Below are 144179 nucleotides of genomic sequence, written 5' to 3'. Positions count from 1 at the left end.
TTCAGGTTGTTATAGAGAGAGATAAGGTCTCCCTTCAGCTTCCTTTTCTCCAGGCTAAACAAACCCAGCTCCTTCAGCTGCTCCTCATAAGACCTGTTCTCTCTCTATAATGTATTGCTTTACATAATTTAATGCCTGAACAGTAAAAAAATAAAACAAATGAATATATTGCTACTCCTAGAAACCTACACAACTTCTGCCCCTTTTCCTGACTGTACCTCCCCTATTAAAATACACCACAGTTGTAGGTGTGAAGAAATAATTCAGATTTTCAAAACAAATCTCCTGACTTTTTAATATGGGGATGGGGTTGGTTGTAGGTTTTTTTCTTAGTCTTTTTTTATCCTCTTCTATTCCTTGCTCCCTTTTTCTCATCTCACTTGTGGGTCTACTGAAAGTAGAGCTTGGCAATTATATTGCTTAAGGTTGTAGTAATGCAGTATTCAGCCCTGTTCTACTGACAATTTTAAGGTTCAATCTCTTGAGAATTGTCAGGGTTAGAAATACACATTCTGAGCTGGGAATTTCAGCTTTTCAGCCACATCAAGTGCCATGCAGCATTTATGTAGAAAACTGGCAGATGATGAAATATTGAACCTTAAAACAGTAGTGACATTTTGATTTATATTAGAAAGGACTGATCCTTTTCTGTTTCAAATTCCTCACCAGCATCTTTCTGTTGACTTCTGTATTTACACCAGAAAGACAGACTAAAATCTAGTGTAAATATTTTTAAGTCTTTCCTGTGGGATTTAATAAAAAACAATTCATTATTTTTTCTCATGGAGAGTTAAGTTAGATGCAGGACATCAAGGTAGACTGGATTTTATAGGCATAAAAGCACAAATTATTTTTCCAATACCTTTTTTAAAGACTTAATAAAAATATTATAAACCAGATTTTATATAAAATGTGACGCTTAAGCAAATTGCAGGATGGCATTATAAAACTTTTACTGGAAGAATTTTGGTCTGGCCTGCATAATTCACTGGGCCGTTTCAAATTTGCTGTAATGAAACTTTTATGTCATCACATAACATTGTCTTTTGTAAAAAGAGACAGATCTGTTAAAACAGTTTAAGCTACTCTAGCTTACAAGCTACCCTTGTAAAGGATTATAGGCCCTATATATTTGTAGTGACTGTTATATAATTTTATTATTTTGTATCTTATAATTTTGTGAGGGTTTCAGTATTAGATCAAGGCAAAAATTCAGTTTAGAAGATTTTTTCCTAAATTCATATAGCCCAAGATATTTTTGAGCTACTTTAAAGACTGTATACACATATCCCCTTATTTCTCTATTTGCAAGTGGGATGGAAAAAAAAAATCTAATCTGACAACAAAAGGGAGGAAAAAATAGTTAAAGAAAGACAGCCCTCTAGCTCACTTTCCCTCTTTTGATGTAGAGTTAACTGTGTTTTCATCTCTTGGACATATGACTCCACCTTCCTAGATTTTCTTCCCATCTAGGTCTCTTCCATCTGTCCAAGTGTTCATAGAGCTCATTTTCTGTTGGGGTCTTTACCACAAAAATTAATAAAAAATTATTCACATTGTTTCTATGAATGTGAAATAACGAGCAAAATTGCAGCCTGTGTAGCAAGATAAAATTTAAGGTAGTAGGATCAAACTCATTTAGGGTCAATGTCTCATATCTTGGCTTGATTAAATGCTTTTGAAAAAGAACAACAATTTCCTATTGATTCACTGTTTGCAAACATAATTATAGTAGTAAATAGGAAGGATCTGATGGCAAAGACATGGTTCTGATAACTCTGAGGGAATGATACATAAGATGAACTATCTGCCTTGTTAAAAGTAGCTCTGTGAATCAGACTTCCCATTTCAGTAATGTGAACATTAATAGACTGCAGCAAATGCACTCTTATTTGCCCAAATGGACAAGTGAATACAATTCCAGCCTCCCATACTGAGTTTCAGTCTGTCATAGATCTCTTTTATGAGTCCAGATCATCTTTGATAGTGTCTCATCTGACATCTAAATCTTTGCTGTTGCTGTTATCCTCAAGGCTAAAGAATACCTTCCACCTGCCCTGTCTCTTTTGATACTTGTTCATCTTCAATTTTGTTTGCTTTTTGAATCTCCTTGTTGTGCAGAAAATTGTGTAGCTGATGAGGTCTAGTATGTGTCATCATCTGTGAGCACGTGGCAGAACCAGTCAATGATGGCAGACTCCAGAGCAGGTAGCTTAATATAGTTTTAGCACATAACTCTGAAATACTTTGTCAAAAATCTATTTGAGAAACTCAGCCACAGTATGACTTCCAGAAAGTTTTGAAATATTAAATAATTCTGACACTCTGTTATATAAAGCTACAGATAGGGTGCTCTCTCAGTGGCATTTAACAAACATTAAGAGGCAGTTCATTCTCTGGAATGATGGCAAGAAAGGCTCATTTGGACCAAAATATCAAAATAGGTTTCATTCATTCAGCATTCTAATTGCATGCTTGTATTTCTTTCTTATAATCTCTTGAGCACAGAGGGGTCTCAGAAAAAATAATTGAAATCTGTAGAAGCACAGTGCTGAACTGAATAACACTGGTATAAAAAAAACCCATCTAATAAAGGGGAGGGTCAGACCCATTCAAGGAGGCTTTGAACATTTTTAGCGGTGAAAACTCAGTACTCTCTACAGACAGAGATAATCATCAGAAATGGCAGAGGTCTTGAGAAATGTTTACTTGTTGTACGCATTTCATGTGAGTTTGTGCAATTATGTGTTATGTTGTGAGGCAAGGTCTCTGCCCTGAGGTCTTTGCCATCTGCTTTTCCTGTGTTTGTTCATGGAAACATCTGAACTGGCTCCTCCAGCAGCCAATGCCAGGGAAGAGTGTATACGGGCTGACCTTCAGCTGTGCTCTACTCATTATTTCCTCTCCCATTTTTATCCCTGCCATTTGCTGAAGTACCAGATATCATTTGGATGCTCCAGGCAGATTGCAGCCAAAGAGGGTAGGTGAAAATACTGGCAATGTCATTGTTCAGAATTGCCATTTTTTCATATTTTGGATGAAATGTTGAAAGATGAATGACTTTGATTTGAAAATATTCCAGTGTTGTTTACAAAACAAGGTACAGGAGCTGTAGTACACGGCATCTCTTGAGGGCTCCACAGTACTGGATCCCTTTCCCTTCTGAGAGTCTAAGAAGGGCTGTCTTTAGATACGTGATGAAATTCAGAGACAATTGGGGTGTGCAGTCACCATATATTTTTTATTTGATTTGAACTATTTGGATTTATTGCAGTATTCTTGCAGTGAAGGGCTGGCACTTTAGATTTGCCAGTCCAATAGATTTTGTCCTGGGTCTTTTAGAAATTGTACCCATAGGTGGTATAACGTTTAATAACAAATTTAATAATTTTAAGGTAGTTGTTACAAAAGATGTCTGATTTGGCAAGAATGATAAATTTTTTTTTTGATAACATAATGTACAGTCCTATTAAAATTTCCGTCTGCTCGCTAAAACTTTGACAGCTGATACATTTTTTTTAAAGTTTTTATCTTTTTAGTGGGAAGTATCATCAAGATAAAACCTTGATATATTAATTTTTAAATTATTTAAAAAATAAATTTATATTCAGTTGCAGCTTCCTGATAGGACCAAACTAAACACTAGATCCTTCACAATGATTTTGCTGTAGAGCTGTAATAATTAATAAGAATGATTTATAAAAGATTGAAATCCATTGTTGCAACCCTGCTAAATGAAATAGAAAATATCTTTAGATATTATCTTTCTTTTTCAATTAGTAAAAACCATAAAAATATTTAAAGATTTGAAGCTTATCTGTTTACTTTCAGAGATGGGGATTGCATGTAAAATTCCACCATTAACAACTTGGCCTGTGATCTTATAGTGTCTTTAAATACAAGATTTCTAATACTGTGGGGAAATAAGTTAAAAAGAAAACCTCAGTGAAAGGAGATGAAAACCTATGCTGCATGTCTTTATCCTTAATAAATGTACTACTTCAGAGAGTATCTTCTGGGGACCTGCTGACAGTTTTCGTGTGAGATAATTGCAGATCAGGATGTATTATGCTGTTAACTTCAGCAGAGGGATTTTCTGTTTATTGATGCAGCTGGTAACACAGTCATAATAAAAGGTTATATGAAATTTCTCACTTTACCTTTATATTTTATAGAATCATAGACTCAAAAAAGGCTTGGGTTGGAAGAAGCCTTAAAAATCATTTGGTTCCAATCTTCCTGCCAAGGGTGGTGATGGCACCCACTGTTTCAGTTATTATTTATTTTTTTTAAATGCTGTTTGCTTGAATTTCACGTTCATTAAAAATCTGATACAGTTAATGATATATGTGATATATGTCCAAATTATATCTTAATTTCATACTGTCCTGTCCATTTGTAGAGAACATGCAAGGCAAGACCTATTTTTGGCTGAAGGATTGGATTTGCCAATCCTTTGTTTATATCCTATGTCCAGGCTTTAGTATGGCAACAGGGAAAAACAATCAAGTCTGGTATGAGTATAGAATCTAGAATTGAAGCCAAACATGTGTCCCACATGTGTGGTCAGGGTTGGGATAGGATGGTTGACAGAAAGTTATAACTGCAATTTATGGAAGCAGTGATCATTCAGAACTGCTGCTGGAGTTAATGGCATTGCTGCCATGAATGCATAATGCTCTAAACAGAATGAATATCCTAAACCCAACCAAAACAGAGATAAGGAACATGGATTGCTAAATTGTCTATTTTGATTTTCTGCCTTGTTGTTGTTTGGTTGGCTTTTTTGTTGTTGTTGTTAGGGGTTTTTTATATGCCACCACTCAAGATGAGCTGGGGAAATATCTTCATTACAGCTCGCATCGCTTTCTGCAGCTGCAGCAGTGAATGGCTGGGAAAGAAATTGCTGTCCTCTAAGCCACTTTGAATAATGTGAAATAAACAAGCTGAATGAAATTTTGAGCTTTTGTTTTGCTGTTTCTAACGTACATCTATTTTTCTGACACGTCTGGAATGATTAGGAATGGGGTTGTGGAAAAAAAAAGTAGTTCTTTAGTTTCTGAGAAACCAATTTTACTGATTCTTTACATTACACCTTCCAGCACATTTAGTAGAACTACAGAATGTCAAAGTGACAATCCTAAAACATTATCAAAATTTCTTTGAAAAGTCCTTTGTCAGCAAAGTGTTAATGCTACATAGGAAATCAAATTCTTCTTAAAATATTACACTCCCAAATGAGAGGTTGCATCCAGCTGAATACAGTCCAGATACGTGAAGATTTCCAGGAAACTTTAGATGATATTCACAACCAGATGTTCACCTGGCTTTGCTTTTGCTTTGCTTCTCATTTGCTCCCAGAACATGACCACAAGTTTGCTGGTGTCAGGAAAATCTTAACCCAGTTATGGTAGAAACAAGTGGGAAAATATGCAAAATATTTGCAGTCACTTGTTCATAGTCAGCTATGTATTTGTAACTGCTATGAGAAAAGGCAGCCAAAAATATGCTTGCACTTGTAATCCATGGGCTTCATTCTTTGGTTTTACTTTTGAGGCTCAATGGAGGGGAATGGAGACCGCATCCTGCATCCACAAGGTGATCTAATCAACGCTAGCTGAAGAAAACTGCAAATACACAAGATAAAACTGGCCATGCAGGTTTATTTGATGGCAACCTGTGTGTGCACTGAGTACTTCCTGTCAGTGTATGCAGCATTTGTGGTCGATGCTGTACCAATGACTCCTGTTGAATTGATCGCATTTCTTTTCTGAATTAGTGTAGTCCCCTTTTAAGGTCCTGAAGGTATTATTCTGAAATTGTGATTTTGAAGAGCAGTGGAGGAGTTTCCATTTTCCTAAACCTCTAGAGATTAAAGTTCACCAAATGCTAACATCTCCATATGTCTTTTAATCAGCTGAGAAATGCAACGTTCCTGTGATGTCGTCCTAGAGTCATTCTATAGTGTGTCTGAAAAAACTGGTCAAATCACACACTGAAAGAACTTACTTTTCCCTACTGATGAAAAAGAGAACACCTGGTGACCCTATTAGGCAGAGGCATATACTTTTCAGATGTCTATGGTTAAGCAGGATTAGTCTCTCCATCAGGGATTCATCCCTGAAAGTGTTCAAAAGGCATGTGGATGTGGTGAACACAGTGTTGCTGGGTGAACAGCGGGGCTCAATGATATTAGATGGCTTTTCCATAAATGATTCTATGAAACCATCACACATATCTGATTGCTTAATAACTTTTAAGCAATTTCATACTAATAGAGTTTGTTCTGCACAGGAAGATCTTAAATTTATTTTAAATTTTTAAAAATTTTTTATTTGGTGCTCTCTGGAAACTTGCTTATAATTACTTTTGTGGAATCAGGGACCATTGGTCTGTTATTTAAATTTGTACCGTGTTTTGTGGACAAAGCTGAAGTTGCAGAAGCTTTTTTCCTCTCTCTGAGTGAAGAAGTTAAATGAGTACTCAGAAAAAGCAGAGGCGCTGAAAAATTCTATTACCACAAAGCCCAAATCCCTGTGGTATAACAAAGAGTTGACCCTGAAAATTTGACGCAAGTCCATTGCAACCACTCTGCCTAATGCCACAGAAAAATAGAGAATTATGTATTTTTTTAAAGAAGAACACTATTCCAGGGTTATATTTATTTAAACAGGAGGAGGTAATGAGGATGGGAAATGACATGTACCAGTGATTCAGCATTTTAAATCTCAACATTTTAAATAAAGCTGAGAAAGGGAGGAAAGGAAAAGAATGAAGTTTTGAGCTACAAGAAAGAAAAAAAATAGCTAAGGATTTTCCAGAATCTCACCATTAAGACTAGATGTGTTTGCTGGAAATCCCATCCAGATCTGTCCATTTATATTTTAGCTTGATATAGCCTTTTTTAGAGGATTGGGTGAAATTTTGCTTTGAGACTTCTCAGGTTAAGTTGATGACTTACAACTGATGACTGCAACTGATTGACTGGGTTGCAAAATCTGACTTGGTTAGGGAAAAACTGCTATTATTTATTTATATAAAACTGTATAACTTGGGGTGAGAGAATTTTGTTTCTCTAATGCAATTGCTGCTAAAATCATAGAAAAAAAATTTAGTCTTGCATAATAGTTTTACTGATATTCACAAGAGTCTGGCTGAAATCTCCTTTAAAAAGGAAAAGATTCCTTGTGGATTTTTCTGCCATTTTACTACCTAATGTAGATTTTGACGAAAACCCAATTATAGTGTAATTATGTTTGTTCTTTCTTAAATTATCTGTCTTTAGATGTCTGTGAAAAGAAAAACAGGAAAACAAAACCAAAATAGGAAAAGTAATGAGAAAAAAATTGTCTCTCATTGTCTGAGCATCTATTAATTTATCTGAATACTAATATCAAGATAGCAAGATATGTTCAGCACTTTGTGTATCAAACTGGAAAGAAGTTCCTAGATCTAGGGTTTTGGAAGAACTCTGATATTTGCTCTCTTATATTGTCAGTATATTTGAGGCTACCTGCCAACCAACAATTTTTGAAGGTTTATGCAAAGAAGAAAAAGATGAGTTAGGTAGGAGGCAGGCTTTTCTTTTCTGTAGAACTGTAGGACCCAAGAGGTGAGTGTTCCCCAAAAACCTGATATTCTCAAAGTTCTGCTTTGTTCAACAGGTATTTCGTCCTGCTGAAGAATTGTTGATACAATGTTTTCTCAACCTGTCTTTCTCCTTTTTCCCTAACTGACTTTTCCTAAGGGACATGTCTTTTGTGTTTGGGCACATGGACTAAATGTCAAAGCTAGGCTAGCCTTCGCAAAAGGAAATTTCTAGTCAGTGGCAGAGAGAAAGGATTTTTATTTGCTTTTACTTCCAATGAAAATTAAGAATGGAAATAAAAAAAATAGAAAGAATATATTTGAAAACTGAATCTTTCATCCACATATGTATCATAAATAATAGAATCATAGAAAAATTGATGTTGGAAGGTACCTTAAAGATCTTCTAGTTTCAAACACCCTGCCAAGAGCAGGGATGCCATCCATTAGATCAAGTTACTCAGAGCCCTATTCAACCTGGCGTTGAACGCTTCCAGGATGTGGCACCCCCAGCTTCTCAGGGTAACCTGGGAACATATAAGAAATTTTTGTTCTTCTCCCTGTTGATCTCATGGCAAGTTTCACCAAGATTCTCTACAAATGCACATTGCCTTTCTCACTTGCTTTCTCCTCATGGGCTTTATCCAGTCTCATGAGCAAGTGGCTCATGCTGCTACAATTGAGCTTCCTGGAGGGAGATGGGGGTCAGACACCAAGAATGGTCTCCGTGAGATGGAAATGAATTTGCACAAAGCCCATTGGGGCAGAATATCCTTTACATCTTCAGCTGAAGACCAGTAGTCAGCATAGTTAAATTTAAATTAACTATCCCAGGTAAAAGTCAGTATTAGAAAATCTCTTATTTCATCTTGATAACAGACTGTTCAAAAATGTTTGGTGATCTAACTCTAATTTCATAAGCATTCACATAGGTTTAAAATTCATAATTTTACAAGATTTATGTTGTTTTGTACTTGCACTTGGGACAAATTGTCTTTGAGGCTTTAACGATATCTCAGAGTAGTGATCATAAGATCACTAAGACAAAGTAAAGGAAATGCAAATACCTAAGACTTTCACTGCTGGTTTATACTTCTAAGAAATTTTTACAGTGTCTTCAGTCTTACAGTATTACATTTCATGTGTCAAACATTTGGAACAATTTCCGAATACTTCCGAAGTGATGCTAGTATGGTATTTTGGGAGAATATAAATTACAATAACTCTAAAATGTTGGAGTTCTAAGAATCTGAAATATTAGCAATGAGATCTTATATGAGTGATTTTTTTGAACAACAGTTTTGAGCAATATTTTAATTGCACAAAAAATTGGCAAAGGCATTATTTAGAACTAGCTTAGAGCAAGCAGCTCCAAAAGACTTCCTGCTATAGAGCAGTAGAAGGATCCTTACAGCTTCAGTTAAAAAAAGGATTTTACCACAGTTCCTATTATGCCTTTCAATATCTAAGGTGGTTTGTAAGAGAGTTGGGGAGAGACTTTTTACCCAAACTTGCAGGGATAGGACAAAAGGCCCCAGTTTTTAGATGAAAAAGGTAGATATGAGGAAGAAATTATTTTTTATGGTAAGGATTGTGTGACACTGGCACAGGTTGCTCATAGCAGTTGTAGATGCCCCATCTCTGGAGGTGTTCACGGTAAGGTTGGATGGGGATTTGAACAACCTTGTTTGGTAGAAGGTGTCCTGGACCACATCAGAGGGGTTGAACTAGGTCATCCTTAAGGATCCTTTGCAGAACAAACCATTCTATGACTCTGTGACTCACTGATTTAGCTTTTAAATTTTTGTGCTTTCAGCCATGTGTTGCTATGGTTGGACAATAAAGAAGGAAAAAAAAACTAAAGCCCTCAGCAGTACTCTGAGATCCATGAGCATTATCCCTCTTAAAAAATGCTCACATGTAAGGTATTAGTTACTAAGATCTTGGGAAGCTAATAGAGAGGTTCACCTAAAGAAAACCAGTTTGGTGGGATTAACAGAGATAACTTGACTCCAGATACTGAAAATACTGACCAGAATCATTATTCAGAGATAGATGATAGAAGTCCAGTTATTCTTAGTTGGGGAATATAGCTTTACCTAGGACAGTGCTACTGTATCATTTTATACCCACTGAAGTTTTGGCCAGATTTTTTGAAACTCAATGCCACTCTGTCTGGCATTAGTCAAGATACTGAACAACCTCTGGTAGTTTTTGGTTAGTTTTTAAAAATGGAATATCTGTGACAAACAGATCTGAAGGCCCAAAGAACTGAAGACCTCCAGATGAACTTCAGGTTTCTTTGTCACACACTGCATGCAGCGCATGAATAAACCAAGGTGACACATTTAGCAACACAGAAGTTTGGAAATCAACTTTAAGGGAAGGATTTACACGTAGTACAGAGTGATTTTCCTCCATTTTGACACAGATATGCATTGAACTAGAACACAGTAGTAGTTTTTATTGAATGTGAAAAGTGAGTAGCGTTTAGCATCTTTGTAGAAGGCGTGAAAAGGTCAGCTGGAAGTTTTATTGATGGTGCTTAAAGAAATAGTTTCCTTGCTGTAATGCAAAATTAGAGCTTATTAGAACAGAGGAAATTGTATTAAAAAAGCAAGTCTTGTTCCATAGGACAGTTGCATTCTAATCCCTCTGGGTAATTATGCTACTGTCCAGTTCTCTATGCTCACATTTCAGGAGAAAAATCTCTAAGACCACCTCTCAAAATTAATCTAATACCCAACCTTCATTTGCTACATAGTACTGATTTAGTTGGAAAGGACAATACATTCCTGTAGGTGTCCAGAAACCCAAAACCACCCCACATTTATATGCTTATCAATTATTAGGAATTTATTTTTACCGTCTTAAACTTTTCTTAGAAATACAAATTTTAAGTGTAGCATTTTAAGATTTAGCAATTAAGCATTTTGGGGAACTGCACTTTATGTTCCATTATAACCTCAGTATAAATGTACATAATTACGGCCATCTGACAATTAACTTCCAGCAGTTGTTCTCTAGAAGACAGATTCTTTTTAGTGAAAAGAATCATGAGCACTACAAATGTCTGGACTAATGGCCATTACTAATTATTATTAATACAGCTAATAATAATAGCCATGTTTGAAGTGATATTCTATAAATGTATTTAATGATTTATGAAATGTTTTTCTCTGTCAGCCTTTGTGAGGCAAGTATTTTAAATGATGTATTGTTAAATGATGATGCACATAAGTCAAAGCATGGTTATGGTAATAAAGTGCAACATATGGAGAAATGGAAATGAGGGAAGAAAAGTGATTAAGGCATTGGTCTTGTCATTAAGAGACCATCAGTCTGTATATGATTATTGGTGTGAATTTGGGTGCTTAACTTCATTGCTTCTGCTCTCTTGTTGCAAAATGGAAATGATAATTTACTATATAAGTAGCATATTAATATATGGAGTTGTAGTGAAGTAGATATTAATATACTTTACTTCACAATTCACAGAAACCTGTGTGAGGAAGCCAAGCCCCTTCCTTCAGGGCTCCATTGACCACAGCATGAATTTTTTTGTTCTGTTATTTGGGATTGCCACTAAATTTCTTTTTAAACACTCTCTCATTCTGCAGCTTCACCCTGCTTCCTTTTCACTGCCTCTTCGTACCCAGGCTCAGAAAAAGTCTAGCTCATAAGCATGTTAATATGTTCTTCATGAGTGGAGCACCTCCTTTTTGACATTTTGAGATTTGTTAAAACTCAGTTTTGGACCAGCCTCAGGGGCTGCTGATCTTACTGGCCTCACCAACCACCAAAATTGTTGTCTATGAGTTTTGTGGTTTCTGGTCCCACACCACTGTCCTCAGTACTCCTTGTCCTTGCTGGGTTTGCCAGTTTTGGCTCAGCAGTAGCTTTCCCCAGAAAACTCCTCAATGGCCAGCTCAGCTCCAGGCTGCTACAGGAAAACAGGAAAACTAAAGAACAGATTTAAAACCACGGATTTCCATTATATAATTTTTTGAAAATTTTTATTTATAAAGAGAGTGAAGATTTTTAACAATACTGATTTCTGATGTTTAATAAAAAAACTAGAAAAAAAAATTCCTAATTTTAGAGTATTTTTATTAGCTTCTTATGAACAATGCACATTGTTGATAAAAGGTAATACCTTGCTATCAGATTTTCCACTTAGATTGTAGAAATAAGCTTTCACGTTGCCTTATGTGTCAGACTAAAAACCACAGACACATCCAAGCCTGTTTTTCTACTGAGGCTACTGAGAAAGAATATTTGGGTTTTTGAGTATGTGAGTGGTTTTTTTCACTGAAATTTTATATTTTTCTGTCTTTTCTGCATGTCTTATTTTATTAGAAAAGTACTTGTGAAAAAATGTAAATTTCCTTTCAATTTAGAGCTGTCTGTACATAATATGCTGAAGGAACTAGACACGGGCAATACACTTGAACCAGAAAAAGGGTTGACACAGCTTAAAGTACTTAATGTACAGTTTGATAGAGAATTTGCACTTGTGACTCTGAAGACTGAAATAATTGAAGCACTGAAAACTATTGTTAGTCCAATATAATTTTTTCTCTTTTTCTAGCTGGGATGCCAGAGGCAGTTTAGCTAAGCTAAATGATCCCATATCCCAAAGCACTTTTAAAGGCTCTAATTTCACTGGGTGGGGTATCACACATATGTCCTATTGCTTCTTCTGGCTGAGCTAGCTCAGAATCCATTCAGGTATCTCTGCTTGGGACTCTGTTGTGACCAGGGGAGGATGCTGCTTTTTCTCCCTTCTCTATAGATAATTCAGAGTTAGTGCTGATTAAAACTATCCCAGATTTCTTCTAAAGCATTTGGAGGCTTTAAAGATCAGGCCACAAAATTGCAGTTAATTTTACCATTATGCACAATTTACACTGATATGGTCCTAGCAGGATGAAATTCATGATGAGTCCATATTCCTCTACACAGCTGAGATGCAATTTATGCATTTTCAGTAAATTTTGCACCTTTTCATTATTATTAAATGTGACATTTGAAAAAGCCTGGTGATGCAAAAACTTCCTCTCTCTTCCTAGCAGCTTAGTGGAAGGACATGTTGGCCTGTGTTATTACAGAGGCTTTCAGCATTAATTTACATCATTTTCAAGTGCTTTTGGGGCACTTTTCTCACCATATAATTCCTGCTTTCCCTACTTGACTCCAGACTCTCTCTCCTGGTCATGCTGATTGATTTGAAACCACTTAGCTTGTGCTTGAGGCAAGGGACATCATGTACCCAAGCCAGCTTTCCTGCCATTTAAAGCATTTGTCACCCTTTTTCTATCTAACTTTGTTCCTTTCTTTTAAAGATAAGCAATTCTCCCCCCACCCCACCTTCCAAAGCAAAATTTGACTAAAAACCATTCAAACAATGACAACAGTCTGAGCTTTCTGCATAGGTTGAAGTTATGAATTTACAAGTCACATATTATGTTTTCTTGAAATATATCGGGTCACAATGGAGAGCTTTAAAAAATATCTTTCATAGGTGAGACCCATACCCAATACGGACTCTTACCTACTGTTGGTCAAAGGAGTTGTGTGATGAGGCTAAAATATAAAAATTATTTCTTCTAATATGATCAGCAAATATATGCTCTCAGTCTCAAAGAGCTTTTAAGATACATACACTGTCTTCAGCTGATGTTGCCGTCCTCAAAAAAGCAACAAACTCTTAGAAGGAGTGATTTTCAAATTCCTAGTTGGCATGTATGAAACCAGGTTCATTGATTTCAGGAAAAATAAGGTTGCCAGTGCCACCTGGGAATCCAGCCCATCCAGATGTGCTATGACATTTAGGAAGAAGCAAATACACTCACTAGGCTCTTTAGGCTGTATTGACAGAGCAATCAAAAGTTTTGCTTGAATTTCTAGTACTGATAATCAAAATAGCAGCCACTTTCCTGTCTTGGAATGAAATAGAGATTAGGCTAAGATTTCCTGAAAAACTGTTTCCTAAATATGTAGGGTCCAGAGAAGGCCATTAAGTTGATCACAGGGACAGAACACCTCTCTTATTAATAAGACAGGCTAAGACAGTTGTGGTTTAATCTGGAGGAGAGAAGGCTCCAGGAAGACCTTAGAGAACCTTCCAGTACCTGAACAGGGCTACAAGAGAGCTGGAGAGGGACTGCTCACAAGGATATGCAGTGATAGGAGAAGAGGGAATGGCATTAAACTGAAGGGGGTTGTATTTAGATTGGATATTTGGAAGAAATTCTTTGCTGTGAGGGTGGTGAGTCACTGGCATAGGCTGCCCAGAGAAGGTGGGGGATCCAGGACCAGACTGGATGGGTCTTTGGGTAACCTGGTCTAGTGGATGGTTTGTCACCCATGGCAAGAGGAGCTGGAGCTAGATGATCCTTAAAGTCCCTTCCAACCCAAGCCATTCTATGATTCTAGGAAAATAAAATAGAATAAAATCATTTCAGTCCAACAATGCTGTTTTGGCTGATGTAATGGATATGAGGTTTATCTCACCTTTAAGCAGGACTGGTAGAACTGTGTTCATTTCCCAACCATGCCACAATTATTATTTTACATTTCTTTCACATCCTCAAACTCTGATTCTTTGTTGCTGATTGCAATGGTTTTTAAACTTAGGTTTTCTTTTGCATAAGTAGATGGGTATAAAGCTGAGTCTTGATTTGTCCTGGATACTTTAAAATATTGTTAGAGTAGATACGATAGCAACAACAACACAACGGTAGTAACACAAAAAAGGACACAATCTCATGTCTGTTTAACCCTTTTCTTACACTACAGCAGGAATAGGAACTCTTTCAGAAATGTCAGTGTTACAGTCCATATCCTGGTTCAGTCCTTTGAGCTTGCAGTATAGGGCTATAAATAACAATTTATGTTCACCTGACCATCTGCATACAAGCTAGGAATTGTTGGAACTGACACCACCCAGTACAGTAACAGCTACCTGGTAAAGAGCATTCAAAAAGCTCATGACACACAGATTTTTCCCACTGGGAGGTGGCCATGTCTGATGTGAGTTTTCTGTTTTGGTTTTGTTGTATAAAATCCTGTGGCAGAGGCCACTTTTGGAACAAGGGCAAGTTCAGTAGCAAAATTTTATTAACAGGCCTCTGAAAGCAGAGGCAGTTAACAACCTTGGAGAATTTATTTAGATGTACTACTGGAAATAAAGAAAGAAGGGAGAAGAACTGTTGCTTGTTTGAAAAATTTGCAAGAAAAAAAGATAGGAGTTATGACTCAGGGCAATATACTAACATTCAGAAACAAAAACTGAAGTAGCTCATAAAGGGAAACATCCTGAAAACAGGTCTTTTAGAATTCCAAAGTATGTTCTTGGTGTATTGACATGATTTTGGTGTTTTCATTGGTAAGTCTTGAAGCACAGTTTTAGCTAAGAACCTAATTAAAGACCTTGGGAATAATGGGAATAATTCAGTGGGAATAGTGGGAATAATTCAGGTGCCCAAACAAAGGTACATAATGACATTTTTAGGTATCCTAAGGGGTATCCCATTGTGTCTGAGGCATTCACATGGGTTGGCAGTCAAATGTAGGATTTAGGGAAGGCCTTTTACACATGGCTTAAGAGACAGTGGAAGCAGGAGCATTTTGCCTGGCACAAGTGCCTGTGCTTGTACAGACAAATCAGCCAAGTCCTTAAATTACTTCCTTCTTCAGACCATGTCCTCACGCACACATGCACATGGAGATCTTTGACTGGAACTGACTAGGTGAGATGTTTTGAGATGAGCAAACCAGTTGCTGCCACTTGAGGTGCCCCATGGCAGGAAGGAAATGATGAATCTGACTCCATGTTCTTAGAAGGCTAATTTAAGATCCTTTATTATATTAAAGAATACTATACTAAACTATACTAAAGAATAGAGAAAGGATACTTACAGAAGGCTAAAAAAAAGCTAATAAAAACTCGAGACTCCTTACAGAGCCCCAACACAACTTGACCATGATTGACCAATAAGTCAAAACAATTTACAGCAGAAACCAATGAGACAATCACCAGTTGGATAAACAATCTCCAAACACATTCCAAAGCAGAAAAACACAGGAGAAGCAAATGTGATAATACCAATAATGTTTTCCTTTTCTCTGAGGCTTCTCATCTTCCCAGGAGAACAATCCTGGGCAAGGGGATTTTTTCCAGAAAATATGACGGGGTCAGTAAAATTATTAAGGGCATGATCAGATGGTGACAAACAATTAAGCACATTCAATGGAGTGATTTCTTGTTTTCAGAAAATGTTACCAACCTTCATTTGAGCATGAGTAGCTCCTTTAGGCATGCCCTTAATGAACTGAAATATGAATTGATGTATATCGGTCTAAAGAATTATCATTGTCTTCATTGTTTCATTTGGACATTTTTACTTTGTGTTACAATAAATAAGAGTGTGTACTTGATAAGAACCCAGATTTCAAACAAGCAATGGTGGCTTAAATCTCCTACTACCAACAGCTATTTTGGATGGTGTGGCTAGAGCAATTGCCAGAAAACCAAGTAAAAAAAGTCACTGAGTACATCAGCCTTCTGCAAATTCCAGGTAATCAGGTGTCCCATTTCCTTCTGAGGAGAGCCCACGTTTTTCCTGGTCTTAGCCTTGAATACACACACATCTCTAATTCCTCCTGTTTATCCCCAATTATGCCTGAGTTAACAAAAAGGCATTTAAGCTGGGACGCTGATGAAGCCAAGCTACTGGTTGGAGTGGCTGGAATGTCTTTGTGCTGCTCTTCAGGTGCTCTCCTGCTGAAATGTGAGCCCTCCCCAGGCTCTGGGCTTATATTGTTGACCCTGGCATTAAACTTGCAAGAGTGGGATGGATTCAGGTTCCCCTCCCCCTGCAACTTATTTATTTTTTAAATCAGTGATTCTTCACATGAAAATTATTGCTCTTAAAGTGCTTGTGTAGTTACTATTATTTGTCTTGTGGTGCTTTTAATTTTCTTTTATTCTTTGGTTCAGTCTTTTTTTTTTTTAAATCATGCATTACTGGTTTGGACACAATACAGTTTTCATTCCAGCCAACACAATTCAGTAATTTCAATAAATTTCACATGAAAATGTTCCACTCAAAATCTTGCTTATAGGAAAAGAATAAGCTCACTTTCTGTGTATATAGACATACATACATATCTATATCTAATCTATCTATATCTATATCTATATCCATATCTATATCTATATCTATATCTATATCTATATCTATATCTATATCTATATCTATATCTATATCTATATCTATATCTATATCTATATCTATATCTATCTATATCATCATCTAGTATCTATCTTATCTATCTATATCTATCTATATCATCACTATATCTATCTATATCTATCTATATCTATCTATATCTATCACTATATCTATCTCTATATCTATATCTATATCTATATCTATATCTATATCTATATCTATATCTATATCTATATCTATATCTATATCATCATTATATCATCATCTATATCATCATTATCTATATCATCATCTATATATACAAACCTAAGAATTTGTTGCTTGTATAAGTGAAATCCCAACAGTCAAATCCAGAAAGTGGTACTTACTGAAATCTAAAAATGTAGAGGGAAAAAAGGGATTATGCAGTTAAAACTGTTATACATGCATTTATATGCATGTATATCCTCCATCCCTCGTCCTGGTGTTGTGCTCTCCCTTCCCCTGCCCTTCTCCAGGCTTAGCAGTTTCATTTTACTGGTTGTTGCCTGGGAAGGTGTTCCACAGAATTATCATCTGGAGTCCACCAATGTTCATGCTGGTGGTTTTCCCTTCCTAGGTCTGTTGCCCAAGTTCAGATTGAGCTAATATGCTTTTACACCCACACCTTCATCTGCAGCAGCACATTACATCCAGATTTTCTGAGCTATGGTAGCTATATCAGATATAACTTCATTGTCTCTGTTACCCCTAAACCCAGTCTGTACACCTCCAGACCCTTATTTCTTTAATTTTCCATGGGTGAGCTACCTCTAATGCCAGCCTGTGCCCCTCTGGTAATCCCCTGCCTGTGCTCTTCCGTGCTATGTTCTGTTTCTCTCCCTCTCAAGGACTCTGCTGTTGTATCTGTTTATGCTACATCATTGTCTAAGAGTTGTAAATCAGAATCATAGGATCATAGAATGGTTTCAATTAGAAGGGACCTTAAAGATCATTTAGCTCCAATCCCCTAACCATGGGCAGAGACCCCTTTCACTATACCTGGTTGCTCAGAATTCTGTCTAACCTGGTCTTTAAATATTTCATTTTACATGGAATTGCTATTTCTGTTTATATAACTATGGTCATACAATACAAGGATAAAGAAAAGTGTTACAAATTACATATAAACAGACACTTGCTGTGAAATTGAGGTCACAGATAAACCAAGTAGAGAAAACTCAAGAAGTTTGGCAAAGGTTTAGTCTGAAAAACCTAAGAAATTTCAGTCCTGAGGCTTACAAACTAAGCACAAATCTTATGGACGATGAAATTTCTGTAATACACGGCTGCATTATTCCAGGAACTCTCAATATCAGTTTTCTATAATTAATTTTTATAGAACTATTTTTGCTTCTAATTAACTAAAAATTAACTGAACCACCCAGATCATAAAATTCCCTGTTATATGAGGAAGAAAAAAACCCTCTAGTGAATAGATAATGGAATACAGTTTTGATATTGTACTATATACTTTTTTTTTAAAGGTCTATTCTGTAGCTCTGGATGAGTCAGATCCTTAATTTTAACAGTTATGGAATCTGGAGGCACAACAGATGTGAGGCAGTGACAACTCCCTGAATCCAGCTCTGAGAGTCAAGCTGAATGTACATTCCCTTTCCACATGCAAACACATGTATACAATACACATGTAAAGACATGCATGACCAGGCACACAGGCAGCTCTCAGCACTCACACAAACACAAACAACACCAACAGCCTCATTCTGGTCCTTGATGTGTCTAATCAGGATGAAGGTGTGTTAGAGAGAAATACAAATATATACATAATACACATGTACATATGCATATACATATACATATATACATGTACATATACATATACATATACATACACACACACACACACACACACACACATATATATATATATATATATATGTAGGCTTACCTGTGAAGTGGTGCCACCCAGGAGCTGGGCTCAGACCACTTGTCAGCCCCATAGCTGCCCCTAGGTTCCAGGCTCCCCTTTTCCTAGCATCTAAATGGACAAATATTTCAGGATGTAGCCCCACTCCAGCTGCTGGTAGAGATCCTTCCATTCACACCTTAAAATTCTTCATAGAGAAAAAAAATTCATTGGTATTATAGTTTTTGCCCTCACTTAAGGTCCCAGTTGTATCAATAATTCTATAATTTTGTGTAGAAGCCTTCAGATTTATTATTTGTAATTTGTCTTGCAATATAGAAATAGATACATGGGTGAGTCTTTGATCTTGTCATTAGTGTTGTCACCCAGCAGAGGTGAACAGAGATGCCAGTAAATAGGATGCAGGTAACTCAGATGTTGAGCGGTTGGATCAGGTTGGGTTAGGGTGAGTGAATGTCAGGAGATGAAGACCTGGATAATAACAAAAATGAGCTTTGTTATCAGTTGTAGGTGCTGGTGGACAATATATAATGGCAGCTATTAGGGTAAAAGTCATGCTATCCACTATGTTAGCCAGCATCACTCTTTTGAATGATGGAAATTTGCATCAAATAAATGAAATGCTATAAGGATCCATTTTTTTTAGCATTAAATACATTGTGTTTAAGTCAATAAAGACTGATAACAAGATATAAAATTGTCCTTAAAAGCTTACATTTTTACCTTTAAGGAAGTGTATATTATAATATCTCTAGAGACTCAGAAGAAAGCTAAATATAGATTATAATTTCTTCATTGGGTTTATTTACAGTTGGTGTATTACGTGTGTGTAAGCCTCTGTGTAATAAAGTAGTTGCCCTCTTAATTACTTCTGATTATAAGGTCAAGTATGCATTTTATCAAAATTTATTTCACCACCCATGGTCTGCAAATTCCTCATATTAAAGAATGCTAATTGAAGCAAAAGTGGTTGACCTGAAGCTGAAGATATAGAAAACACGTTTGTCAAAGGAATTAATCTCACACTGTTCAAACCTTCCTTCCCCCACCATTTTTCATTTTTTGTTGTTGCTTACTTCAGACCTTTGTCAGGCACCTAAATTCCAGTGTACTACAATGTCTGACCCTTGACCTACAGGGTCAGAAGTAGTATAAAAAGTTTGACCTATCCAAACCCAATTTTTGTGTTGGGTTTTTTAAGTGTTCCTATTTTGATTGTCATATTAATCACCTGTCAAAGAGCATTTCTTAGCTTTGAATGGAACCGTGTCCATTTTCTTCAGCTCAATAATTTGAAACTGCCAACAGTGAACAGTTCATCTCACTGTGAATAAACTCAATTGTATTTGTCATTTCTGAGCTTGCTGATGGTTTCTCTCCCTAGTAAAGTGCAATTTTTTGTGATAGAGGAAATATTGTCTATTTAACTGTATACTGGGCTTTGCAGTTTTGTTTTCATGAGTCGGTTGATTATTGATGTATGTCTCATGAATGAGGAGGAAAGTCTGTGTTCATTAATGATTCTAGAAAGAAAGAACAATACCTTATGCAACACCTTTCACATGAATGCTGTTTATTAGTTCTGCCAAATCTATTTCTATATCTTTAATTATTGATCAGAACTCTATTTTGCTAAGTGCCTAGAAGTGCAGGGAAAAATGTGTCTTTTCCTGAAGATTTTCAGAAGTTTTTCTTCAAATTAACTCTTCTCAGCTTCTCCTACCACAAAGTCCAATTAAATAAGATAGCAATGCAGTAGAAGAGGTTTTTTGGGTTTTTTACTTTAAACTTAGAATTTCTAGAAGTTTAGGAAGGATATATGAGTTTATCTGTTGGCATACACAATTGTTTTTCCCAGTCAGAGCTGGATGCTTCAACTCCCAACCAATGAAAAATGTCAGATGTCCATCAAGTTTTGAAGGACATGCTCTGATTCTAAAATAGAGCCTTTGCCAAGATTTTGCTGACAAGTGAATGCCTTAAGTTAGTGTCATTGGTTTAACACAGTTATTTACCATCTGCTTGGTTCTCAGTGACCAAATAACAACAGCTTCAATCGTGTTTGTGTCAGTAATAGAGCTTGAAATAATAATAATAATAATAATAATTTAACAAAAATTAAAATCCCCCAGCAACAGAGAGTTAGAAGAGAGAGAAATGATCACTGGAGGCCTAGCTTGTTTTATTGTGCAAATATGTCTGATGTAGCAGCTAAATGACAAATGTATTTCAGGCTAGATCCTAGATATATTAGAATAATGCTTATTTTTTTATGCCAAACTTACTTCAGAACCATGACATAGATTGAAACATCATGACATACACTGATTTTTTAAGTTCCACTTGCCATCTGTCATGCATATTTTCAAGAAAACAGCCGCAGGTAGAACCTTAAAAGATATTAGAACTGCCCTGAAAGAACGATATCTCTTAGGTTGAAGACTACATGACAGGTTATGATACAGGTGACAGAAGGGATGCAACATCCTTTATTGCAGCTGGAAAATCCAATCTTTCAGAGAGTCATAGACACAATGACATTGTCAGTAGTACATCTTTCATAGTCTCAAGGATGTGTTTTTAGAAATAGAAATAAATACAGCATTCTCCAAACTGAGAATTTTTAGCGTAGAACTATTGGTACACATGCAATCAAAATGCAGAGAAACAAAATGCAAAGGCTTGGTGAATTTGGGGTAAAGTGTTTTGTGTATATCAGTATCTCAAGACAAAAGGGAAGACCTTTGAAGGTCTTGTACCATCATAAATTGCCCAGAGAAGCTGTGGCTGCTCCATCCCTACAAGTGTTCAAGGCCAGGCTGGACAGGGTTCTGAGCAACCTGGTCTAGTGGAAGGTGTCTCTGCCCATGGCAGGAGGGTTGGAACCAGATGATCTTTAAGGTCCCCTCCAACTCAAACTCTTCTGTAATTCCACAATCCTTTTCATTTCACGTAAGTATATAAGCTACTATTTCTAAGACTCATTTGTGGTTTGCCCAACAAAGAATAGCTCTTGGGAAAACAATATTACTTAAAAATCCCTAAGGTCGTAGTCAGCAGCTGTAAAATATGCACAAGAAGATGTATGACTCACGAATCAGGACTTGGAGTAAAAAAGCTGTGCATATCAGTATTCTCTCCAGCACTCAGACAAAGCAAACAAAGCTAAATAATTCAGTGAACTTCTTTCACCAGCTACTGTAGTTACATACAGATTGTTATCTCAAAGGGAACAACACAGGGTGGAGGGAAAGCAGGGTGAAATGTTAAATATATACTTTAGTGTATTGATATGAATAAAAAAAATGTGACAGGCCTAGTATGCAAGGTCAGAAATGAGGTAAAAAAGAACACCCCCAAGGAGACTGCTGAGCCTGACTCTAACCAGTCACCTGTTCAGAAGGGCTGCTGGGTGCTTTGTTTTTAAAATAGCTGAGATAATAAACAGCACCATGTCCCAAAAATGAATTCTGACACACTGATGCTGAGAACAAAGAGAATTTCAAATTCTGAGGCCACAGTTGTATTTCAGATGAGATTAATGATAGCTAAGAAAAGATAATAAAAAAAACCCTAGGAATCTGACAGATAAAAGTTTTGTCTGTTTCTATTATATGTTTAGTTCAGTTAGCACTGTTGGCAATGAGATCTTTTGACCCTGCTGAGATATTTGCAGGCAGAGCTCAAAAGTAGAAACATCTGCTGATTTGATCAGAGGAGCATATGGTTAGAAAATTAAGATATGGAACTGTAAAGTAGTAATAGGAAAGAAAAAAGATTGTGGTTTTAGTCAGAAATGAAAAGTTTACAAGGTTCTCCAGGAAAAGGGAAAAAAAAAACAGAATCTTTTTTTTTTTTTTTTTTTGGCAGAATCACAAAGCAGATTCTCTACTAAAAATGTTTCACATATGCAAGAGTTTTAGCAATTTTCTCTTCTGTTTCTGCAAGTGAAGCTTGTGTTTTCATGAAAAACTCCCTCAGTGTCCCTCTTACAAGGAAGAGTGGATGTGTAGGATACAGGCTTCAGTGTATGCCATCCTTTACAAAAGCTATTGAATAACCAGATTATATTGGGGTGTTTAAATGAAGGCAAAAATATAGGGGCACAGTAAATGAAATTTCAATCTAAATTCAGTCCATCTATTAACTATTTTCAAAAAACATATTTATCTATTTTTATATTAACACACATAACTATTTTCAGAAAACATATGTCTCTCTCTGTGTTTACACACAGAGGCTTCTGAGATTAGTGAATGATAAAAGACTTACTAAAATCTGCTGTTTTAATTTGGAAAAGAAAAAGATGTTTTTTAAATAGAAGAGGTTATCATATAATAAATTCTGTTTCAGGAACTCAGAGGAAATAACTGCTTCTTCTGTCTATATATGTTAAGCATGTTTATTTGGATTTTCTCTTGATTCACTTTCATGTTACTTTATTCAGAAGCAGATTCATAGTGCAGCTTTAGTATTGTCATTTTTGGATAAAAATCTTGAATTGGTGGTTTGTGAAATTATTTTTTACCCTGCCTATGGCAGATATTTTCTTTGCAATATCTTTCTCTTCAATATGCCATGATTAAAAATGCTGCTATTCCAAGTTCCTAGAAAACTTTGGAGAACATAAAATAAAAGTGAGCTTGTATTAATAAAATATTATTTTCAGTTATTATTTGCAAAGATAAGTTTCCTATTCTTTTGAAAACCTTGAAAACTTTGCAAACAAACTAGTTTTGCCTGTGAAACCATGTTGTATTTAGAGAAATTAACTGATCAGAGGGAGAGGACAACCAAACTGTTCAAGAATATTCTTTCTATTTTGCAACAAGTAATGGTTCTTATCTCTGCTAGCACTGAATTTACTAGTGCTGGGAAGGAAATTATTTCCAAAATACTTTTCAATTAGGCAAAATTATGAAATAAATTCAATGTTATGAGGAGTCTTTAATGTAAACATAATCTCTTTTTTTTTTTTTTTGCATGGTATCTTTTCCTTGATGTTTATCAAATTATTTCTTTAATTCAGAAAGGGTTCCTGCCTGAATCTCTGATCTTCCCTCAACCACTGGACTTTTAATATTGTGTGAAGGAAGGGAAAATATGAAGCAGTAATTATGGTCCTCTTTGATGTGAACTGAGCATGACACAGAGTTTGGTGATTTTTTTATTCTTCAAACTATTTCCTAATAAATGAGATGAACTACTGCTTAGGAATCTGACCAGTTGGTTCTGAACAACATCTACCCAGGTTTGTCAGATTATGTTAACACAAGAAGTCCAAAGCAGGAGAATTACCTGACTGCAGATTTTGGCCCTTTTACACAGTATATAGGTTGGTTGGCTATTTTAAGAGCTGTTTATGTCTCAACTGATCATAATAGGACACATTTTAAAAATGTAAAGATATGCTTTCTCACCTGGCTAATGCTAAATATCATCAGAACATGAAACTCAAAGTTCATGATCAAACATTGCTCCTGTAAATGAGGAAGTATGTCTTTAATTTTCATTTTGCCCCTAATGTTAAAATTTACTTCCATATATATTACATTTTTAATGTAGATTTCACAGGATTATGACTCTCTTCTTGAGACGATAAAAGCTGGATAATCTTGGCAAAATATGCTCTGTGGGATGAAGCATTAATATTTGTTATTCTCCTCCATTTCACACTAGACTTGGTGTCAGTTTTAGATACCTCTGCCCATTCACTTGTACCATATGAAACTTCTAAGGAGTAATAAAGCAAAGCAATATGAAGTCAGGTGGTCAATGACATCCTTATCATGCTTGCATGGACAAAGGCAAGGAGTAGGACAAGGTCTATCACACTGCTTACATCAACTTGAAAATCTTAATGGGAATGAAATTGCAGATCTGTTATATTTGTTCCAGTTGTTGGGCTTTGAGCCTTTGTATAGTTTATTTAGGGACACCACACTCATGTGATATGTCAGAGTATGTATGTTATCAACATGTAGAGGCTACAGCAGGAGACTCTAAAGTCAATCAGTGCTGACATTTCGGTGTTTTCCAGACCAAACTGGTATTCAATGCCTTGTTCTTTTCTTTTCTTTTCTTTTTCTTTCTTTTCGTTCTTTTCTTTTCTTTCTTTTCTTTTCTTTCTTTTTCTTTTCTTTTCTTTTCTTTTTTTTCTTTGCTCTTTCTTGGTCTTCTGTTGCTTTGCTTGGCTTTTCTTTCTTTTCTGGTCTTTGTCTGTTGCTTTTCTTTTTCTTTCTTTTCTTTTCTTGTTCTTTGCTTTTCGCTCTTTTATTTGCGTGGGCGAGTTGCTTTTGTCTTTTCTTGTTGCTGGGCGGTTCGTTGCTTTTAGGGTCTTTGCGGGGAGTGTCTTTTTCTTTCTGTGATTTCTTTCTGTTCTTTCCCTTCTCCCTTTCCCGTTCCCTTTCCCTTTCCCCTTCCCTGTTCCCTTTCTTTCCCTTTCCCTGTTTTTTAAATTTTTTTTCTAAGCTTTCATCCTTACTTGTGCAAAAGACATACAGTCAGTAATACAATTTCAGTAGCAGACATATGGGATTCCTGGTCAGCTATTTAGACCAGTAATCCCATATATTTAATGAAAAATACAATTCAGAAATTTTTGTATTATGAAATTAACGTTGTTTGTTTCTTTTTGGGTTGTTTTATGGCTAAAGATGAGTTTTATTGGAAAAAAGAAGGCAAATTAAATATGACAGGGTTATTAATAGATTGCATTGATATGTAGTTTTATCCTCTTTTACTACAGTTCTTTTCTTTGAAGAATTTGAAATCAAAAGGGACCAGACCATTTGTTGAACTTGCTCCTATGACAGCACAGGAACAGATGTCCATCCAATAATTCTCTTTCAAGCTCATCATTTAACAAAGGGCACTTCCATGTGCTGAAGTAGATATTCAGTCTTGATCTCAAGTGCTGAAAGATGCATGATGTGCTTTCAGTAGTAATAACTTGCAAATTCTTCTCGTTATTTCTAGCCTGAAATTAGTTTACATAATTTCAATTTCTACCTTTGAGATCTTGTTATGCCTTATACTTCTCTGATTAAAAAGCTCTTTGCTATAAAAAGCATTTCTTCCATGTAGACTTTAAAAAGCCCTACTCAAGCCATCACTTTTCTCAATAGCTATCAGGTATTTATGTGATACTACACATGTAAAGGAAAGTTTGGCATGCTTGTTGTAAAACAATGTCCAAATAAAAGACTTATTAAAAGAGCAGAGAGTTCTGCTGTGTTTTGGCTCTACTGGCTGGTCTTCATAAAAGACAACAGAAGTCCTTCAAGAGACTGAAGGATTACCTGATCCTGTGTTTGGTAGTTGAAAGCTGTATAAAACCTTACTAGAAATAAAATGCAAATTTCTAAAGTTGAAAGTCACTCTGAAGTGGCTCTTGAAATGTTTGCACAGAAATTGAGAGATTCTGATGGGACCAGTTTTACTTAGAGGTATATGGCAGTGTCCCCTTTAATCACTGCGGTTCAGTAATGAAATGGAATTAGTGAGAAGGAGTTATGAGTCCAGGAAATGGTAAGAGGAAAATAGTGGAGAGATAACCATGTTGATGTCAGTAGTTTTTGAAAAATCAGAGCCAACCACTGGCATCAAAACATCTCAAAAGCAGTGAGTTTGTTAAGTCATTAACCACAGAGTTGATGTGTGGTTATTTATGTGTGGGTTTTATTTTGAAGTGGTTTGAAAAAAACCCAGAAACAAAATCTCATTACAATGTAATAATGCTTTATCAGAAACCATGAACCTCCCTACTCTTCAAGCAGTGAAATCTTTCATAGAAGTTCAGAAATGGGACAGAGTAGCTTGACACTCAATTGTTGCCGCATAAAAGGAAAAAAACAAACAAAAAAGAGAACATCAGATAAAATCCTGGCTTGTTTTGAATCTTACTAGCAAATTTTCAGTACATTTTCATTCCATAAAATGCAGCATAATGGCTTTGTTTTCATATTAGTGTCTAAGGGAAATATTTGTTTTTAAAATACTTGGGGGCAAAAATCACAGTTCCCACATGACCCCTAGATCTTTTTCTCTTGATCAGTGTATACAGATGAAAGAGGGTGAGTTAGAAATACAACTGCACACAGAGTTTGAATAATAGAACTAGGAAGTTTGAATATTGCATGTGAGCTAGTGGCATTTTTGTGTTGCACAAAATACAAAAATCAAGATCAGAATGCAAAAGTGTGCTTCAGATTCTTCCCATAATGAAAATTTACCTTACTGTTTTTATTAGGGCACTTAAGAGCAAATATGATTTGCAACTATTATACAAAGAGTAAATTTTGACTTCCCTACTCTACAAATATGAAGGCATTGCTGATTTTGAAGAAGAGTAGTGACACATTGCATAAGGGAGATGTGGATCCTAAAGGATCACTTGGATTTGAGCTGGCAATGCAGAAAAGCAGCACTGTTTAAGCCAACACTTCAGTAGGATGTAAACAGAAGTCCCAGGGAGGTAAGAGAAAGCTTTCAGTTCTTTAAAGCTTAAATGCTGTTCTAGGTTAAGCCATTAAAACAAGTCATCCAGTACAGCTTTGCATTTAAAGTTCAGCCAAACAGTTTGATCCCCTCAGTAAACAAAATGCAGGTACTCATCAAATGCAGTGTAGCATCTGAAATGCAAATATCTCCAAACTTTAAGTAGACTTACTATGGGATTCTTCTTATGGTGATTGCTGATATCATTTATAAATAGATAGATAGAAAGATAGATAGATAGATAGATAGATAGATAGATAGATAGATAGATAGATAGATAGATAGATAGATAGATAGATAGACAGATAGATAGATAGCTAGATAGATAGATATATAGATAGATAGATAGATAGATAGATGATAGATAGATAGATCGATAGATCGATAGATAGATAGATAGATGGATAGAATGATGGATGCGATAGCTAGATATAGATCGATAGATAGATAGTAGCTAGATAGCTCGCTAGATAGCTCGATAGCTCATAGATGGCTAGCTCGATGGTAGCTAGATAGTCGATAGATAGATGATCGTGATAGCTAGATAGATAGCTAGATAGAAGATCTGCTGCTGCTGCACTTGCATCCCCACCTTCAAATACCTAAGCTGAAGCTGAGTCTAAAAAAAGGATATTGTTATGCCTAAAGTTTAGGAAAAATTTTAGGAATTTTTTTTGCCTGGTCTCCTCTAAACATCTGATTCAGGCTACAAAAGAGTGTATCATCTTCTGTCTGGATGGGAGTCTAAGATTCTTAATTTCATTATAGATGTCTATATACAAGCAAGCAGATGCTGCACCTGCAGTCAGCAGGCTCTGAGTGTTTGTGCTTATCCATCTTTCTGTGGGTATCCACTGGTATCTGGGATAGTGAAATAAGTGATTACAACTAAGTTTAGCCTACATAGAAACACCAGCTGATGCCTCTCTTTTACCAAGTGCAGCAGTGAAGTAAAAAGTGAGCAGGCTTGTGGGCTGTAGATTTACTTTTAGGATGCAGTTTCACAAGATGCTGGCATGGCACACCAAGGCAGCTGAGGTTATTTCTGCAGTCCTGTCTTCCTCCCATGCAGTTTGTCTCGGTCTCTCCTGTGCTAGTACAGCTGTTTGTGGGTTTGTGGTTTTCTGCCTCACTGAGATCAGCAAATTAGAAGCAGTGAACAGTGAGGGTTGGACTGGGGTTGTGAACTTCCTATGGTAGCTTTGCTGCCAATGCTATCATCATCTAAAGCTGCAGACTGTGTCTCTTCACACAGGCTCAATAAAAATTGATTGTGAGTTTTAAGTGAGCTGCTATTGTTATAATTAGTATTTAAATCTTATTTATAATTATCAATATGGTTTTCCTTGTGATTAATTTTCCCAAAGAATGAAACATTTAATTAGTTTAGAGATATCCTTTAAGCAGTTATATTGCTTTTTAAAAGCAACAAACATCCACATGTGAGTGGGGATGTCCCAAGTTCTTCAAGACTTTGCCACTGTTCTGTTGTAATTTCATGGTCCCTCTTGACAGCAGATATATGCTCTACAAATGTTAGTTAATAGCAGCTGGAGTATATGAAAAACTAGGGTGTTTTCTATATGAAAAGAATGTTTCAAGTATTTTTCCCCCATACACCCTATTTTAAATTACTGTATTTCTTAGGTGGGAATATCTACCAGAGGATAAGCTCCAGAATAAAACTGAAGTAAAAAAGACCCTTCAAAAATCCTCTTATTTTGGATGCTCTATAGGAGCTGCTGGTAAGGATCAGTAGGAGCACAGTGTTGGTTAGAATAACTAATTCAAAGTTATTCTTGAAGTGTCAGATGCTGACATCACCAGAGAGCAAAATGCTGAACTGGTTTGTATTTGGCTCAAGGTAGAGAAATATAATTAATTTTAAAAAAGCTTATTGTTAATTCTTGAAAATTATGACTTTTATGGATTATTACTTTTTGTAGTATTTGTTTCTGAAAGCTAAGTTGCTCTCAGAAATTAATGTTTCCCCCAGTAATAAGGCTTTCTAATCAAAGATTTGCTCACAAAATCAATTTGATAACCAGAGATCACTCCTGAAACCTTTATAAGTTGCTTAATTCCTAGTAGGACAATTTAAAAGGGCCTTTCTCAAAATCATACTCTTCTGTACACCTCAGAATATTTCAGGAGCTTGTGTTTGCACAGGAACAAGTGAAGGTCAGTTTTAGTCTGATGGAGAAAGTAGCTGGATGTTCAGCTGATGTAATGTGAGCTCAAGATGTTCTGTTTGTAGTCATCAGCCTTTCTGAGTATTTCGATGATTTTTCATTGCTTCTTCTAAAAATGCCTGGGTTATTTTAATAATACAATGGGAAGATCAAGAACTCAAGGGATGTCCATGGAATTAACATGACTGTGGAACATACATGCTCACAAAATGAGCCGTTCTGAGATTGTATCAAGAACAGAATCTGCAGCAGTATCTTGTGTATCTTGTGTTATTTACAAATGATATCAGTGAGAGGAGTGAAAGATGAGAAAATGGTATGACAAAAGGTGTGAAAAATAAGTGAGAAGGAAGAGGAAGAAAGAGAGGGAGAGAGAAAGCAAGAGAGAGAAAGAAAAGAAAGGAAGGAAGCAACCCTCAGGAAGGGGTATCAGCTGAAGCCAAGAGACTTTGTCTAAAGAGATCCAGTAAGAGTGACAATTATTGTTAGTGCAACTCTGCCAGGGTGCCTCCTGCACTCACAGGCACCACCTATAGAGACAACAACATGATCAACTTACAGGTTGATTCCTAATTGTAAAATTTTTGTTGAAACTACACTTCTGTGAACAAGAACCCTGTTATGTCATGTCTTGTTGAATGGCTTCTGAGAGGTTTTAGATTGAGCATTGCAGCATTTCACAACTTTCCAGAAGGAAAGTTGCCTTTGTAACTAGACAATGAACAATTCAGGCTCTACCTAAGAGAGTTTAAAGTAGAAGAGGCCACCTAAATGCATAGAACCAAAAATGTTTTGTAGTCTGTGGTTTCTAATATTGCCATAGCTGTGATTTATGTTATCAGATGCTTTTAATCTAAAAAGAAATAATTATTTTGTCTGAAGAACAAGATTGATAAAAGGCATTACTGTTGAACTTGAAGGAAAAAGAAGCCAATAAGTTCCTTCTATCCTTTATCTTAAAACATCAACAAATAAGCTGTTGATGTTTTAAGATATGCAACAGTGTACAATTGTGCAGATGAAATGAGAGCTAATACTGCAAATGGTTTGAAATCATAACCAATTTTGTTTTCTACACTGCAAGTGAAATAGAAGCTGTACTGAGTATAAAGAAAATTATAAAAAAAAAAAAAAAAAAAACATTATGAGACCATGGGATTTTTTAAGTCTAAGACCAGGTCTTTTTATGGTGTTGTCAAATATTATCTGTATATTTTTGATGAAAGTTGATCCTAGTTTAATACTATATACTGAGCCTCATGAATTCTGTCTTTCAGATAGAACTTCAGGTGTAGGTAAAATATAGAACTCTTGTCAAAGGTGGGCACTTTGGGCATGTTTTGAATACTTGTGATGTGCTGGTAGATACATATACATTGTTTTAAATCTTATTTATGTAATGGCTAATTGCAGACAAAGAGGCAGGTATTCAGGAAGATATATGATGTTTCTTTCACATTTCAGACTGGATCTCTGCTGATTTACATAATTTTTTTGTGACTGCACTTACCAATCTGAGAGGAAAGTGGAAATAATAGATCTTGATTTTTTAGTGCATTTTCACATGTAGAGATGAAAATTGCTCTGTTGGAGATAATGTTTGGTATAATTTTTTTCTACCTGGCTTTTTTTTTGTTTCTCTTCTGGGATACTCATGTCAAGTTTGGTTTTAAGTTTATTTACAGGAGATTTATTATAAATTTATAGCTCAAATTCAAAACAGGAGTCAGTGATTTTCTAAAAAATATTTGGAAGGTCCTCATTAGATTAGTAATCACAATAAGGCACAATATTCTACAGCAGTTTCACAATATTTTACAGTTTTCATTCAGAAGCACAGCAATAAAAAAGTTCCTTTGTTTCTGTTGATGGAATACGATCCTAAAATAAAGTTTGTTTAAGGGTAAAGAATTGGAGGAATTTGAGGGATAATTACATCAAAAGTTCAAATCTTCAAGTAGGGAGATGGAAATGTAAAAGGACCAGACAACTGTCCCTGTTGGGACCTTCCTTGACTGCCCTTATTTTATAGCTGACCTGGCTCAGAGTCTGATTTAGAGTCAGACTTAAGATATGTACACATACTATGCCTTTGTATATAAATCATATGAATATAGGTATTTTCTGTTTATAAACTTTTCTCAACTGCTGGAATGCTACATAATATTAATCTGTCTCCTCTGAGAGTGCAGGAGATAGAAGTTCTTGAAGGACTTTTTGTTTCCTTTACACTTAAAAGTATATTTAAATCTGTCATCATTGCAAGCACTTTTTTCTTTCTTTAAACAAATTAAAACGACAACTAATCCCTAAATTTCAGAAATTCAGAATCCTCTTTCTGCTGCTATTTAGAAACTTTCTGCACATGGCATCTACAGATGCATCATTTATCTTTGCTCCCAGAACACTGCTTCCATTTTTGTGTGACTTCCCCTTCCAGACACTGTCATTTTCTTGTGACAGCAGGTTGCCCTTCTCCAGACTGAACAACCCCAGCTCCCTCAGCCTGTCTCCATATCAGAGATCTTCCAGCCTTTCAGCATCTTCATGGGCTCCTCTGGAATTGCTCCAGAGAAATTAACCCAGAACAGAATGCACTATTTCATGTGGGTATCCCAAGAGTGGAGCAGGAGGGCAGAATCCTTTCCTTTGCCCTGCTGGCCATGCTGCTTGGGATGCAGCCCAGGAAATATAGTTGGTTTTCTGGGTTGCAAGTGCACATTATTGGGTCATGTTGACCTTCTTGTCCACAACCATCCTCAAGTCCTTCTCCCCAGGGTGACTCTCAATCCATTCCCCACCCAGCCTGTACTTGTGCCTGGGATTGCTCTGACCCAGATGCAGGAATTGCACTTGGCCTTGTTGAACTTCAGGAGGTTTCAAAGGCCCACTTCTCAAACCACTCAAGGACCCTCTGGATTCCCTTAGGCAATGTATTAGCTATAATTTGCAACATTCTTTCCCTAATACTTTGTAATTTTCTGCTCGGACATGATTCATATGAAGGAGACATATGTGAGCATTGGCATTGTAAAGCCTTCCAGAAACACTCCTCCACCCCTGTTTATAATAAAAGGCATTTCCCCTGAAACATGAAAGGAGAGATTTTGAAGCAGTTGGCCTTTTCATATGTTGTGGCACCATGGGCTAGGCAATGCTTGAAGCACAATTTCCATGCAATTTGTTTTCCTTTCTAGCTGTTTTAGAAATGTGCTTTCTTTTTTTATCTTTTTTTTTTTCCCCTAGAAGGTCATTTTAATCTTTGATGTCAAGAAGCCTCAACAGATTATAGTCTACCCTTTACTTACTGCACTATAGCCTGTTGCCTCCTAGATGACTTTAAATATTTCCTTATAACAACTCACTGCTCCTGAGTGAAATATATACTTTCAATTGCTGTCCTGATTCATATGAAAAACTGGTCTTGGCTCTGGTCTGACAAGCTCAGCACCACTTTTTATTTTTTTCATTGAGATATGAATAAAAATTGCTGATATATATCATAAAATGTATGAGGTGAACCAGCTGATAAGATAGGAGTAAAGCTTTCATAAATTCCAGTGCTCATCTAGTTGTGTATGGATTTCAGAATTGCTTTAAATGTATCAGTCAATGGCCTTGGGGGAAAAAGAAAAAGTGAAATTGCATTAGAAATGTGAAATTTCTTTATTGTTTTAATTATAATAAATTATCTATTACACACAGTGCATGTCAACTTAGGCACACAACAGCCTGAGTATTAGGAGTCTATTAATTCTATGTGACACTGAGACACAATAGTAGCAGCAATTTAGAGGTGAATATTTCTGGGTCTAATTCAATCAAGAAATACATTTCATTTCTGTGATATACAAGAGGAAGCACTTTCTACAATGTCTGCTGTGCTGCAACTCCTTGGTGAATCCAGAGATCTCGAGTAAATACATGTGAAGAATCATTTGTACCCTAAGAATCCAACAGACAGGGAAAGAACTTTAACTGAAAAAAAACCAAAAAAGTGAGTAATGGGAAATCTCTTCTCCAACTTTCAAGTATCACTGAGATACAGAGGAAACAATACTCACTCAATCCTTTAAAATGACTTTTGCAGCACTCACAAAAGTGCTATCTAGGCAAGGCTGTTTCTAGTGTAATCACTCTGGTTCAGATTTGTGCCTATCAACTACTGGTCCTGGAAAAAAGTATTGATGACCATCTAGAGGTCTTACACAGAGCTGCTCTGGTTGCTAAAGTGAAACTGTATAGAACTAGATTTGTGCAAGCCATGCAACCACGAGTACAATACATTTCCATCTGCTTCAATGGATTTTTGGATCAGGAACATAAAATAACTGCCAACACAGCTTATTGCTTTGCATTTCAGAGCTATTACTTGTTGACTGGGGTTGCTCAAAGAGTGAAATTGGACTGCATTGTGCACTGCAGTACAAATTTTCAATTTTTTTTTTTTTTTTTTAAGGAAAATGGGTACAGAAATTGTATCATTAGCATCTGAAAGCCAAGCAGTGCACTATAAAAATGCTTGCAAAGGATGCATTGGCATTTAACCTCCCAGTTTCATCAAGTCTTAACTCTGTACACAGGAAAAGTTAATTACATGGTGCTTTAAGTCTTCATAAAAGGTCAATTTGCTAGTACTATACTGTGTAGCAGCTGAGGTTGGAAAGTTAGCATTTTGAATAGGAACATGCTTTTAATAGTGCATTGGGGCAAATCATAAGAGGTTCATAGTGCATGCTTGGTAATGAGATTCAATTATTTCCAATGAGAATTTTAAGCCCCCTTAGAGACACAACTTTTGCTTACTGTAAGCAAAACTAATCTTTGAACATATAAAAATGACACTCACCTTTTTATTGTGTTGATTTAGAAAAAGGTCAGATCTAATAAAGATCTCTCTTCTTGACAGATAATACTTAGTGTTTCTTTACCTTCAGCTTATATTATGTTGTAAAATTAGATTACTGATGTGATAGCCTAATGGTACTTGACCAATAACAGATGGGTCCAGTGCAACTACAGAACAGAGCAGTATACAGAAGAGTCTTAATTAAAATATTATTTTAAGTAACATTTGTGGGCGCTGGATTTTTGTTTTTGGATACACCAAGCCCAGCAAATTTACTAGTACATGAAAAATGGGGGAGGAGAGGTTTCCTAAGGACTGTGAAATCATGCAACAAAGCCAACAGGAAAAATGTATTTCCATTGGAGTATTTTCCCTGTAATAGCAGACTGTTATAAGAAATATGCCTACCTGAATTCAGCTCACAGCATTAGGAGAGAAAAAAACCCAAACAAATAAATACAACAAAACCCACATAAAAACTCCTTTGTTAATGTGAGAGGGGGAAGGATGAGATAGTTTGATTTGGCATACTTGTGTTCAATTCTCCATTCTGCCACCACCCTCTTTTGCAAAGATAAGTCATTTTCACTCAGATCCCTAGAAGAGCATTGATGTGGGCTTTGTTCAGGCTGTAAAGGATGCTGATACAAATGTAAATGTATATATGGGCCCAAAAAAAATGGTTAAAGTCCAAAATACTCAGTATTTTGTTTATGTTAACAACTAGTACCTAGAATAAATTGATTGAGGAAAAAATGCACGTAAAGTCAACATAAAAGGTGTTTCCAGGAGCGAGTAAATAAAGATTATGGCTAGATTGTTTCTTTCTGTGATCTTAAAACAAGGTAGTAGCTAAAGCACTTGTGCTCACATGTGCTCCTGGGAAAATCTTCCCTGTGATTTTTTTCATCTTAAAATAATTCAGTCTCTGCTCTCTGGTGATAAAAACAAACGATAAACCACAATACATAGAAATGCCTGAAAATCCACTTCAAAGTTTCTAATCCAAACTAAAATATTAATATAGATCAATCTAATATCTTATCATTGGAAAATGGTGAATTTTAGTTATGGGTTTATAAATAGGAATGTCAAGAATTCAAAGTTAATTATTCTGCATTCATTTAATGGGCTATCTTTATAAACAAACTGAAATATAATTAAGAATAAAATTAGGAACTGATAAAAGTCTGAAATAATTATTCTGCTTAAGTTGATGCTTGGATGTTGTGTCAAAGTTGGGAGATACACACCTTATCACACATGTAGATGAGTAATAGAGAAGGCAGAGGAAACCACCAATGATCAGCAAATCAGAAAACATGAGCTAAAGGTATACACTAGTGTGAATTTAATTTATTTTTTTCCTGGAAAGTGCAGTAAGATTTCTGTTATAGAGAGCAAGTTATTGTTTCCCACGTTCCAAAGGGAAAAAAGAGGAAAAAAAAGCTATTGACTTTTTTACAAGAATTTGAATGACGAACATATTAAACTAGTAAACAGCCAGTGTCATAATACTGAGGAAATTTTTTCACTGGAGATTTTTAAGAGTAAGGATGACATAAAATTTTCAAGGAGGTTTTTATATTCTTGTTCCTAGTCAGGACTGGATCAGCTGTCCTGCGCATTATCTTGTTCTATGATGCTAGGTAACTAAATGCAATTTAGCTGGGAAATAATGGGCTCTTAAGCAATCCTTCAGAGGTGTAAGAAGTTGTGAGGAATACTGAGATCTGGATCGATAATACAGCTGAGTCATGAAATCAATGGCAACAGCAGAGTCCACAAGCCTGAAAATCAAACTTTACATGCCTAAAGCTTCAAAAGCAGAAGTACTTACTCAGGAGTAACTGAATTTCCCAAGTAGAAGCACAGAGAAATTAGAAATTGAAAAGAGAAACTGAATCTGCATTCCACCTTCTCTTTTTCACCTTTAGCTTTGATTTTTCCTTCATTCCTATGACATAGTCAATCCACAACTAAACAATATGCCCGGCAAACTGGGGCAGCTCAAACTGGGGCAGCCCAGCAAACTAAGTACCAGCTCTTTTCAAAATGGCTCTCAACCCCAGAGCTGCTGTTTAAGTCACTGCCACATCCAACCCCAGTCACGTAACAGCCTTTTTCTGATCCCAGATCTCCCTCTGGATTATATTTGTATCATTATTACTGGTACAATGTATTATTTTTGGTCAAGTCAAGCAGTGAAATATATTTAGATTTTTCCATCTGCATAGAAACTTTAGTAAAACTCTGTTTTAAGTCAGTGTAGGAGTTTTAGTTCCTTCTGATTGTGTCCCAATAGTGCTTTTTTCCCCTTTGTCTTTCACTAAGGTAGTTGCCTCCATAAATGCAGTTTTATTAAAGTGCTTTTAACATATCCAGTTCAATTATGAGTTGTCCATGCTGTTCCTGTTGACTAACCAGAGACTAAATATTTGATGGTTTTCTAAAGTGAGAAAAATTAACTTTCTCAAGGCTTCTTCATTTTCAGTTTAAGCCTAAATTTGCTGAAATTACAGGTTAGAATTCATGCTTCCAGGCCACTAAACAAAAGTGTCTTCAAGTGTAAACCAATGTTTTCCAAAGCCTATTGAGAGCAGAAGTGTGAAAAGCTGCTCAGAGTGCTAAGAGATGCATGCCCTGTGGGCACCCTTAAAAATTAGTTGTTTTAAACACCTGAAGCATGAAACATCATCTGCACGGGTTGTGATCAAACCCAAATGGAAAAATTAAAAGACATTTGCTGTTACTCTGTCCTCTCCTTTTATCTGCTCCCTTCTTCTTCTGCATATTTGTTGAATTTTTTTTTTGCCTACTGAGATGATAATTCAGCCCATTAGTATTGTTTCCTCCATGTCAAGAGTGTTGTGATGTCTGACTGATGCCTTAAATGTGAAAAGGGTCAGTTTTAAGTACATATTATGTCTGGGGGGCTCCATACAGATTTCTGTGGATAAAGCAATCTCTGTCAGCAGGAGAGACAGGGATATATCTCCATCCAATCCCCTCTGCCAAGAGAAGAGCAGCAAGTCTAAACCCAGTTTAGTGTCTGATCCCTTGTCTGGTCAGTAAAGCAATGTTTTAGGAAATGGAAAAGTCTGATCATGGATTTAGTCACTGCTGTAACGTGCAAGGTATGCACAAACACACTTCCAGCAAGAAATGTGATATTTACCACTGTGACTGCATCTCTAGTAAACCTTATGGAATCTATAGAGTTCATTGAGTGCTCGTGTTAGAGCAGAATTCCTTTTCAAATAAATGACAACCCATGTTTGTGGTAGCATCTCATAGCATGATCTTTCCAGGTGCTGTGTTCTTCAATAACGATTGGATTTCAGAACAAGTAGATGAAGTTTATCTTTTTATGATTTGAAGCTTGCTATTTAACATATATCAGTACTGTGGGCATGTCAAAATATTTCTAGAGCAGCTTGAATAAAAAGTTTGAATCTGGGAATACAGAATGAACACAGCTTCTTTTTCATCTGTTAAAACTTATAAATACAGCATTTTTATAACAATCATGCTTTTCACCTTTGGTTACGTACACCATCCCTATTATTGACAGAATGAACCTTTATATTTTGAGATCATATAGTTCCCTTATTGCACATCAGTTTATGGAAAGATAAAGAACAAGTATCTGTTCATAGGTTTAAGGGACTGAGACCTCTTTTTATGAATGTAACAGGAATAGATTAAAATTTTTATATTAGAATGTAGAACAGATTTACTGTATCAGACCGTAGTTCATTTATTGATAGAGTACTGTTCATAGCAGAGGCCTAAAAGAAGTGACTAAACATAATAATATCAGGGCAATCACACAATTACACTTTCTCCACAAAACCCTGCCAGTTACTTAGATTCTGCATCACACAGAATTCTGGAGCAAGAAAAAGAATGAAATTTTTTGTTTTTCACAGCCCTCCTCATGTCTTTTTTTTTTTTTTCCCACTAATGTTTCAAATTGCTCTTTGAGTTGATATGATAGAAATGTTTAAAGTCCAAAATGTTCTGCAGCAACAGACTCCCAACCTTAACTCCAGCTGTGTGGAAAAGCTTTTCAATATGTTTCTGCTACATTTTCCATTCCAGTAATTTAATTTTACATACCACATAGGGGTAAAAAAAAAAAAAAATGGGAATGGTCATTGCTTTTTCACTTATTTTTGTGTTACTTTTATTTCATATACTTGTATCACATTTACCTCCACTCTTCCTTTTTTTCAGACTAGATGCTTAATTTAACACACATGTTCTTTAATGATAAAATTTTAAATCAGTTCTTTTCTTCTATCCTGGATCAAGTCAAATGCTGCTTTTTCCCCTTTGTTATGACTGACTTCCTGAAACAAGAGGAAGACACTTATAATACCCAAGAATGTCACCATCAGGCTGTGATGTGACATTTATCTAGGTACTGAGGACAATTGAAGTCTCTTATTTTCATTGTCTTTCCTGTCCTCACCACAGAAGGACCACATACCTCCTGTCCATGTTATCATTTCTTAGTCTATTACTATTTTACCAGAACTCTTTACATCCTATTAATAAAGTAAGAGGATAGTTTCCTAGGATTTTGGTCCCCGTATACAGTATCTCAATCTCTTTTATGCAAGATTAGAGACCATAAGGGATAGGAAAACAAAGAATTGTTTGTGTGCTTTATTTCAGGGTGGAAAATATTTTAGAAGTTCAGGCAGTCTGTGCATATTGTGTAGGTGATTATTCCAAGGTGACCTGATGAAAGTCCTCGGAGAACCGGTGGGGAGAATTAACGGCCATTGAAAGAGGGACCAAGCAGTATGGCACTGCCAGGATGTTCACTGACAAGAGGCACAGACATTTATACTCTTTTAGTTCCTGCATAACAATTTCCAGTTGTTCTGTCTATGTGAGATTTAGTACATAGCAGGCCATAATGTATGCTTTTTCTTTTGTGTACTCACTTGTCACAGCAGGCAGCTCTGCTCTTTGGGAGGGGGACACAGATTCTGCAGTTCCTTCTTTATGGATCTTTTTCAGTTTCTGCAGTTCTTTCTCACAACTTTTTTCACAGCTCTTGCTGTACAGTCTTCAGCAATTCAAGCATACTGCTCATGTCGATTAACTCATTCTGCTCTGAAACAGAGAATGAAATGAATTTTTTTTTTTTAAATTTCATTTGTGTAGTTTAAATTATTAGTTTAAAACCAGCTAATTGTTGAAAATAAAAATGAGAAATAAAAATGCTCTAGAGATCAATTACCAGATACAGAGGTGTCTGATGTCCATTTAAGTGATAAATGGTGACTGACTGTGGAAAGTGGCCACAGTCATTTCTTGCACAGGGAGCACATTAGCCACATAACATGGCACCATGTCTCTGGTGTTCTTTTTGAAAAAAGTATTTTTTCCTTCTTCAATCATAAATTCCTCACCTCTTTTCAACACTAAAAATAGGCACCTGTGGGAAAATATAATTAATTGTGCTATCACACAGCAGGAGATGTAAATTATCATTTAAACTGTAGACAAAACACCAAATATACTATGGCTCTGGGTTACTTACCACTGTTATTTTGGGCAAATCAACAGGGTTCATATTATTATAGAACTGTCAGATACAATCGTCCTACTTCTGCTAATTGTCCCTCGGTGAATTTTCAGCACCTGAGCAGGGTTTTGCCTTAACCACCACCTGTTTTAGGAAAATGATGTATTGCAAAAGGCAAAGCATTGTAGCACCTGAATTTGTTATCCAAAGCTGAGCAGACAACAACTTATTTATAATGGCAGTCTGTCATCCTTCAAGCCTCAGTGGAACCCTTAGCAAGTGAATAGCTATTTTAGGAGGTATGTCTCATGCTTCCAGTCTGTGTTTATCTGAATCTTACTTCCAGCTGCATGCAAAGCATTTTCATAATGCCCTACTTTGATCAAACAAAACCTGTGTATGAGACTAAGCTCTTTACTCTACATTGACATTGAGGGTAAAAGGTGGATAAGCAAATCTAGTTCAGGTAATGAAAAAAATAATGTTTAGAAAAAATATTATTGTTTTTTCAGTTTAGAACAGGTAGGAATGCCTGCCTGCCTACAGCTACTGACTGGACCACACTGTGCACATACAGTGACTTTCTGGTGTCCTCACACTCCTGTACTTTGGCAGATGGACTGCTCTCAGGATGTCCTTTGTGGCTACTGGCCAGTGAAAAACATTGAAATGTTTTTGCTGTTTGTCTATCAGCTGTGTTACTCGTAAAAGTTGAGCTGAATTAATGCAGCTTCCCTTCCAAGTAGAGACATGATGGCAGCAAAGCAAAAAAGTGCCATCAGCATAATCCTTGTACTTCTCCCTGTGCTGAAATTAACACTCAAGATTGTTTCTTTAGAGTAGACCCTTTCTCCTTTCATCAGGGACGCAGCATCAATCCTCTAAAATCAATGCATCCTCCATTGACCCCAGATGCATTTTGGATCAACTCATTGAGCCCAGACTGATTTTCCCCCTACCCTCGCATTCTAGAAAGGAAACAAAGGTTCCCCTCCATGCTCTGAAAATGATGCCAGGCAAATATCTGTTCTGTTAACTACAATTAGCAATCAATGATTCAGAGTGGAATAATGACCAAATATGATAAGGAGGCCTTCCTGGACTGCTTTGTAATGCATTTAATTTTTGGTGCTTTAAGAACTCAAATAGCAAGCATACCTTCATTTCAGTTGACTATTTTTTCACTCTCTACTCTCTACAAAGTCAGAGAAGCTTTAGGAGTACACTTTACATTAAAAGCTTTACCACCCACCTGTCACTCACACAGAATATATAATTTTGACAAATTAAGGAAAAAAAGCTAATTACATTGTAATTTGCTAATGCTTGCTCAGTTAAATGTATGAAATATGCAAATTACCTGTTGAGACTGAAATTGCTTCCTTCAAAGGATAAATAAATGTCTTTTAGTATTTTCAAATATTATTAAAAGAACATATTGATTGATGGATAATTTGCCTCTTGTGCAATATCAATTTTATAAAAGTTAAGGCATGTGCCTAGACATAAATGTCCAAAGTTTTACAGAAACTTTAGGAATTTGGATCATTTCCTGAAAAAAAAATTGATGCAACTCAAGTTGGGAGTCTTATGGATTGAAAATTTTATGACAGCTGACTGCCCTATAAGATTTGCTTACATTTTTTCTTGTGTTCCACCAAGCAATGCTATAAAAACATTATTATAAATCTGCACCCAGGCCTGCCCTTTAAAGGAACTGCTCTGAAGTGAATAAGAATCATGGGTATGACCTTTCAAAGATAGAATATGACCAATTAGGGAGAGATTTTCTAGTGTTCCTATGAGTAGGAACAACTGTGCAGAGCTGGAGTCTAGAGATGAAAAAATTGTGGTTATAATCTTCCATAGAGCCTGGATGCTGTTAGAGGAATGGCTATAAAGTGAGCGATGTCAGGATTAATTAAATCTAGGGGCAGAGCAGATAAGATTATTTTTCCTTATTGTTTAAAAAACAATAACATTTAATTTAGAAGATTGAACATACTGAGGCAGGATGTAGTTAGTGTAGCTGGTACTTATGGCATCAAGAGTGGGAAAACAGAATCATTGCTGGAGGTTTCTGGACACATCAAGCCCTGGAGTGGTTTGGTGTGGATCTTGATCTAGATTTGCAAGTATGATCTGCAAGTTAAGTACAGTGGTATTGGTCCATATAAAAATAAAATAAAATTAAAATAAACAAAGCAGAACAACATGCTATTTAGATCTCACTGAGTGCTGACTGTCTCACTAGATGTGATGTGTCCCCTGTAAGTTTATTAGACTGAATCAAAATCACTGCATATTTTATGTTACACATCCTTTTCTTTCCAAAAAATTATTTCCAGACATCCTAACATGTATAAAACCAGGATTTAACCATTGAAAAGCTGGTTTTGGCTATTGTATTTAAATAAAAAGAAGAAATATAAAAAACCCAGTAAATTTATGTTGTTTTGGTTGTATGAAACTCACAATTCAAACAAGGCAAAAACCAATTAGTGGAGTGTTACCCCCAAGAAATATAGAAAAGAAATTTTAAAGTGTCCTATGAACATTGTAACAGTATATAATATTAAAATCCATAGACAAGGTTAATTTAATATATAGCTGTCTATAGGAAAGTCTTTAAAAGATTATCAAGACATATGTTTTATGGGGTGAACAGGTTAAAAAATATTAGATAATGCAATTATTCTGGTTTCAAAATCTATTTTCAAAACTGCTGAGTACTGTTTCCTCTGACTTCTGTGGAAACTCCTGGGTGCTTGGCATTTTATAAAGCAGATCACTGTAAAGATTTAAAGAGTTAAACCTGTGGGAGTTTTGTTTTATTGGCAGTGGTGAAAACATGAGTATTTATCACCTCTAATCACATTATCAGCAGCATGCTTTGCAGTAACAAACGACTCTGATTCTCTTCTAAGGAGAGCAAAGTCACTGTGGCAAGCTGTGCATGGAAATCAGGTGCCCATAAAGTAATTTTCTGTTCTCTAAGGAGCTTACAGTAGACCACATTGTGGGACTTAATCTCAAGCAAAAAGCCAGAAAGAAAGGAAGTGTAATACTTCATAAACCAAATCAAATAACAATAAAAAATTACTACTTAAAAATTATATCTGATCCAGTTTTGTTTTTTCATTCTATTGAGTTTTGGCTGCCATGGACATGAATTCTCAACACCTGCAATCAGCAGCTTGGCTGCTGCCACACATATAGACTAAGCCCATGATCAGCAGCACAGTGCAATGCACCACACTGTACTTTGGCTGTGCCTGGACAGAAAATATTCTTCCATACCATTGGATCCATTAGAAATTTACTGTTACAGACACTTTCAAGGGCATTGCCCTGATTTATACCTGTAGTCTCATACTAAAAGTATCAGATTCAAGTCAGTGTTGATGGGATTCTTCTATACAATCAGCTGCTTTGGTGCTTTTGGGGCATAGAGGCAGGGAAAAACTCAATCCACATTCACCAAGGATCTGACTTAACCTGAGATATGCTCTGGTCAAGCTTCTAGGTGTTGCAAAGAATCTGGCAGGGCAGTAGGGCAGAAAGGATCTCAAGAGAGAAGGTTGTACATTTGGAAGATCACCTCTGGATAGAAGCATGGACTTGGGTGCAATATTAGCAGAATATCATTGAGTTTAATTTGGGCACTACAAAATTAAAGATGCAAATTTCCATGCTGGCTCTGTGGGTAAAAGGCTGTAGTGTATGGAGATGCATCCATGCAGTTTTTCAAAAGTTCACACTTCTTGTTTAACTTTAAAGTAAAATGGTGTTGATTCATCTCACTAACTTATTTGAAAAAGAGATTATTCTCTTCAAGTGAGAGATAAAGAAAGAGCCAGATGTCTTCAAAGGAAATTTCAGCCTCTCTAGGATCCTACCTGGAGCTAGATTGGCATGTCTTTGCCTTTTGCTGCATTAAGGACAGCACAATTTCTTGTGCCAGCACTTCAGGCCAAGTGAGATACATCTGGGCAAATCTGTTCAAATCCTCTGCTGAGTGAAGGGAGAGGATGCTTCCTCACCAGATCTCTGTAAATAAATAGTAGTGATAAAAACTAAGTTTTTTCCTAGAGATTTCTGAGGATGGTCAGAAAAACGTCTAAAACTATCACTAATCAGTAATTGGGCATTTTTAAATTTCCCTGTTTTGGCACAGCTTGCTTACAAGGTTTTGTTTATGGAATCATGCTGACATTTTAGAAGGAAATTCTATAGTCTCTTACTTCTGTATAGACTCAAATGTTTACATGCATATCCCCTTAGTCATGTGTTAGTCATATTTGTCTACACAGGGTGTTGTTCAAAAACAAAAATAAAATCACTGATCTACCCAGAACACTCTTAATATTAGTATTTTAAAATATGAAAAGCTTATATCTTCAGTGCTTTCTAACAAGCAAAATATAACTTTTTTGACTACATAGATTCTTAGAAGGCATAAAGCTTCATGTGCCTCTGTAGATCTAGGCTGACTTGCATCAGCTAATGCGTGACCTGGCACTGATGTTTCTTTCAGTCCATTAACCATCTTACTATTTGCATTAGTAACATTGACAGTGGCAACATTATAAAAAAAAGCTTTCCCACACCTTAACATGACCTTTCATTTTGATTTCAGATGCACTCACCCAGATCCTAAAACGAGACAGTTTTTACTTTTTTTATAATTCATTCTTGAACTGAACACGTTGTTTGGTGTCTTCATATGCAGTGATAGGACAAGGGGTAGTGGTTTTAAACTGACCAAGGGCAGGTTTAGATTGGATAATAAAAATCAATTCCACTGTGTGGCTGGCGAGGCACTGGAATATGTTCAAAAAAGCTATGGATGCCCCAATCCTGGAAGTGTTCAAGGCCAGACTGGAAGGGGCTTTAAAGAACCTGGTCTAGTGGAAGAAGTCCCTATCTGTGGCAGGTGGGTGGAACTGGATGGGCTTTAAGATGATCCCTTCCAACAGAAACCATTCTGTGCTTCTGTGATCTGCAACTTTCACCAAGTACTGCTCCTGACAGTCTGCAGCTCATTTCCTGATTTCTTTTTCTTGCAAATAATCACTATGGAGCAGGACCATGAAATTAACCTAATACATTTTGCAAAATCAATCAGTGTAGCTCCATTTTTGACAATGATCATATATGCAGATCTTCTGAAGAAACATCTTTAACTCTTCATACAGAAGATGCAAGTTTTCATTGGTTTAGAGTGTTTACAACTGCAGTTTCTTACTGACCATCATATTTAACTGTCCAAATAACTTCCCAAATAAACCTTCCAGCTTACTGACATGAATAATGAATGTGCCAGCAGCGTTGATTTTAAAATGCGTGTCAACACTTTAGCATCTGAACATCTATGTAAATGCAAGCTTTTAGCAGAATTTGTATTTAACAAATTACAGCTTGTGACTCTAATTTATGAGACCTATGTAAATACCTAAGATTTTTATAGCTGCTCCTGCTTAAATTAATCACAAATTTCTAATTATGCCTTTTTCAGCTGCAAGATATGCAAATTTAGTTGCATAAAGAAAGGAAACATTCAAGAATAGATTGATTTTACAAACATTGTGCAGTATCATTTTTAAACAGGAGAGTGCAGCCTTTTAACCTGCTGCAGACCCAACTGATCCACATCTGTTCTGCTTGTATTAAAACACAAAATACGACAGAAAAAAAAGAATTAACTATCTGCTTACTCAGAGAATAATTTGTATCCTCATCACTGGCTGTACACAGTGCACATCTGTACACAACTGTAAAGCAAACACGAGGTAGATATTTAGAAATACTCTAAAGGATGGGCTAGTTTATCATACTGCAGCTCCAACACATCAGGTGAGGAGGGAGTCTGACATGCACCTTACTCACAACAGAAATATTTGTCACAATGGAGTTTCTGCAGCCAAGTGGTCTCTGCCCTGCAGGTAAGCAGATCCAGGAAAGATTTGTATTGTCAACAGTAGGAGTTAGGAACTGAAATCCTGATGTATTTACTGTGGTTCCTCTTGAGTATTCATTCTCTTTTTTCAGATGTGATGACACTGTTGGATTGAATGCCTAATTGTAATTTTTCTTTTAAATAATCTATTCATGCATTTTTATTTTTATGTTGCTGGTCAGAATTATATACTGTTTTGTATCATTATGGAAGAAATTTGATCTTCTCTAGAACTGTAAAAGACCTAAAACTTCAAGCTTCTTTCATTTTTTTGAAGGGCATTTTTTTTTTTGGCTAGTTTTGTGACTCTTCCATGGATATTTATGCTTATGGTTCCTTCCACTCAGCCCTCCTCAGACTTCCTCTCCAGTACTTCCCTTTTTTTTGGGCCCCATAGATTGAGGTAGACATTACCACCTTGGGGAGCATCCATCAAAGGCCAGCAAAAGGCCTCCAGGATTGCCAGAATGTGGGAGGAAAGGCGGAGATCTGGGTTGTTCAGACTGGAGAAGAGAAGGAGAAATGGAACCATCTTGCTGTCTACATCTTCCTACTGGGAGTATGTACACATAAAGAGACACTCTTCTCAGGGGTGAACAAGGAAAGAACTGGGGAGAACCTGCATAATTTGCAGTAATTAGCTATAAGAAAAAGAAAAAAGTTTCCATTTCAAGGCAACCAAAACCCATAGTTAAATCCAAGGGTTTATTTTTGTGGTGTATTTTTATTTTCAATTAGGTTCTGCAGGCAATATCCACAACATATTGAAGAAAAGTCCTTACCAGACCCAGATTTCAGCAGGTGGTACTGCCTGGAGTCTTTTGGCCTGATCTTGGGTAAAAAATTTTGTAGCTAATTGCAACAGAGATGGTAATTGTGACTCAGATGGATGATGGGTTCCTAATTTGCTACAGAGCTGCAGAGATTAGTGAAATACTTGGCTGAAGCACATTAGGAAAAATTTAATTTGGGATTGTATTAACAATGTCAGACACAGAGAGGTTTTATTTATTCATTTACTGAAACAAAAGGACCCATCAGATACATCAGAAGGGAAAATCATATTCAAAATCATGTTTCAGTGTGATTCTTAAGCAGGCTAAGATAAAAAACATTTATGAAGTGCAGCTTGACCAAATTTATTATATTGATGACTGCATTTAGTCCTGTCTCAGCCATTGTAATGACTGGGTTTAAAAACAGCCACAGGAAGCTTTGTGCTTACAGCACAGATTTGGTGTCCAAAGGCCCCTGTTGGGCACATTTCAGCAGCCCATAGCAACCCTCCTACACATCACCCCAGGACCCAGGGGAATTGCAATCAAATAGCCAAAACCTGTCAGAAATCAGTAAATTTCCTTTGTTTTGCACTGGTTTTGGATGTGAGATTCTTCTGCCACCTTTCAAGCTCTTAATATCACCCTCCAGGTTTGCTCCTCTATGGACTGAGTCAGAATTCACATTCTTTGCAAAATTAGGTGTCAGGTACTGGGGCTTTACTGTAGAAATACTGAGGGTGTTTCCTTTTTCCTCCCTCTCTTCCCCCTTTCAAAGATTTGCTGTGCTTTAGTTTGCAATTGCTGGAATTGTAAGCAAGTGTTAAGTGCTGCACAGTTCATTGCTCATTTTATGCTTCATACAATATTTAGATCCCTCTGATGTGATGTAGCCATGAGTCATCAGGCTGTTACTTTAACACATCTCACCACCTTGAGAGATTGCATCCTCCAGAAGTGGCAAAGAGGGTTGCTGGAATATATTCCTTAAATGCAGAAGACTTTGAGAAACAAGATACATTACTGCTCCTGTATAGAACTCTGTTTTCTCCTCTTCAGTCCTCTCAGTATACATGCACTGTCCTCTGTGGATGGAAATTTCCCAAAGTCACTGAATTAACTTCATTTGGAGTCCAAGCTTGGGAAAACTGGAATGGAAAATGTGGGATTTTGGGTCTCCAGTGAAGTATAGAGGGAAGGTTAGTGCACAGTGCCTCCTAAACTTTCTCTTTCCTTGGGCTGCATCACAAGCACATAGATACACATCATTCTTCCTGAAAAATGCTTTGAGGTGCATGTCTTGAAGGTGTTGCAACCTTTTACCATTAATATCCACATTCAAATATTGATCTTTAAATTATTTCTTCTCCACTGAATTTTTCAAAACATCTTAAAAAATGCCAAACCTTCCAGGTAATTTGTTGCTATCTTTACAAAAACATTTATGTCTGTGTTGAGATGTGTTTCAGCAGACAGCAACACCTGAGTATTATAAGTGAATTTATATAACCTTTGCCTTGTCTCAGACATGCTGGGGAGATACTGAAGGGCTACAGACTTCCAAGAATTCATCTTTTGTAAAGAGGTCCTTGATCCTGAAATCAGAAAGGTCTTGAAACATCAAGTAGACGTGAATTTGCAGATCTTTTGATCTCTGAATCTAAATTACTTCCTCACAGTCATAATTTTTAACAGAAGTCACTGAGCCTGGATTTGTTACTTCATAGTCCCCTCAGATACTATAGTAGTTCTTTTTCTCTGAGGAAGAGTTTTTTTGGAATTCCTGGTTTCAGGATATATTGCTTTGTTGAGTTTTGGGGACTTTTGGTTGTTTTTTTGTTTTACTGTTCATAGCTATTTAATTTGATTTTAAGTTTGGCAGTCACTCAATATTTCATAAATGCTAGTTAGTTAACAAATTCCATTATGCCATAGCAATGAACTGATCTTCTTGATACAGTCTGGTTTGTTCTTCTTTCACTTTTTAAAAAAAGAATTTTCTCAAGGGAACAACCTACAGATCTTATTAATAATTTATTGAAACTGCTATGAGCTTCACTTTCCCCACACAAATAGTGTTGTACAAAATATTCTTAATAAACATTGTTTAAACTATAACTCATAAAGTCAAGTCTATCTCCAAATGTATTTTTCATTTATAGCTTGAAAAGAAGAAAGTGAACTGTAGCTCTAAAGTAAGAACATAACTCATTTTCATAGAAACATGACCACTTTGTTTTTTGTGCCTGGTCTGGAAGTAGGTTATAAATACAAGTAGATACCCTAAATATATTCTACTAGGTACCAGGGAGGGTAAACTTATCTAAATAAATTTAAACAACAGATAAATAAAAAGAGTAACGGCTGAAAGAGTAGAGCTGGGAGTAGACCATATATCCAAGAGTATCCATGAAATTTGCCAAATGTTGAGATCTCTGGTGGAGCTTGACAGACCCTTAAAAAAATACAGCACATCAAAAGAAAAAAAATCCAAAATTGAACACTGTCTCAACATGTTCTTTCCTAATTTGCTCTTTTAATTGAGAGTGTTAACAACCCTGTAGGCAATAACACTGTCCAAGGCAGTCCCTCTAAAGACAGATTAAATGAATAAAGGAATTTCAGGAGCTGGACCCTTGTGCATTCTAGGACAAACTGGTGGGGAGAGAAGAGAGATGTGGGAATAGTAAGTAGCTTTTGCAGTAAGTGTTAGTGTGAAATGATTTTTTTTTTCTACCCAGTGCCATGATGAAATAATCTCTAGGTGTTATGACAGGTTTAAAAAAAGGGAAAGTATCAGCTTAATCACTTGCAGACAGGTTTTCCCCATGTCCTGAGAGCATTTTAGAAAAATACCCAGCAGCGTTTGTGGGAATGATGGAGAAGCAGCTGATCAAGGCTGAAACCAACATGTGTAGATTATTCCATACTTGTTGCAATCATATTCTTATTAATATTAATAGAAGGATGGATTGGGTTTTATAATGCATGTTTAAATAGAAAGTTGGTGGCAAGGCTGTACCAGAAAAATCTAGCAGCACCAGAAAAGAGCTAAATTAAAGCCTGTGGTTTGCAAGTGATCACATTTTATTCCATGCAAAATGGGAATATTGCCTTGACAGGTGCTGGTAAACTCTTTCCAAGAGGCCTGTGTGGTCAGACCAAGGAGAGAAAACTCTGCTCACTACACACTGAAGGTCCCCTTTTGGATGCATTGTAGCTCAGCAGTGATTATAAAACATTTTGCATCCAGCGATTTGCAATTCAAGCATCAACAGCTAACAGCAAAAATAAGCTATATAAGCTGTTCTTTCTTTCCCTGAATCCATCAGCAAACTGTATGCAACAAGTTTTTGATAATTATAAATTTTAACAAGCAACTATTTATTTTAGGGTCTTAAGGAAAGCTGATTTGAGTAGGATTTTCTTTTCCCAGGAGTTGGCTTTTGCATATATGATGGAGCTTATCTGGATGTCAAGATGTCTTCATATTTCTTTGCCCATTTTTTATCTTGTAAGCCTGCCATCAAAAGAAATCAGCTTCACTAAAAGCAAGCGCTGTTTGTGATCCTCTGAGTGTTTGCAGTCAGATAGCTGTGATGCTGACTTGTGAGCTTTATATCTTTTTGCAAAAGGCTGCATTTTTCTCACCTTTTTATATCACTTAAATTATGAAGAAATATTTGGGTAACATGCAGGCCCCTCTAGGTATTTCTAAGAATGTTTTTTTAAATTTGTTGGCTTTCTCTTTTGAAAGTTTCTCAGGAATCCCTTGCAATATTTATAGTTTTGGGTGGATTTTTTTAGTTTTTTGGGTTTTTTCCCTATGGACTTTAGACTTTGAAAGTTTAAAATAAAGCAAAATAAAAATAAAAAGGAAAGTTGTAAATATTTATTAATTCGGAGACTGAGAAAATCACTATGAGTGATTACTCACTCTTTTCTTTCTATTTCATTACCTAAAACATTAATTTATGATAAAACTTATCACTAAGTCTCTTGCAGAATAAAAGCCCAAAACTTGGTTCCTTTTCTATCAACTTAAGTTCAGGCTGCAATGTCTTGTACACTCTTACTTTATAAAGTTGGTTGCAAATGGATTATCACGAGCAGTTATGCAACATTTCCAGATCTCAAACACAAGATGGCACCATTAGGAATGCTTTTCCCATATTTCTCCCTACTTGATACAGCAAGGGACAACTTTTATCACTGCAAAACTGCATTAGCAGTGTGGCTTCTGTGTGCACATTGCACATATATTAATGCTTAGAAACCTCTTGTATGCCTAAAGGACTCTGTAGTTTCTCTTCATTTTATTAAGGGGATGCAATAGGGTATGTTCATTCACTGCAAGAACAATCCTGCTTTTCCCAGTATTTTTCAGATGGATGTGTACAACCCTGTGCAAGAATTATTACAGCCTATCTGTTGATATGCTTACACACATATTGTTCTTTGTCTCCTCTGAGGGAAATACTAGGTTTGCTAGGAATGCATAATGTTGGGCAAATTTAACTAACTTTCTTAAATGTCAAAACACAAATCTCAAACAAAACCCAATTTGCCTTTCTCTAGTGTCTTCCTTAGGCCTTCAAGATCTCATATATGTTTTCCCGACACATATTAGAGAAATGTTTGTGTTATTTTTATTGTTTTGTTTATTTGTTGGAAGTAAAGCAAATACCTGTGGATTATGAGTTTCCTAATGCAGGAGCCTGACAGAGGGGAGGCCGCTGTAGCTCTATAGAAAATGTAGAAATCATGGAGAGGATTGTTTTGGAAAGGATCTTAAAAATGCCCTAGTTCCAACTCCCTGCTGTGGTCAGGGATGACACCCATTAGGCCAGGTTGCTCAGAGCTTCATTCAGCCTGTCCTTGAACACTTCCTGTAGCCAGGACTTCTCTGGGCAACTCATTCCAGTATCCCACTGCTCTTTGAGTAATGCCCTGAGCATTCACTGTTTACAGACTAATGTGTCTCCTTACCACTATTTTCCCACCTTGCTTTCTGCTTTTACTTGCCTTGGCTTGTTCTGTAAGTCATCTTTAACCACCCACCCCTGAGGATCTTCAATAGATCCCTTGGGGTTGATTTGAGTGAAAGGACACTGAATACCTCCTCCAGGAGTCAGGGAGATTTACACCTGAGTCTTATCCAGAGGGAGGGCATTGTCACGATAAAAAGCATTATCCCACTTTGCAGGATCTGCTCTTTGTCAGCCTTTTCCTTTACCTGGCTCAAACTGCAGCTTTTTGTCTTGGTCAGTCTCCAGTGGTAGGCGCACACCCCCTCTGCACCCGGGCTGCTCTTATGCAGTTCAGAAATTCTGCCAACAAACATCCAAAATCTCTCTTCCTGCCCTTCAGTATTGGGGTCTGCAAACCTGGCCTCAGCTAAACATCCGCTTGTTTTGCAAATGGATTATTTGAGTCATTAACCTTTAACATTCCATTCTCTCACAGCATCCCATTTTACATCCCAGTAAGTCTGGTGCAATCCCAAGTGTTGCTCCACTTCATCCCACTTATGGCAGTCCATAAGGTGGTTTTCCACTGCCCTGTGGGGGCAGTGTCACTCCCTGTCTATGGGGCTAAGGTTCCCTCAAGGAGGCACCAGATCACCATCCCATGGTGATTTGGAATCACCGTGTGCCCATCACCATTCTTCTGCACCCCTTTGTGTTCATGGATAAAATCCTTTAGTCATACAACCCTGATCAGAAAATTTAGCCCAAATGCATAACATTACAAAAATATCCAAAAAATAAAATATCACTCCTGTAAGTTATTTCTCCTTGTATCTGTGTGGGAGTTAACAACAACTTGCATGGTGGATTAAACAAATGTTTGAAAAGGCATGAGTGTCAGATAGATGTTTTGACTTAAAAATTCAGTTTTTATTTTATCTATATGAAGCCTTATGTACTTAAAGTCTAACTTAGACAAGTCTTTTACACAGACCTCAAACTTCAATGCAGATTTGAATACTTTGTTAATTCAAAACCTTTGGATTTGAATGTGCTTAGCCCTGCATTGCAGAGGATAAATGCATGAAGTTGAGGACATTAAGAAAGGTGTAGGTTAACCTAAAGCAGAACACCAGGATAAGAATAAATGGATTCAAATGGTTCATGGGAAAAAATGAAAAAAGGAAAGAAAAAAAAGAAATTGGAAGGTGCTTTCATTAGGAGGAGATGAATTCTGGAACAGCAGTCTGATAGTAATAATTTGGAAAACTAATCTTACAATACTCAGCTTCACCAAAAAAAGAAAAAAACTAAACCAGAGAGATAGGATAGAACTAATAAAAAATCCATTGGGTCAGGAAAATACTTATCTTTTTCCATCTGTTTAGAACAGTCACATTGTGGAAGGTGGTGTGCTAATCACGGTCCTTTTTTATTGAAGAAGATACAAAGCTGGAAACTATAAATTTGAAAGCTATCTAAAACTCAAACTTAAATCCTGTGCTTTTCTATGAAATGTGCCTAGAACTGGAGGTTTCTGAGTTTGTCTGATGTTATTGGACACTAAACAGTGCTTCCCTTGTGTGGAGAATTAGAGAGGTAGTGACCAGAGCTAAAAAAATAATGAATATTCCATTCAGTGAATTTCTCTACTATTTGCAGGTTTTCCCAGAGCACACTGCAGTTTCCAGTAAGCCTTATTATTCTGCAAATAACTCCTTTGAAAAAGTCCTGGTCTTTAGATTGCATTTCATTTCCTTGCAAATGCTGGTTGCTTAAAATTCAAACTGTTGTATTTAGGTGCATGGCATGTGAAGTGTTTTTGTTCCTTAGAGAATCAATGGAAGTCTTAAAAAAATCACAATTTTTAGTGCTGAAAGTCATTATTAATCATTTGAAATTTAGTGGTTTAGGGTAAAAAAAAAACCTTTAGAAAATGCTAGAACAAGACCAATTATACGAGCTCTACCACCATCAGTATTTTTCAGAAAACCTTTCACTTCTAGTAACAATTTATTTTTACATGCATTGGTACATATCCCTTGAGTCACGATAATGACAAAGAATAAAAGCTAAAAGGTTTCTAGGTTCCATTGTCACACCTGCTATGTACAACTCTTTATTTTTGTCCTGTAGAATTTATATACACCAATGTTGATATGACTTTAACAAACAGACACTATTCTTTTTTTCTCTTTTCTCATGCCAAAATGGGAAATTTAGAAGGCCTGTGACAAATTTTCTCTTTTGATTTTTAAAAGATCCATTCATATAGATATTAACTCCACCGAAAAAATCAGCTGACCTAGAACAGAAAGAGCTGCTGAAATCATCTGCTGCCAGGGCTCAAAAAGGGGGTTCCTTTATATACCTTCTGTCCTCCTCTAAATTTCATAGTGATGTCTGTATGCTTCATAAAATATTGGTGTCCAGCTGAATATCTCACTTTGTCAAAATATGCCTCCTGAATTACATCTATCTTCTTCAGAGAAGTGTCTGCTGGATGGCTTTGCTACCCAGGAGCTATTTTACAAGACAACAAAGGAAAGCATACAGATCTCCTAATTCCAGAACGACCATGACATCTTGTAAAGTTAATGCTTCAACCACCTTGAATACAAAAAGAGTGACCTCTAAAAAACCCAGACAATTGTGCAAAAGCAAAGGTTAAGAGAAGAATAGGATAAACCAGGTTATTCATCAAGAGTTAATGTATTTTTAGAAGGCATCTATTATCTCAGCCTGGGAGATCTTTGAATATCTACAGGAGATAGATACAAAACTTTAATCCAATGGTTACTGATATTAGCCAACTGCCAGAAATCTCACTGTGCAGCAACTACACAAAGATAACTATTTGCATTTTAAAAACCTGGTGAGCTTCCATAAAAAGTTCTGGGTTTTGCCTGTGCAAATCCCAGAGTGAGCCTGTAAAAAATATTATATTTTCCTTTTCTCCTATCACATGTAAGTCACAAAGATTTTCTTGGATCATTTCCAGATTTTTAGGTTGTTCATCAGGCCAGTGATGTTACTTGAATGTTGATACCATTCTTTAGAGTTCAGTTTCATTCTCTACAGATGGGTAGAGTAAACCACATTTCCTCCAAATACAATCCACGGTATAAAAATGCTGAATTGGCAAAATATTTGTTACAATGTTTCCATTCAATATTTTTGCATTTTCCTCTGCGAAATGGAATTTAATATCTTGTGTCTTGCTGACTGCCAATAAAGGCAGAGCTTCTCTTCAAGTCTCCAGTAAATCCTATGGGCATGCCTGTTCTTCCACAAGACTTACCTTAGTCTTTCTGCAGAAGAGATAGCTGCTAAGCTCAATGCCATAAATTAATTAATCATTAAAGATATGATGCAATATTGGGAACAGATACTAAGCTATTTAATTGGTAATGAATTCAGCTTTACTTTTCATGAATTTTCTAATATATCCTAATCACAGTTACATCGTGGGCAAATCCATACAGTCAAGTTTTAATTACTTTTTTTTTCTCATTTCAATAAAAAGAAACAACAGTGTTGTAACTATTTTTTTACATACTTTTCCCAATAATGGCTCAATTGTAAAATCACTGTCACTGAAAAGTTATACTAAAAAATTAAGAATATCAGTCATCAGTTAAAATAATATCAGAAGAAAAGTCAATACCAATTATATTTCATTTGCTTAACTGCTTCTTTCTTATCAAGCTTTCATAAAAATTTTAATGATAGTTGGTTAATAGAAGAATATCCTAACTTCTATATGTACAGAAAGTGAGACAATATTTTAAGAGTGTCACAAAATAACTCCTACTGTATTGTATTTGGTATGAAAAATATTTAGGGAATGTGACATTATTCTGCTAGCTTTCTGCATGGACTCCACCCACTGCATATTGGTGTAGTATTAATACAGTTTGTAGTTAGTATTTCTGTTATCATTCTTCTATCAAAATGGTCATTTCTAGGCATGCATGCTTCTTGTTACCTTGAAGATTTAGTTTATATAAATATCTATTTATAGAATATATAATTTGTATGATATATAAATTATATATTTAAATATATATAATATAAAGCTCTATAAATTATAGAGCTTTATCACAAACACCTTTAGCACATAGCAAGCCAGGCAGTTATGGCACAGGATCTGCAGGACATGCACCATTCTAGAACAGAAGCTGAAAGCCAAATAGGATGTTTTAAAGCATATTAAAATGCTCTAGACATTTGCATTGGAAATGGAACCCAGAACTGAAATACAAACAACTACAGGATCTGACAACAAACAACTAGAGGGATCTGACTTTTTCATTGTAATCTTGGCATTTATCTACACTGAAAGCAGTCATGATGCCTTCATGTCTGGTCTTTGGTAGAACTTAAAGCTCAATAAATGGTTGAGGGAATCTGTGCTTCCAGAGTTTCTTTTTAGTGAAAGACAAATGAAGAAGAGAGGTTGCTGCTGAGATGCTGATTATGTACATGCTTAATTGTACTGACTACCAAATCAATGCCATTTTAAAGCAATGGTGCCTGTATTAACCGAAGTGAAAAAACTGTGCAAGTCACAACTGGATAATGAAAATTCACAGGGGAGAGGGATTACAAGTTTTGTGGGGCAGTAAGAAAATGCTGGAATTTGGAACACTTCTTTAGTAAACATGCATCCATGGGTTATAAACCAGAATAGGAAAATCCACTTAGGGAAAATTAATATCTACTTAATTGTACTTATTGATGGGGAGAGTGATGTCTTGAGATAAACTTAATCTAAAGATTATGAAGCAAAACTAATAAAATCTGGCATCCAACATGAAAATGAGAATTTCATGTTAAGATGTACCATAACCATATGTGTTAATTTATTATAAACTGTTGGGGGCTTTGTGTGCTTAAAACTGGGTACAGCTGGCATATTAATTTAGTTTAATTCAAAAAGAGCTATTAAGCTTTATTAGGCAATGCAACAAAAACCCCTACAAATAAACAAAAAAATCAACCAGAAAAGAGATGAGCCTGAAAATTTACAAACATTTTAAAAACATGCATGTTTTTAAAGTCTGAATATGAGAAAATGAAATTGGTTAGGTTGTTTAATTATTGAAAAGCAAGTTGGAACCACGTACAAAACATCTTTCTTTTAGGAATATTTTTGCTTTGACAACTCTCTGTGCTCATCTGCAGTTGTAAAGAACAATCTCACTCAAACTGCAGCATGTTAGATTAGGTGTAATTGAAAGGGTGCTGTAGTTTCCCACTATGGTAGCAGACTGGGATTTCTGTCATATGTACAGTTAAAGGGAAAACCCATGGGACTTCCACTAAGTATGCAGATGATATTAATCCTACACATTTTGACTGCCTGTGGAATACAAAGCAGTGCAGTAAAACTGATCAAAATCAGTAGCAGGGCTTTTTTTTTTTTTTTTTCCTGCTCAGATGGTTCTTCTGGCAGGAAGGTTTGTAACCTTTTCTGTTTTACAAAGAAGTGTCAGCGTGTAACCGTAAGTGACCTGTGCTGTGGACTCCAGATGAAAATCACTGGTGAAACTCAGAGCCTCGAGTTAAAACAATGCTGCTAAAGGATCTTTGGGAAGGTGATAACAGATTGTAGAAAAAGGGCATTTTATCTTTACCCTTGCTTCAGGTCAGAGGTGCTTGTATTCTTATTGTGGCTGTTCTCATTCAGGTGGTACATCTTATCCTTATGCAACTGACAAGAGTACATCAGCAGGTGGTCTGGAAAAATTCTTCATGTTCGGAATCCTTTTTAGTCAACCTTTCAGAAATACATCTCACTTGTCTTGTGAAGAGAACAATATGGCACCTGTTTTGGTTAGACTAGAAGTGACCAGACACACCCCCATTTTACTCTGATTTAAATCTGTGGGTAAATATTTAATATAATATAGTAGCAGTGTGTTATATTAGAGATTCAGTTGGGGTTGTTGGGCTTTCTTTTTCTTTCTCCATGTCAGGAGAATTAACTCCAGTGTCTTTTACCCAAAAGGTTATGTCTACCAAAATGCAACTCATGGCTTTCTAACACTGCAAGAAGTGCAACAAAAAGAAACACCAATTCCTGTCTCTGGGGAAGGAATAATCCCAGGATGACCCAGGTGCCAACCATCTGGAAAGCATCTGGGCAGAGAATGACCTGGTGGTCCAGGAGGACACCAAACTAACCTTGAGGGAGGAATGTACCCTCCCAGCAGAGGCAGCCCCCATCTGCTGGGCAGAGCTTTGCCCACATGTTGAGGGAGGGATCCTTCTCTGGTCAGGTCTCATGAGACACATCTGGAATGCTGCATTCAGTGTCCCCAGGACAAGAGGGACATGGATGGATCAGAGAATGCCCAGGAAAGGGCACTGGTGCTCCTGACACAAGAGGAGAGGCTGAGGGCTCTGACTGATCAGCCTGGACTGGAGAAAATTCAGGGGGATTTAATCAAGATGTATAAACATACAGGGAGTAAAGAAGGCAGAGTCAGGGAAAACCTCCCCATTTGTAGGACATCTAAAGATGGTGAAGGTCTAAAAGGCAGCTTGCTAAAAGGCAGTGAGTCACCATCTAATTGTAAAGGAATGATTTTAGTACCTTCTCCTTTTAGTGGGTAATGAAGAGTTGTGAGTAACACAATCCACAATTTCTATATTTATTTTTTCTTTTTTCACTGATAACTTACTGCTTTTTTTAACTATAAAAACCTATGATCTATTACAAAAGACTTTTTAAGGGTAATTCTGCAGTTTATCTGATGCAAATAAATTTTGTGGTTGGTTTATATCTACACTTTAATAAAAATGTAGATAAATAGCTGACCAGCAAAGATTTTTTTTTTTGCTCACCGAAAGTGAAAAAAAAGGGCCTAATAAGTTATGCAGATGGAAATCAGTGTGAACAATAACTCATTTAAAATTTTAATTTTGTTAACAATAACTAAAAGTGTTATTTTGTTAGAATTCAAACAAATGAAAGATTATGCATAATGGTGTTTGACCCATAAAAAAACTGAGAAAGGGGAACAGAGGAGGAGGGCAATTGCAGAAATAGTCAGCAATGGGTGTCAAAGAAGCCAAAATAATGAGGGGGAATCAAGTCACAGAAGGACTTGGAATGTTTTAAAAATCTGTTAGATGAGAAAGGCAGTTCTGTGCAGTTAAATGTAGTGTAATGGTGACTTTGATGAGTCTTTGTTTCACAGCTCTTTGTGCAACATGAAATAGGGGGAGTGGAGGAGAAAAAATGAAAACAGCCATGTCTGTGAATGTCATTAATGAGTGATGAGGACTATAAAGACAAAAGACAAATCTCTGAACATTTGAGGGGTTTTTATTCCATACATCTGTGTAAATTTCAAAACCTGAGACGTGACTAAGAGTGGTTGTCCAAAAGAGAAAGAGAAGAGTGGATGTGTCAAGGTAAAACAGAGCTCCTAGAATTCATTTGATTATTGCAATTCTAGCAGCAACCCTAATTACCACATAGGAACAATCTGGTTAGAGCACCACCAAAAATAACATTTTTAAGCTACAGTTTTCATCTATGTGCAATGAGTTTTCATCCTAACTGGGGACAGAATGCAGATCAGCCTCTTCTGCAGCTATGTGGAGGGGAAAAACTTGGAAAAGCAGACCCATTTTTTACTTCAGTGAACCTTTATTGACTTAGTTGTCATGCAAGCAGAGTCACAAGCAAATCCTAGGATAAATTTCAATGTAAACCCATAAAATGTCCTTAATCACAAATAAAACCTTGCATTTATTATTGAGTCTTATTGTATCTGTTTTGAGACAGCTGGTGGTCAGCTTGCACAGCTAATAACTTACTCTCATGATAGGGCTTTCAGCACCTGTGTAGCATAACTACTGCTTGTGTCTGTATGCTGCATATAAATCCATTATTATTTTGCTCAACATAAAACTGAGGCAGGTTTGGGCAGCCGTTTCATAGCACTCTGTAACAATTTAGGACAGAAATTAAAGAAAATGACATCTCATTAATGATTAAGGTAGAAGTCCAGGCAGGTTGAAGGTAAAGAGAATTTGGGCAAGCCTCAAAGAAAAAAATTATTAAACCAGTCATATTATACATATATATATATATATATATATATTTATATATGTTTGTGTGTGTGTGGATATCTATAATGCATATAAAACAACAGGATTTTTAACAATCCAGTTAGGTTTGTGGAAATAATCTGTGAGAGATTCTGAGGAAAGACTGACCTTAACATTTTAAAGCCCTTGCATTCTTTGTTACTTTGAACTTTGCAGCATTTTTTTCCCCCAACCTTTAACTCTTAGGATACCTGAGAAAGAATAATGTGGAAATAATAAAGGTATAAATAGAAATCTTTCTGATTGCTCTGGGTAGGAGCTGAAATCACTAATCCTGCCATCAGAATTGTCATTATGTTGTCACAGCTTCTGGGTCTGAACTCATTTGAAAATTTATCTGCAGTGCTGTTCTGTATTTACTGTGAAGCTGAGATTTCTGACCAAGTGTTTTTTCAAAGTAGGTAAGAAAATCACATCTGTGTAAACACATCACTGATTTATCAGTTGCTAGAAGCTATTAGAAAACATCTGAATGTTTCCTTTCAGGATTTGGACATAAAGTAGAATTCATCATTTTATATCATCTTTATTTGTGGGAAGTTTGTTAAAATGTCAGTAGCTGGAAGGTTTCAGAGGTGTAGGAACATTATGCGTGGTAGCGGACAATATTTTCTCTCAGGAAAAAAAATGTCTCCACAGATAAAATTTCTCAAACACTCTTGGAGGCTGGTTCTAATGATACACTTTTATGGAAAAAAGATTTTCACTGTCAAAAACAAAGCCTTTGCATGAAAGAGAACTTTTATCTCTCCCCTCTCTAGAAAATGTGTGGGTAGAAAAATGCAATTAATTCTTTTAGGAACTTTAGAAAGTATCACCTATTGGACCTACAAACCAGCCAAATTGCTTTCATTTGGATACAATTTGGAATTGGCTCAACTAATCACTGTTTTCTAATTGCATTTTGGAGGAAGAAGGGGAGCTGAATGAAGAGATGGCTTCTCATTAAAACAGCAGAGTGCTTGATGTCTGCTATTGTACCTGATAATTGTGGCAACAAGTGGCATATATTTTTGCAAGTAGCAGTAATTAAATCTGTGCAGTATTTATAAATAACGCACTCACCTTTTATTATATGTAAGTTTATTGTAGTAGAGACTGTAAACAAAAATCAACCCCAACCTCTGTTTTCTTAAAAGAAGTCCATAAACATTGTCAAGGGACAAAACATAACTTCTGTGCTTTTTCTGTAGCATATATTCTGGCAGGGTAGTGTAAAAGAAATTTGGCAACAGAGGAGCACAAGAAATGTTTTCTTATGTAACATCATACTGATATTGCCCAAGGACAGTACCCAACAGGGACCTAAAGGGGGCCTACAGGAACTGGAGAGGGACTTTTTGCAGGGGCACATACTGACAGGATAAGGGGAAAAAGCCCTAAGTTACATGAAGGTAGATTTAGATTAGATATTATGAAGAAGACTTTTACTATCACAGGTTGTCTAGAAAAGTGACAGCTGCCCCTTTCTTGGAAGTGTTCACAGCCAAGATAGATGGGGCTTGGAGAAGCTGGTCTAGTCAAAGATGTCCCTTCCCATGGCAGGGTGTTAGAAATAGATGAAATTTAAGGTCCTTTCCAACCCAAATAATTCCACAATTCTCTGATTCAGTGATACAGGTGAGGGACATACAAGTTCAGGATTCTGCCTGGAGAGAAAAGCTGCTGATCCGCAATAATCTCAGCAGTCAAATTTTCTCATCAGGGCAAAGAATGACAAGGATGAAGATGCAGCACAAGTGGGCACAAGTATTTTGACAGAAGGCTTTCTATTGGAAAATGCCGATTTCTCTATGTGAAATGTCCCTCGGGAGCGTGTTGATTCCAAGAGGAGCAGGCCTAACAACAAAACCTGCCAGTGTTCCTGCCAGCTCACCCACCTTTTGCCTTCCAAAAAACTTTCTGCCTTAGTCAAAATGCCTCCAGATACCAGTGCAGAAGACCAGACATCAGATTTCAGGTGAGCAGAAGGCGAGACCCTCCAGGATCCCAGAGTGGAAATGCATTCACCTCAGCAGAGCTGCTATGAATGTATTTCAGGATACAAAACTTGTTCTTGGGATGATCAAGACATACTACTGAATTTCCTTTCTATGTATACTTGTCAAGCAATTTTCTTCCTTTTCAAAAAATTACTTTTGCCTCAAGTGTGACATTTTCTCACAAAAAGTAACATTCTGTTTCTTAGCTAGCTTTTCTAGGAAGACTGGGGGTGCTCCTGAGAGATCCAGAAACTGTTCAGTGTGTAACTTTGAAAATTTAGCAAATCTTCTGCTAAAGCATCTTTCTCTCAGAGAGCAAAAATGTTTATCTCAGAGCAGTGGAGACCTTTGTAGGATCACTAGACCAGGAAGATAAGGACTGTGCTATGGTTAAAACAGGGTCTTGGCATCCAAGGCTCCATAATTCACCACAGCATTGTAAAATATATATTTTGCAGAGCCTCACACAAACACCTGGTCTCTTCATATCTTTTTTCAGCCATGAAACAAAGGATGCAAAAAATAATATGTTAAAGTTTTTTATTAGAGTGGTCTTTTACTGTGCATCACAAATGATGTTTGGGACTTAAAATATTGATATATACCACAAAAATATGGAAACACTTTTATAAAAACACTTCACAAGCTTTCATAGGCAAAATGAAATCTTCTGTCTCTTAGTGCACAGAAATTACAGATGCAGGTTATCACATCATGGTTTTCAAATCCTGGAAACAGCATGAACATTTTCTTTGCAAGTGACTTTTTACCCTCACTTTTCTGTAGAAAGAAAAAATTCTCTCTTTTTTTCTGTTTCTGATTTCCTCTGGTTTTTAGTTTGATGTGAATTGGTACAGCCAGAATATAACTCTCAATATCCAGCACAGTGCTGCTGATTAGTTTTCTGAAAGAGGACAGAGTGAAGAAGAACGGCAGGTTATATTGATTTACTTCTAATGATCTGTTTCTGAACTAGAGCTGGGCAAAGTGTTCTCCCAAAGGCACATACAGCTGTGCTCCTGGCTCAGCTCTGCATCACTATCAGGATTAAAAGCCACTAATGGATTCTGTCATGTTGCTCTATCTTTCTGTTTTTTTGGTTTTTTTTTTTTCCCAAGCCCCATATGGGGTTAGCTGCTGAGGACATATATATGACTTTTCCTTGCCATCTGTTGAACAGTCTGGAGAAGGGCACCCATACTCTGTTACAGAAGCAGTACATCAAAATAGCATTTCACAACCATGGGGTTTTTAGAGGGAAATTGTCACATGTAGTATATTCCTGTATTTTGTTGGAGAGTGTGTCTCTCCATGACTTTGGGGAAGCCTGGAATTTGTGAAGCCATGAATACATGGGTGTTATGGAAAAGCACACATTCGCACTTTTTGGGAACCTAGCCTGCCTCTGAAGGTCTGGAAAGATTTTTTTCTTGAAATAACTGGTGTCATAACAGGACTGTAGCTTGCTCTGAATTTGATAAATTATGCTCAACAATAGGTATGTCAGACAGAAATCACTGATTCTTATGTATTGGCTTATTTCTCTTTCTCTATAGATCTGCTTTCAGTTCTCCCCATCATGGTAGCTGGGGAAGGGAAAGGCATAGTACAGCACTGTTTGAATAAACAAATGATTATCCAACTATGTCTACATGGCCCAAAGACAGAAAGGTCCTCACTTTGCCCACTCTTCCAAAAATCTGGTGTCAACCAGCTCTTAGCCTAAATACTGTAAGCTTGATCGGGGTGTCATGGCCTTTGGAGTAATAAAACGCATGGTTATATAGTTATTTTTTCAGACCAGGCTTATGACCACACAAACATGGATGTCACCTAACTCAAAGGAATCTAAATAGTTTATATATTTTTGCATCATTTTGAGAAGGAAGAAATATTTGTGTCTGACTTGACCCTATAATAATAATGCCCCCTGGCTTCACTCAACTATGGGCATATATTTTAGGGTTTTCTCAAAATGAAATGATTTAAGGGAAAATTGTATATTACATATCTTCTGGCAGTTGTCACATTAATGGGAACTAGGTTTCCTTTGTATTATTTTTCATGTGGTGCTTGAAGAAAATATTGCATGATGGTGTATAAAAGATGGATACTTTCAGTCAACAAGGTGTTGCCCCCCAGGAACATTTATACACATTCTTATTTTCATTATTGTTTATTGATAAGTTGACTCTTCTGCAGTACAGAAGCAGTCTGAGTGCTCTTCTAGGAGTAAATGACAGACAGAGACACACACACAAAGATCTTTTGTCCTCTTTTTGCTGATGTAGAGTTAAAAATGCAGAAAAACATCACCTGCTTTTGGGTTATCAACTTGCAAAGCTTGTCTAGTCCCCCTATTCTCCACCTTTCTCTGGATTCTTTTATTGATAAAAGTACTATCAGTCTTAATCACATATTCTATGCTTCAGTCTTCTTGTTTCTATTAGAACTCAAAGTAGACACACTGTGAAAATTCATCTATTATTTTATAAGAAATCACCCCACATAATATTACATTTACAACTAGTGATATTCAGCTGACAGTATAAGGTATGAAGGCTAATCATGATACTACAGATCTTGAACTTAGGTATACCTTAACTAACCACCAGAGTGACTTCTGCCTTTGGGCTCCTGGAGTTATGAGATTTCTTCTGCAATATCGTGGTAGAATTCATTAATTCTTTTTCTTGTGGTGTCCATAAGGTTAAAATCTCATTTCCAAGGCAACTCACAAGGCATCCAGAGCAATGTTCTTTACTGGTATATAGACCCTGAAACTGGCTTCTGCCCACAGCTTCCCCAAGGCACTTTTTCTAAAGAGAAAGGGATTTTCGCTTCTGTGACTGCATGTTATAGCATGTGTGCACTGTCCCCATGTTCTCACAGTATTCAGTTTGGTTTTACAGTATCTTTACTCAGTAAGCCAACAAAAGAAAATACGGGTTATCCATGAGAAAGATCCTAGAAGAGATCCTTGGTCTGGGCTGCATGTGATTGCAAAACTCATTTTTCAAAATTACCTGCAACAGCTCATCATTAAAACTATGACAAAACTGCCCAATCATTACCCACTAATATTAACATGTACTCCTGTATTTCTATTTGCTGAATTTCTAAGGCAGCTGTAGGACTATTGAAAACATGCAGTAAGTTCTGAAGCTGAAGCTTTTCTCCTGTTCTGTTTTTTTTTGGCACTCTACCAATTCTTGTCACTTCATTCCTTGAGCAACAGTGTATTAAGGAATGCGACAGATGTTAGTCACGTGTAGACTCTTTCTTTTTAGTTGCTCACTTTATGTCACTTCCAATCCTCAGGTGGTGTAAATTAGAGCAGTACCACAGATTGATGATTGCTTACGCCAGGGGAAAAAATCTTTTTCTTAAACCTTAGTGATAAAAACTCTTCTGAACCAAAATTGAAAATCTCCTCCCTTGGCTTTTTACTTTATTTTAGAACAAAAGGCTTGAAATAACTGTTTGCAGCACTCCTTCAAATGCTAAGTAGCTCTTTTACATTTCTTCCTAAGCTTGTACGCACACTCAAATTTTAGAACTAAAATGAAAAGATGAAAAAGAAAGGGTGAGTAGTCTTGAGCAATTCAATAAACTGTGAAAGGCTATGAATAATGGAAAAGTAGAATGAAATTATTAGAGACCTAAAAGCTAGGAAGATGACACCCACCTTTTAATGTCAGAACTAAATGGACCCATTTATATTACGCAATTACCTTTGATTTTTCTCATGCTTGGTATTTTCACGAATTGCAAATTTAAAAGTACATACAGTTATGTTGAGCCATTATCTTTTCCCCTTGATTTTCACACACATTTAATGTGGGTCCAACCCCATTGTTCTTGATAGTCTGTTGTCTTCATTGGCTCCCTGCTGATTTGAGCAGATGTTAGTAAAGTAGGAATCAGGTCCTGCCATGCAGCAGCGTCTCTCTTGATGAAATTTTGGATGCAAACCCCTTGTTATTGTAGCAATGCCATTCATCTCAAATGGCATTCTGCTGAGCAGTTCTCCCTCCTTACAGCAGCTGAAAAATCAGAGCACTGTGAAATCAGAGAGGATGAAATTGGGACTGGAGACAATCTAATTTTCCTTCCTTAAAGCCAAGTTGGTTCCAACAGAAGCATCCTCTGGTGGACATTCTCATAATCTATGAGATTGGCACATAGTTGTCCCAGAAACAAACTAATTAACCTTTTGGGAGTCACTTCAGGTAATTTATACATATCTTATGCCTCTCCTCACTCTCTTCTTGGGGATTTTCTTCTATTTTTTTCTGATCTATGAAGGCTGCTATACATACAAATTCACAGTGAGAAACCTGGGCTTGGGCTATTCTCATTTCATAGTGTCGTGCTCCAAGGCCACGTTCTTAATTATTAACATGCAGTGAAAGGGTAGCCATTCCCAAAAATCCAAAAATTATATTCCTGACTTATGTGACACGAGTTTAGGCAGATGCATCAGTACCTTTGAACCACTTTACCTTACATGTGTCCGCAGTGAGGATGGCCACGATCTGTGCCATCTGTCACACATACAATCAGAGAGTCGTAGAATGGTTTGGGTTTGAAGGGTTCTCAAAGATCATCTCATTCCAACCCCTTGCCATGGGTAGGGACACCTTGCACACTTGAACATCCAACCTTGAACACTTCCAGAGGTCATCATTCATAGAATGTCATCTCATTTCATACCATGCTGAGAGGGAGCTGAAGGCTTTGATGCATTTGTGGCCCTAACAGTGGTTTGGTGCATTTTGTGGAACAGACATAGAGGAGCCCTGGCATGAATGGAGTTAAAGAACCACAGCTGGTCAAAGCACAGATGATACAAATGACAGATTCCCTTTCCCTGGTGACATATAAAGGTTTGTACGAGAAACCTGGGACTGTAGTGAGGGAATGGAAGTATCATGTAAAAAATGCATAAACTCTAGGGTCTTGCACTAGTTCTGATAAATAATTTCTTTGCAGCTTGCAGGTCTATTAACATAATTTAAACTGCAGGGTTTTATGCAGTAACTCTACTCAGATTGTCTCAGAGGGACTGCTAATGTGCTGTTCCCCCTTTCAGAGCTATTTAGTCTGGATATGCCCAGAGGGCTGTGAGGAGACTCGAATTGGGGCATACAGTAAGTAGCGTTGCTTGTCTATGGCTTCGATACTGGGAAGGCATCAATGCAGCGTTATTGCCTTGTTGAGACTTAGGCTTTGCATTCCACCATCGTAGCACAGAAAAACAATAAAAGAGTTCACATTGGGAGGTGAAAATTAATTCCAGTCTAGTTCGTCTCTTCCTGTCTAGTTTATATATTCCCTTTATCAAGACAACCACTTATTTATATGACTAAAGAGGGCAATTATATTTTTTTTATAATCTATACAGTTTATACTGTTTGTTTATTATTTTAATTGGCAGCAAATGTTAGGCATTTATGTGTAGACTAGGGGAAAAAAAGTAAAAATCTCTTTCAATAAGCTGCTCACTGTAGCTCTATTTCCATAAGGGAAAACTACTTGTAGTGTCAAAACTACCAAACTACCATGGAATACATACAGATGCATTGGAAAATCTATTGGTTTGATGGGGCTAAGCATTCCACATTCTACACCAGGCTCTTTCCAGTAGGATTTTGTTATTCACAGAACTTTGTAGACTTCAGTGCATAAAACTTGAATAATACATACTGGGGACAGAACATACAGTTCTGGCTAAGGTAAATGTCTTTTTTTCTTTTTTTTTTTTTAACTCTATAACAGATCAAAAGAAAGAAAAAATTTAGAATGCTTTTATTTTTTCCACATAAAAACTCTGACTTTTCCACTGAGATGAAATGGAAGCCTATACATCTTCCTTTCTTACTAGCTTTACTAGTCAGAATGCTAAAGAGTTCAAATTGGAAAGGTTTATTTAAGATCTAGGAGCAATTTGCACCATTAATGAATACATACACTTGCAGCATTAATGAATACATACAAAATATTGGCCAAAGTAGGCAAGTAGTGATTTTAATCATCATCTGCATATAATTGAGGGAGATAATTTTAAATTAAGGCTAGGCAAACTTCCGTAAACTTGTCCAAATAAACAAAAAGCTAACTTACTATAACATGAGAAAAATGCCAATGTTGTGCACTTCATGCTGCCCTTAGAGCCAAGGTCATATTTGGAAGTTGATTGCTAGCTCAGAGGTTAGTCGCTGACATCTGTGATTGTGGAAGACTTCAGATACAGAGCTGGACCAGTGCCATGGAGGAGCAGTCTTTCCGTAAAACTATTCTAGGCCCTGGGTAGCTTCCAGCAGTTTGAATCTGGATTGAATAAATAAAACTGTAAAACTCAGCATTGTTTCATCAATTATGCAATTTAGATGCCTTTTTCATAAAGACTCAAAAAGGAAATTGGTTGGTGCCGTGGCAGCAAGGAAGTGGAAAGGGTACCATGACTTTCCTGAAGGGCGTCCTGGGAAGGACAGCTCAGGGAACAGGCATGTCCTTCTCCCAGCCCAGTGTGCGATGCTCAGCTCCAGCTTCCTGGGAGAAAAGGACAGGAGCTCTGGATAGCATTCCACAGTGTAATGGCCATCATTAAGAGCAGGGCCTGCTGCAGAGGGGGCCAGGGAAGAAGATCCAGGGAACCAAGGAAAATCAGGAGATTATAGAAGGAAAGTGAGGGGCAGGACAAAATTCAGGAGCCAATGGGGTAAGGGTGCAGGGGCGGAGCAAAGGAGAAGGGCCAATGGATTATAACAAATCTGCATAGGGTGGCAAAGGCCTCTGGGAGCTCACCCTAACCACAAGGCAGTGGCTCAGGGGTTGGTCCTCCAGGGGAGAACCATGAGCCTTTCTTTGACTGGGCCTCTGGCTTCCACAGCTTGGAGCAATCCCATTGAGTAGAAACATAGAATCACTAAATATTGGAATCACGGAACCATGGGCTGGTTTGGGTTGGAATGGCCCTTAAAGATCATCTAGTTCTAACCTCCTTGTTATGGGCAGACATCTCCCAAGAGACCAAAATTATCAAAGCCCCATCCAGCCAGCCTTGGACACTTCCATGTATGGGACAGTCACTCCTCTGGGAAATCTGTACCAGTGCCTCACCTCTGTCATATTTGATATTAAGATATCAATAATATCTTAATATTTGATATTAAGAATTTCTTCTTGATATCAAATTTAAACCTACTCTCTTTCACTTAAAGTCATTAGTTCTTGTCCCATCACTCCATGCCCTTGTCATAGCTCCTCTCCAGATCTCCTTTAGCCACTTTAGCTACTAGAGGGTGCTATAAGGTCTCTGAAGCTTTCTCTTCTCCAGATGGAATAGCCTTGATTGTCTCAGCCTGTCTCCATAGCAGAAGTGGTCCAGAAGTGGTCCAGCCCTCTGAGCATCCTCATGGCCTCCACATATTTGTGTCCACATATTTGTTGCAGTGGGGACCCAAGACCTGAGAAAAGTACTCCAGGTGGAGCCTTGTGAGACAAGAGTACGGGGTAGATCCACATCATCTGCTGGCCATGCTGCTTTTGATGCAGCCCAGGGCTTGGGGTTGTTAATGCATGTTGATAGATTAGGTTTGGATTCTCATTAACCAAGATCTCCAAGTCCTTCTCCTCTGGGCTGCACTCAGTCTGTCTCCACCCTGCCTGTGTTTTTGCTAGGAGAAGGAATAATTCATTTGTCAAATAAAATGTTCTGAACTGTTGGGTCCTGGACCCTTCCTCTGTACGTGCACCAGTGACCCCCAGGTTTTGTACTATCTTCATTCAAACAAAAGAAGAGAAACTAAAAGTAGCATTTTTTTCAATATAGAAACCCAGATTGCATTAAATATATAAGAGAAACTTGCAGTATAAATATGTGTTAAAAATATATGTATGAATAGATGTAGAATATATCTACATCTAAATAGATGAAGACTATATCTACATGTGTGAGCATATGTACATATATAAATATGTGTATGTTTTTGTGGCTAGAGCTGGAGACATACTGTACTGCAAAATTTCATTCAAATATTTGGCTTGTTGATTCTAGAATATTTTAAATTTTCTGTTCATTTTATAATAATACAAGTTGTACTTTTATTTCCTTTAAGGAAGGTGTCTCTGTCCATGGCAAGACAGATTTGACTAGACGTTCTTTAAAAGTCACTTAAAACCCAAAATATTCAGTTATTCTTTATTTTTCTTAGTGTAAAATCAAGGGAAACGGAAAAAACTGGATAGAAGAAGGCATGTCTATTTCTGTACTTGAAATGAAAACTTTAGTTTAAAAATTTCAGTTTTTGTCAGAGGTTTATTGATAGTTTTGGGGTTTTTTTCCCTTAAATTGAAGACCTTTCTCAGGTCAAAAAGCAACTGTGCTCATACAAAAATATATTGGTTTTTGTGAAATTCTTTATTTCTAAATTTGGTGTGTGGTAAAATATATATATATATCAATTTACCATATGTTTACACCGACTGAAATAATTTTATTCTCACTTGCTTCAAATTGTCAGGAAGCCCAAAAATCATGTACTCACACAGTAATCTTTACAAGAGCAGCCTGGCTATTTGTCTTGAGCTACCAACTGGAAAAGAAGAACTAATAGCATCTATATAGCAGCTAATGTGCACTTGTGCTTAATTGGTATCAGCAGCACTGTTAGAAAATTAAGTAAGGAGCCATTTAAGTAAGCAGAAATCTTCATTGCTGTTAGGCTGATATTGTTGTTGCTGTTATGCAGGACTCATAAGCTGGGGATAACTCTAGTACCACAACCCAACATAAATCAGCTCTCAAAAGCAATATTGCTCAAGACCATCTTGCTTTTTTGGCTTTCATTTTCAGTCTATTGGAGCTTGGATATGAATAGATCATTTATATTCACACATTTATTTTTAAATAGTTTCCTAATGAAGACTCTGTTCCCTTCCATTGGGGTGTGTGTGTGTTTCATTATTGTAAACCAGAATGTGTGGAAGATTAGTTGATCCTACTTGAAATGTAAATTGCGTAGTGTACCAAAAACATTGCTTATCCTCAGTAAATATTTTATTTGAATTTAATACTCTTGTACATCTGTATTAACAGACATACCCTGATTGTAAGTTTTTGTTTTATTTTCTTTTTGTTCCCCTTTTTAAACCTGGGGGCAAAATATGTTAACTCACATTTGAAATTGTATAAATATTAAAAATGGCTCTATATTTGGTATTAGGGGGACTGTTACATCAGAAAAGCTGGACACACTAATAAATATTACACAGGCAGATCAAGATTAGGCATGTAAGACAGATGCAGACAAATTATAAAAAATATATTGTTTATCAGTGCAAGGATAAGAAAAGATGAAATAATTTTAATCTACTATTTTGAGAATCAAAATTCAAACTAGCTTTGTAGTGCAAACTGAGTTCTAAAATTGTCAAGCTTCAGGCCTTGCCAAAGCAGTTACCAGTTTTAAAAATCATGTTAAGAACCCAAAACCAAACAAACCACTCCTTTGTTGTCTGTCTGTGCTCTGGCACAGTCTTTGTATTGTAAATAATAAGCAAAATACAGCTGGAAAAGCTCTGAATGATATCATTATGACTGAACTGGAAAAAACATTCATATTTCCTCTATTATCATTGTTCATATTTTTCCTTAAAAAATATGGATTTTAGATTGATTTGACATGATGTATGACACGGTAAATATCAAGAAAGGGTTTAAATCAGAATGGCTTTTTTGCTTGTTTGCAAAAATCAGCACTGACAAGTGAGACAAGTTTCAGTAAATTGTCATTTATGAGGAAAATAAAAAAGCTAATGAAAAATAATGGGCACTTATTCAATTTCTCAAATGTTTACAAGTTTTGAATTTTGATCAAAGTTTCTGAGTAGAGAGAAATCGTTTTGCATTGCTCATACCCAAAGACAGTTTGAGAAAATAAATATACCAGAGACACAGGTATTGAGTTCATACTGAGCCCTCACAGAATATTTAACAGCTGCAAACGGCAACCTCATCTCATTAAATTAAAATATAATAGTTCTCTTTTGAACACCAGTCAAGATAGAGAAGAAGTAAACAGTGGATATTGATCAAGGAGTCAGAGCGAGCAGCAATCGGAAATGGATTTTTTTGTTTGAGAACAAGTATGTAGAAATTTAAAAGAAGTAAGGTTTTCATGTAAAGAAGAATTATCAATATTGCAAGAAACCTAGTGTTTCACAGCTTTTATTTCCACACCATTTGGAAAGAAGTGTTACTGGAAAGACTTTTACTGAGGAAGAGCCTTTTGAATCATGCTATGTGCCATACTACATGTCTACTTCATCATTTTGAAAGCAAAGTTTTCCTTTCTCCTCTACTTTTTAAACATCAATACAAATTTATTTCAGTACGCAAGGATGACAAAAGGGATCCTTTTTCCAAATGAGGTTTTGCCCATGAAGATGCTTGCAGCAGCATTGCCTTTGACTGATGCTCTCAAATTGTTGAGGTTTCTGATAAGGTTTCACTGGTCTCATGAATGGGGTGGTCAATGTTAACAGATATGTCTGGGAACGTGTAATGCTCTTCACTGCCTTACTGCTACATATGGTGCATGTGACCAGATAAGGCAGGGTGCAGGTGTAGGCTGGGGTTGAGTTAACTTTCTTCATAGTGGCTGGTAATGAGGCTGTCTTTGGATTTTTGCTTAGCACAGGGTTGTTAATATAGAGATCTTTTTGTTATTGCTGGGCAGGGCTTATACAGAGCCAAGGCCACTTCTGCTTTCCTTACTGTCACACTGGCAAGGCAGCTGTGGGAAGGCACAGCCAGGACACACAATCCAAAAAGACCAGAGGGATATTCCAGATCATCTGGCATCATGCTCAGTGTATAAAGCAGAGGAAAGGAGGAAGTGGGTTTGGAGTGATGGCATCTGTTTCCCCAAGTAATAGTTACACAGAATGGGGCTCTGCTCTCCTGGAGATGGCTGAACACCTGCCTGGCCATGGGAAGCAGTGAATTAATTCCTTGTTTTGCTTTGCTTGTGTATGCAGCTTTTATTTTCCCTATTAAACTGTCATAATTTCAACCCACTAGTTTTCTAGCATTTACCCTTCTGATTGCTTCCACTCCTCAACTGGTGGGCGAGTGAGTCAGCAGCTGCATGGGTCTTCCTTGCTGGCTGGGGTTAAACCACAACAGTCCTTTTAGAAATGATAACAAATCTTTAGGAGAGTCGAAGCTGTTCAAGCTTCAGGGCACTGCAGTATTGTAAACACAAAACTCCTCCTGCTAAGTGTTGTTTTTGGAATAGCAGCTTGCTCAGATTTTCCATTATTGAATATTATTAACTGTACCAAAGAGAATGAAGCTGCAACTCTTTCATTTATTAACTGCTTTGGTAGTTGACTTTCTGCCATCAGATGTTTCCTGGCACAAAGGTTTTGCTTTTCAGTGGTGTATGCTGGTTCACTTCAGCAGTGATTGTAGGAGAAAGCTTGTACCTGAGAATACCATTTTAACCAAGGAAGAGAAAACTTCATAAATGTTGATGGATTTGGGTCCTCAGTACAGACTGTACCTTGGCAAACTGTCAATGCACAATAATGTTTGTAGGTTAATTAGTTAGGGATCATTTGTGTCTCAGAAGCTTAAATTCAGCTCTGAATTGTTCATCAGGCAATCCAATTGATTTTGGTGGAATTACAGAAGGTCTAAGAGTCAATTTTGCCCTAAGAACAGATAAAATGTGCAAGAGAGATTCAGTGTAACAAAAACCATAGCCCACTGGCTTATTACTGAAAAACCACTCAGCTTTATTACCCTCAAGAGAAGCAGGAATGGCCCTTTTAGAAATTCCTCATACAACCAAGGAATTAGACAGCACCAGTGCACTTTAAGTTACACAATAGCACAGCTGTCTGCTAATGTTGCAAAGCTTAGTTTGGATTGCATTGGGGCATGATTTCTTTCTGTGAGTTTAAAAGCTTTGAAGGCTCCCTCCTTCTGCTTTAGTGTTATAGTGGTGAGCATAGCTACCTTCCAAGCAGTTGATCCAGGCTGGATTCCTGGCCAAAGTACCAAAAAGACCATAGTGGTTCAACCCTGGCTGGATGCCAAGCACCCACCAAAGGCTCTCTCCCCCTCCCATCTGCAGCTGGACACAGGAGAGAAAATATAGGGAAGGGTCCATGAGTTGAGATAAGGCTTGGGAGACTCACCAAACACCATAATGGGCAAAACAGGCTCAAATTAGATATATTTATTGAATTTGTTGTTAACAAATTCAGAGACGGATGATGAGAAGTAAAGTAAAACCTTGGAAATGCTTTCCTCCCATCCCTCCCTCCTTCCCAGCCCCGCCTCCTGCACAGAGGCGTAGGGAGACAGGGAATGGGAGTGAGTTCAATGCACATTGTTCCTCCCACTGCTCAGGTAGAGGAGTCCCTCCCCTGGTTCCCTGCGAGGTCAATTCCACAGGAGGCAGTTCTCCATAAATTTCTCCAACATGAGTCTCCAAGGAAGCAGTCCCCCACAAACTGCTGCAGCATGGGCCACTCTTCCATAGGGTGCAGTCCTTCAAGGACAGGCTGGCCCAGTGTGGGCTCCTGTCTTCATGGGTCTCCCACAGGATCACAGCCTTCTCTGGGCATTCCCTTGCTCTGGTGTGGGTCTCCTCCACAGCTGGTGAATATCTGCATCTCTGTGGTCCTCCATGGGTACCAGGGACACAGCTGCCTCACCATAGTTTTTACCATGGGCTGCAAAAGAATCCCAGCTCCAACACTTGGAATGCCTCCTCACCCTCCTTCTCCACTGGCATTGGTGTCTACAGGGTTGTTCCTCTCGCATGTTCTCACCCTCACATTTCTTCTCTGGCCACAATTGCAACTGTGCAATAATATTTTCTTTTCTTCTTCTTCTTACATATGTTACCACTATTTCTAATTGGCCCAGACTTGACCAGCAACACATCTGTCTTTGGACATCTGCCAAGCAATGGCACTGCTAGACATGGAGGAAGCTGGCAGCTCTTCACAGAAGCCACCTCTGTAACCACCTCACTAACAAAGCTTGGCCATGCAAACCCATTACAGCTAAAAAGCCATGTTTTGGGGCAAATATACTGTACACTCTTTATAACCTAACCTTCAAATAAACTGTGATTGGATAAAGTCATGGAAGATGTATTAGTACAATAAACTTTGGAAGGAGGAGCGTGGTCACACCTGAAATGGCTTCACAAGGGAAGGAAGTTCCTGGAAAGTTTTAATTAAAGTCCTGGTCAGAAGTGAGTCAGCTATAATAATGCAAACTTCTTGTCTCCAGAAGTCAGTGTCAGGATACTGATAAGCTGCTTGAAAGAGGAGAGGTGATATTATAAATTTACTTGACACTCTGGAGTAAATGGAGTCTTTAACACTAAAATGAGGCCTTTTATTTTAACGGGAGCATATGAGTTATTGAATCACTCTGAGGCTAAGGCATTCTGCCAAAATAAAAAACCATTAACAGCTTTGTAATTAATTCTTGCCATGTTAAATGGTAGATCCCCCATCTCTACAACAGGCAACTCATCTCTGAAAAGTATTGTGCTTGTTTTGCATGTATTCCTAGCTGTTTGTGGAAGCATCCGCACTTCTTGGACCTGCAACTACTGTCATTTTTAGGAACTAAAGTAATGACTATTTTGGGGATGGGGAACTTTTCTGTTCTAGAAAACACAGAATATGTCTGTTTTCTAGAAAAACAAACCAGTTAATTTATCAGTAATGGCACCTTTTGGAGGTTTTTAGTAGGGAAAAGAAAACAAACAAATAAATAAATGAATATTTCTGTTTGTGACACATAAAGTTGATTGAAGTTGTTACAGATTTGCTGTTACACTGACTCTTTTTCCTTTGGTCTTTAGGGGGAAAAAATCCTTCCTTCCTTCCTTCCTTCCTTCCTTCCTTCCTTCCTTCCTTCCTTCCTTCCTTCCTTCCTTCCTTCCTCCTTCCTTCCTTCCTTCCTTCCTTCCTTCCTTCCTTCCTTCCTTCCTTCCTTCCTTCCTTCCTTCCTTCCTGTCCTTCCTTCCTTCCTTCCTCCTCCTCCATTCCTTCCTTCCTTCCTTCCTCCTCCTTCCTTCCTTCCTTCCTTCCTTCCTTCCTTCGCTGTCCTTCTCCTTCCTTCCTTCCTTCCTTCCTTCCTTCCTTCTTCCTTCCTTCCTTCCTTCCTTCCTTTCCTTCCTTCCTTCCTTCCTTCCTTCCTTCCTTCCTTCCTTCCTTCCTTCCTACTTCACACCAAAACTTTCCAGGCCCATACATCTTCATCCTGAAAGATGGAATGAATGAAACACTTTTTTGCACTCTGTACTGAGCTTTCCTTTAGGACAAAGGAATTTTCATGTTGCTTTCAAATAAGCAACATAGTTATGTGAAAATAATTTACTGAAGATTAATTCAGTCCAGTCTGAAAGTCCAATTAATTCATGTAATCAAAAAATTAAAAAGAGGTCTCATAATCAGTGCAGTGTTTCACCTCATGATAGGAATGGAATAGAGGGAGGGAAGAGTCCTCAAGACTCCTTGACTAAATTTGCCTAATCCTTTGGTATATAAAATGAAGGGAACAGTCTGGTGCATGACAGTGAACAATTCATTTCCACTTGAATGAGTACAGCAAGAGAAAGTGCCCTTTCTAATCAGTCAGATTAAATAGGAGCTGTTTCATGGCAAATCAGTGACTTCAGCAATTATAAAAGAAACTGGACATGAACACAGAACCTGTTCCAATTAGTTTCCATTAATGAGTTCCTTGAAGTAGTTTGTGAAAGCAGTAAACAAATGAAACTAAGAACATTTGCAATATGTTTTTCATTATCTTAAATACTTTACTTTCTTAAGAATCTTAATAGCAGCTCTCTGAGTTTGAAACTAATTTAGGTGCTCATATTAATATTATCCACCTTTCCCCCTCACACTTCCCCTTTGTTGATGTTTATGACTTAGAATCTCATTCCACTTATTACTATATGCACAAAACATATCTTTTTCACCTTTACTTAGCAAATTGTGCTGTGGGTATGTTTGTAAGTGTGTGTGTGTCTCTAGGGACGAGGTATCCAGGGAGAGTGAGGACCCAGGAATACTTATTGGATGGACTGTGTCCAGGGCCAGCTCCTGGGGCGTCATTACTGGGTGACAGTGGGACTTGTAGCTTTTGCTGGAGACTCCCAAATGATCCTAGCTCAGAACATCCCTAGAAATTGTTTAGAAGACTGGCATTCATCTTGGACTAAATCTTAAGAAACTATATGAACAAGCTGATTAATTTTGTTGAATGAGTACTATCCTGCTGCTCTGGTTTTCTTTCTTTCTCTCTTATTTTTTCCCCCTTTGGTTGGGGTTTTTTAGGGTTGGTTGTGGCGGATTTTTTGGTGGGGATTTTGATTTTTTTTTTTTTTTGTTTTGGTTTGGTGTTTTTTTGTTTGGTTGGTTTAGTTTATTTTTGTTTGTTCTTGCTTGATTTGGTTTGGTTTTGTATATATATAAACCCACCAAGGCCCCCAAGTGGATACACCCAGATCCCCATAGACTTCATTACTTCACTTTCAGCTGTGATTGGCTTTTCTGTAATACAAATTGGATGTTATTCCTGGTGTTGGCCCCCAGAGTATCTTTAGACATATAAGCAAATCATGAATATCTTCCTACCTTGTTCAATTATATCTCTCCATGCTTCCCATCATAGTGACACTGTCTGCTGTAAAACACCTCAAGCAAAAGCTGCAGAGACATTCATGGCAGTTTTCCTATTTTCCCAAATTAAACTAAACTGCTGATACTTATTAGTTGCTACCTTGTTTTCCCCAGTTCAATGCACAGAGGGTCCTCCTCTACTGGTGAAGAACACACACTACTGCTCCTTCTGCTAAACTTCCTTTTGGCTCAAAACTTCTTTTCCACTGTGCTTTCTCTTTTTGCCTATGACGTTACCTGTTCATAAAAGTGTACTGAGTACTAAATGGTTGTCTCCTTGTCTACTTTCCCAACTTTAAGGCAAAAGCAAAATAGATGGCTCAAGTCTCAGAAATCTTTCTTAGTCTCCTCTCTTCATTTGTCATAAATATTATCAATTGCCATTTTAATTTTTGTCTTTTTTTATCTATAACCTCTAATTGGGGGAAAGAGGATTGACTTTTATTGTGGTTGCTGTTGCTGTTTGCTTATTTATTTTTTCCCAAACTCATATCTCAACATAACACTCTTTCAACTGGTTTTAGAAAGAAGCTTGTAAGGCGCAATAATTCCTTCTTCTGCAGATTCCTAAACTTCACTTGTGGAATAACTTGTGTCTCCCACAAGGGACATGGGTGGAATTTTCCTTGTGGGAAATTCTGTTTGGGCTCAGATAGAATATGACAAGACTAACCTGCCCCAGACCCCATATAGGTACATATCAGGAACATATCATGTTCTCATCCTTTACCCCCAACAGTTTTGTCTTGATGCAAATCAACTCTTTGTATTCCCTGCTTTCACCCACTCATTCCTAGAGTTTAACAAATGTCAGAGTACAAGCATGTTTTGTTCATGTCTTGCAGACAGTGAGGTAAATACTGTAAATGTATAAAAATATGATTTCAGACTAGAAATAAGAGCCTTCCTAGAATCCATAAGGTACAGCACCAGCCCAAGCAAATGATACCCATTCCCAATGCAAATTAAATTCCATATTTTTCAAGAAGAAATATACTACAGTTAAAATTAGTCCTCATTGAGGTGCCTTTGTGTTCATATGTATAAGATATACTGGAGAATCTCACTTAAATATTAATTTCTTTAAGGTGCAAAAACAGAGGGTTTGTCCCAGCATCTCAAATGCATAAAATTTTAAGTATAAAAATTTTCAACCCTTGACCCTGTGTTCCTGTCCTGTCCAGTTTTTCAATCCTATTTTTTCAGACTCCTGCTCTGAAGCTAATGCAAGTATAATATTACTTCGACAAACTAGTTTTATTACAATTGCATTTTAGGACCCCCCATTTTTGTGAATGAGAACTCAGCTCTTCCAGTCTGACCTGAGCTAGAGTTTTGCAAGCAACAGATCAGTATTGGGTAATGCTGTTTATATTTGGAGGAATATATTTTTATGAGGTAGAGTTAACAAATATAGAAATTACTGGAAACTAAAGACACCTCCAGAGGAGCTGCAGAACTTGAAATTCTATTCAATACCTATTTTTCATGGTTTGATCTGCACAGCATAAAATGTAGTAAGTCAAGCATCTGCTAGCAAAAATGAACAGAATGAAAATGCAGAGAGCCTTCCCTGTGACTGGGTAGATCTAGCAGCTCTGTAATCCTGCTCTCACAGTTTGGCAGGAGGGGTACAATACTGGCAGGAAAGAAATAGGCTGTACCCTTTCTGTGCCTCAGAACCCTCTACCCTGCAATAAACACAGCAATGCAATCAAGGCTTTACCTCTCCACTGCTAAATTCAGTCAGCTGAGGAAAATCATCAGCACAGTTTTAAAACATGGCATCCTAACTGGGGACTTTGAGTCTAGTAATAAAAATATAAATAATAAGGTTTAGATAAAAAAACACAGGCAGATATTTAAATCTAAGGTTCTCTCTGAAAGAGCAGGCAGGTTTAATAATAAAAAAATATAATGAGGTTTCTGTATGCATGGACAAGGATTTTTATTTATACTTATACTTCTCAAGATTCCATTGAGCATGTTTTGCCTGCTTTTGTCAGCTGAACAGTGTTCATTCTTTGCACAGGGCATCTGTATCTAGCAAAGATGTGGGAATGCAGATGGAAATGAATCTCTATGCACTGTGTTTGATTTGGTGTCACTAGAGAAACCTCAACATCTGCTATGCAAACTGCTGTGGAAGAATTCAGCTTTGACCCGTACAGCTTTCATAGGTATTCTTCTGTCTGCATTCTTACTCTAAGGAAGGAATGTCTCCTCTGGAAATTTGCTGATGGCAAAAAGGAGTGGCCAATATATCCCAGAGGGCTGTGCAGCCATTCAGAACCTTCTCTTAATGGGTTGGAGAGATGGGCAGAAAGGAACCTTCTGAAATTCAACAAAGGGAAATGCAGGGTCATGCACCTGGGGAAAAATAAACCCACACAGCAATACAGGCTGGGGGTGACCTGCTGGAAAGCAGCTCTGCAGAGAAGGATCTGGGGGCCCTGGTGAACAACAAGCTGCCCATGAGCCAGCAGTGTGTCCCTGTGGCCAAGAAGGCCAATGCTATCCTGGGGTGCATTTCCAGCATGTCAGGGGTGGTGATCCTACTCAGCTCTGCTGAGGCCACATCTGAAATGCTGTGTCCAGTTCTGGGCTCCTCAGAACAAGAGAGCTTTGGAGCTCCTGGAGCAGGTCCAACAGAAGGTGACAAAGATGATTAGGGAACTGGAGCAACTCTCTTACGATGAAAAGCTGGCAGAGTTGAGTTTGCTCAGCTTTGAGAAGAGTGAAGGGAAGGTGTCAGGAGGATGAAGCCAGGCTCTTCTTGGTGGTGCCAAGCACTAGAACAAGAATATACAGGCAGAAACTGATGCATGTGAGAGTCCACCTGAACATGAGGAAGAACTTTACTATTCAGATGATGGAACTGATGGCCCAGAGAGGTTGTACAGTCTCCCTCACTGACTATACCTTACAAACTACCAAGATGCAATCCTGTGCAATATCCTAGAGCATGACTCTGCTTGCACAGGGAGGTTGGACCACTGTAGTCCTTTCCAACCTTACCCATTCTGTGATTCTTTGATTCTGGGGAAAAGTAGATGAAGATGGGAGGTGTTCCTCTTAGTATCAATGTGATCTGAAAGGAAATAGATAGGAGTGCCATGAGCTTATCACTGAGTATCAATCTATTTGGATGAGTTGTGAATGCCAAAAATGCCCGTTTAAAAGAATGTGTACTCAAATTTGTGTACTCAAACACAAGGATCTTAGGCCATGCTATGGGATGTATCATCCCAAGAAGACATTGAAAGTAGCGATGGTCTCAGAAAAAAGCATCAGTGCTTTCCCTGCTCAGGCCTTTGGGCCTTGCTTTCCCTTGAAAGGAAGATAAAAATGTCACTATACAGTACCTATTCCAAAATATCCCTTGGTTACACATCACTGAGGTATTGCATAACATCCAGTAATATCCAGTAATATCACTGGTAATGCTGAAAGATGGTGAAAAATGAGGAGAAATAAAAATGCTTCTTTTATAGACATAGATACAGAATTTAATAATACAAACAGAAGCAGTTCATGGGCTTCAAGTTTTAAATTGCATTCAAACATATTATTTCAAATAAAGGAATTAGGAAGATTTTGAAACCTTGTATAGACATCTAATTTGTAATAGAGACAATGACCTAATGTCACAAGGTCATTTAAAATTTCGGGCCATCTGATCTTTCCAGTCAGATTTCAGCCCTCCAGTAGACACAAAACTATGTGATGTCTGCTTTGATTGCTTGCTGCAAGGATATTTTTCCACATTTGCCTACAAATGCCGATGGCTCTGGGGCTAAGTGAATGAAGAATCTGCAGCAAAAATGCTAGGGAATGAATTGCTGACAATCAGCTCTCTAACTAGTTTTGAAAATGTATGCATGTACTTCTACCTCAGCAGAGTAACGAATAAAGTGCATAGACGTTAGAGTGTTATTGCCTTTTCTACATCTTGTCAGCAGTTTGTGATATGGAGTGGTGTATGTGTTTCTGAATTGTGCAGATAATGCTTGCCATGAATAAATATTTTGGCAGGGTAAGATTGCATTCTTATGAGCCTTAATTTGCATTTTTTGTCTGCAAAAGCCATCAGTGTGCATACCTTGTATACAGCTCTTTTTTCAGCAGTACTTTTGTTATTACAGAGTACTTAGCAATGCTTACCCAGTCGTATTACTCAACCAACTGGAAGGTGGTTTGTTCTACAGATGGATAAACTCTAGAGCATGGTAAACTGCAAGAATCTAGTTGGAGTGTTTTGTCCTATCTTTGTTGACCATCTAGCCATCTGCCTGCTTTTCTTTAAATTACAGCCCATGGCGATTCAACAGAAAGTGAAAGTGCTGTGTTATTTGTATTAAGGTGTTTAATCATCCCTGTATCATCCAGGCAAACCCTAACGTGAAGAAATCAAAATTAGTTCTAGAGATGTATAGACTAGGATGTGTTCCAGATATTCTTTAAATAAATATAACCTTTAAAAGGTTCAGTACTGGCTGTAGTATAAATGTGATCCTAGACTGCATAATCACATCAAATACTACCAAGGAGGTGCTTTTCATACCATAGTGATGAGGAGTTCAGATGCTTGAAGGAAAGGAAAAGTCATAAGACCCCAGCAGTCAGCCCTGTTCCACACTCTTTGAGGTACTTAAATCCCAGGATAATGTTGCACTCATAACTACAGCAGTGTTGGCTAGCTCACCCAGGTATCAAGGAACCTGCATTTCTAAAGGTTACATAGTCTTTAAAATAATTAATTTGAACTAATTCATTGAGTGAAAGAATTAATCCAGGAATATTAAGCGCAAAGACAGCACCTGCGTCTCAGGAAACCAGTGGGACACAGAAGGTTGGATGAGAAATATTGGTGTATAGCTGCACTAGCTTGGACTGTTTTCTTGTTCATGTCCTTTACTGCAAGTCTTGGCAGGGTATATGTCCTAGGATCTGATCTGATCCAAATGGTTTTTGTTCCCATTCCACAGCTGAGTTACTATATGGCAATAATCATACTATTAGGTATTATTGCTCTTTCTTCTTCTTCAATATGGAGTATGTGATTTCTGGGTCAGGAAGTCTCTCCACCTGGCTGTTTGCTCAGTGCCTGGCAGAAAGGAGCTGTGATTTCAAAGGGTGCTTATGATAATATTAAAGTATAAATGCTACTTTATATCTCTTATTTAAAGCTTGAAACAGTGGCCTTGGAACTCCTTACTCTGTTAAGAGAAGAAATATAATAATTAAGCACTGTTGAGGAAATTCATACACTTTTATATGTATTTTTGGTGCTTAGGAGTATTCTATTTTTTTTCATGGTATGTCCTGTTTTACTAAATGAAAATTTGGAAATAGGAAGATAAGTTTTCAGGAGAGAACAACATTGCATTTAATTTTATTTTTTAATGTGCCATTTTTCCTATCATCATTTTAATTAAATAATTATTTCAGGGAGAAGAAAGGATAGGTTCAGTATATAATACTCTGATGAACATAAAAGTGTTACAAAGGTGTCTGGCACCAAATTTTATATATTCCTAATGAACATAGTTACATGAGGACATTGGATGCTGATGAAGGAATCACACCTTCTTAGCTCTAGATTCTCCTTTATCCTCTTTTCTCAGCAAATTTATGACTAAAAACAGTCAGTCATTCATATGAGTAAGTGGCAAAACAGTGGATGTTGTTATCTGAAGTGATTTTCTTGTTTTACCAGATACTTTTTTACTAGAAAAATCCTATAACACAAATGAAAACAATGGAATACAAAGAGTTGGCTGTATGATTTTGTTTCTTTGGCTTACTCAGCTTCAATAAAAAATGCATAAAAGCAGAGTGACAGATTAACTCTGCAAAACCACTACAGTTTTAAATTGTGCCTATATCCATTTTACGATTATTCTGTTTGAAAATTTGTTTTACATGTGATGACTTTCATCTACACCTCTCTAAAGAATACCTGTACTGTAGCGAAAACAAGGCAAAGAACCATTTTCTTTCTCAAAAATTAAGTTGTTTTGCTTAACACTTTTGTTTTGGATTGTTACACTATAACATATTCAGCTTTTTCTCTTGCTGCTGCAAAGGATCTGCTTCATGCACTGGTTAAAAAACTGCAGTTCCTTACATCAAGATTCATCCCATCCTTGCTATTTGAGCCCCTTGATCACCAGAGGTGATCAGGCAATCTCACTTGGAAAGCTTGTACTTGGAAACAACTGGTCAGCTCTGCACTTCATAACTTCTGTTTATTGCCATTGCAAGGCAGCTGCATCATTTAGATTTCTCATCAGCTGGGTCAGAAAGATTCCAAGTTGTAAGGAAAATGCATTAATTTCATGATTAATGAAGTAAAAAGTCTTCAACTAAATTACTAAGAAACATTACAGAGACGGCTAAAGTAGAAAACTGTGTTTAAATTTCTGTCTTAGGTCATTAAGTATATTTTTCTGTGTTAAAAAACTCAGAAGTTATTAAACATGTTTGTGGAAGCAAGAAATTAGGCCATTATTTTTTTTCCCTTTTCCACAAAATAAAAAAGTGGTTTCAAGGCTTAGAGAGGTTTTGATATGACATTTGGGCAGCTTAGAGCTCATACAAAAGCAGGGTCTTCGACATCACTTTAATACTTGGATAGCTTATAACTGCAGGTTCTCCTTTTAGAACTTGAGAGTGCTACTGTGGGTAGGAGTGATTAGAATATGAATGGATTTGCTGAACAAAATCTTTAATACACTCTCCATTCTTCATATAAAGGATCTGGGTTGTTCTTCAGCTGTCAAGTCTCCTTTTCATTCCCCTTTTCCAGTCCAAAATGCACTGATTCCTGTTTGTGCAGTAGAAAATATTTGATTTATGAAAGAAAATTCATTTTTGCTGACATCCTTAGCTTTTCTTCACTTTTACTGAGCAAGGCTGACTGTCTAGGCCTATGTGTCAAGACAACTGAAACTGCTTCCCACTGAAATCATTGGGAGCGAGCAGAAGAATCAACTCAAGGTTCAGTTCTAATCTTAGTATAGAAATGTGTCATTGTTGATAAAGTTTATAATTGCTTACAAAAATTATGGAATTAATCCAAGATTTGTACATGCAAGAAACACCAACTTCTTCCATCCGAGACTCACTCTAATAATGTGAAACAGGCAGTAAATCACTCTTTCATAACTGTCTCTAAAAGTTTAGAAGAGTGCTAATTATTTTATCTTTTCACTTTTCCATTTTTTATCTTTGTCAGAGCATGGAAAATGGCACCTGAGAACATAAGTTTCTAAACTTGTTCACACTAAAGATTGTTGGAATGCAGAGGAGAAATTTAAATAGAAATCTGTTCTACATGGCTGGAAATCCAGAAGGATGGAGCTCATAGGCGACCTCTGTAAAATGACTGATTTGGCCTCAGATGACTTATCAGGTGCTCAGAGATGATGACTATTAGCAGAATCAGTCACAAATGTTAACTTTGCATGACATTTTAGTGGACTGATTCTATCCTATTGGTGATAAATTTAAAAAACCATAAAACTACTTTTCTACTTTACATAGATCTCTAATGTCTGCCTAGATGCTTTCACCGCTTCATTGGATGCATATATGGATTAAAACTCAAATGTATTGTAGATATTTTCATGTGGGAAGAGGAACATCTTAAGATAATCAGTTTTATATGTGCTGAGACACTGAAAAATGACACAACAACAGCAATTCCACCTTCCAGTCATGTCCAGAACATCATCACAGGTTAGCCTGATGTTTTTTGAAAGTTAGAACTCTGGCAATGACTTCAATATATGAAAACTGCGTTTGATTACAGAAGGAAGACAAAGCCTCAAAAGAAACGTTACAATCTGATAAAATTTCAACATATTTTTGTGATGTTTTATACATAAATTGTGATATTTTTCTGTTATTTTATACTAGAATGTAAAGTTTTAAAGAATGTGGGAGTGCATCTATTTGTTCCTATTAAAGAACTGATACTAGGCTCTTATATTTACAGAATACTTCTGGTGTGAAACATCAAACGGGATATTGAGGTCTTTTTAATCATTAAAATCAATTTTCTTAAAAAACACCTACTGTTGTACTTCTCAAGGAAGGCTTCATGCAATCAATATAGAGAGCCCTTGTAATGGAAGTGGCCTTTGCAGAATGCTTGGTTATATTTTTTCTTTGTATAAGGATCATCATAATCATCATCTATGACATTTGTACATTGGTCAAGGTCAATAAAGAAAACCAATCTATTTTAATTTATTTTCAGTCAATTTCACTACATGTATCTTAGCGTTAACAGGTTCTAAAAGTAAATGTATTCAATTATGATATTTCACTGGTTGTATAAAAAAGGACAATGTGGTTTTAGAAGTGTATCTATGGGTACTATATTGACTTTTGTATCTATCAATCAGAGACACTTGGATCAACTGCAAACCAAATTTCTCTGCTCCAGCTGACAGCAGAATGCAATTCTTGTCTAGAAATATCTGTATTATCTGCATATACTGTAGGGTAGCTTACAGAAGTTCATTCCATCTGCCTGTTCTTTGTACAACATTTGCAAAGAGCTGGTGTAAATATTTAATACTTCTAAGAATGCAGTAAAATATTCAAGACCTTGACTATGTCCAGTCGCATTAATGGATTCAAATCCCACACGTCCGTGGTTGACTGTGTATTCACAGAAGAGAAAAAGGCGCTGAGATGTTGTGTTCCTGCAAACAGGTTAGCTTGGCTTCATGCACTGACAAGATTAATTGCCGACCTCTGAACCTGATATGTTTTCTTAATATCCAACATGGCTCTTACTTTCCTCATTCAGGCTGAAATATGTGGCTTGCTCTTGCATAATTCAACACCAGTCTTCTCTGTGTGTGGCACTGTTTTTACTCCTTGTAAGTGCCTGCAAATTACTAAAGTCAGTGATACGATGCACAGCAGTTTGCTTAGAGTTATTTCAATGATTATGGAAAGAAAGAAAATAAGCTTTTTTCCAAACTGTCAGAACAGTGCAGAAGACACTGCAGTCATAATTTCTAGAATAGTACAAAACAATTTTTCAGGGTTTTATTTTTTTTTAGGCATGTCTCTTTACTCAGTGGGACATAATACAACATGTAGATTCCACTCTATGGTGTGGCCCAAGTTCACTTTACATCTGCTAATTGTATTGTTCCAATATATCTTCTGGAAGCTGATACTTTACATTTTTAATTTTTTTTTTCAGATAGTGTGCTGACTGAATATGTTAGGTGACAAAAAACACACATATTTAGAAACTGCCCGTTTCGTAATCTATAAAAACACACTGCAAAACTAATTTTCCTCAGTCAGGACTATTCCAACACTCTATAATGGTAAGAGACCATGGAGGAAAGAAAAAACAAATTTTACTTACATGAAATATATCCAGCTTTATTAGCCTATAAAATAAGGAATACAACTGTTCATGAAAACATAAGGCCCCAAGTTTATCCTCTCTAACTGAAGGTTTATATCGAAGATCCTAAAAATGTAAGGGGGCATAGTAGCCATAGGATCTCTATATAGTAAAAACCAAGAGGCAGGTATGGACAAGAAGCCAGCAAGCCAACAAATGGCATGAAGCACGTGGTGGAAATATGGGGAAAATATACTTTATTTTGAAAAAGAGGTTTCATATGGGAAATTTTAATTGAACTTCAGTAGTGTTTCTTCAGTCCCAAGATAGTGGTGATTCAGTTACAAATCTTGAAACAATTCTACTCTCTGGTCTCTAATATTCTGTTATGTACTTCAGTACTTGATCTCATCTTTCTCTTAATTCTGTGATGCCTTCAAATTAGTAAAACTCTGTGTGTGTGTGTTCTGTGATGAAATAGTGTTGCCTCGTTCACAGGGGTCCCAGGATGAGGGAAGAGACGAGAAAGTTGACTCCATGTTTCAGAAGGCTTGATTTATTATTATATGATAGATAATATATTAAAACTATACTAAAAGAATAGAGGAAAGGATCTCACTACAAGGCTAAGCTAAGAATAGAAAGGAATTAAATAACAAAGGTCTTCTCTCAGACCGAGACCAGCCGGACAGGTGTTCTGTGATTGGCTCTTAATTGGAAACAGTCTGACGGGGCCAATCACAGATTCCCCTGTTGCATTCCACAGCAGCAGATAAGAATTGTTTACAGTTTGTTCCTGAGGCCTCTCAGTTTCTCAGGAGGGGAGAAATCCTAAGGAAAGGATTTTTCATAAAACATGTCGGTGACAAAATAGTGTATGCAACACAAATGAGCAATTCATGAAAACTGTATTGAGTGGTGTGCTAAAAAAGAAACTGGGTTAGAAAGAATTTCAAGGTGGCACATGCTCTGAAATGGGACTTGAGGATCTCCAGAGGGCCCCTTCAACCTAAAGTGTTCTGTGACTCGACAATTCTGGGTTTGCAGAATTATTTCAAGAATATTAAAGAGTCCTAGGTAGATATGATATGTTGAAAGCAGTGGAAATTTGGTAATGTCAATGATCATTCATCAAAATATCAGGCATATCCCTATCCCCATGACTGTTCTAAAAATTCCAAAAAGAAATGCTTTGTTTATATTTGTCATGAATGCTAAGTTCTTAGCAAATCTTAATTACAGTGATTTGAGGTTTAATTAGAATGTTTAGTGGTTTGGTATCAGTAGATTCATTTTTAATGCTGGTTGTTTATTCTATGACCATTTTCCTCTTTTAGAAAATCTAAAATAAAGTCCTCTGGTGAAATATGTCAGTTCTCATGGATGATTTCTTTAGTCCAGAACTGAATTTGCACATACATGTATAACACACAGATGAATGAACTGCTGAATTTCAGCCCAGAAAAAACAACTCACTGTTGGAAAACTTAACATGTCCATGACCAATGTTGCATCTCAGCTGGGAATCAAGGAGAGAGAACACAAGTCCCCTGTATCAACTTAACCATTGCAGAGGTCTATTCCAGTCTTTTTTTTCTTTCTTTCCAGTCTCATCCTATTTTCTTTTAAAGTAATAAAATTGGATTATTAGGATTAAATTGGATTTTAATCCAGCCCACTCCTAGCTACAGCTAGGTATATAACCTGATATAAAAGTGAGAAATCATCTTCATAGATTACGGTGCCACAGAAGAAAATTTATTTATATCAAAATGACAATAAGAATTCAGAATAGTCCACCTCAAAATTATGACATAACATGGACAAATATATTTTAGATAATTAAGGATATGCTAACATGTTATTTGAATTATTCCTTTTCCTTTCAATCCTGTAAACAAAAATTATAATAATTTAATGTCAAGCTTAAAACTTGATACTAATATTTTACACATATTAAAATGTAAGTTTTCTCTCCACTTATTAGTTATGTAGAGGTAACATACCAAAGCAATATATACCTTGTAGACATCTGTTTAGAGATGGCAGATGTACCCAGTGCTCTGGATTCCGGTTTGGGCTATTTTATGCTATTATTGTCTGAACATGATAGATTCCTTTTTCATATGATTTATAACTTGTCATTACAGGACACTGTAGTCCCCCAGACAACATCAATCTGTTGATGATTCTGAAGTGAAGATGTGATTGATGCTGTACCAGAAACTGGTGACATAGGTAAGCTCTTCTTTTCTTTTCAAACCTTTCTTGCTGAAATGCACAGCTGTACCTAGGTGGGGATCACAAAAGTGTTCTGACTTCTGAGGCTCAGAATACAAAATTCATCTAAGTACTAATTTGTTTAAATTTTTATTTTTCAGATAAACAGTTTTTTTACTTTTTTAAACTTTTTAAAAACACTTTTTAATTAAGCAAAATATCTGGTTTTATTACTTTTACCAAATGATTTTTAGCAATTTTTGGGTTGTCATCTCTAATCTACATTGGGTCAATTTCTCTTTTATATTTCTTATTGAAATCGATAGCAACATATCTCCTTTCACTTCTCTCAAGGATTTTATACAGAATTCTCTTCTGCTGTTGCACAGAACTTTTGGAAAGGTACCAATGAAATGATTGTCCTCTTGTTCTAAAATCAGCAATAGGAGTGACACTTAGAGATTTAATGACATGAATAAGACTCTACTTTTAGATTCTTGAGTTTTTTGTTTCTACCTCTCAAATGCTGTTTGGGTCACTAATAAACTTCTGCACAATTTCTCCTAGAAAATATCCTTTATATCCTCCATAGTCAGATAAAAGCTTCTTAACTGATTTCTGCAGAGGGCAGAAGAAAAACACTAAATGTAAATCCAAAGAGATACATTTACTTACAATTGTCATGCTCTCCTCTGGTTCTGCATTTCAAGACCCTTCAGAGATACCATATGAGAAGTTCAAAGGAACACTTCATGTGATTTGACTGCACTGAGATTTTAACTTATTCCACAAGGTAATAGACAAAAAAATTATTTACCTCTTCAAAACATGGCCTGATTCACTGACAGTATTGCTACACATCTCTAAGCTCTATTGATGGTGTCATCTTGCAATTATGGACATAGCACTAAAAGACAAAACAGGGCAAGTTTATTGGCATTTAAAGCTGTTGTCAGAAGGGTTATGGGCCTACAGAGGGAGGAAAAGCTGACTTCAACCCCATTTAAGAAAACAGGAAAGGCATCCCATAAGCCAAAGTAAGAGGTGTTACTGACAGCTGTGCTCATTCTCCTGTCCATTGCCTTGTTGGGATCCTAATCACTCACAGTACCACACAGCTACAGCTATGTGTTACTGCATCTAGCAGAATAGTTTATCCCATATCAGACTTACTGGTGCCTTCAGACTCTGTCTGGGGCATGCAGAAATGTGGTCAGCCTAAGTCCTGGTTTTGTGTATGAGTTGGGCTTGCATTGGCTGGACACCAGGGGCTCACCAAAGCCACTCTATCACTCCAGTTCCTCAGATTAACTTATTTACAATCAAATCAGAGTAAGATAATGGCCAGTGTCAGTCTCTCCTCTGCCAGCTGGCATGGGCTCTGTCTGACAACAGAAGCCACCCCTGTAGACTCCTGGTGCCAAAACCTTGTCATGTAACTCTAATACAGAATATCAGTAACTCTTTAAGGAACGGCTTCGCAATTATTGCAATTGTATATTTATTGACTTGTGAATTCTGAATGACCTCTTTCAGTGATATTCCCCAGACATAATAAGGTCATATTCCCATGGGTCCTGGTCAAATGACTGGGTGGAGGGGGACTCCTATGTGAAATGGGGCACATTTCAGAGCAGGAGCCCAATTTTGAACATTGACTTTTGGAGATGTTGATCTTTCTTCATTGACTGCAATTAAACTCAGGGTTCTTGAGCCTCACAGAGCTAAATCAAACCTGTATGACCATATCCTCCTCTCATGCCTTTTTTTCTTGGTGTTTTATCTTTATGCTAATTTCCACACAAGCAAATATCAGACTCGGAGCATTTTGATTTGTAATGATGACTTTGGCATTGCAAATGGTGACTATAGAATGTGGCTAAATCTAGAAGCTTATAATGGCAATTTCAGGCCTGATATATCAGTACCTTTAGGAAGGAGGCTGTTGTACATGAAACACATTCCAGCACCATACAAAGTGCTGCAGTTTTATCCTATACATTTCTCCTAGCAAATGAAGCATTGCCAGTAGCAAACCTTGAGGGATCAAGGATCTGTTGCTTTCAGAAGAATTTTGTAGCAGATATTTGGCAATCTTTGCCCTGCTTTGGCTGAAGACTTTATACTCTGGTCTTCAGAGAGGAAACCTTATCAGAAATGACTGACATCTTACAAAACATGCAGTATAATGTGTTTGCTCAAAAGTGCAACATTAGCAACTGGGAAATTGAGTATTTGAGCCTTGGATATGTTGCTGAGATTTTGGCTCTTATTGTTGTTTTTTTTTTTCATTCTTTGAAACAGAGTTTTATTTGCTTGCTCTTCAGAGCTCAGGTTCAGTGTTCACTGTTCATTCTCAACCCTTTCTCTGCTATGTGAAGTCAAGTTCTTGGTAACACCATCTGCCCCTGAGAAGAAACAAAAACAAAATTGTGCATTGGAGACACAGCATTCCAGTGTTTTTCAGTATGACTAATTTGGGAATAGGACATTTTCAGTTTCCAGCTAGCTTTCTTTAAGAACATGGCAAATTTTCTCTCTCTTAATCAGAGCAAAGAATTTGGACTTCACCTGGGATTTTTTTCTAAAAATGTAAAAGTATGCTGAAAAAGAAAAGTACAAATATCTTCCATGATTTAGACCAATATGATAAACATGATGCAGAGAGATCTAAACAGCATTGAAAATTTTTATTTGAATTATTATTTTTGACCATTCCTCTAAAAGTATCAAAATTATTCTTCATATTTTGTATCAGACAAATATTGATACCAGCATTTTAATGACTTTCAGGTGATTATCTCAGGCTCATGAACATACATCTTCTAGTATCACCTTTTGTACTGTAAGTTTATTTTATAATTGACTCAAATATTTTGTGTATGCTATCAGTTAATTAAGATTGGTGCTTATTCATAAATTAAGGAGGTTGATAAATTTGGTAGAAAAATTCAGCCTTAGCGCATGTAAATCATATAATATTTGAGCAGATTTGATTGGAAGTTGCCCATGGATGCTACTTGATCTTAAGCACTCCATATAAGGTCAATCTTAAATTAGAAATGTCTTCAAAAGGAAGGAAGAAGCAAATTGCTACCTGTATTTTTTTCTGTTTTTCTGTTAATAGATTGTGGGGGCTTTTCTTAAACAAATGTAAAAACATGCTCTGTAATTTGCAGGGTTTTTTTTTACTGAAAGATATAATTTAAATTCAGAAGAATTACTTTAAAATGTAAAATTAATTCTGTTCTAGGGCCCCATTAGTTCTGAAATCAGAGTTTAGAAGTTATAATGATCTTCTACATATTTAGAAATTCTCTCTCTTGACTTTTCACATGCAAAAGAAAAAAACACCCCAAAACTAGGCACGAGTGAGTCACTTGAGTCCATTGCATCTTGAATATAAAAAATGGGCAATGGGATAAGTACTTGAAATGAACTTGAAAGACTAACAAGTAAAATGTGCAAAGGAAGTGTTTATTTTTTTTCAAATTAGTTCACGTCTCTGCTGTAAAGACATGGCGAGCAGAAATATATTAATTTCTTTAATGCAAGTAACTTGACATTTTGACAGCCAGACAAGCCAGCCATTCCTAATGAAACCATTGATCAGTACCTCTTCTGCATTTAGTACTTCAAAACTTTTGTCTGCAGCCAAAGAGCATATTTCTAATTAGAAAACTTGATGAGGAAGAAATGTTTTTTCCCAATGTGATCTAAGACAGTACTGTGAAATGTGCCTTGAGAAAATGCAGAAAATTGCTCAAACTGTGTGTGAATTTATGAATTAAAATATGTCAGAAAAAGCATTTTTGTCACATCATATGTCCATCTTGTCCCATGATGAACAAACTGCAGCACTCCTCTGTAGGTTGAGATATGACAGTATAGTAATAACTCTCTGTCTTGGCATCATGCTGTTCCTAATATGGAGAAAACTTTTGGGTAATACCAGATGTACCATCCTCCCATGCTCCTTGCCTTTGTGTAGTAACATGCCCATGGTTGTGTCTGCACTCCCATCTACTGGTAAAATTAATTGACACTATGATCATGTTACACAAATCTGGAAAAGAAGGTGGATCCTGAAAGAATAATGCAAGAAAAATTATAATTTGTGTCATTAAAAACTTTACTACACACTGTTTCTGTAGAAGCCAACAGTTCCTAGATAATTTGTGTTTTCACAGTGAGTAGTATTTTAAGAGGTATTTTGGTTCTTTTCAGGGTTGTGACCAACAGTTTTTTCTTGGGAGTAGGACCTATGCTGGAAGTAATAACCCAAGAACTGTGAATTCTCAGAAGATCAGTATTGATAATCTTTTGTTTTTAGTCATTCACATTGGACTTGTAAACTTATTCCTCAGGGCTATAGTCATCCCCTATGCACCACTGACAAAAAAAGAGGTGCAAATATAACCAGAAGCTCGGATTTAAGATTAAAAATATATTGTGTTTTTTGTTGTAGATTAGAAAGGAGGGTTTGTCTGTAGTAATATTTGAATGCCCTTTATAAAATGCAATGTCTGGACTTCCAACTAGCATCTTATATCTAGGATGGGAAAAATTTTATTAACTGTAAATGAAAGAAAACTAATTAGTGTAATTTGTGGACTATATGCTGATGCAGTCAAACTCTTTTAAAACAAATTAAACATGTTAAAACAAAATGATTTGTCAAATTAAAGATTAATCTATTAAGAAAGAAATAAACAAATTTAGCTCAGTTCCTGATTAGATTTCTGGGTTTATCCTAACACAGTCTTACTTTTAAGTGTGTTTGTAATTTTCAAATATCATCTGCAACAATCAAAGTTGTAACACAGGCATCTTTAAAGTAAAGGCACATGTTTCTGTGTCTTCATCACTACAGATTACAAGATGATAGTAAATAAGATGCCTTGCAGTCAGACATTATCCAGAAGAGCAAGCAGTCCTAGTATTAAGAGATGTTCCCTGGGGACAAGAGTCTTTGATTCAGTTATTATGTTCAATATAGTAAGACTGAATTACTTTAATCACTAAGTAAATTACCAGAGTTACAGTTATAATGAAAATTCAGGTTTGAAAATAAGGAGCTAGAATAGCAAAGAAAGAAGCCAGGTGAAGTCAAAACAAAAAGGGAGCAATATTAGAGGTGTGTTTGAGAAGGACTAACTGCCCTGGCTATGACTTACAGTCACAACATGGGATTTGGCTATGTGTTTCATTTCTAGAGATTCTATCAGTTTCTCCAATGGATGTTAGACACTTCTAAGACAACAGATGAAGCCAAATGCTTTAAATCAGATGCAAGTTGCCAGAGCAATTCATGCTATTATAAACAATACTTTTAAAGGAGAATAATGTTCAGTTTCCTGCAGCTTAATTGTTTAAATAATTTTTCTGTTGATGTTATGCTTTCCCACATCCTCTCTTATGTGACTGTCACTCTTTATGCAATAATTTATAAATGAATATTGAAATGAACAAAAGGGTAATGAATAAAAAAACTTTGTAAAAGTTGGCATTTATTTAAATTACAATGGTGCTAATTGGGATGTCTGGAATTAATCCAGTGCTAAAGAGTGGCAACATTATTTTTTTCCCCCTTATTTTTTGTCTTTTGAGATCTGACAGTACGTAATAGTGACTCATTTATCAGGAAGACTTCTGCTCTTTTCAAGTAGGAATAAAAAAAGAATAAGGAAACTAGATTGTGAATAAAATTAATGTGAATAAAATTAATGTGAACATTGATGAAGCAGGCTGGGTGAATGCAAACACATGTAGCTGACTTATAATTACACTTGAGCACTCCAGCCTTTGACTCTACCATTCTACAAAAATTCTCATACAAAGTCACTGCACTGAGACTGGTGATGAGGATGTTCCAAAGGGAAAAAAAATGTAAGGCACCAGACTAACAGTAGTAATTTTTTCCAGCATCACTACATGATGCAAGTCATGAACAATATTAATTTTGATGTCATTTTTTATGCTCCATCATTTCCCCGTTACAGTGTCACCACTGAAACTGCATCCTTTTCCAGCAGGTATAATCTCCTCTGCTGCTATGGAAAAAAACCCAAAGCTGTTACACTGGACATTTTTGCTCATTTTTTTCTGTTTCATTTTTTTTTAGCTTAGCTCTATGGATTTTTTTCTCTGTTTCAGTTAAAGTTAAGGTCATGTTGTTTCTTTAATCCTTTCTTCCTACTTGGAAATTAATTGCATGGGTTTTTTTCAATTAATAAGGATTAAAATCTATTTTATATAAAGTGAGATATGTTTCACTGCAGATCAGTACTGATCATGTGGCATTACCGTAATTTCCTATTTTTTTCTTTGCATTCTTAGACTTACAATGTTACTGAGGGAATCTGATGCTTATCATCTTCATTCTTAAAAGTTCAGAGGAGATATGGGGAGAGCTATAGGGGGACCAGAAAAATATAGAAGTGAATTCACATTTGCCTTCTACCTCACAGATTTTACATTGGGCCAGGGAAATAATATGAAAGAAATCTGTTGATACTTGATGATGATTCTGAAGACAAATCTCCAGGGACACAGATTTCCAGTGCAGAATGCCTGAATTTTAGTTGGTGAGCAGTGAAGGAGGGTGAAGAACACTGTGGAGGCACCATGTCACAGTGGGAAATGGAAATAATGTCTGCTAACAGATGTGTTCAGGGCCAGGCTGGATGGGGCCCTGAGCAGCCTGGTCTAGTGGAAGGTGTCCCTGCCCAGCAAAGAGAGGTTAGAACTAGATGATTTTTAATGTCCCTTCTAAATCAGAGCATTCTAGGTTTCTATGATTCTGTGTTTTTACTGGATTGAAGAACTATGTTAATCCTCTTTGCTCTGACAATTCAGAAATATCTATTTAGTTTCTTATATTATACAGGGCCAAAGTGCAGGGAAATATTTTGAAATCTCTTACATTCAAAACCGTAATTTTTTTTTTCATCAGATTCCTTGCAGTCAGCCACCAAGACACAAGGAAATCCAAGAAGAGCCTTCAAAAGGCCCTCTTCTTGTTTCTTTTAACCACTCTTATCTTCCTTTTTAATATACATCACTTATATTACATTGTTTAAATTACCAGCTAACCTCAGAGGAGGAACACAGTTTTAGGCAGCATCATTCTGAGCTTGGAGTATCTCTCCAAACGCCTTAGAAAGCAATGAGGTGAAGTGGTGACCATGCTGTGACCCTGGGTACAGTGAAAGCCATCATCATGCAGCAGTGGAGGAGCAAATGCACATGCTCCTCTTTAAATCTTCATTGGTGGCAGTCTAAATTCAGTGCTGAATGGTCAAAGCATTGCAGTAATCATGCCAGAAAAAGTGATGGACCTGGCCTTTGTGGACAATCTTACGTTTTGTAAGATGATCAGGGAAACATGAACATCTGTGCTGGGGGAAAAAGTGCCATTATTGCAATCTGTGCTGGTAGATTACTTGTAGTTAGAATGACTAATAGCAGGATGCTGAGTAACTACATGGCAGAGCCTTGTTGAGGTGTGTTGGTTTTATGTTCTTGTTTTTATTGCTTTACTCAAAATATAGTAGGCAAAATAATTGAATTTGTTTAATATCACAGAGCCATATCATGGAGAAACACTTCTTTAGCTGTTTATTTACTTCATTTTTTAATAGTCATGTGAAACAGAATGGAAGGATTTTAGGAGGAAGTGCATCTATCTCATTTTGTTTTGCATACTCAAGCCATTTAATCCTGAAGCAGATAATCCAACCCATCCTCCCCTATGTCTTTGCAAAAGAGAATGCAGAGCTGAGATGAACTTGTAAAATAATTATATAGCTCATGTTCGTGTGTGGGTTGACCAAAAGAAATACTTTTCTTTTTCTTTTTGGATGATTTTTTTGCTGAAAAATATCAGGTCTGATATCATATTCTGATCTATGTGACTATCACATAAACTTGAGGTTATTCCAGAGAAGCCATTAAGCTTGACAATAGAGTCCTCTGAGATCATAATTTGGCTCCTGTTCAGCTGTTGGGTTTTTTCCTGCTCCAAAACTCATATGAGTGTCATTGATTTACACAAGATATCTTGTAATTTCTCCTTTAACATAAAATAGAACCTCACAGATGTTTTTAGTGGAATATTGGTATGTGAAAGCAAGCTCTTAATCAGTTGCTTATGGCCACCATATCAAAGGAAGATTACTAGCAGAAAGATGAGTGGAAAGATGGCTGCTAAAACTCTAAATGTGGTCTGACTATCCTGTCTTATACTGTCAAATCCCACTCCTGCTATGCTTCGCCTACGTAAATTCTTCTGCCCCAATTTTTCTACAGTACAGAGTTACAATCACAGAAAGTCAATTTATGTCTATATGGAAAGCTGAGTGATGCCAGCCACAAAAGAGTCTTTAGCAAACTTGTGGGTACATCAGAAATATACTCTGGATCTGATTCCAGGTGTGCTGGGTAATGTTCAGGCATAAGAGAGCACTAGTTGGCCTGGGTTACATCTGAGACATTGAACCTACATATTCATGCACACTTACATGTGCACGCATGATTGCCCTCCCTGGGACTGGATTTTAATATTTAAAATCTGGCAACCATGCTGAGCAGCTTCATTTATTGATTGTTCCACTTGTTTCCATCTGGAAGAGACCCAGGAGGATAAACTGGATGTAAAAAGCTTTCTCTAATAGAAAGATAAAAAAAATTATTGATAATGTTCCATCAAGAAAAGTTGCATTGAAAATCTATTTTCACTTTTGTTTTGCTAGTAAACCAAATATTTAATTGGCTTTGACCTTCTCTCTCTCTCTTTCTTTCTTTTTTAATTGTCATAGGAATAATTATGCTGAAAAGAAAGAGAACTTGAAAACTTGCATTGTTTCTAGCATGTCTAATTACTTTTTCAAAAAGAAGAGGAAAGAAATTTACCATGAAAAAAAAAGCTTTTCTGTGGACAATATTTTCCAGAGAAATAATATGGAAATTAAACAGAAAGTTTCAGAGCTATTTATTTAAACACAAAGCATTGCTTCTAATTTCAAAAGAGATGAAATTGGTTTGTCTTCACCTCTCTTGGTTTTGTTCTCACTTTTTTTCTTTCTCTTACTTTCCTCTCTCCCTCTCCTTGGTAATTTGATGTCCATAGGTTAGGAAAAAACACCCCACCAACAAATAAGCAAAACCACAAACATTAAAAGATTTTGTAAAGGAATATTAAGAAATTTAAATATGAACAACAAATTGCAAATATTTTTATTCTTTCTGGTGGTATTTCACCCAGCATGCAGGAAAAGCAGAATTTTATTGGTTCATTTGTAGATTCAACCTGTTTATTTCTTATTTGGCCCATAGGCCAATTTATTATTTATATCTTGGGTTTGATGATGGAGTAGCCCAACTCAACTGAAAAAAATTCTGTTTAACTTACAAAACTTTAAGCAGCAAATATCAAAATGTAATAATCTCTTCAATATTACACAGTATGCTAGTTTGCTATTAATATACTTTTAGTATTATTTTTGTTAATCTTTGTTTATGCAAAGCTTTTGGGTAAACAGTAAGACTCCAACTTACCAATCTGATTTCTTTTTCCTTGGACTCTTCTTTTCATATTTAACTGTCTATTTTTCTACTGGTTTTAGCTCCAAATAAGCATTGAAATATTTAATTTATTTAGCATAATTTTTCCTAGGAGTTTAATTGAAGAAGACAGGTAGTAGTCTCTCCAGAATTTACACTTGTTTTTCAGCCATTTCTCCTGCTCCCTTAAAAAATATTTGCAGATAATCTATATTGGATTCAAATATTTGCAATTTAGGAAGAGAATAGAAGAAAAGAGACTGTACATAAACCTTGAAATTAAATAGCAATATATTGGCTTTTGGAGTATGCACTGTATTGGCTTTTGGAGTATGCCCACCACCACTGCCATGAATGCTGTGAAATCTCCATCATATCAAAGTTTTGGACAGAATTATTACTAAAACTATGTAATAGTCTATATAGGAAAATATGAAGGATAAATATTAAATTTATGCTCATCAAGAAACCAGAAAGCAAATAATTGCTTTCTGGTTTCTTGATGAGCATAAATTTAATATTTCAGCCCTCAGCTCTGCTTGAAATAGGTAGATGGGGTTTTCTTTGCTTGTATAAATTTTTTTATCATTGTTTTAATTTTTGAAAGTATACTATCATCCAAATTATTCACAATAATGTGAACAGTATCATGATAGATGAAATCTCTTTTATGGCATTCAGGAATGCAGATCAGCTCTGAAATGGACATTTTAGGTGTTTATAGGTCAGCTGAAAGCTGTTAAAGGAATTTCCAGATAAATCTTTTAAAAGTCTGTTTTCATTTATTTACAATATGAGCAAACTTCAACTAGTGGGACAGTTTTTGCCTTTTGGGGAAAATAAAGGTCATCAATAATTGACAAAGAATGAATACTCCTACAGATATTTTCAATCCAAGTGGTTCAGCAACTTTTTGGGAAAGGGTTTCTGCTCTCTCTGACCTTAGAAGAAAGTCGCCTACTTTCATAAATGGCAGTGACCTTATCCTGAAGTATAAAGGCAGCATTTGAGACCCAGACTGACCATTGCTAAATGAACTTCTGCTGAAATTTGATGAAATAGGAAATTTCTGAAAAAAAACTTGTATTAGGCAGAGGCTTAGGTTCAAACAAACACTGTGGATTGGATATAACCTTTTAAAAGCCCTTCTCTATCTCATCAATCAGTTTATTTCCATATTCCATTTCTACCACAATAGATATGCACTAGGCATCAGTCATGGGATGGAGGCAAGGGAAAATGTTCCTAGTGTGAGACACTTGTCTAGCTTTCACTTGGAGAGGAAGTTCAGAGTTGCTTCCCCCTTTCACATTTTCAAAATATGAATCTTGGAAGCCTGATTGTGAAGATTTTGGAACTGATGCTCTATTTAGAAAACCCAGGATTAAATCTTATAAAAGCATTTTGATAGCAGAGTTTGTTTCCCTATGTTCCTGTCTTATTTTGGAGCTGGACTGCATAACTTTTCCTCATTAACATTTTTACTTTGATTTTTTTTTTTTAAGCTAACTTTCCAGAATGGAAGTGATCACATCGTATTTCAAAGCCTTTACTGTGACATTAAACCTTTGAACTACTGTTAAGAAAATTATTTCCCTAAGGCTAAATATCTGAAAGGTTATTAAAAATTTAATTTCACAGGTGGTATCTAGGCTAAAAAATAATAATACCTAAACACTATTTAAAACCTTGAATGCCTAATCTTATAAATCCCATTGCTCCTTACTTTTAAATAAAGCAGAAATTGCTGTTAAAAATACAGAAATTTAATTTTCATAACAGAAGAAGCACGGAGATGCTAGGTCCTATATCTTTTATGTTGGTTGAAACTGCACACGTATCTGGGACTGCTACATGGAGTCTGTTTTATAATTCATTTCTTTTAAAACAGTTTTAAAGAAAGTGTATTTCACCTTTAGGGCATGAACCCACATAAGAGACCATTAGTGGGAATACCTGAATCATTCTGGAAAGGGGATATAAGTGTTTCATAAAATGACAGAATGGTTTGGTGTGGAAGGGACCTTAAGTTCATCTAGTTCCAACTACCCTGCAATGAGCAGGGCAATCTTATAGGGGGTTATATGATCCCAGGACTAATTTGAAAAAGACATTCATGTTAGGAATGTGGTGTAGTGTCCCTTGACTTGTCCCATGGAGGGTAACTTTCCAGTCATTATCTGTAGACTTTTCCTGCTCTCTCTAACATTAGGAAAAGTCTAAAAAAAGCTCTGGGATTCTAGACTGCTGACTTCCTCAATGAAGTGGAGTACTTTCAGCATGGGTCACACAGTTCTGTCCTCTAAATCCATACTGCCATGATACCAGGGCTTTTCAATACTGCTCTTAATCATGTACGGAAAGCCTCTGTTTTCAGCAGTTTACTTTTATGGATGTTGCCTTTGCTTTATGGCATCTGGTTTAGTGTGGCTTTCAGGATTTTTTTCCTCCTTCAAGATTTTTTCCTTATGATTTTCTGTGATTTTTGACATAATTCTCACTGCAGAGTCATCTGTACTCCATTTCTTAATGCATCACATGTGAGTTGGAATTTTTTTAAGACAACAAACCAAGAAGTGTTCACCTTCCTCAGAAGCAATGTACTCAGACATTCCAAATATGAGGCATATCTCTTCACTTGTCTCTTTCTACCTAATATTTATTTCCTGTAATGACTACACTTCACAGTGTGCTGCACTGTGTGCTAAGTGACTTCATTCCCTTTTAATGCTATAGAGTAGGAGCAAGCCTCAAGTGCTCTGGATATGGACTGTAGCTCTCTTCTGTAGATGTGCTCTTGTGGCCAAAAAGGTTTGGCATGTGAGTTTATTCCTGTCTTTTTTAACAACCTGAACAATGCAAAAGCCTGCACCAAGCAGTGCTCCGGAGGTCAGTCATCCAATGGAGCCAGGTAGGCAGAAACCTCTGGAAATTCAGCAAAGGCAAATGCAGAGTCACACATCTGCCATACATCCATACAGGTGAGGAGCTGACTGGGGAAAGGCACCTTTGTAGAGGAGAATCAGGCTGGGGAATCCACCAGCCTGTCACATCAGGGAAGGCTGACAGAACCATGGGCTGCATTAATAAGAGCAAATACAGCAGGGGAAATGTCTGTGTCCCACCATTCCCACTTGTGCGGGGACATCTCACAAAGTATGTCCAATTTGGGGATTTTCAGTACAGTGGTGATATTGGACAAAGTAACTTCCAAAGTCTCTTTCAACCTAGATCACACCTTGATTCTTTGACTCCCTTTCATCTCCATCCTACCAGACTGTACCAGGAGATGCAGCACAGGAGGTGACCTGAAAGACTGAAAATATTACTTATTCTTAACAGTTGTTGTTATATTCTTGTACTTATACACTCTAGGTAGAAAGAAACAAGTTGTTTGCTGGTTTGTTTTTGCTTTTTTCTGGTGGATTTCTGATTAGTTCACTTCTCAAACTTAATGAAAACTTTACCTATTTTAATTACTAATACACTGTATTTCCTGTCATATCTTCATAGTAAAATAAAATGGTAGAAGCTTGTAGATGAAATTATTCTTTTCAAAGTGATTCTGATATATCAGAGACGAAACACTGGAAGAATAAATTAATGAGTGATTTGCTAAGAATAAAAATAATCAATTAATGAATAAAGGTATGAGAACAATAAGGCCCACACAGAAATATATACATATAACACAAACAGAAACACTTGAAATTAAAACACACATGCAGGTGCATTTCTACTCCACTGTTCTTATTCTTACTTTAAATCTAAATCCAAAATCCGATGATGAACTAAAACTCCACATATGTGTAATATTATAATATGTATTATAATCTCTTATATATATTTCCTCAAAACTGGAAATTCTTCTCTTTTAAAATCATTTTTCTATGACTGAGTGGAAATATCTATGGTTTGATGTATAGTGTGGCATTCTATGCATGTTTAATCATTTTGTCTGTCTGCAATGAGGTTTGCATTGTCCAGCAAATTATCAAGCTTCATGAAGATAAAAATAAATATGTCTAGATTTATATTTCATATCTTCTGATTTTTTTTTTTTTTACACACAAATGTAAGGAAGGAAGATTTTAATAGAAAGTTATAAACACTAGAAACCTCTTTTCTGTTCTCCAGGATTTCTGGCTATTCTGAATATTGATAGAAAGGCAGGGATAAGGTGTATCACTGTCTATTAAATAAATGTAGTATGATGCTGGGGTCTGAACATTTTGAGTACTCTTAACAAAAGCCTGCATTTTTAACATGTTTTTTAACAATGATTGTTTAATTAGTTAAATAATTAATTTATTTTTCTGGACTCATACCTAGGGATTTTGGTTTGGTTTTTTTTTGTGTCCTAGAATGAATGGTAATTTTTAACCTGATCCACACGGACCATAGAGACTCTGTAGGGGATGCTTTGAAGGATACTATATTTTGCATCTGTATAACTTTATATAACTTTTCTAGTTCACAAAGATAAAGTTGTACAATGTGCGTGTCACATAAACATTAAATTATAATAACTCCTGCTTGATATGTTACTTGAAAGAAATCTTTCATTATCTTTAAGAATGGCAACTTGTCAGAACAGAAAGGCCAAAAATGAGACCACGTAAGAATATTAACTGACATAATTTTACTTCTGTGGCTTTGCCAATTAGTGTGTGTAAATAACACTTTCTTGAGAGACTTGAAGAATGAGAGACAAACTCACAGATCTGTCATTCATGAAACAAAAATCTCACACAAATAAATACCTCTTGGGGAGATATGACTGGTCCCTGAGAGTAATGATTCCTTGTGCATTTTGAAATATTGTAATTTCAAGCTTTAAACTCCATTTATGAACTGGCGTAATGATTGAGGCTGTGAAGATTCTACTTCATATTGCAAAATTATGCATCTGAAACTGTTAGAAACTACTTTAAAACAGTTTTCAGTACCTCAAGTCAATGACATGACCTTGAAAATAATGAGTAAGCAAAACTTTGAGGTCATCATCTTGATCTTGCAAATGATTGGCAACATGTTTGGGAGACACTAGGATATTTTCTGGGATAGTCTCTCCATGAGGAAAACCTAGAGAACAGACATCACAAATGTTAAAAGCTGTCATATCTTTATGCTGCTGATATTTTCTTTCTGAAAGCTTGGTCCTCATTTGTGTCGTCACCTCATTTTTCTTGCTGTTATAGGGTGCAATCTCTCTTGAGGAAAGAGCAGCTTGATTTAACAAGTTTGTATTTACAGTTCAGAGCCATGCAGCTGGCCTAGATGTCTCAGCCTTCTCCATCATCCACAGAAACACTGATATGAGACATGTCTTGGTGTCTCTGTTACTTTTATTAAGTCTCAGAAGGTGCAGGATTAGTAGTTCAGAGGTTGAGATCTGCCCTAGAACAGGTAACTTTGTCAGAAAAACTTCAGAGTTTTTCCTCCTATCATGTTGAATTTGGAAAGACTCATGATGTCAGTTAAACTATCCTTTTCATTTGGACTAATAAAGCTCAGCCTGGGAAGTATTCTTACAGATATCTGATCTGATTCATTCATTAATAGCCTAAATGTCCTACTAGAACTCCTCTGAAGTAAGCCTGTACTTTTATTTGAGGTAGATTGTATCTTCTTGAAAGATTTATAGGCATTGACATTATTAAACAGGGAGTCCCAGGTGCTATTTTCTTGACAAAAAATGTGTACCCTCTCTCTTATATGCATCTGTTTAACTTTACTTTCCAGCTCTTAGATATTACCAATACTTTTTTTCATCATGAAGTAAACTGACACAGAGTTTATTGGATATTAGAAATAAGTTCTTTACAGCGAGGCTGGTGAGGCACTTGAACAAGTTGCCCAGAGAAACTTCATCCCTGGAAGTGCTCAAGGCTGGGCTTGATTTGGATTTGAGAAACCTGGGCTAGTGGAAGGTGCCCTGCTCCTGGGGGCAGTTTGGAATTACATTATCTTGAAGGTCCCTTCCAAGCCAAACCATTCTAGGGTTCCATAAAAGAATAATCAGCTGTCAGAAACATCTTAATTGCAGAGGTTTGATAGCAGATGACACAGTACTAGGTAGACAGAGTTTAACTATTAAATTAATCTTTTTAATTTCTTATTGTGTGTTCATAAGTCCATAGGGTTTTGTGTGTATTGGTTTGGGTTTTTCTTTTTGTTTTTTCTCAAACCTCTTTAAATGTTATCTCACTCATTTGCATCACAGAATTTAGCAAATTAGACAAAGTCTACTTTTTTTTCTAAGTCTACTGACTGCACTCCCTACATATAAGGATGCTGGGATCTTGATTAGTTTGAATATGTGACTAATATTAATTGCTCATAAACAATCAATTTTCCATACACCTTACAAGTGCACTGCATTGAAATACGACCCACTTGCCATGCTTTAATTACTTTTTTATCTACAAATTTTGCCAACCTTTATTTTCTCTTTTAATGCACACAATTTCTAAATTTAATGAATGCAAAAAGCTGAGACCAACCTCTGAGATAACCTGCTTAAAACATTCTCACTGCCTTTTGGTGCCCCATTTTAACTGACATTCTGAAATCTAATGATTTGTTCCACTTGACTTTATATTTTGCCATTTATATTATTTTTTCTAATATTGAGCTTTATTTATTAACCTGTAAGAGTCTATGCATCATTTTTGTACAAACCAAACTTTTACTTTTATAAAAGGCAAAAATATCATGTGACACTATGTAATATCCTTTAAATGGATGCACTTAGGCAACTTTGATTTTATTATCAATGTGATTTTTTGCTCTTGACATTCCACATTGCTTTATCTAATTGTACATGAGACTGTATTGAAACTAAATGACTTAATTGATCCATATTTATCTTCTTCTTAGATACTGCCATGACATCAGTGTTCTCTCAGCTCTTTCAGTATTGTCACACTGCCCATTAAAATTCAGCAGCACAGATTCAGACATTTTTGTTTTTCAGAAATTTATGATTGTTCATTTGAATGGATTAAACTGAAAACACTTAGTAGTTTCTCTTTAATATAAATTTTGATTACTAATGGAGAAGAAATATTTATTTTTCAGTCAGAAACATATAACCTTGTCCTTTGTAAGACTGCATTTAGAAATTCTGTTACAGTCATGTTTTTCTTTTGTTTAGAATTTTTTATTACTGAATCTTAAAAATGTGTGAAAGTTTGAACACTTGCCAAAGGAAGAATAATTTAAGCTCTGATTCATTCTCTATTGTACCTGTTTTAATTATATCATACAGATTAAAATTTGGAAATCAGATTAGAATTTGATCAATCATGAAAACTGATTTGGAGTTTACAGAACACAATGGAAACACTCTTCTGGGACTTCAGAAAGAAAAAACATACATGGCAAAGAGGGGTTATGAGATCTGTGGAATAATCAGCACCAGTTTGAGGTGCTGCAAAAGTTGGAGATAAAAAGAACAAGCAACACTGGTAATACTGTAATCTCTTTGAAACTAGTCTAATTATGTGTCATTTTAATATCCTGTGAGGTGGAATTTGATGAGCAGGAAATTGCCTCCAATGCATCAACATCTTCGAATACTCTGCCTTGTTCTCTGTTTGGGCATCTAGGAGAAGTAAAGGAGAAGAGATGGGTGACATCTAAATTTTATCTGTAGAAGCAAACTACTTCCCTAATCTTATTTTCTAATCTGTAATTAGTGGTTTAAATAGAATTGAAATTATTTCAGAGAAAACAGAGAAAGATACTAACTGAATGACTACAACTTATTACCTAGATTTTTACTTTTTTTTTAATAAGTGTTAGTGCTAAAACTTTAATTTCCTGAAGCCTAAACAGGTAATCTGAGGGATTAGATAACTCGATAAAGAGTTGATCTCTTTCTTGACAGGCTTGGGAGCAATCAGCTACTCTATAAGAAGGTCTTTTGCCAAGGAGCAGTGCCAGAAACTAAAACTCATACCAGGGTGACCTCCAAGCTTCGGTTTCTATTTTATCTGGAAGAAAAACATTCTATCCCAATTTAAGAAAAAATTTGGAAAATTTCACCCCAGAATAGTTTCATGTTGCTGAGTCTGCAGAGAGCTTGGACTATCATCTCAGAGAGCTTGGAGTATTGTCTGCTTGAGTTATGAATTCTGGAAAGACCATTCCAGAAGTAATGAGAAGAAAAAAAATATTTCTTAGTCTTCCAACACATCTATATTGACTGCTGTTATGTTCAAGCTGTTGACATCACCATGACCAAACACAGAAAAAAATTTCTTTCCTTCTTCAAACCTTCTACTATTCCTCTGGAGATTAATATTCTTACTTAAAAAACAAATTTGATGTCTCAGACTCCATAACACGCTCATACTCTTCCTGTGTTTGGGAAGATCACTGGGACTATTTCAAACTCAAATTTTATATCAATTACATTAAATAAATTTTGCCCATGGAAACACACTTACATGAAATTTTCAAAATTTCAAGCATCCGCTCTTTGCAAACTCTGGGAATTTTTATCAAAATCTCCTAGAAAAAGAATTTTATAAAAAAAAAAAAGATGTTTACTTGCTGTTTACAGTTTTTTTTCCAGAACTATTTTCTTGTGAGTCTCCATTAAAACTCTCTTATCCATTCATCTCATTTGTTCATTGCATTTATATTCAGCTTCTCTGAGGTCTTGAAAACTAGTTAATGTTTGTTTCAGTTCTTTGAGATCCCATGATGGGAAGTATTGCCCATCAGAGCAGCACTGCTTATTAGACTGAGTTTAAGGCACATGAGACAGATAAGAAAATGCAGTTGGAGTACCTGGTGAATTGTACACACCAAGAAAATTATTAGCTGGTGAAGATTTCATTCAGATAAATTCTCATTGATGCATAATATTTCAAACTGGACTGAGCTGTATTTGAAACGAAGTCTCACTGGAAACAGGATGTGATGGAATATTTAGGGAAGTGAGAATTGGTACCTCCTTAGAGATGTGTCTATGGATTTTTTCTGCTGACCAGGGTTAAACCACATCAGAGTTAAACTAGCAGAAGATATGGGTGAAGCTTCACAGGTGAAGCTTCACAGCTGCTTCTTCAGTCCTCCAGTAAAAATAAACAAATAAAACCACCAAAAAAACAAGAAAAGACCATAGGCTTGTCCACAGCCTCTCTCTTTTAAAAACTTGAAGATCTCTTGTTGTCAGAATAGAGACGGAAAAGAAGATTTACATCTGTAGCTTTTTCAGCATTCTAGTGGCACCATAGTGTCATTCAGATTTTCAGTATTAATCCTGAGAGAAATGCACTTTCACAGATTGTTAATTTTCTCATACATAGATCTGAAAGTGTCATTAGGATGGAGCTGATTGCCTACAGGGAGAGAAAATTTAGCTATGAAACCCAACATCTTGCTATGTCCTTATTAAGATTGACAATCATCAGCTTATACACCTATCAATCATGAGAGTATTCTTGGAAGATTGTGACCCTTTGATCACTCCGCGCTGACGTAGAGACAGATACGAAGAAAGAGAAGAAGAAACGGGTGGATGAGAGACGGGTGAACGAGGGTGATAGAGTGCTGGTCGGTACGGGACGTCGGAGTCTGGAGGGAAGGGATGGCGGGCGGGAGGGAAGGAGCGGGCGGGCGTTGGGAGGGCTTATTATTTAGTGGAGGGCGGGCATGTGGAGGGACATGTTCTGTTTTTGTGTGTGAGCGCGTGGAGGGAGCGGCGTAGCAGGAGATGCGTGATGCGCGATGGACTGAGGCGGGGTCGTTCGCGTCTGTTCTGGCTCGTCGAGTCGCTGACTCGGTCTCGTTCTCGTATCTTAGTTAGCGATCGTTTATGTCTCTTCTATGTATTTTAGTCTCTCTATCGTATCGTTAATCGTCCTGCTTCTTATCTTCTCGTCTCTTATCTTCTATTCTCTTCGTCTTCTCTTATCTTCTATTCTCTTCTCTTCTCGTCCTGTCTCTTCTGCTTCATCTTCTCTATCCCAAGTCCTCTTCTTCCAGTAAATGAAATTACATGAACAAAATTGTGTTTTCGCAGTGTATCAGCAAAAAATTTTGGAACTCAGAAAATGAAACAACCAAACTGTCTAGAGATCAATACGTGTCAAATACTGAAAAAATAAAAAGCTCTAAAAGGACATGGCATCATAGGGGCATCTAAAACTACTTTCAAACTCATCCTTTAATTATTAAACTAATACATATTGGTCATTACACTCCAGAGGTTGAGTGAATTATAATTGTCTCTGGATACAGGAAAAGAATGAAAAAGAGTACCTATTTAAATATTAAATTGTAAATTTTCTCTGCAGAAAGACTGCCAGGGAGCAATATCATATGCATCATCACGTGTAGGTTTGTCTAAACAGTAACTCTATCCACTCCATGTACACAAGTGATCCAGCAACTCAACAGTGATAACTCTGGGCTCCAGGATCATTCTCAGCTCTCCCAGATCCAAATCAGATACACCATGCCCTGCATTTCTGCACTTTTCAAAAGAATCCTGCAAATAGTTCAGAGAGTTTGAAGATGCCGCATGCAAGACATTTTCTTGCTTTTAGGTGGAAAAACTCTGATACAACACTTTAAAAACAGACTTTTCTGATTATCCTTAGGGTAATTATGACTTCCCCAAAATTGTAAAAGCAATTTTAAATAAAACATCCAAATTACTGGTTGGTGACTAGGCAGTGTTCTAGAAAAGCAGAGTTACCATGATGTGTGGTTCAGGTACAGGGACAAATGGACTTCCACTATCTAATGAGGCTGAAAAGGAAGGCATGAGACTTATCTTCAGGCCCTATAGTTTTACATCCCCACAGTTTCACATTATTCCTGTAGTCAGCCTGTTCATTCAGAACATTTGAATTGTGGACCAGCTTTTGTCTTTCACTTAATTATAGATGAGAAATCAAATTTGCAAATTTCAGATGAATTCTTGAAACAAATCTACCGATCTCTATTCTTTCTATGCCTATTGAGTATTGGTCAGAGAAACAGTGTGAGAAAAACCCTTGGGAACTGTGCACTAAAATATGTGGAAGAAGTTTCTTGCCTTAGAATGTATATTTAGACACACTGCCTTGTTGCTTATATTAAAGCTCCTCGTTAAGTAGGCAAAAGCAATCAGGCTCTTGAGCGACCTAGCGGATGAAGAGTTTTATCATTTATATACTGTAATTATATGTAAGAGATCATGTCAGGGTTTACCTTGAACATAGGAGAAGGATCATGATTTAGTAAATGGATAATAAGGCAATAAGCCTTGTAATGTGTTGATTTGTTAGCTTGGACTTGGGCATTGAGTGCATACAAAGGGTGTGTTCTCATCAACGGTTCTGATGAGATGGCTACGAAATCAAGCTGTGCTGACACCTAACAATTTTAGACACTTCCAAGGCCAAGCTCTAATAATGATACTTTGGTGAACCTCAAACCCTCATTAATGTTTTTGTGAAATAAACGAAATGCTTAGCCAGTATGTTATACTCTAATATAGTCCATAAATATCCATAAATGAATATGTATGGTTTGAAATTATTTTCCTAACATCTTGTTTCTGCCAGCCCAAGGGATTTTGAGCATAGGAAATTGTTCAAGGTTTTATGCTGTTCAAGAAATGCTTGCCTGACTTCAGCAGACAGGAGGGTGAAGCCATACATCTTTTTTAAGTTTACTATGCAAGCATGCAATATCTTGTATAGTATTTACCAAAACTTCCATGTGTTTTTTAGAGGGGCAGATGCAAAAAGGGTGTACCACAAACACACCTTTATTAACAGGTGATTTAGGGCATTTCTCCTTCTCATTAAAATTTTATTTTACGCTCCTATTTTCAAATATTCTCTCTAATTTTGCATTTTTTTTCCACATTTCATTGTTGTATCAGTTCTTGTTCAACAGTTGATGACAGCTTTTTTCTCTTGCTTCTTCTAAATGTAAATATCCTATTCCTAAATTTCCTTCTGGATGTTAATCCTTTCAGATTAATATGTCCAGCTTTTTCTTATACAACAAAACCAGAATTATTTCTTTTTTTTTGTTTTGTTTTGTCTTCCCCCCTCCCCCGTGTTTGTTTTGTTATTTATCATGCAATCAGAATGTTCTCTTGCTAACATTCCCTCCCAGAAACTGCATATATTAAATGCTTCAGACAGCATACACCACAATACAATAGTGAGAACTAATGACAAGTAGTTTTTTTAGGCCATAGTTTTACCATTCCCCAAAACCAATTTTTTCCCCCAAAGATGTCTGCCTAGAGTTCTTAATCCTGTGTTCTACCTGTATCTTTTTATTTTGAGGGCACACAACTTGTTTGAGGCCCAATCGTCAGGGCATTCCTGTGTCCTTCTGATTATTGACTTAAGGTGAATGTGTCTCCATGACAGAAAATCAATCAGGTCTCCAAAGTTAGAGGGGATTCCAGCCCCCAAAGCTCACCCTGGATAAGGAGTTAGGAATAGAAACTGTACTGAAATGCAATAACTTTGAATATTTTTCTGGTCAGACCATTGAGACACACAGTAATAATAAACCACATTACAAGACACATGACATGTTTACAAAATTTACTAACATGTCAAAATTGTTGTCCACTTCTTTCATTCACTGAAAAAAGTCACATCTGTGCTTCTACATAATTCCAATGAGCAAATGAACAAGGGAAGAGGCTATTTCATTTTACAATGTCACTGTCATTTAATATTTTTAATGTTTCAGTTTGTTATAGCTTAAATATGATTTATTCTTCAAATATGGACAAATAGGTATTTTTAATGCAAACATTAAGACACCAAGAGTAAGGCAGACTGCTTTGTGTTGGGCAAAACTTTTGATTTGACTGAAAATGAAAAAATGCTTTGAATTATTACACTAGATTTTTTTAAATTTACATTGATTCAGTTCACAGATCAGATTTAAACAAAATTCAGTTTAGAAGACCATTACTTTTTATTTGCAGTAAGAAAATCTGGACAATACGTGGTATAATTATATTTGTCTGAGAAAATTGTCACTCCTCAGAAACCTATCCATAGTTTGTCATAGCATGACAAATTACTGCAGATAAATTTGGCAGCAACAAACTTATTGATGAAGGAGCTTGGTCTTTCATCCTATCTGGAACTGAAGGCTTTTAGGTGATCTGCAGTTTTCCTTGATTATTAATTAGAAGTCTTTGAAGCTGACCAATAGTACACTCAGCAGTTCTGCAAAATGAGGGGGGCTTTTGGCTATGACACTTTATTATATATTCTCCCATGTTTGTCAAATTCTCCTGCTGGACTGTCACTGGACTTCTGTAGTAAACTGTGACAGGGCTCTGCCAGAGGGCACTCAGAATTTAGGGCCACCAGAAGAATCCAAGATCAAAGAGAAAATTATTTTGTTTTACTTCGGACAAAATATTCCCTACTGGTCTCCTGCAGAAGAAATTAAATGCTCTAACCACAAAATTATTTTCCATCCTACATCAACATTAGGTAGTTTTATACCATGGAATTATCCACAGAAAAATAATTTTTAATTATTTCTGTGGCTGATGGTCAGTCATAGACTCAACTTTCATGTTTTGTAACAACTTTTGTTGCTCATACAGAGATTGTTATCACCTTCTGCTGTGCCTAAGAATAATGAGGCTGGATTATAACCGTGTGCCCCCCAAATAATCTGTCATTTGCCAAGAACGTTAGTTTTCCAGAAAGACATAGGTAGTTTCAGATTTGGCAAATGTGGGATGTTCATTTCATCTTCTTCTGAAGAGATTGTTCTCATAACGGCACCATCAGGTTTTGTACCCTTCCAGAATTCATTTTCCAGCATTAACTTATATACTGTGCTTGTTAAAGTTTGTAATAGCTCCCTCAAAAAGTCCTATAGCTAAATCAATAACCTTCTCCTGCCGCCCTTGACTTCAGCAGCAGATCTCCCTCTGACTGTGCTGTCATGTAGAATTACACTAAACTAATACACTAAGTTCAATTGGTAATCAAAGGTATTAGTTCCCAGATAACTTCATAGCAAGACATATTAGCAACTGTCTCTAGTAATCACATTCCATTACCAAGGGAGTTTCAGATAATAGAAAGTTTAGTCTCCTTCAATATGTGTCTAGTTTTATGACACATTAGTACAACTGATGTTTTAGCAGCTTGTCTCTAGAGTAAAGAATTCGCAAACTAAACTTGCTTCATTTCATGACATTTTTTAAACTTATTTTTTAACATATTGTTTTTTTTAACACTGTCTTATTTCTTTGCCATTTGTCAGTGGGCACCTGTCGGGTTGGGTATCCTGATGATGAGAGGTCTGTGGCAATTTGCTCTTTGGTGTCTGCACAATATATTCAGACTTTGATCAATGTCTATTGAAATTTAGAGGAAGATTTCTGTTGAATCAGTCTGTCAGGGTTCTGACCACACCTGTACATTCTGCTCTTCAAACAAGTTCATGTATGTCTATCATTATACACAGAAGAAAGCCGTGCAAAAGTGGCTTGCACACTCAATCCATCCCTTCCATCTTCATCCTCTTTCTCTGCCCTAGTGGGAGGGAAAAGGCAGAGTGAAACACAGGCCACAGCATGCTGCCTTTGAGCAGGACAGTAGATAGTGCCCTGGGTCTGCTCCATAGGGGAAGGGATTGAGAAGGCAGTGAGGAAGGAACTGGCTCTCAGCACTCCCTGAAGAGCTTTGGCACAATCCAATTTTATGGCTTATTGTCACATTTCCTTCTGATCTCAAAGTGAATGAGGGCTCCCTGTGTCCTGAGAAGTGGAGAGAAACTCAGCCCCTCCTTGGCAATCAGTTTAATACTGAGACAGCAGCATTCAGCTCAGATGTCAGATGACTCTGGTATCTGGTGTCTGATTCTAGATCTAGCTAGCTATCTGCATGCATATGGATAAACATAAAAAGCAAACATAGTTTGCATTCATTGCTGTCTTTTTAGAAGGGATCCAACATGCTGCATACTATATTTTCTGAAGTTGTATTTCTCATTTTGCTTTTAGCTTTTTTAGTTGAGCAGAGTTCCTCTGAAATGACACATTAGCTAGTTTTTGAGTGAGAGCAGTCCTGTATGGGCTTTGTCTAAACTGCCCAATGTGTGCCTTTCTGATAGGTTTTTTTTTTTTTTAATTGAATGGGATTTTTATTTTAAATTGTGGTTCTTCCTGTTTTTTTTTTAATACCATAATGTCTCTTAATCTCTTAGCAGTCCAAATATGAGGGTCTTTCACCCATCATCTCCTCTCAGCCACTGTTCATCTTGAATCAGGCATGAAGGATGAAGGTTTTTAAGAAAAAAAAAAAAAACAAACCCAGTTTGATGCTCAAGGAAAAATCTGTTTGGGGAGAGAAAGCATGTTGGGCACTTGCAATACAAGCAGGAAAAAGCACTGGTTTTTTTCAGTAGTTCAAGGACTTCTTCTGCTTCTACTTTGAGACCCTGCCATCCTTTCTGTGCAGTAAACACAAGTTGGAGTTGCTTCTTTGCCTATAACTTTTGTGTCTCACTGGGAATGCTAACTGATTTCCTACCTTAGCAGGCAGCTTTGCTATTTATTTTTGGAATAATGGAACGGGGGCAGCAGCTCTCACAGCTGTCATAATTAATTTTTCTTCCCTCTCCAAACAATCACTCATTAGCACTAAATAATAAGCACTCCAGATGATCCATTACTATTTCTGTCATTCTAAAAAACAGCTGACATACAGTCAGTCCAGTTGAACTTGCCCACCAAACAATTGCAGGGTTTGTTGATAAAACATTTGATTTCATTGATCGAGTTCAATAGAACTTTAATGAGGTCCTGGCTGGTCACTCCCAGTAGATATCATCATACAATAACATTAAAAAATAATTTTATTTATTTATTCATTGTTGTGCATATTGACACCATATCTTAACCTCAAATGTTGCAATGTTTTAAGTCTCAGAACTGGAAGCACTCTGTTCAAACAGTTGGCAGTTCATTCCCAAAAATTCTGATTTTCAGCCACTTTTCAAGAAAGGTTTTATGCTAAGTAAATAGATTTGGTTAGACACAGTGTAAAGAAACTTACATTAACTTGAAATGTTTTTCATAAATTAACTGCTCCTGGAAGAAATTGGACACTGGAACTGCAAATATAACATAGCTCAGTCGTTCCAGAAGCAATTTCATTTGCCAGAAGTTGGCAAACAGTTGAAAAATTAGGTTTTGTAGTGTTCTTTTGAAAACTGATTCCAGTTAAACACACACACACACACAAACATACTCAGGCTGGTTAATTTTAGTCCAACAATTCATTTTACTACATACTAATTTAAATGCTTGGGTCCTCATGAAGGACAAAGAAAGCACAGGGGGAAAAAGAGAGAGGAAGGCCAAACTCACCTTGTTTCCAGCCTCAGATCTAGCTGACCCCAGCCTATAGGTGTCATGAAAGTTTAGTGTAGCCAAGCATATCTCTTTTAAAAATAACATTAAATTATTTTTACTTGGAACTCCATCTTGCTTCCTGTGTAATGATTGGTCAATTATGACTCCTTGATTTCTGGGGCTCATGTTAGCTCTGCTACCCAACGGAGACCCTGCCTTACCAACACCCCTTGTTCAATGCTCTGTTTGCACAGTTGATAGTCCTCTTTCTTGACAAACAAGTAATTTTGTTACCTGGGCTCTCTGGCAATAAAAGCCAACTTGAGCAATTTAACAGCAGTAGGATTGTGGTATTTAACTTTGTTGATTTTCAGTAATTTATTCTAGATCCTTTATTCAATGTCTGTTGTGGTCAGTTGTTGCCTTTGAGACTTTTGTCAGGCTGCATCTTTCTTATAATGGAGCTTCATTCCTTACTCACCTTATTGAAAAATCAAACCTGTTGCTGTTACTTCATGTATCTGAGCATTTTCTTTTGAGGTCAGTCTTATAAACTCAATAAGAAGAAAAAGACAATCAGTGAACAAAAAGTTTCCACTGGTTCCAGGAAGAAGTATGAAAGCTTTATTTCAGTCCTTCAAACAGATTTTGTGGGTGTGTTTTTTTTTTTTTTTTTAATTTTTTTAAATTGTGTAATTTTGGAGAGAGTTATGAAGAAACCACAGTAAGAGTCAGCTCAATGTCAATCCCTTAAAACCATAGGAAAATTTGTTTTCATACACTTTTTGAAGCTGTACACTTGCATGTAGTTTTTCAGTATTAATGAACTATTAATTTTCTAATTTAAAAAAATGATGATAACATGTGACAGTTTTAACATAGATGGCTTATATGTATATAGAATAATTTCTGTAAGAAACTATTATCAAATCATTATTATATCCCTTCTTTGGGGATAAGTGCAGTTCTTGTAGAAGAGCTATGAAATCAAAATAAATTTGGTTCTTCTACAAACCAAAGAACTCCAGTAATCACCAACTCAGGCAATGTGAGTCCTCTCCTTTGTTGAGTCAGAGGATCACATCATGCAGTCATAAACCAATTATCTGCATCATTAAACTTTTTGCAAAGTTGATGATATTTGCCTCTCTCATCATATACTATGGAGAAGATCTCCCTAAAATTTTTGTCTTGATGTTTTGAGGACTTCTTTTAATTTCCATCTTAAATTTATTCAGACTGTTTACTTCAATTTCCTTCTGTGTCAAATCTTGTTCTTGGCCTTTAAGAGAAATAGGGATTTTTTTTTTTTTTTTATATCTCTATTGCTTATTCCACTGACACATTTGTTTATGTGACAAAGCATCACTTACTCTCAGAATCCTCTATTTATGGCTCTTTTTTCCATTTTCTACATTTTAATCTTTCTGGTATCTATCCCGTAGTCTTTTCCTGTGCTTATTCTAGATAATTTTAACTTATCCTCAATGTGAGTGATCACAATACTAAATTATATTCAGGACTCAGGTTTTTTCCTCATCGTTGTGTTCTCTACATAATTTTCTATTCAAATGACCTTGTTATTTATATTGCAAAATTTCACACCATTTCTTATTCCAGGCTTTACAATTCATTTTGCACAATGCTCCCCTTCTCTGTATTGGTGATGCCCTTTCACTTTGCATAGTTTGTGAATATGACTATTAAACTACTTTAGGTCATGCCATGATTACAAACATTAAATGAGATTATTTCCAAACTGGTCCTTGAGGTATTCCAATAAATTGTTTCTAACCCAGTAGATTATACTTTTCTTCTTTCCTTTAATTTCTCCTCCACCTTATAATAACATAAGTTAATTCTAAGTTTTGCATTTTTATTTCACCTGTTGTCATAAATTCTAAGCAGATCAAATACTACTTTTGTCCTTTATCCTAAAAAATAGTGAAGCACTCTATAAAAAAGAGATGTAAGGTCATCCTGGCTTAGTAGACCTTTAGTAAATCCAAATCTGAGTAAAATATTACAGCATTTGCAGAGGAAACAAATGTCTTGAAACACATCTGCTTATGAAGATTCATTTTTGGATGCCATCATAAAAAGTTGTACCCTTTTGCACATCTGTTAAATTGTGTAATCTCTCCTGAAAGGATTGATGAAAGCACAGTAAAAGCAATCTTCTTAGAACATTTTGCATTAGAGATATTGAGTTTCTGTGTCAACCTTCATTTGCTTTCTCTTTCATATCTTTACTATATATACTAAGCATTCATTAACTCACCCAGTAACTATTATACATTGTTTTTTAGGAAAATTCAATTTACTAGATCTTACTCAATTAACTTAGGTGAAGGTGAACAACTTCTTTACATGTACCAACTCATGCTTCCAGAAGTAAAATGGACATGAGGAAAACCCAGAGGCAAACTCAGCTACCCAACTCTGTTCAGTAGAGATTTCATACCTAGGAGAAGCTAAAAACAAAAGGATTTTATTGAAAGTCTACTGTGGAAAAATCAGTGTCTTCCCATTTGTTACATCTGTGGCCAAAACATTATTCAGTGACTAACAAGAAAAAGTCAATGACAGCAAATTAGTTTAGTCAGTCTCCTTAGTTTTGGTTTGAGACAATAATAAATAAAGTCACAATCCTAAAAATAGAAAACAAGTTATTCAGTTACTGACACAATCCTCATAAAGAATTTTTTCTTCTTCTATTCACCTCTGTATAGAGAGAAATGTGTCATAAAAGTCTGTATGCCACATTCAGGTTTGGATATAAAAACAAGAGAAAGGGAAAAGGGAAAAGGAAAAGGACAAAGGAAAAGGAAAAGAGAGAAGAGAAGAGAGAGGAGAAGAGAAGAGAAGAGAAGAGAAGAGAAGAGAAGAGAAGAGAAGAGAAGAGAAGAGAAGAGCCAGAGAGAAGAGAAAGGAAGAAAGAAGCGAAAGAAAGAAAGAAGGAAAGAAAGAAAGAAAGAAAGAAAGAAGAGAAAGAAAGAAAGAGAAGAGAAGGAAAGAAAGAAAGAAAGGAAAGAAAGAAAGAAAGAAAGAAAGAAAGAAAGAAGAAGAGAGAAGAAAGAAAGAATAGGTAGAGAAAAAGAAGAAAAATGAAAATGGACAAATGGAAAAATGGAAAATATGGGAAAATGGGGAAAAAGTAAATGAAGAAAATAAAATTAGGAGGAATAAGAAAAGAAATGAGATTTAGAGATACTTCTGTTTCCTCTCATGTCTGACACTAAGAGTGATCCCTACTCCAGAAAAAACTTCAAAAGTTCTTGCCTTGTGTAGTAAGAATCAGTCCATTTCTTAAATTAGTTTTTTAAAAGTTTCTCTTTTATTAAATTCCTATCTGAAGATCATTTTAAAGAGTCAGACACAGAGAGCCAGGGTATTCTAATTCAAATTTTGAAAACTATAGGAAAATGCTTCTTTTTGTGGACACATACACACACATTCACATAAAGACTCACACTCAAGTAAACCCAGAAAGGCTGAAAGATTCTCTTGCTGTGTGCAACATTTCCCAATGTTCAGTATATTCAGAAATGCCATTATCATGTTAATACAAAGTACATTTTATTTTAGCAGTAATTTGTGTCATTTAGCATTAATTTCTCTAACAGTACTAGAAAAAGTTTATTTTTAACTATGTGAATCAATCAACTACGTTTTTAAACAACAAATAAATACCAGCATATTAGGATGCAAAAGTAGAATTTCCATTTCATGCAGTTAGCAACAGATTTTTAAGATATCTTAGCATTTTGTAATTTCCCTGACCTTTTTTCCCATTCTCTCTTTTTTGGTTATTACATATTTTTTTTATGTTGACTTAAAAATAAGTGCAGATTGCTGTCCCTGGGTACCTTTGTGGGAAGAGGGAGGGAGGGAAGACAACAAAAATCTGAAAACTGGAAAGGAGAGAAGTAAATCTCCCTCTTGACTCGTGGTCTTTTTTTTTATGGTGCTTGTTAGTCCTGTCAAGCTGGATCACAGACATGTAATCCTGCATATAGGATTACATATATAATTTGCCACACGGGTGTGCTTCCACTCCAAAACAATGGAGTCCATTCCATGAAAACATTCCATGTTTTTGCAACATCTAGAAGTAGGATTTCAACTGACATGAGATTTTTTTTTTATTTAAACTCTCTTAACATTTTGTGAAATGGCACAGTGTAAAACTAGGATGCAGATTAAAATAAAGCCTTTGGAATTAGGAATTATTTTTTTATTCTGGAAGTGAACTTAAGATCCTTTCTGTAAAGAAACTTCCTGCAATAATATTAAAAATCTCATCATTTTAGGCATGGCCTGAAATTCCTGCTCACGTATCCAAACATCTCCAGTGGCTGCTATGATTCACAGCCCCCACATCAAGATGTCAGCCACAATGCCATGAGGCTGAATCAAATTTTTGCATGAAGCATTTGGATCTTTATTTCAATATCAGTGGTGGAGTAATTGCTACTACAAAGAATTCCTGACTAGAAATGTCCTTCAAATTTTCTGTAGTCTCCTTTTTAATGACAGTGATTCTAAATATGTCCTGGAAAAGGTAGGTTCTTTCTTCTGTCACCACCACTGCTGATTTCTGCTATCATCTGGTGGTAAGGCAGCCCCAGGCAAAAACAGCATCCCTGACACCATAGCAAAACAAACATTTTTCCTCATGTCAGAATGCTTGGATTTATTCTTCCTCAAAAAGAACAGCAAGAAAATGAAAAATTAGTGCAAAACTCTACAATACTTTATATCATCAGTTTTATGACATGAAAGCTTTTAATGTCCAGGAATGGGGTTTATGGATTAAAAATAATATCAGTAAAAGCATGACATCTTGTTTTGAATTTTGGAATTTCAAAAGCTTAAAAATATTATGTAAAGCTTAAAAAATTATGTATGATTTTTAATGGAACCCTAAATTGCTATTCAAACTTCTATGTCATATTAAAATATAAATAATATAAAAATAATATATATATTTTATATATTAATTATATTTATATTATTTTATATATATATATAATATAATATAAATATTATATTGGTGATATAGGATGTACATTTAATGGTTAGTAATAATGATATATTAAACCTTCCTTGCAAGAATCCTGCAATTTAATCCCTTTTAATCACTCATCCATCTCCTCTTTTTCTCTCTAAAACAATAGTTAAACAAATAAATAAATAATTAGTACAGATTCTTCATGTGATAATGTTGCATTTCACCAAGAACAGAGATGAATAGATATTTAATGAAGGACTATTTTTTCCCTCAGAAAATGAAGAAAATCCAGTGAATGGAAAATGGGGGTCACTCTGTGTTGCATGGCAAAGGAATAGTTATTGCAGCATTGAATCTGCTAACAGGAAAATTTGAAAATGATGAAGTTTATTCAGACAAAAAACTAGAAAGCTGGGAGAGGTGGAAAGGGGAAGCTGGAAGCCTTGTGCTGTGCTGATAGCAATTGTAACAGCAAAAATTATTGCTTTGTTTCCCAGGATTGGGAGGAAGGGTTGGAGACATTGCTGCTCTTTTTCTCACATGGGGAAAAAAATCCTCATTTCCCCTTGGCAGGGGCAGTGTGAGCTGCTCTGAGAGTCACTTTCCTTGAGAAGAAAAAACAGTTCAGAAAAAGTTCACTTGAAAATGTTGTAAGTCAAACAAATCTGAAACCTGGATGGAATCAAATGAGCAATTTTATATCTGATATATCCTCCCTGCTTGGGCAGGAAACTTCTCTGGGTTTGCTGACTCAGTCACTGAGTTTTTTGCCCATTTCCAATGACAAAACCCTAGCTCTGAATTTAACTGGTGCCTATTTATGTGTGGCTGTGAAAGAACTCAGATGGAGTACAAGTAGCTCTAAATATTTTGCATTGTGATTATAGCCAATAGTTACTACACATTTTCAAGTTCTGAAATAAGTAAGTGGTTTATGCTGGTCAAGAAATGTTATGTGTTTTTCTTGAAATGATCAGTGCATTAAATCCTTAAGCATTTTTAAATGAGGATCTAGTCTTATTCTCTTTCTCTGAAGTGACCCAAGATGCTAAAAAAAAATTATATATATTTTTTTTCCTCTTTCTTTGTTAATCCATACATTGCTTTTTCATTCCTAAGGGAAAAAAAATAAAAGGACCAAATATTTTAAAAAAGCATTTTGTTAAGCCTGGAGAGAATATAGAAGAATTTGTCCTGCAACACTGGTCAGACTCTTGTCCTCTAGGGAGAAAAACAAAAGAAATTTCCTTAGGATAATTAGGTAAAATTATCAAGATAGAATACTGTCAGACAGATGTATTTGGTGGGGGAAGGTTAAATTTGTTTATTTATTTTGAAGACATAGAAGCAATTTGAAAGAAATATCTAGAGTAACTGCTTATTTAAATTAGCCACCTTTCTTTTCTCCTTTGAGAAATGTGCAATATAAATAGAACATATCCCAAGGTATATTATTAAATCACTAAATGTACATTATTTTCTTTAGCAGAATAACAAGTATATCTATTATTAAGCACAGCATGCTACCATGCACTAGAAATTCACACTTGGGCCAAGAGAGACAAATTAACCCCTACCATGGGTGCATCACTCCTGTTGTGTAGAATACACATCTCATGATGGGACAAATCACTCTCTGGAGGGGCATATGATGCCAAGATAAAAGATTTTTACATGGACAGCTTTGATTTGGTGATCAACTCTTTTTAGAAGTAAAATCAGGTAAGATTACTATAATATTAATAAATTAAATAAATGATATTTAATATATTAAATATATTAAATATGAAATAATTTTGTACTTATCAGTATTTAGAAGTACACTTGAAGCTTTTATGGCAATATGAGCATCTTCCACTGTGTTTCCATCACCCCTTTACAAAGTCATGGGGTATCTGCCTAAAATCTATCCTGGGGCACTGGTGGTACCTCCATATCTTCCCTGGGTACAACAAAGCCATTATCTTCTTCAAATGTAGGTTTGAAAAGGTGTCCTCACTGCTAAATACAAAAGAGTGTAATGCTGTCAGGTAAATTCCAGTGATATTCTGCCTCTGTTGATTACTAAGCCATGAAGTTCCACAAAATCTGAATGCAAAACCCATTAGGTCATTTAAGACATTTCCTGGTGCTGAATGATTTCCTATTTGGATCAAACAAGATGCAGCTTAATACAATCTGATAGAATGCACCACCACACAAGCTTTTTAGAAATAATACTGCCATTTAAGCATTCTTTGGGTTTTTTCCTTTTTGCAGTCTTCTGTCCATGTTCACATCCAAGACCATTAAAATTATTTTTTCATTTTCAATCATTTTCATTGCCAAGGACGCTTTTATTAATCTTAAATATTTTAAGGCAAATTACACTGCAGCTTTAATGAAATGTATGGCAGTTCTCTAGAGCTCTAAGAAGCACAACACTTCAAGGAATAATTAATACAATAAAGTGGCAGGAAAGATGTCATTTAAAATTTAATAAAAGAACTTATTGGCCCAAAACACCTGAATGTGAGTTCTGGGAATTTTTGTTATTTGTGAAATTGAACATCTGTCCTCTTTGCAAATAATAAAACCAGTGTTTTTGAGTCAGTATCCTGGTAGTGGTTCAAATAATGTAGAACTTCTAGAGCCCCTGCAGTCTTTCATTTTCAAATTTTCTAGTTTCATTCTTAATGCCTAAGCTATATGAAGAAATATCTAGAATTCTGAATTATTCCAGAACATCTGTTGATCTGTCTCAGAATTGTCCTTGAATAATTTTAGCCCTCCTAGAAAGAAAGAAAGTGGTTTGAATGAAACAAATAGGTGATAGGTAATCTTATCTAGTCTGAGTTATCCACAAAATTTGGATCAAATAAGCTTTCAGGGCCACTCCCAACCTTATCTGTTTTATGATTCTACTATTAAAAATGTAGTTTCTAACAGTAGAAGTCATCCAAAACCCACTTACTTACCAATACTGTTTATTTTTATTTTCACACATTATCTCCTGCCATCTGAGTTATAACACTTTAATCTATACAGAAATCTCTAGAGGGCTGAGATTATCTGTCTTCCTGTTTTTAAAGAGACAAATAAAATGGTTTTTATAAGAAAAATTATGAAGGCCTTACTGAACCTGTGTATGCAAAAAATGTGTGTGCAGCTGTCAAAAACCTGAAAGAACACTTCAATTTTTGCAGTTTTTATATAGTTTTACATACATACAGAGTTTCACTTTGGGGAGACGTGCTGAGACACAGACTATTCCTACAAAGATTTTGCTCAATCAAATCTATCATTTCAAGAAATTTAGCTACTTTAAATAATATCTCATAATTTAAGATACACACCTGTTACTTGAGCACTGCTTGGAATGAAATGTCAAAATCCAACATATTTAAGGCTTTTCTGTACTCCTCACAAATAGGCAAAAATCTAGAATGTTCAGATTTATTTAGATATTCATAAAAAGAAGATTTTTAATAAAAAATAAAGAGCCCCTATCAAATTAATTATATTAGTAAATGACCTTGTATTCCTTATGTAGTTTTTTTTACTGAATTTTTCACTGAATCTCAATTTCTACTTCTATAGATAAATTATTTGAAAATTGTTTTTATTGATATTCTTTTTTTTTCCAACAAACTTATACATGTCTTAATTATGCACATTTATAATTCAATAAAAATAATTTAATTTCTAAGGACCAGGATAAGGCCCTTGAATAAAAAAAAAAAATAAAAAACCAAACAGTGTCTTTTTAGGGATTCACTTCCAAAACTCTGTTTTTCAGAAGGAAATGTTTTGTCTCCTTTGCATAAAAGGAAGCTTTTGGCAAACCCTTAAGACATGAAAGAAATAGAAGAATGCAAGACTGGCTTTCAAGGACCATGAGTAAGTTCAGGGAATCCACTATCATTTGGAATAACCTTTGGATCATTCCTGGGTTCCTGAAGATACTGAAAAGTGGAGATTTTCAAAAACAGATTGAACAAATTCAGAGGGTCCCTGTAGAACCTAAATACTTAGAGGCAAATATTTCCTAGCAAACCAGAGGAAAAGGCTACAGATCTTAAAGGTGCTGCTGAGAAGGAGATCCTTGGGACAAGGTTGTGCTGCAGAGACTTTGGAAGCAGACCCTTACTGAGCTGCCCTGTTTTTTGTAACTACTGAAGGTGGGTTTTCCCCAGGCTGCACTTGGGCACCTAGTTCCCTGCAAGTCAGGATGCAGGAGGCTCTGAAAAACCTCTGCTGTGGAAAAAAAAACTCAAAAAACCAAGCAGATCACCAAAAGTAAGGTAGATTGTGGGGAGCTACTGAATCCAGCATCCCAACAGAGGGGAGGCTGCCACAGCTCCGTGTCCCCAGGGTCAGCCAGCAGCAAGGCTGAGTTTGATCATCTCTGCCTAAAAACTCATTAACTTCTACATCTCTTCTTCACCTCTACTTAACAAAGTAGTTACAGCTCAAGGAAGTAAAAAAACCACAAAACAAAACAACAAAGAACAATTATTAGCTTTGTTTGTTTAAAAAAAAAATACTTTCCATGCATCCTTTCTTGAGAGTTTGTGCTTTATTATTATCATTATTGCCTCACACGAGACAAGTTTGTGGCACTTTAATTATTATCCATTATCCTGCTCATTTAAAGACAAATAAAAACTTATTTCATATTTCAGCATAATTTGCAGTCCTTGCCCATGGTAAAATTTAATTCTGTTACAATAAATTTTAATGTGTAACCTGTTTCTTTGACTGGAAATAAAGCACAAACATGTATGGGGACAAGTGCTGCATGCTGCCACTGCTGGGACATAGATTTCATAAAGAAGAATAGAAAAGTTAATTGTTAAATGTTTTTTTTTAAATTATGAAATAGAAGTGTAAGTATTAGACATACCCCCCACCAAATTGAAAAATAAAATCAGAAAAAATGTCTCTGCCATGGAACAGTCTGACTTTTTAGAGCTTAGGAAGGTGCTTTCAGATTATATACTTTGTGTATTAAGAGAAAGAATCAGCTCAAAGTGTTGGAAGTTGCCTTTTCTGTTCTCTCACATAAGCTCACACCCACTGGCTGTGATAGAAAGAAATTTAGAATTATGCCAGTGTGTAGCATTGCATTCAGCTCTTCTGGAAGTAAAAAGACAGGCAAGACTTTTCTGTAACTCTGCAAGAAGTGCCTGACTTACAAAGAGATTACTTACTTCTGCATTGACATGGTAACAAGAAAATTATTTCCATTGGTAATTTCTCTTTTGCTTCCTAATTGCAAGGTGACTAAACCAGGACTCAAAGAAATTTAGCCAAAATATTTGTTCTCCTGCAGTGAAAGCCAAATAAATAGCTGCACCATTAAAGCAGCAAGAGCAGTAAGCAGCAAGACCCTGGCAAGGTAAGCATTACTTATCAGTGAAACATGCTGGCTTTAGCAGAGCAAATCTCCTACTTCCCTCTGGGGAAATGGGGAAGAAAAGTAAAGCAGATCAGAGGGTTGATAGATGAGGATATGTTTCATCTCCCCCAGAAGGACATTCTGTCTCTACTAAACTTTTCCTATCTCCTTGTTCTCTTTGTTCCCAATCTTTGGCTTTTTCTTTTTTTTTTTTTTTTTTTTTTTTGGTATTTCTTCACTCTGAAATATTTCTGAGGACAGTTCTATGTGATACATCAAGAACTATTTTGTGCTGTGTTTTGTGTTGTGATTTTCCTCCAGCCTCTACAAATGTAGACCTCTTTTCTCTAAAAAAATACCTCTTGATTTCCTAAAGAAAAAGAAGATCATTTCACAAAGCTTAAGTAATTAAGAAAAGGGAAAAATGGCCTGCAGAAATTGTCTGTCACCATTTCTGATCACAGCTGAAAACAGCAGTGAAAACTATCACCTGCCATCCCCCAGCATGCTTAAAAATACATGTTCCCTTGGGGCCTCTGAGCAGTTATGAATACAAAAATTAATTAGCTTTTTGAACTCAGAAGTCCAGTTTCTTAAATTGGATTTAGGTTTTGGATTAAATGTTTTGATGAGTGATAGGTACCTGTACATTTGTGTATGCGGGAGAATTTCCCTCACTGTGGTTTTCCTGAGCATCTCTTGCATCAGGTTGCTGCAATGCACCTCCTCTTACAAACACAGACTGGATTTAATTTATTGATCAGTTTAATTTGTTACAAGTCAAAAGAGTCTAGAGTTGCAGAGAGCTGGAAAGAGATGCTCTTTCCTTTTTTTTTTTTGGCTAATGTAAATAACTCAACCTGTTATAAAAATGAAATTTTTCCTTTAGTAGAGCAAGAGTTTTTATTTCATTTCACATTAAATCAGAATCAAAATTACTATAAAGATGTGATAAAAACTTGCAATGAACATAAGTGAAATTCCTTTCTTTCCACATTTTTTCTTGTAAAAGAGCCTTCTAAGCAAATATCCAAGACTTGACTTAAGAGCAAGATAGGCAATGGCAGACCTTGTTCACCACTCCAATTGATTAAAAAAATTCATCTGAAGTTAGTCTTTTTGGTTCCAGCAGCTTTCCAGCACCAGATAACAAAAGTGAAATTACTGTCAATTCTTCATATAAAGACAATACTGCCTGGAAATCAATATCAGCTGTACAAGATACCTGTGTACGCTACATTGCAGCAAAATATAATAGAAGTTATTTCTATGAATTTCCTGATGTTCAAAGTATCCTTTGTGCTTTTCAAACATATAAAGTCCCAAAGAAACACAGGCCTTGACCAAAAAATTATTACTCAAAGTCTTGAACCAGATAGTATTAATAACATTGGATTCAAAAGACAGAAATAAACAAAATGGGGGTTGTTTTCTTTTTTACCATTAGAGAGTCTCCTTAGAAAACAAAATGCCTCTATTTTTAGTTGTTTGAAGTTTTGTGGAACAGAAAACTATTGTCTTGAAAAAGTGTTTTAGTTCAAATGGGAATACCATGTGATTTTTAGGAAAAATCAACAGAAAAAAAATGGAATTACTGAAATCTAGATATCACTGCTTCCATATTTGTATATTTTTAATCAGATTATTAAATCTATCTCAAGTCATACTGAATTTTGGTACTTTCAAGGAAAGAAGTACAAGCTGCCTGATCCAGAATGTAGTGCCGAATGCGTAGGTTCAAGACATTTAGGTTTAGAATAAATATCATTTGTAGGCACAGGGATCTTGTTCAATAGGCTACAGGATAAAAAAATAAGCCATGGTAATTTCATAAATTAGACTGGATGGGCATTTTGGATACCTGTCCATCCCCACCAAACAACTGCTTTTCTGACTTCTAGGAAGAAGGGAATATTGTACTGGAGAAGCAGGATACCATAGTTCCAGGTACCATCACAAATCACAAATAAGACATTCTGCCACTAAATAACGTTCCAGATTTCTTATCAATGAATCATTTATCACATGGAAAGAGGAAAAAAAAAGTGGGAAACATTTGTTCTGGGATTTTAGTGTAAAGAAAATGTTGTGCAAATGTAGTGCCAATTCTAATACCTTCCACATATTACTTTTTCATTTAGATTATAATGAGGGTGTATATTTTTATATTTAGGAGATTTAAATGAGCAACAGCATAAAAAAGAACATGCAAGAAATCCCAAAACAAAATCAGCAAAAAACTAGCTAACTAGTTTCAAAACCTAGTTCTCCACTTGTAGGAAGTTTCTCATAAAGTCCAGGAACATATGTGAGATCAATCACAACTGATTTTTTTCAGAGTTCAATGACTCTGAGAGGTTTATAACGTGACATTTCTACAAAGGATCAAGTTTTTAAATCTATGGAACATGAACATTCCCTTTACATGTATTAGCTGAAATTTGGGTTTTAGCTACTGTGAGCAATGGCATAATAAACATCTGGAGACAAACTCAGGATTTGTATTCATTAAACCAGATTGTGAATTCCAAGAGCAATGAGAAAAATCACAGTGATTTTTAGGCATGGGAAGCATCACCCCACCTGCCCTTTTTCTGCACTGATCAATGTGTGTTGCTAACCAGCTACAAACTTGATGATTTCAAAAACAAGGACAATCTTCAGTCATGAGGATCTATTGAAACACAATGAGTGTGTTTGGCCAACAGTCAAACCCTGTGCCTGGTTTTGTGAGGGAAAAGCTGCATGCAACTCATCAGCATTCCTTTCTGCCTTCCAAATCTATCTCATTCCTGTTTCACTCTCTGGCTTATTTATTTTTTAATTTGTTTTCCACAGACGCTACTTTGAGATGCGTATGTATTTCACTGGAGTGCCACTGAGTTCCAATTGTTCTAACACACACAAAAGAAAAAAAAAAAAAACAAAAAAAACATTATTCCAGCATTATTTTTCAGTCCCAGTGGGATTTGTATATCTACAAACTGAGTGCCTGACAGAACTGAAATATGTATCCAATGGATGGTTTGGAACTGAGGATGGAATTTCTAGATGGCATAGTTAAAATATCTGAATTATTCACCAACTTATGTGAATTCTGCATGCCATGATCCTTCCCTTGATTCCCAGAGCTACAGCCCCAGGAGGAAGATGATGTTTTCAGGATGTGGCTGTTTCAATAGTGCTGTAGCTCAGGAAGGGCTGAGCACACACAATTCTTTGTGACCTGATTGGAGCTGGCAAACTTTGCTCAGGGGAATTCAGGTCTTTTCTCAGGTGTTTATTTTCCCTTTATGTAAGCCACCAAGACACTTTAAGGGAATATTGATCATTTAGGGTTCTAAAGATATAAAAAGCGAAACCAAATATAATATAAATGCTATTATTGCATCCTTTTTTTTATTTTAAGAATATAGTGAACAATGCAGATCATATAAAATGTAGTGACAGCAGTGATCAAGTGAGCTGCTTGACCAAGCAAAAAGCTGGTGTTTAACACTTTATCTGAGTTTGGTGTGAAGGGAATGTGGTACCTGATATTTCAGCTTAGTGCTACTGTGAAATGTGGATGAGTACTGTGTCCCTACAAACCGAGTCATTGCATCCTCTTCATTTGTGCCATTTCATTTTTTTAACATTTTCTGTTCCTTTTGTAGGTATATAGCCTGCTGAAAATGAGAGTATAAGGCTAGAATTTGCCCTTTAAATTAATCTCAGTTAAAGTAAGGGATATCTAAAGAGATTTTTCAGCTCTGCCTTGGTAAATACTGCTCACAATTTGTATTCACAAAGATTACATTCATTCACCTCTGTTTGCTGATAATGCAGAATGGGTTAGCTTTAAAAACCTGGCAAGGCACTAAAAGAGCTCTGGTAACAATATGAAAGTACTGAAATAAAATAACAGTGCAGGGAGGCCTTTGTAGTATAATTAATTCAAAGCATACATCTTTGAGGTTTGATTTTTGATTTTTAACGTGATACTTTTATATCCTTGATGACACAGTGGTCACACAAATTACATGTCTATTTTTCAGCTCTTTGTGCTTTAAGCTTGGTTACAATAACTATGCATAACTGACAGTTTTCATACAGTGTGAGCCAGGAACAGCTTCTGAAATTCCAAATTATTTCAATTTTACAGAGTATTTGCAGCAGGTAAGCATTTGGACTTCTTTAGTAGTTGAAAGGTTTAGAAATGAGCATCAGCTAAAACTCAGAGTGGTTTTGCTTTGAAAGTATCAAAGATCTGGCTAAGAAAAGACCACCTTGACCTGCAGGCAAACATACTGAGCAAGTTCAGTCTGTGTCTAAGTTGTAAATGGTACAGGATGACACCAATGCCACTGAAAAACTCCCATCTGTTTTGTACCTGCAATAATATAAAGGTATCTGGAGGAGAAATTATCAAAGGAGATGGCTGAAACCTGACAAAAAAAGGGATGCTGTTGAAGTGCTAAAGCCTTAGCTTGTAAGGACAAAATTACATTTAAGGGTTGTGGTTGATGATTATACAATACACCCACACAATGGGGAATCTGCAGAAGATGCAGAGGCCTTTCACTTATCCATTGCTTGTCCCTCCCCATTAATTTGGGGCCCTCCAGCCCTGGTGTTGCCTTGCCTGGTGCCACAGTGATGTCTTTGTTTGCAGCACTGTTTAGGCTGCACTCATGCTGGTCACAGACCACTCAGTTCCCCTGTGTGCAGCATTGCAGCACCACAGACCTGGATCATGGTCAGGGCAATAAGCTGACCTCTGGAGTGGCCTGCAGTAATTGATTTGACAGGGTTGCAGAAAGCTACTCATCTTCTGACCTTGCCATGTAAGACCATGCTGACATGGTTTAAAAGTTGTATGTCACTGCTAATTCATTCATCAGCATGAACATTTAACTGGTCTGTCACAGCAGCCATGCCAGATGGGGTTTCTTTCATAGAAGTTTAAAAGGCATCCCTTTTCCACAAAATTTGTTCACATCACAGATGACCTTTTATTGTAGCTTTGAGCTTTGGAAGGGGAAGTGACCCTGACAGTTTCAGTTTACTTTGCTCTCTCTCTCTTTCAACATGTCTCATAATTGAAATGTTTTGCTTTATTAGCAGTGGGGGTGAGGATGTCTCCATAGCTTTGATCTTCTTTTTTCTACGTGCAGCAGTTTTGTAAGGCAGAACAGAGTGGCCAGGGAAATACTATAGATAACACTGAAAGTAAAGTCAGGAAAAAAGATATTCAAATTATGAAGATAAAATAGACCATAGGCCATCTTACTGGGCAGGATATGCTTCAAATAAGGGCAGTCAACACTGAAAATTTCACTGAATAAAAATGTAGAAATGAAACGGTTTGATTCAGATGTAGCTACAATGTCTTTTTAGCTAATAATTGTTCTGAAAAGGTTGTAGCAACTTGTAGCTCAAATTTTTATATAGTTTTCTGAAAAAAAAAGTGAAGATCAAAATATCTTAAAACCCTAAAAACTCAACACTTTGAAAGATGTAAATTGTCATTTTATAGGGCAAACTCTGCTATACTTCCTCTTATAAAGCAACAGATTGCTGAAATCTTTAATAATTTTTTAAAAAGCAATATTTGCAGAAAAACTTACTACTTTACCTGAAAAGGATGACAGGATGGATGGTTCTGTAGTAAAGTAAAGAGCAGTAAATGCAGTGAAGAATACACAATTTAAAGCTTTGAATTTATTTCACAAAAAACACAGGCTAACATGTTATTAAGATGACAAATACAAATTTAGCAGATTTAATGATATCATGCTCTAAGAGGTAAATATGAAAAAACTATAGACAAGAACAATGCACCCATTACTTGTAGCTAGTTTGCAAATGAACCACTCTCATACGTTTCAATTGCCATGTATTATTTCACTCTAAAATGTTTTGCTTGGAGAAAAGACCATGGTGACTGAAGAAATTTTATTGAATGCATGTAAAGCATTAAAATGCTGAGTCCACTGGGTCTGGCCACACAAAACTAATAATAGAACTGATGAATTTTCAGTATTCTGCTTAACAAATACAGGTCACATCTATGAGCAAGTTAAAACAGAAGCAAGATGCAGAAACATGAGGACTGATTTCCACAAAATGTTTTTACCTAATAGAGAAATGTTATGTGGAGATGCCTTTACTATGAGCTTTAAGCCAGTTCAGCATCTTCACAATGACAGGGCAGAGGCATCTGAAAGCATATTAGAGCATTCCTAGCACATGTGATGCTTTTCAGTGCATGCAATGGGATAGATAAACTGGTTAGGATGCAATCAGGAAAGGTTTTTCTTATATTTCAATTCATTTTTTAATTCCTATTTTGAAAAAAAATATGATGTTTCACAGTGTCTGCAGTTCCAGAGTTATCACACATCAGACATCAAGAGGTTTGTTTAAGGTGGTCAGATCTGAGAGGTATCCCATATACCTGATATAACCTTTGCCTGTAGGAATTTTTTGAAGGACTCCTTCAAACACTTCTGCATCTGCAAACCCACTTTTCACTACCCTCCTCCTCTGTCACTCTGCCTAGTTTTCTTTTCATTGACTGTATGTATGTCTCATTTCAATTCTGCAGCTCCAGAAAAGCTGGCTGAGCTCTGAAACAGCATTTTGCGGTCCACAAAATATTTTCCCCCTAATTTTTCCAGAAGACAAATCACACATACAATTCAATGGATGCTAAATATACTGTTGTCAATATCTCCAAAGCCTTCTCAAACCTTATAAAACAAGGCTTCAAATATCACTCTGATTAGCATAGATTAAAAACCTGGTTTTGCAAATCCTTTGCAGTGTTTTTTTTGTGGAAAGGACCTTATCTTTCTGTATATTCTCAAATGTTAACAAGTTTAGTAGTACCCAGCATGACTTCTTAGCTTGATTTAATTTTTTTTTAATCTCTGTTACTTGCTTTTCCATAAAAGAACACAGAATATATCCTGAATGCATAAATACATCATCTGATATGAGCTAGATGGGTTGTTTCATAAGAAATATTCTTATTACATCCTAACATATTCAAATGAGAAATGAATGGTAAAATACTTACAAAATCAAGGCTAACACAAACAATTTGAAAGGTGAAAAGTGAACGGGGATGTGTTAATACCAAATGTACTAGAGAAGACAAGATGTGGTGAAGCAAATACTAGAAGTATTAAACACCTTGATGATACTGTTGTCTCATGATGAAATGTGAATAAAATTCCTTTAATACTTAAATCCACAGATATTTAAATATCAAATTCAATTTAATAAGATGGGGAAAATACAGTGTTATAAAAACCTTTCTAGGTAAGCATATGAGCCTAAATTTTAATTATCAAAGAAGGTCTTAAATTGGTGTAATTTATCCTTTTTATTTTTAGAGTAAACATGTGAGAACTAATGAAAATCAACAAGCTGCAGAAGCTTCTAAGCTAACGTCCTGTGATCATCACAAGCTCTTTTCTTGACAGCCTCATCCAAGGAATCAGGATAAATGCTAATTCTCTGATTTTCCTGTTTTTGCAACTTGGCTTTCTAATCAGTTACCATTATTCAGATTTTCTCATGAAAATGGACAAAAAAATGAAAAATTAGGGATAGAACTTTAATGTCTTGCCTTCTAAGAGGCACAAGTATGAGTCTTCTGCTATTTAAAAATTATTTGTCTGGACAGCCAATGATCAAAATAGTGTTGGGCCTGTAAGGACATCTGAAAATTGTCCCTTTGTCTTGCCAATCCCATTTCCTTTGGTCTGACATTAGAAGCTGCTTAGTACCATGGTGTCTTTTGTCATTCCTATTAAAGCATTGATTGGCTTGTTATCTCATTTCTTTAAAATTCCTTTTTTCCCCAACATTTCATCTTAAAGTACAGCAATGCTTGAGGCCCCTTTAATGATCCTTAAGCATTGAACAGCTTTTATAAGGTCAGAGACAGATGCCTCACCTAGTCATATTTATGTTTCTTGAAAGCCCCTTTTCATCCTCAGCTCTGTCAAGCTGGTTGGTATAGAAATTAAATTTTATAATTTTTTCTAGATTCCATAAACTTTTTAATTTCCTTATTCTTTTATTTCTCTTCCTGTCCTTTACAACATGAGTCTCAGGAGGAGCCTTGTCAAAGAATAAGCGATTTGGATTGGAACAGATCTTAAAGATCATCCAAATCCAACACCATGGCAGGGACATCTTCCACTAGACCAGGTTGCTCAAAGCCCTTCCAAATTTTCCTTCATTCCTCATGGCCATGAAGAAGGAATGTTCTAGCTTCAACTTTTAGAGAAGCATTGGATAAATTCAAATATCCATTATTTTTAATAACATATAATAAATAGCTTGCTAAAGAAGAGTAATTTAATGGAGAGGAGTGTGCTTTCATTGGCCACGTGTATCTAAAAAATACAGGACAGTTATGATAAGGTGTTTTAGTCTAAAAAGCTCTCTAAAAGGTAGGATAAAAGCTTAAAGGGGGATTGAGCTCTCTTTTGTTACAAGTTCCTTGTATCTGTCTGATCTCCCTTCATGCTCTCTTGTTTCTTTTCTTCATTTTGGGGTCCCACCAGGCCAACACGTTATGCAAATTTTCAACATACAAAAGGGGAACTCTCACACCCACCTGAGTCCTTCTGCTGTATAAAAAGTGTTCCATCTGCATTCTATTCTAATATCTCAATTTCCATCACTATAACTGGAGTATTTTCCTATGAGAAATCACTGCACTGAGAAACTAACGGCACATGACTGTTTTCTAAGGCTATCTTATCTGAGAATTTTCGTAAAAAAAAGAGATTCAGAACAAAACCAACAATTATTTGGAAATAGTTTTGCAATAACTATTAGCAGGTGGCATTAGTTTTAAGAATAATGTGGAATGTCCACTTTCAGAGTGCAGGGAACAAGCCTGAATCTCACAGTAGTAAGAGAAAAAGCAGGTTTCTCATTGTTACTTATTTTTATTTTAGCCTTCACCAAAGCTGACAGTATCTCTGTGAATATCATAAGCAGACCTCTGAAAGCTGTTCAGAATTGCAAATATATACAGTGAGCTTTCCAAAGCAATAACATCCTAATCCAGTGATTAGTCCTGCTGCTATCACAGTGTAGGATGTAAAAAAAGGGAAGTATAAAAAAATAAAAATATAAATAAATAAATGCCCTGAGCCCTTCCTAACTTCCTCATTTTCCTCAACTTTTTAGTTATCATGCAGAGCCTAATATCACCAGGTCCTTTCTGTAAAGAATTAGTGTTTCTGCTAGAAGTTATAAATTCCTTTTTTGCTTGCCTTGTACATAGTGCAGGGTAGTAGCCAAATCTCAGCCTCTTGAGTCTAAGGAATTATGTTGATCACCACTGACCAACCTGTCAGACCTCTGGATGCCTGAAAAGAGCGTGATGACTGGATAACACATGCTACAGCTGTATAGCTTGTTGCCAGATGTAGGCCAGATGAGCAGGAAGCTACATATGCACATTAGTGCTCCTGTGCATCTTTTTCTTTTAAAGGCATCAGAGGCACAGAACCAAGGCACTGCCTCATGATGTGTGACTTCCAGACCAGGCTGGTACACACCTGTGACCCACAGAGACAGATGTCAAGCCTGCAGCTGTCTGGTGCTGTTCTGGAAGAAAAGCCAAAACTGAGCTGGACTATGATTATCAAAATGAGCTGGACTGAAATTTAAAGAATGATATCTTATTGTAAAAAAATTTAGTAAGCTCCATCTCACCCTGCATGTATTTGTACCCACTGTTAATGAACTGTCAAGGATGACTGTGCAGTATTTTCAGAAATGCAGACCCACAGTATAACATACTAATGGGAAAGCCTTGATTGTGTGTTCTAAGGGCTGAGAATAAAGATAGCACCCTCAAACCACAACTTTCCTGGATATGAACAAACCAGTAAATATTTCTGTAATGAAAGAGCAGAAGACTGAGGTAATTTACATGAAAAGAGCATCTTCTTAAAAATAGTTCACTATCTAAAAAACGGCAAAGCCATAATAAATTTTAAAAAAATTTATGCAAATGAATGCCAGGATTTTCAATAGGATGATAAATAACCAAATACATTTTCTGTTTATTAAATGTTCCGCAAGTTGCTTTCTTTTTGCATTTTAAAATAAGTGTCTGAGGTTTTGTGCAATTAGGTAAGGAAAATAAAATGAAATATCATTGTCCTTGTTTATTGGATTCATTATGTCAAAATGCTACATTATATATGTTTATATGCTGATGCTGGGAGCAAATCTGTGTTAACTATTTCTGCCCATAAGTATGAGGATAGTTGGAATCTGAGAAGCCAATATGTGAGGGTTTGTGGAATGATCATAAATAATAATGGAAAATACATCTTTACAGTAGATCAAGATAAACTTCCAGTTAGGGCTATCCATCCGGTATGCCGCAGGGAAAGCTGCCTCCTGCCTGCCCTGCCTTGAGCCTCTTGCATCTGAGCTCAGCGTTTTCGAGGGTTCTGGATGTATTCATGGATCTACATTAACATGATCCCCACCCAGGCAGCCAGTGCTCAGGAGTCCCATTTCAGCCCAGCCCTGGGACCTGAGCTCTGTCATAGATGTACCTGTCTCCAGCCCTGGCCTTTGCCAGCCCTGGCCTTTGCCAGCCCTGGCTGGTTGACTTGAGGCATGACTTGCCACTTCCCGTTTGTGCGCTGAGGATTAGGCTGTTGGTGGAACCTGCCCCTGTGCAGCTGTGCATGTCATCTTGCACAGATATGCTGGGAAGGTGTCCCTGGTGGTCCAGTTGTCACCCTCTCCTGGCTTGTGGGCAGGTCACACTATTTCCTTCCTTGCTGAGGTGCTCCAGTCTTGAAGCTTTGGACTGAAATAAGAACTTTCCTGTTGAAATTAGTATTACTGCATACTAAGAAGGAAGAGATTAAGGAAAAGTTTGCCAGCTTTCAGAATCATTCTGAACTCTAACAGACTTGGCAACTTGTATTTTTATCTACTTGCTTCTGCACGAGCAATGGTGTTATGATGCACAATCATTTATTAGGAAATAATCACGGAATCAGTACGTAGGACTTGCTTCTGAGAGCCCCAAACTGCTAAGATATGTAGCAGTGAACACAAAGAAACAAAGATAGTTGTTACTAAACACTTAAATGTACCTGAAAACAGACCTAAAAGAATTCCTCATTTGAATTCAGAAAGGCATAATAAAGTATAAAGCTGATTGCAGTATTCATTTACTTGACTTCCATAGTTCATTTGTAGTTTTGAGAATGCTTTGGTATATCACTAACCATGCTGTTATTCCTTTGTAGTAAGACATTTTATGATTTTTAAATACTTTCCCTTTTTTTGGTTTGTTTCTATGTGGTGAGTTTCATCTCCTTCCAGATATTGTGATTGCTGGTGGAACTTCAGGGTATCTACTTGAAAAGGGGGGATGTAATGGAGGCTTTCTTATTTCCATGAGAAAAAGTCTTATGAGAGTGCCCTGTAATTTTTTTTTCCTCTTCGATCCAGCAACTTTAGAAACTGTTAGTCAGTTCCAGCTAAACTTCACTGTTTCTTTAGGGAAGAAAAGTTGTTGCAAGAAATATTAGATGCAAGAGAGGTATCCGAATTTTTCTCCTAGCTGGAGAGCACATGCCCTGTTTGCTTTGGCTAGTAATCAAAGGTGTTGAATCTGCTGTCATACATGTGGATGTATAAATACCTTAACAGAGAGCCTGTGACCAAAAAGACTTATCATTTTAGTGTGAGAGCTACACCATATTACACATGTAAACCAATAATCTGCATGAAGCTAATCTGCATAAAACTAAACCAATAGTCTGCATGAAGGGACATGTAGGTCACTACTCTGCCAGAGGCGGCGTGAGACATTACTCAGGGAGAATTTGCCAGCCTGGACACTGTCTTCCTCAACAGCCACCACCAGAATTGTGTGATTATGGATGAGAATCCCTAATCCCTATTGCACATGAAGTAGCCTAATTATTTTCTTTAACCTAGTAATATTGTTTGCCTCCAGGTTTGTTTGCCTCCTTGTTTGGTTACTATGATAAATGACAACATCATTTCATGTCAACCCATATATAACAGGGAGCACAGAATCATGGAATGCTTTGGCTGAAAAAGACAATGAAAGGTCATCTGGCCCAATCTCATTTTTTCATTATTGTTTGTAGAACAGGTTGCTCAAAGCACCTTTAAACTCTTCCAGGTATGAGGCCGCCACATCTCCGGAGAAACTGTGCCAGTGGGGTGGCTACCTTAACATAAAAAAAAAAAAAAAATCTTCATTATATCCAGTCTAAACTTATCTTCCTAAAGTTTAAAACTATTGCCCCTTGTCCAGTCATTGTGGGTTTTGCTAAAAAGCTTGCTGTCATCTGTGTGTAGCCCTGCTTACATAGAGGAAGGAGCTCTAAGTTCTCCCCAGAGCCTTTTTTTTTCTGGGCTGAACAACCCCAGCACTCTCAGCCTGTCTCAACAGGAGAGATTCCATCCCTCATCTGTGACAAGGGCAAGAGAAGAGACAAATGACACAAAACTGGGGTTTGCAGCAAGGCCAGTTAACTTTCTTGTCCAACATTAAACTTCAATAAGTGAGAATCCAAGTGCTTCCATTTCCTTCTTTGGGAAGAAAATGACTGTCACTTTGTTGGTTTTGTTTTTGCATAACACTGCTCTGAATTTCTCGTTTTGAGTTGTTCTGGGAGATTGATCTACTATTTTATTAACCAAGTTGTTTGGTTTTTTTTGAGTTTTCTTTTTGTTTTGCTTATAATTTCTCTTAAAACCCCCAATTCTCCTGTCCAGGAGGTTTTTAATAGAAATATAGAAATCATATAGAAATCATTTTTGTGGCACTTGTATGGAGGGAAGATTCTCTTTAACTGGAGGTCATAAAACAGTTTCTGTATGAAGGGAGGAATGCAGCATTTATTGTAGCATTACTTGAAAGTAGAGACTGCTGTAATGCTTTGACTGGAGTATTCAAAAAGACTCCTCCTCTCCCCACAGATTAAGGGTTCTGTTAATTTTGTTTAATGCAAGTTATTTTAAAAGTGAAAGTCTCTAAATTAGTGGGGTTTTTTAATATGTATTTCAAGTATAGAACCCCATTAGGAGTAAGTAAACTGTCATCTGAACAACAACCAAAAACACCCCACCCCAATGCCTAGGAAAACCCTAATTTTCAATATTATAATTAATTCTTTCCTGTACTATGTAAGAAGCTATAGCTGTTTAACCAAAAAATGAAATTTCCTGATATTAATTTTCTTTTTGACTTCCAACATTCCAAACAAGAAATTTTCCTTTTGACATACTGTTCCATAAGATACATTCTGATAAATCAAGAGTTCCAGAATGGAAAATTTCTCTCAATTTTTTCCACTGTTTGATGCTGAATTTCCCCTCTTCTAAAGTAAGAGTACCTGGCTTTAATCAAGCATCAAAGTTCGAGTAAAAAGCTGGTTTACACAGTCTTACAACAGAGGAATGAAATGTTGAAATTCACATTAAATGTTGAAATGACAAGGAGGGAATGCCAGATTTTTGAAATGGGATACTTTTTTTATTCATGGGTCTGGATCTCCTGAGGTTTTCCAACAGCTCCTTCAATGGGACTCACTGAGTATAAGACATCAGGGCAAACCAGCTCTCTAAATGTAGCCCAGGCATCCTCATCTTCCTTGTATACACAGGTGCTTTACAAGCAGTAACTCATGTAGTGTTTTTCCACAGCAAATATGTACTAAGTGCCATAATCTCCAGTTAAATCATCTTTTTCCCACTGAAAGAAAAAACCTCATAATTTTTGAATAAAGTCATAATTTATGAAGCAAATGTGTCTTTTTGTCTAGCATTTATTTCTTTATATTACTGCAGAGTGGCATTGGTTTGATTTATTCTGTGTACTAATGGGGTATTAAATGTCACTTCTAAGTGGAGCTCCCAAGTCCCAGGGGGTTTGTGGGCTGACTCTCAGCCATCTGCCTTCAGAGACACACAGTTCTCAAAGCCAGTGCTTCTCTCCTCAACTCTTCTCGCTAAGTGGTGCCAGGTAACAGAAGCTGAAGCATCCTCTAGCCCCAAGACAGCCTTGTGGAAGAGAGGGAAACTGGTACAAAACTGAGATGTGTGTCATTTTTTACGCAGTTTTCACGTTTTTTACGGTTTCCGTGCCTGCTTTGAATGAAGCATAGTCTGCTGGTGGAATCTTTTGGAGGGAGGTTTTACCAACATAGGACAATAGAATTAATGCTGACATGCTGCTATTTTGAATTAAGTCTCTTGTTCCCATGACTATGTTAGTCCATCTGGGGATCAGGAGTTCAGTGTGCACATGACAGTGTCAGAAGAAGGCTGATTACATTTCTTCTGCCTACCATTGCTGCCTGCCAGAGAGAGAATTAAATCCCAGTCTCTTTTATTCCCAAATGGTCCTACTTCATCCAAACTGACTGGCAAAGTACAAAAGCAAACATCTCCTTTGCTCCCTAGGGAGTAAACAGCATTTCTCCCTAGATGGTTCAATATTTCTTGTGTCTTTGGTAACTGGCACTACATTTATGAATTATGATACAATTTTTCACAAAATGTGACTAACTGCAAATCATTTGAAGCAAACAAATTATCAATTTTCATTTTGCTGTCGATTTGTTTTGTTAGGGGATTTACATTAAGTGTTTCAAGAATTGTCAATTTGTGTGGGCTTCTCCTTTCTTAGTTTAATTGTCTTGTTATTGAATAATTTACTTTCTTACTCTTTTCTATGAACTACTTCAATATGTTTTAAAAAAGCTGCAGCCTTTACTCCTTGTTCATATTAAGACAATTTAATTACCTGACCTTTCTGCTTTCCTTTAAGACAACAGAATTAAGTGTTGCAATTATTTAGGTTTTTCAAACATTTTCACAACTGTGTATTGATTCCAATTAATGTTTCTTTCTGACTAGTTTTAGTTCATAGCAAATTGACCTCTGCATTTAAGGTTTTTTGTTTATTTATCTGAAAAGGCCATTCTATTTTCTGATTCTATGACTTATTTTTGTTTATTATTGTTTTTTCCCTTTGTGAATCACCTTCTTTTGAAAAAATTCTCAGAAGAAAACTGTTTTCCTGATTTCAGTGTACTGGAACTCTTTGGGGGAAAAAAAACCTGACAAATTTTTCTTGCAGCTTCTGGGACATATCAGATCCAATTATTGAATATTGGCCTCATGCATCTTTTCAAGATTGTTTTTCCCCAGTTTTACTAGTCTCTTAATCTCCATTCTTCTGTTTATTATTTTGCTTTACACTAGCAACTGGAGGCTTCATCAAATTGAAGGCCTCATTAAGAATTGGAAATGCAAGGCAAAGTATGTCCTTGGGCCAATATCTGTGACATTAAAGGACACAACTCTTGTGTAATGAACATACCCAGTGCTGGTCGTCATTAAGGTGGATTGTTCCTCTCTAAGATACTGGAATGGCTGTCACCACTTCACAATATTATTTGTAACCTACCAAGTAATCTTTAATATTGAGGAATTTCACCTACAAGCTTTATACATTTTGATGCCTAGAAGACTTTATTCTCATCAAATTGGCATAAAATCATTCAGGAAATCTGCATCAAAAGGTAATTGAACCTCAAGCAGAACTACAAGCTATTTAAATTATCTGTAGAATTTCCCATGTGCTAATCAAATAATTTTTTAAAATTTTGTCAGATAAAATTCAGTAGATAGATGGAGCTATTTTTTTTCTTCCCAAATTAAAATTTTTAATCTTCCAATAAGTAAAAAACACCTTGCCAGGAATTCCTGACATTTTACTGAGTATCAGTGGAAGAGTAATTTGGGATCCTTTCCTCCAAAGAGTAAGCTGCAGTGAATTTGTTTGTTTATAAAGAACAGCTAAACAATAGTTGGTTGAATTCTGACCAAATAAATATCTAAAAAGAGTGGCCATTCAAGGTGTGTGTGAGAAGAATCAAGTATTTTCTGGAACTTAAAAGGATGGATCTCTGTTCTTATTTTTATTTCTGCAATTTAAGTAAATTCTCAGCCTTCTTAGAAAAGATGCCCAGACTATTTATTCCTTATGATAAAAACCTTATCTATTGCTCAATAAATGATAAAAGTTTTCTTGTGAATGTTAAGAAATATGCTAAATCAGGGGGTTTGCATATAATCTGGTGGAGAAGAATGTGTATTCGGATGAGAAACATTGAAAAAGTATTTTTTGTAACAAGACTGCTGCACCAGCTTCTAAACTGCAATCATGGTCACCAACTCAAGGTGAGCCACTGCTCACCAGCTGGCATGAAAACTTTTAACAAATGCAGTCCTTTCTCAGTCTTGCTGAATCTGGCTGGGACATATGCCCATGATACTAGACACCCCATCAGGGCATGCCAGAGTCCAGGGTAAATGGCAGTGGCATGACAGTGTCAGGACAGAGAATGCTGCTGCTGCTGCTGCTAACAAGGATGCTCAGCTTCCTGCAATGATTCCACTTGGTCATGCTTGAGAGGGTAAAATGAAAGCTGAATACCTTCTGGTTTAGATTTTAATTGCAAGGATCTGAAGTTTGGATAACTCAGCATAAAATGGTGCTTTGGCATTGGGGTGATCCTGGAGGAACTTTCAAGATCTCAGCAGATGCCTCAGGGAGACAGGGAATGGAAAAAAAAATGGTTGAAGGAAAATAAATTGTATAAAACGCTTTAAGTTGGGAACAGTTTTTGCATATAGATTGTGAGATATGTAGAATTATTACTGCTGTCAATATAGTTTTTTGCCTATCTGTGACATTAATAGCAATAGAAATAAATAATTGGCTTGTTTTCATCTGGAAAACAATGTAGGTGGTTTATCAGAAATTATTTGCCTTCAAAAGTAAAGGAACTAAGCTGCCAGCTTGGAAAAAAAGTCTTCTATGTGAAAACACCTGTAGAGGAAATGGCAGGGATAGGAGACAGTACTTTACAGTGATCTGTATGGGAGAAATTGATGGTTTAACATTGTGCAGTTCTATGGTGACATTGGAAGAAATTTTGATTAGAAGTGTATTTTAATGTTGATTTTGGTACTATACCTACTGATACAGAAACAGAAGTATTCATTGCTATGGAAATTTAGCATGGGCCCACACCTTGGTTATGTCATTGCATTTTAGACACAGAAGTTATACTAAAAACCACTTTAATTCTTTAATATGCTGTAATATACAGTTGTTACCTGGTGATAATTTACCTCTGAGGATGAGCAGGACAAAAGGCTGTCTGTATTCAACATAGAAATAAAATGTATCTTACATGCTATTTTCTTAATATTGCAGAAACAGATCTTTGGGAAAATAGCAAAGACCCTTGACACTCAAATTTGAGAGAAACTGCTTTTCACTTCCCCTTAGAACAGGTATTTTAAATGGGGCAACAGCAGGACTTATGTGAGTGCAAAGGTGTTTTCCTCACAGGCACATGCATCTTCCAAATTATATCTGAGGGAGGGTTGGCTGAGCCTCCATTTAAATTGGCACATTTGATCATGTTTCATCTAAAGAGATTTTACTACTTGTCCATTTCTGAGGTGCCTTTGAGTATACGTGGCCTTTTTATAATTACTTGTGGGAGAAGAATTTCTGTGCTACCTATATGAAACTGAGACACAGAAATAGTCAGACTTGCCCACCATCATACCACAACTGAATATGAAGGAAAATAATTCAACCTGCACGGCCTTCCATGTTTCTCTCTAAATACTAAGGCTCTTTTAGAACTGTAGACATTTTTAAGGGTAACACTAATACAGTCTTAACTCTTTGAAAATGTCTCCTCTCAGTGTCTTTTATTTTATCATGTCAAGGTTGTTGTTATAGAATTTCTTTACTGTATTAAAAAAAAAAAAAAGAAAAGAAAAAGCTTTCTGCTTCCAAAACCAGTAGGGGTGGGTTATTTGACAAATGAATCCTGTCCATATGGTGGTCAGAGAAATTATCTTAAATGCAGAGACAAGAAAGAACTTGTCAAACAAGGCATTTATACACAAACATCTGAATCAGTCAGCTGTAAAATGATTGTAAAGGAAAGCAGCTTAACATTCTGTTAGGCAAATGTCCTATTGACCACGGCCACAGCTGCTGTGTTATTTCTGATGTTCAGGAAGGCTGGAGTCACTGGAGCTTCCCTCAGTGTTAGAAGCATCCTGATGCTCTGATTCTTTCAGCCCTTATATATATGTATATTGAAGGAGTGTGTCCTTTCTTACATAAGGTGAAGGAGTTTTATAAGAGCTCTCTCCCTGGCAGATCTCCAGGTTGAAGAACCTGCAGCAAATAAAGCAGATGTCCCAAATACTTACCAGTGCATTGAATTGTTTTAATGTGCCTGGGTTAGTTTTTGGCTCAAGTCTGACTGATTTTAGAATAGTCTGCAAGTTAACTCCTCAGGTTTGATGTACAAGGCATTTACCAGGCAATTCTGAAAACAGATCAGAGAACTGAGGTATAATCGAGCAAGTAATTTAAATCTTCTGCCTTATCTAACAGAGCCTTGATTGCCTTCAAAAGAAGAGACTAACTGCTAAGGTAATTTAAATCACTAGTTCTAGGAAGATGATCCCTAAACAGGGAAAATGGAGAACCGTGAAGAAAAAAACAAAACCAAATTAAAAAATAAAACAAAACCAAAAAAAAAATACTAAGACAACGATAAAGGGGATAACAAACTTAAATGAAATAGCAGAGATATTTGTGTGTTAATGAAAGTCCTCTCTAAAAGGATGTAAACTCAAACAGTGAACAAGCCACAGTTTGAATGCGCCAGAAAATAGTACCAAATCATTTAACTGTGGAGATATAAAACAGTTTTAATTCCTAAACCAGAATTGCTTGCCACTTCTAATGT

The sequence above is a fragment of the Serinus canaria genome, chromosome 1 (assembly GCF_022539315.1).
Source record: "Serinus canaria isolate serCan28SL12 chromosome 1, serCan2020, whole genome shotgun sequence".
Classification (NCBI taxonomy): domain Eukaryota; kingdom Metazoa; phylum Chordata; class Aves; order Passeriformes; family Fringillidae; genus Serinus; species Serinus canaria.
This window is presented reverse-complemented; position numbering follows the sequence as displayed.